The sequence below is a fragment of the Sapajus apella genome, unplaced genomic scaffold (genome assembly GCF_009761245.1).
Source record: "Sapajus apella isolate SASKATOON/1434 unplaced genomic scaffold, GSC_monkey_1.0 scaffold17, whole genome shotgun sequence".
In the NCBI taxonomy this organism is placed as follows: domain Eukaryota; kingdom Metazoa; phylum Chordata; class Mammalia; order Primates; family Cebidae; genus Sapajus; species Sapajus apella.
In genome coordinates this window covers 17,383,070-17,497,375 of record NW_022436957.1, presented here as the reverse complement: position 1 = coordinate 17,497,375, position 114,306 = coordinate 17,383,070, and the positions used below count along the sequence as shown (strand labels likewise).

The following is a 114,306-nucleotide window of genomic DNA, read 5'->3' as shown; positions in this document are numbered from 1 at the left end:
ATTTACTAACAACTTGGAAAGTCAGTCACCGGAAAAATAATTACAGGAATAGTCATTTAGTTGCAATTGTGGTAGGTTCTTCAAAGTAAAACATCCTTAAAACACTCTTAAAATGAGCATGCCATTTGTACAAAAACTTCCTTCTTAGGAATTTATCTTAGAGAAATATTCATGGATGTGCCCAAAGATATATGTACAGGAATGTTCCCTGAAGTGTCAAAATAGCAAAAATACCTAGAAACCACCAAATATTCAACAATTAGGGATTGGCTATCTAAATTGTCGATTTGATGGAATACTACGTAGCCATTTAAAATCCTTTTGAGAGAGATATTGAATGACTTTAAAGTATGATCACAAAAGCAATAGGTGTACTATGATTCTGATGAAATAAACATATAAATGCATGGAAAAGTACAAGCGCAATCTTCACCAACATGTTAATAGTGTTTATTTCTCTGGTGGGGCTCTGAGTAATTTTTTTTCTCTCCTTTGGCCTTTGTGAAATTTCTACATATCTTTTACAATGAACATCAATTAATTTACTATTCAAAAAATCAATATTTTTTGAAAAAAATAAACTGAATCAGTCTATATTTCATTTCATAATTTTGTTGAATTGGGACAGAGGAATGGAAATGGAAAATGGGAATGCCAGTCTTACAGGATTTAATAGTTAATAAAAATTTAGACCATGTTTACTCTATATTCCTTGCTTGTTTGAAACAATTAACATTAAATCAAAAGGAAATTATTTAAAAATGAAAAAGATAGCAACCTCATCAACGTGAGTGGAACAGGAGAAAATTGTTTCTTCTGTGCTGGGCTTGTCATCATGAGCCAGATTTCCCTGCACAGTTCACTTTCTCAGGAGCCACATTTTATAAATTCAGATGCTTCAGAAATTCACAATAAAGGTGTTTAATCAAAGCTTGGATTTCACCTGTTTCAAAGATTAAAAGTCCTTTTCAACAAAATGGAGATTACTTGAGGCTTATAAATAAGTTACAAAACAAGAAGCAGCCTTCATTTTTCATCACCCGCTTGATACCATTGGGCTCATCCTGTGTTTCATAAGAGTAGGATTTTGGTTCTCTCCCATTTTACCTTTGGGCTGCTCCTTCCATTGTCCAAGCAAAAAATTGCACAAGGCTGTTTAGAATGGAAATTTCACTGTATCACAAACTGTCTGGAGTAGAGATCTTCAAATGCGACTGCCCTGAGGACTACCTTAAGCAATAATTCAGCTTCCTTCCCTCAGAGAAAAAATACTTGCATTTGAACAATGACTAAAAGGAGGTTGGAAGTAGTTGAAGAGCGCCAGTGCAGGAGAGAATGCCAAAGGAATCAGGGAAGAAGAACTTAGAATAACAACCAAACCCAAACCAGCTTTTCTTTCCTAACTATTGTTTTAATGAAGATAACAGCCATTTGTACTTGCATGCTCTGTGCACCATGGTGGACAGATAACTACGGGTCACTGCCACGTAAGTGACCTCCAGCGGTTTTGAAGAAATGTCCAGTGAATGGGGACAAGGTCTAGTGAGGAAAGGTCATGAGGTCCTGGGCAAACAAAAACAAGCCAATAACAATAGCTGCTGCACTTACTGAATGCCTACTTTGAACCAGACACTGCTCCAGGCATTTTAAATAAGTTATTTCATTTGCAAATTTATTCTCAGAACTTTTACAAAGTAGGTCTTATTTGTTTCACTTTATAGGTGAAGAAAATGAAGTTTAGAAAAGTTATTACATAATAGTAATACTATTACTACTAATGCTACTCTTGTGACTACTGGTCAATTTTATTGAGCAATTGCTATGCACTAGGCACATGCTCTGTATTTCTCTCTCATTTAATCCTGGCAACAACACAATGAAGTATTCACCAGAACATATACCTAGTGATCAGAGATTCATATCCAATTGTGTTTATGTTTACTTCAAAGTCCAACTCTTTCTGTTGTACCCCTACAATGTCATCTGCCACCAATCATCTTTAACATGGTAGTATACTGATATGAAAAGTAACTGAAGAATGAAAGTGAAGTTGATTTTTCTTCCAGTTCTAAATTTGCTGTAGATTTCTTTGTGGGGGGTGTTGCTAATATATGTGTCACTAATTTTCATCCTCCTTTTTGAGGAGATAAAATTTTGGGGACTTGCATGTGTTGCAGTGTTTATTTTCATCCCTTTCATTAAACAAAGAGCCCTTGGTTCACTCAATAATCCCTGGGGCTGATCCTTAATCTATTCCCAACCTGGGACTTCCTGCCAATCTAATGCTTAATGAGCATTGACCAGTCGATTGTTTTCCTTAAAAGCTTATTCCAAATCAAATCAGAAATTATTTTTTACCCCCAAATCAAGACAATAGAGATCATTAATCAGAGTCTTCTAGTCTATTGGGTTTGTCTCAAGTGAAGTAAAAGGAACTCCTAAGCCAAGCCATGCTTTCTCTCTTAGGCATATTTGTTCATTCCTCTTGCAGATTTTGTAGATTAAATGCTTATTAGAAAAAGTATTGTTTTGAATGTGGAAAAACTAGACCACCTTGAGGCCAGCCTCAGTGTGGTGGTACATTTAAAAGAATAACCTAGGCCAGGTGCGGTGGCTCATGCCTGTAATCCCAGCACTTTGGGAGGCTGAGGTGGGAAGGTAGCTTGAGCTCAGGAGTTCAAGTCCAACCTGAGCAACAAGGCAAGATGTTGTCTCTACTAAAGAAACAAACAAACAAAAACCTTGACTTCGTGGTGCATGCCTGTAGTCCCAGCTACTCAGGAGGCTGAGGTGGGAGGGCTGCTTGAGCTTGGAAGATGGAAGCTGCAGTGAGCTATGATCATGCCACTGGCCTGGGCAACAGAGCAAGATCTTGTCTCTAAAAGAAAAAGAAATAGAAATAGAGAAACCTATTCTAATTCCAAAGCCTTCAAGAGTGACGCAGATATTTTTTCAAATACTTAGCTAGCTTTTCTTTTCTTTCTCTTTCCTTTTTCATTCATTTTCAGCCACTTGCTCTAACAGGCATGTGTTTCTATCTATTCCCTTGATCACAATACAGTACCAACTATCAAAGCAGGGACTGGAGGGCAGGAGATGCAGGAGACAGACCTTGTACATTTATAATTGTTATGTGCGTGGGACCTGAGTATTATTGGTTTGTTTTTATTAATCATAGGTGATTTTAATGTGCAGTACAACTTAAAAAAACTTAAAAACCTCTGCTTTAAGGGATACATAGTTGGATTCTTCTGTTTCATCTCTTCAAGGATGTGGCAACTTTCCTTTTTGTCTTTCCTGCCTCTGTTTTGTTTTTCATATTTACTTTTCAATCTTTCACTTTTCCATTCTCATTTGTTCCCTCACACCTGCTTCCTTTCTAATCAACAGATGGGATGAGAATTCAGATACAAATTGTTTCTTTGTGAGGTGATCCTAGGAGATACCAGCAGCGGAGTGTGGAAGAAAGAAAGCACAGGGAAGGCAGCCAATAAGGATGTGTTATCAAGGGTGCCCACTCTGGGCAATGACAGCTAAGTCCGCTTTGAAAGATAAAACACATACCTGAGAGTTGGCCCATCCAAGGGGCACAGGAGCTGGGAGATTTATCTAACAGTTCCTGCCAGTCATTGGTTGAGGACTGTTCCCAGGAGCCCTGAATTCTCTGCCCCTTCTAGCCTGTTGTGTGTGCAGGAAGAGGGGGTGGTAGCAGCCAAAAAGAGCCCTCAAGCAAAGGGCTACAGGTGCTGACAGTTGGAAGTCCAGCCAGTACACAGCAGAGGTTAGCTACATTGTACTCTTGTTCTCAATCACTAGTAAACAGATTCAGGTTCCGCACCTTTACCTCTGCTCTGTTTTCCCTCAGCTTTTTTCAATTTTTTCATTATCTTATTTCATACCATGATGCCTCATACTTCATCTTTCCTCATTGTCTCTTTCTAGCACTCTCCTTTTTTGTTTAAGTCTACAATCCCCTCCCTCCTGGGCAAGTCTGCATAAAACACTGGTGGTTAATTAGGGTGACAGTAAAGAATGAGTGAATGGGCATGATCCACATTACTTCCAGATCTAAGCTCCAGTGTGTTTCCGAAACACGTATCTGGCCAATTCACTTTCCCAACTCTCTCAGCCTAAGACCTAGCCTTTGTTCTCTTTATGCCTTTACTATATTTTGCACATGGCTAACTCATCCTTTGACATCCAGCTCAAATATCACCTCCTTTGTTAAGCTACCATGCAAAGCCAAATTAATCCCCCTTTCCTCAATGTTGTCATAATGTTGTGTGCAAACCTCAATTACATTGTAGTGCTCATCACAAAACATACTAAGTATTCATTTATATGCTGGTTGCCTCACACAGAACATGAACTTTGGGAAGACAAGTTATTTGTCTTTGTATTCTTTCTCCAAGTGGAATGTGCCATGAAAGTATGTGTTCCAAAAATGTTGGTAGGATTACATCAAAGTCATATTGAGTTGAAGTTGGTTTTGGAATATGAGCATTGTTTTACAAGCATGCTAACAAACACATTTAGGGAAGATAAACCTAATGGATCTAGTAAGAAAAGCTTTAATTTGAAATTAAATTGGCCTGATACCTGAAAAGTGACAATGAAAGTTGAGAAGTGACTGAAACTTGAGAAAATATAATTATATATAGCCAAACCACACCTTGGAGGACAAATAATTGGAATATTTATTGTGTTAGAATAATTGTCACAGTTAACTGTTATTTGCATGATAAACATTAGTCTATCAATCAAAGAAACACCAGTGTACTGGATGTTGTAAAAATTCAAGTACATTAGTCATAACAGCTTTCCACAATACAAGGTGGAGGTGGCAGAGATAAGTATTGGAGGACTTTGCCTCAAAGAATGGTGTAAAATAACTCCCCAAAAGAATTCGAGGCAAATTCTCCATTGAAATGAAGCCTTTTTTTTCATTGAAGTCTTATCCTATAATTTTGCCTGTGGCATTTGACCTCCCTGATTTAATCAACTCATTAGCAATTTAACATCCTACTTTTCCTCCCTAGGATGTCATTTTACTTAAGCTGTGGGCGGAAAAAATACACTCAAACTCAAAGTTCTTTTTCTTTTCTCTTACTCAACAACAATCAACATGGAAGACTTCTGTGATCAAATGTATGGGTTTTTTTTCCTTACCAGCAAGTAAGCAATCAATTCTGCAGCAGACACCAGTTTTGTGTCCTCTAATTCAATTCTGACATTACTGGAGATAGCATCAGATCTCCCAGGTTAAGAGATCAGTCCCACAAGACTGCCCCACTTCTGATGCCAGTTGCAAGCCCCAGTTTGTTTTACCTGTGCTTCTGACTGATTGGCTATAAATCAGGGATCCCATGACCCTCTTCTTGGGTTCAATTAATTTGCTAGAGCAGGTCACAGAATTCAAGGAAGCACTTAGTTATGTTTACCAGTTTATCATAAAGGATTTACAAAGGATACAGATGAAGAGATACATGTGGCAAAACATGTGAGAAGGGGTGTAGAGCTTCCATGCCTTTCCTAGTGGGTCACCCTCCAGAAAGCTCCATATGTTCACCTCCCTGAGGTCAGGGAGTGGGACTGAAAGTCCCAAACATCTAAACATGCCTTGGTCTTTCTGGTGACCAGCCCCCTCCTGAAGCTTCCTAGGTGATTATCTCTTTGAAACCTTTCTTTAATACTCTAGGAAGATTAACAGTAAGTTCCCTGGTACTTACATAGCATTCAGTTCCTGCCTCTCTTACACCACTAGTCAGCTTATAGTCTGGTTAGGTTTATCTGTCTTCCTCACTGTGAGACCCTCAGGGTTCAGGACACTTCTTATTTATCATTGCATTGCCAGGTCTAGTTCATCACCTATCACAGAGGAGGCTCTCAGTAAATATTTGTTGAACAAATGAATGGAAGTTTAGAACGCTGAAACAGCTAAGAATTGAATAAATAATGCTTTTACTAGGGGGCAGAGAGACCTTATGGTGTGGGAGTGGGAAGAAAGAATTTGATGTGTTAGTCTTCAAGGACTGGGCCTGAATCAACTTGAGTTTCATTTGAGAATTAAATATGTCTATACCAAAATCAGTGAAGAAAACTAACCCAATTTTGGTAAAAATGTACGTTACTTATTTGAAATTTGCAATGCCTATTTTTTCCATGATAAAATGGAAATTTTAAGATGTTTCATCTGAGGGAGATGTGTAAATACAGTACGAATGAAGGAATTATGAATATTCATGAGGGATTATTACTATATAAATAGAAAAATGAGTCAGGTCCAAATGCGTTCAATCTAGGCCATAATTGCTCGCTGACATAAAGTGTGAGCTCTAAGGAAAACTGCTATTTCAAGTTTTATGAAAGCACATTATCCTTCAAAATATTTTAATTAAAATAACTCAGTAAAGCACTTAGAATCAAATTCAAAGTTTTTTCCCCCTTTTTCCTAATGGGGTGGTGAGGAAGAAAGTAGGTCAGAAACAGCTCTTTGGAGATGAAGGACAACACGTCTCACACCAGCCTCAGAAGTGCCAATTGCAATTAACATCTGGCAAACCACATAGTTCACACTGTGTTGGCAAGTCATTTTCTACTGCTGAACTTTCATCTTCCAAATTTCTGGGCCTTTTCAAGTTAAATGTTTATGATAATACTTTACTTTTACTTTTCAAGGAGATTCTAGGTATCTGTCTAATGTCTGACCTTGTTCCCAAGGACAATGGGATGGCCTTGGGTACCAAAAGAGGCAGGGGCCACTGGGGCTTTGTGAGAGCCAAATCATAGATCATGGCATTCAACCTGATGAAATGTGGCACGAATCTGTCTTTTCTATTGTGCAGGTATGTTTGAGGGTTTGTACTAGCTACTTAATAGTTTGTAAGACTGACATGATACCTGCCTTCTAAAGTCTATCTACACCATGACTCCTTAACCTAGAATTAATTCAGGGGGTTTAAGGACTTAAATGTTTCTTTTCATTTCCTATAACTGAAATTTAGTATTTATTTCACTTATGAATATTGGTGATGGGCCACAATGTTGAGAAGTTGTGTCACTGAGGGGTTAGCATGTGAACTGTGGAGTCAGGCTTCCTGGGGGTCACTTCTACTCCATCAATGACTAGCTCTGTGACCTTGGGCATTCACAGAATTTCTTTGTGTCTCAGTTTCTACATTTATAAAATGGTGAAAATAATAGTACTACCTAATTTATACAATTTTGTAATGGAATAATTGATGTCACTGAAACACTTACCACATTCAATAAGGAAAACCTTAGCTATGTCTTAGCCTTATTATGTCTACAATTCTTTTCCAGCTTATTCATGTCTCATGGATTTCATCATGGCTTAAAGTCTCCAAACCCTTTTCTCTCACAACTTTGACTATTATCCTTTTGTTTGGATTATTTTACTGCTTTAATTTTACTTTTTAAAAGAGAATTTGAAGAATTCATATTTGAGGGTTTTTGGCTTGGTGAAACAAAACTCTTCAAATATAGGAGAGTTTTGCATATTTACTGTCAGGAGATAAATAATGAAGTAAAATTGAGACCATATACTAGAGGTAATCGTGCATATGTTGATTTATAAAAGCATTCAATGAGTATTCTGGTTACTTGTATTTTGAAACTAATGCATTTTAAAAAAGATATTGCTTTCATTCTAAATCAAATAGGGATAAGGAAATAATGTATGCATTTGTATTTGCTAAAAAAACTGTAGTTTGGAAATTAAAAAGAAGTGAAAAATTTCAAGCTGGGAAATAACTTTTTTTCTTCTTTTTTTACTGTACTTTAGGTTCTGGGGTACATGTACAGATCATGTAGGGTTGTTGCATAGGTACATACAACAGAGGAATCAAAAAGTGAACTAACCAGTACCATATATAGGAACACCAATCTATATGTGGTAGACCAGGGTTTTCTCCAGAGTGGTCTGCAGAAAGAATGAACCTGGGGTGGGGCATGCCCTATGACCTAGAATGATGCTGATGTAGACATGTAGATGCCAACTGATGACATCTACATGTCTACATGTCCTTTTCATAAGGACACCAGTTGTGTTGGATTAGGTCCCACTCTACTCCCTTATGACCTCATCTTAACTAATTACACCTGCAATGACCCTATTTCCAAATAAGATCACATTCTGAGGTACTGAGGGTTAGGGCTTCAACATATAAATTTTGGAGGGGGAAGAAACAATGATTCAATTCATAATATTTACTAATGGGAAAGATAACAATTATAGTTTTAAAGGTTGGCTGTGCCCAGATGCAGGGTGCTAATGGATAAACTCTTCTCTTAGATAAAGCGTGGACACAAAATGTATTCAGAATTAGCAAGAATCTTTTTAGCTACTTTCTTTAACCAAACTGGATTCTTCTCTTTGGCCTGAAGACATCCCTCTGATCTACTTTCCAGAATCTTCTTATGTCAATGCATATGCTTCTCTCTAAGGCCTTCCTTGGGCTATGCTGCTTCTTTGCTTCTATTTGGGGATAATTTTGGCCTTGGCAGCAGGTGACCTAACACTGCCAGAACCACTTAGTGCATGGTGACTAGAAGAAAGCATTAGAAGAAAAGTCAGGAACTAGGCAAGTGATGTGTCCAAATGGCAATATTGAAGTAAACTGTGTATATCAAGAATTACTATCTTTCAGGTTTTCAAAGCTGATGTTTACCTGGTTCTTATTTCTTCAGGGCCTCAGGAGTGATTTTCTAAGGTCTAGCTCAAAAACAAACCCAGGTTTTTTTCTCCCCTAAAACTTAATTCAAATGTTAAAGGACAGCAAACCTGTTGCTTCTACGTGTCGTCATGATTTTAAAAATACACATGAAATAATACTTGGCAGAGAAGAAGAACGTTCATGCTGCCATCTGGTTTAGGCCACGTGGTTGTGACTCCAGTTTTTTGATGATCACAAATACGGGTGTGGGATTAATCCAATGCCAACTCATATCTTGGTTTCACAAAGAGTTTTTTCTTTTTTTTTACTTCTGGATATTTGCTATATTCAAAGAGTAAATGGTAACTGAAACCAGCCTTGGGTCTAATGCAGCTGTCCCGGAGTTATGTTTCAGTATTTGTGTGGGCTACATTCATAATACATTTTGTAAGAGCTTAATATAAATTCTTGGAACTCAGATAATACCTCTATGTCTATTAAAAGAAGTTAGAACTTTGGGATTTAAGATGAGGTTGCTTGGCAATAATAACACAGAATAAAGCAAGTCACCTTAATGCAAAGCAATTATGTCTTCTACAAGACAGACTGTCAAAATTTAAGGAGAAAAGCTTTCATTAAAAAAAAAAAAAAAAACTTGAAAAACACAAGTTACCACATGGAGGAATGAATTTTTTAATCTCTAAAGCAAAATTTTACTTTCAATAATTTAGTAAAAGAGAAAGCAATAAATAATAATTATGATTCTGTGTTATTTTATTGTTGAAAGAGTTGAAAACCTACCATCCTGTGTTTTTCATGCAATTACAAAGAATTCTTTTGAATGATTTTTTTTTTCACATGTGAAAAAAACAGTCATTCTCCACAGGAAAAGAAAGAAGGTTCAGGAGAATTAAGTGACCCAGAGAACACTTGAATGACTCTACGTATCAGATGTTGGCAATCTTCAGCTGTAAAGGGAATATAGTACATATTTTAGGATTCATGGACCATGCCATTTTGGTTGCAACCGCTCCACTCTGCATTTGTAGGGGTGAAAGCAGCCATAGGTAACAGGTAAATGAGTGGACAAGGCTATGGTCCAGTAAAACTTTTTTTACAAATACAGGCAGCAGTCTGTGGTTTGCCAGCCCTTGCTATATATTCTTAGGAAGAGCTTTGAGTAATAAATAGTGAAAATAATACAGAATTTGGTGCTTTATAACCTTTTAAATAATTTCATATATTTTTTCATTGGAGCACTCTAGATTTCAACCCTTTTCCCATCACTGAGGGAAAAATCTTTAATGAACATTGTAGGAGAGCCTCTACCAAACCATGAGTTCCTTGAAGAAATGTTTCATATCTTATTTTCCAGTACCTGGCAGTGTTTATTGAATTGAATCAGTGCATTTCCTATAAACTCCATGTACTTATTGTGTTTCCTTGCCTTTTCCTGTCTCAATGATGCATTTCACTCTCCCCAGCAGCTGTTCCCTTGACCCTGTACACATTTGGAATCTTCCATATTTATGCTGAGCATCTATATGTATTCCTAAAGATATTTCAGTTGACCTAAAGAATTAGGGTGGAGTCAGTGGGTTTTGTCCCTCATATCTAACTGGCCGATGTGGACCAAGCTCATTGAGCATCTATCATTAGGCACTTAAAAAGGAAAAGGACTATTTATACAGGCACAGTGGACAAAAAAGGAAAAGACAAAATCCCTTATTCCTCTACTCCCCTAATTTGGAATCAAGGCAGGATGCTCTTTCGGTCTGGCCACCTCACTGAGATGGGAGTGGCTGGAGGGGATGAGGTGCTAGTGAATGCTTTTGGACCCAGTTGTGACTTCTGCTGGTCCCCACTCCTAGTCATTTATTCCCAAGCACAAAGTACTTAAGGTTGCTAAACTGGATCTCAAAACATCATCTAAGCAAGAATATATACATTTCAATGGTTTCTCATTACTTCACTAAGCCTTCCTAACTTTTGTCTTTGTGTTTAATTGAAAAACATGGCCACACTATTTTACAGCTCCTCCCATTAACAGTTAGAGCTTTAGAGCTATTAATTTTCTTCTGAGTGTACATTGTTTCCACTGTTGTTAATTTATAATTATGCTGTAATTTCATTTTTTATTTTTTCTTCAGCCCCTGAGTTATTTGGAAGAATAGAGTTTTCCTAATAGTTTGATTTCTTTCTTTTTGTTATTAATTTCTAGTTTTTTTTTTTTTTTACCATCCAGGTCAGAGATTGTGGAGTATGCAACTTCTGAATTTGGAAATTTGAGGTTTTCTTGGTCTCACAATACCTTAAACACTCTTGCATATATTTTGCAGCGGTAAAAGATGGATATTTAATTAAAAATTTATGTGTGTATATATATGTACATGTCTACATACATGTATATATAACATAATAATACATGTATACACATATACGTTGCTATGGTTTGGATGTGGTTTGTCCCCTTCAAAACTCATGTTGAAATTTGGTCCCCAGTGTTGAGAGATGGTGGGACCATTAAGAGATGTTTGGGTAATGGGGAGACTGCCTTCCTGAAGGGATTGATGTCTTTCTCTCAGGACTGGTTTAGCTATCGTGGAAGTTTGGCCACTTTTTCTCTTGTGCACACGTACTCTCTCTCTCCCATTTACTTTTCTGCTGTGCTGTGAAGCGGCATGAGGCCCTCAGCACATGTGGCTGCCTGATCTTACACTTTGCATCTTCCAGAACCATAATAAGCCTTTTTTCTTTATAAATTTCCCAGTTTGGGGTATTCTGTTATAGTAATAGAAAATGTACTAAGACATATATATATATATATAAATAAAATAATGTATAATCACGTGTGTGTATATATATATATTCAATCAAGTTTTATAACTGTAGTATTAAATAAAATCTTTAATATCATTTTTAGCTAGATTTATCCAAATTTAGAAGAGGTGTTTTATCAAAACTTTTTCTTTTGTATTTATAATAGTCTCTGCTCTGTATATTTTGACAAAATGTTGTCAGTACTTAGAGATTTATGATTGATACATTTTGGTGGCTTGTATTTTCTTTAAGAAACTTCCTAACTTCTTAGAAATATTCAAAAAATTCTTGACTATAATAAGTGAATTTTCTCAATCAATCAGAAGAGCAAGTCCTTACTGTCCCCTTGCAAACAGACCCACCTGCTTGCCTCTGCATCCACATACCTTGATTCCTTCCTTACACAATGGGTCAGCTGCATGTGCTTTCTCCTATGGAGGCCAGCCTGCCATCCCCAGTTGGATCCCCAGTGCTCTGCTCAGGAACTGAGCATGGCTGTGACAAATATTTCCTCTCTCTCCAGCCTCATCAGTGTTTCCCACTCTTTGGGGTCATTCCAACTTCAGCCCTCAAAGGTGATGCATTATTTTTCCTCTTAAAGTAAGATTCCTCCTGTGACCACTTGTAGCCACTACCCCCATTTTTATGCTAACCTAAGTGTTAGCTACCTTTTTCATCTTGCCTTCTTCATCTCCCACTGTATCTTGGAGTGCACTTTAAGCAAGTGTTTCCAACACCTACGCTGCTGTCAAGGGCACCACTGCTTGCCACATTGCCAAAGCCAACAGTTAACTTTTTATTGATTTCTCAGCAGTATTTGATTTGGTTGATCTCTCCACCTTCTGGAAACACTTTCTTCATTTTGGTTCTTATACCCCATTTATTCCTCAGTCTGTCTCTCTTTCTTTAAGTTCTGGAAAAATACACCTAACATAAAATGTACCATCTGCTATGGTTTGAATGTATTCCCCAAATTTCATGTACTGGAAACTTAATCACAAAACTCATATGTTGATGGTATTTGGGAGGCCTGTGGGAGGTAATTAAGATTAGATAAGATCATGAGGGCAGGGACCCCATGATGGGACTGGTGGCTTTATAAGAAGTGGCAGAGAGACCTGAGCCATCATGTTCTTGCTCTCTCCCCTTGTGATGCCCTCTGCTGTGTTCTGATGCAGCAAGAAGGCTCTCACAAGATGCCAGCACCTTGATATTAGACTTCCCAGCTTCCAGACTGTGAGAAATAAATTTATTTTCTTTATCAATTACCTCGTCTGTAGTATCCTGTTATAGTAACAGAGAGTGGACTAAGATACTATTTAACCATCTTTAATGATACAGGTAAGTGGTGTTAAGCATATCCACCTTGTTGTGCTACCATCACTACAATCCATTTACAGAAATCTTTTTATCTTGAACAACTAAAATTCTGTACCTATGAAACACTGCTCCCCTCACCCGCTACTCCTCAGTCTCTCTCTGACTTTTAAATGTCCTGCTCCAGGGCTCAGCCGTTTGACTCCATCTCTGCCTTAGTTCCACTGTTTCTCTAAGTGATTTCATCCAGAACCCTGGTTTTAAATACTGTCTCTACAGGGGTGACCTCCCAAATTTGGATTATAACCTGAACTTCTTCCTTGAACTCTATATTGGGATATTCATCTTCTTTGTTATCTCCATGTAGAGATCTAATAGGCAGCACAAATTTAACATTATCCAAACCAAGCTTTGTTTTTTGTTCCCAAACCTGCTTCTCTATTAGCATTCACCACTCCAGCAGTCCTAACTTCACCATTCACTGACTTACTTGGCCTAAAGCTTAGGGTTCTTCCTAGAATATAAGATAAAAGAGAATAGGAATTCTTGTTTTGTCTTCTGAGGCACCTCTAGTACCTAGAAATTTACCTGGCACATAGACAGTTCTTTAAAACTCTACGTGATCTAACTTTGGCTACATCTTTCTTTCTACCCTCTGGCTTGCTGCACTAAAACTACAAGTTTCAGTGTGCCAAGCACTTAGAACCTTTGCAGTTAGTATAATTCAACCTGGTTTTGGGGTGATATTAAGAAGATGAATTTAAGAGAAAATTCTTGAGGAGATGCAGGAATATCCAAATAAATCTTTTACTAGTCATTACTGTCCCACTCTCTATACCCTGCCAAATATGGTCCTAAAGGTAAATAGATGCATACAAGAGGAAAACTAGGCTCTATTACTTTCTGGAGCGTTGGGTCCAGACTACACTGCAAACTCATGGACATCATGGAATATTCCTTTGCCTTTGCCTGGGGCAGGCTCGCCTAAAAAACTAGCCTTCTTTTCTAAGTCCAAACCTAAGTTTCGTCTTGGCCCTCCTAACTGAGGAAGGCCACAGCTTTTCACCCATGCAGTGCAGGAGGAAACAAGGCGAAAGAGACCGAGCAAATGAGCTTGTCCCAGGGATTAGAGTTGCAACCCCAAATGTTTTAATGCAGCGACAATTGTCCCTGAGGTAGGCTGTCATGGGGGAGACAAGGAAATTGAAAGAAAGAGTGAAAGGGTCAGGGAAGGGGACACAGACAAGCAGACAGAGAGAGACAGTGATAAAGACAGGCAGGTGCAGACAGAGCCACAGACAGACAACTACAATAGCAGGAGTGAATGTCAGACAGAGCAATGTGGCAGAGAGCAGAGCCAGGGGAGAAAGGAAGCTAGTGACAAAGTGCTCATAGCAGGAAGAGCCAAGGACATTCAGGACAGCAACTGAAAGTTGTTTACTGAGCCACACAGTGCTATGATCCTCCTCCATTCTTCCCAAATCTACCCACCACAGAGTTTTGTACATGGTGATCTGGTGATAGGAAGGAAGTAGGGGTAATTTGCAAAGTGGGGCCTGTGGCAGGGCTGCATTTTCTGGCTTTGTGGGTCCTTGCTGAGCTGCACACAGAGGGGACATTTGGCAGTGTCTGGGAATATTTTTTGGTTGTCACACTTCAGAGGAGCGGGGTTGATGCTACTGACATCTAGTGAGCAGAGGCCAGGGATGTTGCTAAATACCCTAATGATGCACAGGACAGTCCCCAAACAAAGAATCACCTGGCTCCAAATGTCAATAGTGCTGAGGTGGAGAAAACCTGATGTAGGTACACCAAGTGTATGTATATGTTGAGGGGGGTGTTAATGCTCCCAGGAGACAGCCCTTAAGGAATGAGGAACAGAGCCAGTGGATAGACACCCGAAGCTCCTCAGCCTGTAGTGAGATAATTCTAAGCTGTGTTCCACATAGTTTCTCAAAGGGTCCCCTGCAGGACTGAGCCTCAGTTGCCCACAAAGGCAGTTGCTCCTTTCATTAGTTGCGTTTTTTTTTTTTCTTTTTTTCTTTTTGGAGATAGGGTCTTGCTCTGTCACACAGGCTGGAGTGTAGTGGTGCAAACTCAGCTCACTGAAGCCTCGACCTCTCTGGGCCCAGGTGATCCTCCCTCCTCAGTCTCCCAAATAGCTGGGGCCACAGGTGTGTACCACCACATCCAGCTGATGTTTTGATTTTTTGTAGAGACAGGGTTTTGCCATGTTGTCCAGGTTGGTCTTGAACTCCTGGGCTCAAGCAATCCTCCCACCTTGGCCTCCCAAAGTGCTGGGAATACAGGCATGAGCCACTGCACCCAGCACCTTTTGCTGGCTTTTAAAAACATCTTTCCTTCTTACTCTCTCCATTTCCTCACTCCTGCTTTTGGGGGTCACCTCCTAAATCAACTACTTGCACTCAAGTCTTCCTCTCGTGGTCTACATTTAGAGGCACCTAGACTAAGACAGGAGCTTTCCTGGATCCCTAGGTGTATCAGGTTTCTTCACCTTGAGTGCTCCTCTCTCTCTTTGAAGTGACTGCTTCTTCATTGTTGGCCTCCTGCATAGGCTGTGGACTCTAAGGACAGTTTCTATGCCTGTCGGGTTCAGTGCTATATTTTTGTGGCCTAGTGCAATTTCTGGCACATGGTAAGTGATCAGAAAAGTTTGTTGAGTGACTGAATAAATAAAGGAGTGAATTTAGGCTGTTTTCTTCCTTTGAATTCGTAGCCCCTTTGATGTGTGCCTTTCCCTTTGCTTAAATGGCTTAAGGAGACAACAGGAAAACCTCCAGAAAGAGTGGGTGGGCAGGCCTTGGGTGAATTGATGGCAATATTCTTTGGGCTAAAAGGGGGCCATCTTGTCAGATTTCTCAGACTCAGGGGTAGGATCTTGGAATATTAAATAGTCTGAGAACATTCACAGTAGATTTGTTTATCACAGACTCAAGGCCTAAAGCATAATAAAGAGGATTATCTCAAGACTTACAGGAAATAGAAAAGTTGGAAACAATGGGAGATTTTAGCGAAGGAAAAGGAAAGAAAAATAACATTGTGTATCATCTCCTATATGCCTTGCCCTGTGCTTTAGTTCTGTTAGCTCACTTTGAGTTAGGTATTATAATACCCATTTTGCAGATGAAGACATTGAAATTTAGAGATGGAAAATGGCAGAGCCCAAACTTGAACCTTGACTGGCCCCTCTCCAAGGCTCACGGTATTTTCTATTACAGTAGAAGGTGGTGGTGGAGAGGTATCCAGAGACTACATAGATTTGGGGCAAGTGTGGTGGTGGTGGGGGATAGACACTGGGTGAGGATTTGGACACGATGCCCTTTCAGGTTCTTTTTATTATTTATTTATTTATAAAGGTTTTTTTTTTTCCCCCATAAGTTATTGGGGTAGTATTTGGTTACATGAGTAAGTTCTTTAGTGGCGATTTGTGAGATTTTCGTATACTCATCACCCAAGCAGTATATACTGCACCATATTTGTAATCTTCAAGCCTTTGTCCCTGTCCCACTCATCCCCGCAAGTCCACAAAGTCCATCGCATCATTTTTATACATTTGTGTCCTCATGGCTTAGCTCGCACATGCTAGTGAGAACATATGCAGTTTGATTTTCCATTCCTGAGTTATTTCACTTAGAATAACAGTCTCCAGTCTCATCCAGGTCACTGCAAATGCTGTTCATTCATTCCTTTTTATGGCTGTGTAGTATTCCATTGTGTGTGTGTCTATGGCTGTGTAGTATTCCATTGTGTGTGTGTCTATATATATATATATATATCACAGTTTCTTTATCTACTCATTGATTGATGGGCATTTGGATTGGTTCCATGAGTTTGCAGGTGTGAATTGTGCTGCTATAAGCATGAGTGTGCAAGTATCTTTTTCTCATAATGACTTCTTTTCCCCTGGGTAGATACCCAGTAGTGGGATTGCTGGATCAAATGGTAGTTCTACTTTTAGTTTTTTAAGGAATCTCCACATTGTTTCCCATAATGGCTGTACTAGTTTACATTCCCACCAGCAGTCTAGAAGTGTTGCCTGATCACTGCAGCCACACCAACACCTGCTGTTTTTTGATTTTTTGATTATGGCCATTCTTGCAGGAGTAAGATGGTATTGTATTGTGGTTTTGGTTTGCATTTCCCCGATCATTAGTGATGTTGAGCATTTTTTTATCTGTTGGCCATTTGTGTATCTTCTTCTGATAATTGTCTATTCATATTTTAGCCCACCTTTTGATGGGATTCTTTGTTTTTTTCTTACTGATTTCTCTGAGTTTGTTGTAGATTCTGGATATTAGTCCATTATCAGGTGTACAGATTGTGAAGAATTTCTCCCACTCTGTGGGATGTCTGTTTACTCCGCTGACTGTTCCTTTTGCTATGCAAAAGCTCTTTAGTTTAATTACGTCCTAGCTATTTATCTTTGTTTTTATTGTATTTGCTTTTGGCTTCTTGGTCATGAAATCCTCGCGTAAGCCAATGTCTAGAAGGGTTTTTCCAATGTTATTTTCTAGAATTTTTATAGTTTCAGGTCTTAATTTTAAGTCCTTAATCCATGTTGAGTTAATTTTAGTATAAGGTGAGAGATGAGGATCCAGTTTCATTCTCCTACATGTGGCTAGCCAATTATCCCAGCACCATTTGTTGAAAACGGTGTGCTTTCCCTTTATGTTTTTGTTTGCTTTGTTGAATGTCAGTTGACTGTAAGTATTTGGATTTCTTTATGGGTTCTCTGTTCTGTTCCATTGGTCTATGGCCTATTTTTGTACCAGTACCATGCTGTTTTGGTGACTATGACCTTATAGCATAGTTTGAAATTAGGTAGTGTGATGCCTCCAGATTTATTATTTTGCTAAGCAAAAATAGCTTTGGCTATACAGGCTCTTTTTTGGTTCTATATGAATTTTAGGATTTTTTTCTAGTTCTGTGAAGAATGATGGTGATATTTTGATGGCGATTGCATTGAATTTGTAGATTACTTTTGGCAGTGTAGTTATTTTCACAATATTCATTCTACCCATCCGTGAGCATGGGATGTGTTTCCATTTGTTCATATTGTCTATTATTTCTTTCAGCAGTGTTTTATAGTTTTTCTCATAGAGGTCTTTTGACTCCTTGGTTAGGTATATTCCTAAGTATTTTATTTTTTTGCAGCTATTATAAAAGGTGTTGAGTTGTTGATTTGATTCTCTACTTGGTTGCTGTTGGTGTATAGAAAAGCTACTTATTTGTGTACATTAATCTTGTATCTGGAAATTTTGCTAAATTGTTTTTTCATCAGTTCTAGGAGCTTTCTGGACAGGTCCTTAGGGTTTTCAAGGTAAACGATCATATTGTCAGCAAACAGTGACAGTTTGACTTCCTCTTTACCGATTTGGGTGCCCTTTATTTCTTTCGTCTGATTGCTCTGGCTAGGATTTCCAGTACTACGTTGAAGAGGAGCAGTGAGAGTGGGCATCCTTGTCTTGTTCCAGTTCTCAGATAGAATGCTTTCAACTTTCCCCCATTCAGTATTATGTTGGCTGTGGGTTTGTCATAGATGGCTTTTATTACCTTAAGGTATGTCCATTGCATGCCAATTTTGCTGAGAGTTTTAATCATAAAAGGATGCTAGATTTTGTTAAATGTTTTTTTGCATCTATTGAAATGATAATGTCATTTTTGTTTTTAATTCTGTTTATGTGGTGTATCACATTTACTGACTTGCGTGTGTTAAACCATCCCTGCATACCTTGTATGAAATCCACTTGATCACGGTCGATTATCTTTTTGACACATTGTTGGATTTGGTTAGCAAGTATTTTGTTAAGGATTTTAGCATCTATGTTCATCAAGAATGTCAGTCTGTAGTTTTCTTTTTTGGTAATGTTCTTTCCTGCTTTTGGTATTAGGGTGATGCTGGCTTCATAGAATGAATTAGGGAGGGTTCCTTCTTTCTCTATCTTGTGGAATGTGTCAAAAGGTTTGGTACCAATTCTTTGAATGTCTGGTAAAACTCTATTGTGAATCCATCTTGTTCTGGCCTTTTTTGTTGTTGTTGTTGGTAAAGTTTTATTTACCATTTCAATCTCACTCCTTGTTATTGGTCTGTTCAGGGTATCTAATTCTTCCTGATTTAAGCTAGAAGGGTTTCCTTTTCCAGGAATTTATTCCTCTCTTCTAGGTTTTTTAGTTTATGTGCCTAAAGGTGTTCATAGTAGCCTTGAATGATCTTTGGTATTTCAGTGGTGTCAGCTGTAATATCTCCTGTTTCGTTTCTTAGTGAGGTTATCTGGATTTTCTCTCTTTTTTTCTTGGTTAATCTTGCCAATGGTCTATCAATTTGATTTATCTTTTCAAAAAACCAGCTTTTTGTTTCATTTATTTTTTGTTTCAATTCCATTTAGTTCTTCTCTGATCTTGGTTTTTTCCTTTCTTCTGCTGGGTTTCGGTTAGGTTTATTCTTGTTTCTCTGGCTCCTTGAGGTGTAACCTTAGGTTGTCTGTGCTCTTTCAGTCTTTTTGATGCAGGCATTTAGCACTATGAACTTTCCTTTTAGCATCTCCTTTGCTGTATCCCAGAATAGGTCGTCTCATTTTTGTCATTCAGTTCAAAGAATTAATTTCCATCTTGATTTCATTTTTGAACCAATGCTCATTCAAGAGCAAGTTATTTAATTTCCATGTATTTATGTGGGCTTGAAGGTTCCTTTTGGAGTTGACTACCAGTTTTATTCCACTGTGGTCTGAGAGAGTGCTTGATATAATTTCAATTTTCTTAAATTTACTGAGGCTCATTTTATGGCCTATCATATGGTCTATCTTAGAGAAAGTTCCATGCACTGTTGAATAGAATGTGTATTCTGCAGTTGTTGGAAAAAATGTTCTGTATATATCTGTTAAGTCCATTTGTTCCAAGGTACAGTTTAAATCCATTGTTTCTTTGTTGACTTTCTGTCTTGATGACATTTCTAGTGCTGTCAGTGGAGTATTGAAATTCCCCACTATTATTGTGTTGTGGTCTATCTAATTTCTTAGGTCTATCATAAATTTATTTTTTATTTATAATCTATTTATATATAGATTATATATGTATTTACAAATTTGGGAGCTCCAGTGTTAGGTGAATATATGTTTAGAACTGTGATATTTTCCTGTTGGACAGGCCGTTAAACATTATATAATGTTCCTCTTTGTCCCTTTTAACTGCTGTTGGTTTAAAGTTTGTTTTGTCTGATATAAGAATAGCTACCCCTGCTCACTTTTGGTGTCCATTTGCATGAAATGCCTTTTTCCATGCCTTTACTTTAACTTTATGTGAGTCTATACGTGCTAGGTGAGTCTCCTGAAGGCAGCAGATGGTTGGTTGGTGAGTTCTTATCCATTCTGTGGTTCTGTATCTTTTAAGTGAAGCATTTAGGCAATTTACATTAAATGTTAGTATTGAAATGTGAGGTACTGTTGCATTCATTGTGCTCTTTGTTGCCTGTGTACTTTTTCTTTTTAACTTGTATTTTTGTTTTATAGGTCCTGTGTGATTTATGCTTTAAGGAGGTTCTGTTTTGATGTGTTTCCAGAATTTGTTTCAAGATTTAGAGCTCCTTTTAACAGGAGTGGCTTGGTAATGGCAAATTCTCTCAGCATTTGTTTTTCTGAAAAAGACCATCTGTTTCCTTCATATGTGATGCTTAGTTTTGCTGGATACAATAGGCTGATAATTGTTTAGTCTGAGGAGGCTGAAGACAGGGTCCCCATCCCTTCTAACCTGTAGGATTTTTTTTCTGAGAAATCTGCTGTTAATCTGATAGGTTTTCCTTTATAGGTTACCTGGTGCTTCTGTCTCACAGCTCTTAAGATTCTTTCCTTTGTCTTAACTTTGGATAACCTGATAAAAATGTGCCTAGGTGAAGATCCTTTTGCAATGAATTTCCCAGGTGTTTTTTGTGCTTCTTGTATTTGAATGTCTAGGTCTCTAGCAAGGCCGGGGAAGTTTTCCTCGATTATTTCCCCAAATATGTTTCCCAGGATTTTAGAATTCTATTCTTCCTCAGGAACACTGATTATTCTTAGGTTTGGTCATTTAACATAATCCCAGACTTTTTGAAGGCTTTGTTCATATTTTCTTATTCTTTTTTCTTTGTCTTTGTTGGATTGTGTTAATTTGAAGGCCTTGTCTTTGAGCTCTGAATTTCATTCCTCTACTTGCTCAATTCTATTGCTGAGACTTTCCAGAGCATTTCACATTTCTAAAGGTGTGTCCAAAGTTTTCTGAATTTTTGATTATTTTTTCTTTAAGCTATCTATTTCCTTGAATATTTCTCACTTCACTTCTTGTACCAGCTTTTGGATTTTCTTGCATTGGGCTTTGCCTTTCTCTGTTCCTTCCCTGATTAGCTTAATAACTAACCTCCTGAATTCTTTTTCAGGTAAATCAGGCATTTCTTCTTGGTTTGGATCCATTGCTGTTGTGATTTTTCTGCGGATGCTGAAGGGCCTTGTTTTGTCTTATTACCAGGTTTAGTTTTCTGGTTCCTTCTCATTTGATTATGCTCTGTCAGAGGGAAGGTCTAAGGCTGAAGGCAGTTCTTCAGATTCTTTTGTCCTGGGGGTATTCCATTGACTTACTACTTTCTCCCTTTTCCTATGGGTGTGGCTTCCTGTGAGCTGAACTATAGTGATTGTTGTCTGTCTTCTGGGTCTAGCCACATAGTGAGTCTACCCGGCTCCAAGCTGGTACTGGGAGTTGTCTGCACAGAGTTCCGTGATATGAACCGTCTATGGGTCTCTCAGCTATGGATACCAGTGCCTGTTCTGGTGGAGGTGGCTGGGGTGCAATGGACTTACTGAGGGTTCTTAGCTTTGGTGGTTTAATGTTCTATTTTTGTGCTGGTTGGCCTCCTACCAGGAGGTGGTGCTTTCCAGAGAGCATCAGCTGTGGTATTATGGGGAGGAAGTGGTGGTGGGTGGGGCCCTAGAACTTCCAAGATTATATTCCCTTTGTTTTTCATTACCAAGGTGGGAAGGACCATCAGGTGGGGCAGGGCTAGGTGTGCCTGCTCTCAGACTCTCCTTGGGCAGGTCTTGCTGTGGCTGCTGTGGGGAATGGGCGTGGGATTCCCAGGTCACTAGAGTTGTGCATCTAGGAGGATTATGGCTGCCTCTGCTGAGTCATGTGGGTTGTCAGGGAAGTGGAGGAGAGCCGCAGTCACAGGCATGACCCAACTCCCAAGCAATCTGAAGGGCCCGTCTCACTCCCACTGTTCCCCTTCCCAACAGCCCCTACACCGTTTCCAGGCAGAGAGTGATACAGGCTTGAAAACCTGCCCAAGGCTTTCTGCCTCCCAGCTGTGAAAGAAAAGGACTTGGTTCTTCCTCCGCCTGTGGAGTCTGCACACAGGATTTGTGCCCTCCCTTGAGTTCTGGCCAAGAGGTGTCTCATCCTGTTCAAATTGTTACAAAGTTCAGCTGGAGATTTGCTTCCCCCTGTGGAGTTTTACCCCCTGCTTCTCTCCCATTGGATCCCTGTGGCGCGAGGCAGGAGTGGCCTGCTAGGGGACTCAGCGAGCTCCCAGGGCCTTTCTGCTGCTTCTTCTACCCCTGTATTTCACTCGGCTCTCCAGATTGACTCAGCTCCAGGTAAAGTTGGAAATTTCTCCTGCAAACCATCCTTCAGCTTCTCCAGTGGTGGCGAGTGTCAGGGACAGGAGGTGTCTCCCTTTCCCACTTCCACAGTTGGGGCATTCACAGTTTTTTGGGGGGTCTCCTGGGTCCTGCAGGCACAGTCTGCTTCCTTCAGAGGGTCTGTGGGTCCTTTCAGGATCGCTGTCCTTTCAGGTTCTTGAAGATACTATTATTCACTGACTGCGGTGACTGCAGGTTCTCCATCTAGCCTCCTTAGAGTGCTCATCAGTTTTAGCTCAGAGGTAGCAGGAATTTTTATATCCTTTAGTTTCTTTTCATTGCTTCTCATTAACTAAGGATTTATCTAGTAGCTATAGACTCCCTGGCATTTCCTGTATTTATTTAATAAGCTACTAGTAGGATGATACATAGTTATCTTATGTACCCCTAAGAAAGAAAACACTGTAAATATCATTTCAAGGCCCATACATTTTAATAAGTGTTAATTACAGACATGTTAAAATGTGAAAAATGTGCATCTTAGAATCCATAAATTGTTGCACACTCGAATTCCCATGACCACAGATTCAGTTATCTTTAAAACAGCAGCAATAGTCCTGTCTCCTCCCTCTCCTTATCATCAATACACACTTAACGTATACCTGCTATGGATAAGGCTCTGAGTTTATGGTTTGAAAGGAATGTAAGAACCAGAGTCCCAAATTATAATCATGGCGGAGATGGATATAAAACATGGCCAGAAATTTTGTGACTCTTCTCCCAGAGAGAGGGAGCTCCATTCCTCTGAAATCTGTGCAGGCTTGTGACTGCCTGAACCAATAGAGTACAGCAGAGGTGGTGCTATATGATTTGCAACGATAGCATAAAAGGCCATGCAGCTTCTGGTTTTATACTGGATCATTTGTTCTCAGAGCCCTGAACCTCCATGTAAGAAGTCAACATTCCTGAGGCCACCACCCTGGAGAAGCCACACATTGGCACTCTGGTTGATAGTCCCAGCCAAGTCGAGCCTTCTAGCCACCCCTGCAAAGGGGTGCCAGACACATGAGTGAAGCAGCCATCTTTGAAGTGGACCCTCTAGTCCCTGCTGATCCAGCTCCCAGAATAAGGGTAATAATTCCGTGTATAAGTCAAATAATCCTAGGCTGTGCTTCAGTTAATAAACCCAAATTTCTGTGGCTTTTTATAGTGAAAGTTCATTTCCCACTCATGTTGGAGTCTCATGTGGTTTGGGTGATCCTTTACCAACTTGTAACTATGACATCTAGGACCAGTGGCTGCTAACTTGCTGCAGATGGGCAAGAAAGGTCTGGATCGCATAGCATGTTTTTAAGGGCTGGGCCTGGAATGACTTACAAGCAGTGCTTCTTAAACAATTCAAGGACCAGATTTTACAACATTTTAATTCATCACAGACACATGCTTTAGTAAAATGCAACAAAAACTAATTATTAGAAAAAGGAAATTCTGCTTGAATGCAGTGGCAATATCAAATAGCTATAAAAGTATCTAATGGCTTACTTTTAAATTTCTGTATCTAGTTCACTGCAAACTGGTAACAAACTGTTTGTAAATGGGCACTGGTGCATGGACCACACTTTGAGTTGCATTGGCTTACATTAATTAGGCCTGCATCTTTTTGGTTAGAACTCAATCACATGTCCCCAATCCAATTGAGAGTGAGCCTGGAAAGTATAGTGCCCTGGGTGCCAGGAAGAGGGGCCATGTGCTGAATTCACTGCTTTGTCTCTGTGATATGCTTTAAGTTTAGGTTTTATTCCTTTTTTTCTCTATGAGGACTCAGTTTTTTTTTTTTTGTTTTGTTTTTTTTTTGAGACGGAGTTTCGCTCTTGTTACCCAGGCTGGAGTGCAATGGCGCGATCTCGGCTCACCACAACCTCCGCCTCCTGGGTTCAAGCAATTCTCCTGCCTCAGCCTCCCAAGTAGCTGGGACTACAGGCGTGCGCCACCATGCCCAGCTAATTTTTGTATTTTAATGGAGATGGGGTTTCACCATGTTGACCAGGATGGTCTTGATCTCTTGACTTCGTGATCCACCTGCCTCGGCCTCCCAAAGTGCTGGGATTATAGGCGTCAGCCACTGTGCCTGGCCAAGGACCCAGTTTTTACAGGTTCGTTGTCTCATTTGTGTTCACAAATCTAGTTTGTTTTTTTTCTTTTGAGATAGAGTCTTACTCTGTTGCCTAGGCTGGAATGCAGTGGCACACAATCTTAGCTCACTGCAACCTCTGCCTCCCAGGTTCAAATGATTCTCCTGCCTCAGCCTCCTGATTAGCTGGGATTACAGCTGCCCACCACCATGCCCGGCTAATTTTTGTAGTTTTAGTAGAGACAAGATTTCGCCATGTTGGCTAGGTTGGTCTTAAACTCCTGATCGCAGGTGATTCGCCCACCTAGGCCTCTTAAGTGCTGGGATTACAAGCGTGAACCATTGTGCCTGGCCAAATCTAGATATCTTTTAAAGCCTTTGCAGGGCAGGAGGGAAAGGACACTGAAGAAATTGCCCTACATAGTGTGTGGTGCCATTGTGATTCTCTGCAGTCTTACAGATCCTGACCTTGGGTAAAATTCCAGTTGGGTAAAAATCTTGCTCAAGGGCACATAGGCTGCAGTGATGTTTCTGGGACATTACAGATCTCTGGTACATGTGCCAGGGTAGCTACTGTTTCTGCTTCAGTCCCTGGAGGAGGATCCTCCCTTACCCCATCTACCATGTATCACCAAAGAGAATAGAATTACCTCATTTTTGAAAAAGAGCCAGATAATAGAGGTCTCAAGTAACAAAGCAGGAAAATGTAACTCTAAATATATTTATAGGATGTCCAAACCCTGTAAAAATTGTCCATTTCAACACTTATTAGAAAATGACCAATAAGAAACAGATCTCAGCATTGCAACGATATAACTTTGGAAGACTGATACAAATAAGTTGGGCTTTTTCAAAATAAGATATCAATGTAGTTAAGAACAACTTTGCTGAGGCCCATATGCCATAATGGACAGCTGGGCTGGGGCAGATAATGACTATAACCTGCCCAGATCTTCTTCCCCTGTTTGTGATCTGCTCCTGGCTTCATTGTGCATTTGCTTCTAATATGTTAGCTCTCTTTTGGAGGTTTGCCCAATGGCCTCTGGAGCTATCTTTCCAGCTGGTAAAGAGAAACAGAAGCTCTGGGAATTTATTCCCCTGGGCAGCACTTAACCAATGACTAATGGTACAGGAGTATGGTATCTTCCACTCCTTTGCTTGGGTTGGGACAACTTTATGGCATAATTTATACTCCAGAGCTATGGGATCAGACAGAATATATCTTATGTGGGACTTGAGATCACACTCTTGTTTCCTGTTTTTTCCTGGAAATACTTTTAAAATAAATCACTTACACATAAATCCTCACTTCCAGATCTGCTTCTGGGGAATCCAACTGAAGATGTGTGTTCTTTAGAACGACACATGCACACCAATGTTCATTGCAGCACTTTTTACAATAGCAAAGACTTGGAACCAACCCAAATGCCCATCAATAATAGACTGGACAGGGAAAATGTGGCACATATACACCATGGAATACTATGCAGCCATAAAAAATGATGAGTTCGTGTCCTTTGTAGGGACATGGATGAACCTGGAATCCATCATTCTTAGCAAACTGACACAAGAACAGAAAATCAAACACTGCATGTTCTCACTCATAGGCGGATGTTGAACAATGAGAACACATGGACACAGGGAGGGGAACATCACACACTGAGGTCTGTGGAGGGAGAACTAGGGGAGGGACAGCGGGGGGTGGGGAGTTGGGGAGGGATAACATGAGGAGAAATGCCAGATATAGGAAGGCAGTAAACCGCATTGCCATGTATGTACCTATGCAACAATCTTGCATGTTCTTCACATGTACCCCAAAACCTAAAACACAATAAAATATATATACGTATATACACGAACATATATATATATATATATATATATATATACACGTATATATATATAAAAGAACCAGTGCCTCAGCAAAACAGTCACCATGCTGATAGAACAGCTATATCCAAGGTAGCAAGGCTTCCACCCTCAGCTAGACTGTCAACCACTGCTGGGCAGTCCCTTTGGTGTTTCTCTATTCTCTATATCTTATTTCCTCTTCAAGAGTCTTTGAAAGTTGAAGCAGGCCATCAGGAGGCCTCCATTCTCCCAGTTCCACCTCCCCTAGCCCTACAGACCCTCTTACAAACATTTTGATATCAGCCTTCTACTTTAGCTCCTTCTCAGAGGAAATAAGGCATCTACCTGTATCTGGGGGCTGGATTTCATTCCCTCCTCTGAGCCTTGCTCATCAATGACCTCCTCCTGGCCTTTATCATTCTCTTACCTTGGCTTATTGGTCAGATTGAAATAAAATGCAGCCAAAAAGTTTCTCTTCATTTTGGAGGTCTCCAAACACAGCTACTGTCCTTTTTAATTCTCAGGCAAGGGTCTCAAGAGAGATGAATCCACTTGCTGCCTCAACCCTTCATTCACACCACAACCTGCAGTGACCTGGTTTTTGAGCAGCCCCACAATTTATTGAAACTCTTCTCTCTGAGGTCAACAATGGCTTTTTAATTCTTCATGCTCCGCCTTAAGAGCTTGCTATGTGCCAGGCCCAATGTCAAGCAGTTAAATTGTGTTTTGGATTGTCATTGGTACTTCCACTCCTCCCCTAGTGTACCACATTCCTTTAAATCTCATTATCCAAGCCTGAAATTTAAGATGCTCACCAGTCTTCTTTTCTGTCCTACCATATCTTATTCATTAGCAAGGATATTTTGACTCTATTACTAAAGTACATTTTGAACCTCCGTTCATCTCTTTATCTCCACTACCAACAACTTTGTTCAGGTCACCATCATTGCTAGCCTTTTCATCATTCTTTTTTCCTGCTTGTTCTAATACAGTCCGTTTTCTATATAGTAGCAATAGTGAGATAATTAAAGCTCAAGCCAAGCACCTCCACTTATTAAAACCTTTCAAGGATTCCCACTATACTTAGTACAAAATCAGTACCTCTTGCCAAAATGGCCTACGAAGGCCCTGCTAGCTTCTCTCTAGTCTTCTTACCTCATCTTATGCTACTCTCCTTTATGCTCAGGCCATATTGTTTTTGAGTCCTGAGAACATACTTTTCCATCTCACAGCTCTCTGTGCCTGAAATGTCCTTTTCCTCAGTTCCTTCTTACCCTAAAAATCTCAGTTTTTCTTAGACAGGTGCTTCTTCTGCCACCCCTTTCCCTATTACTCTCTTTTTCAGTGTTTTAAAAAATGTTTCTATCACTTAACAGGATTTATAACTATCTTGTTTGTTTATTTATTTGGCTTTGTCTCCTCCCATCCCCATGATAGGCTCTGAGGGCAGGGATACAGTCAGTCTTACTGTTTTCTCTGCAGTGACAGTGGGGATGGAACAGTGCTGGCACATAGATGCTCAGGATTCAACTCAAACATTTCCTTCTCTGTGAAGCCCTCAGCACCATGGGAGAGTTAGAGATGACTTCCTCTGGAGTCCTATAGCAGTTTTTATAGTTGCTTTTCCCACAGCACATAAAACTAATAACTACATTGTTGTTTACTTGTTTGTCTCCTCCACCAGACTGTAGCGAATAGGCTCATAGAGCACAGAACTATATTTTTCTCATTTTTAAACCCTCAGCGTCTAGCACAGTGCCTGAATCACAGTAGGCACTTGATAAAATATATGATGAATGAATGAAATGTTATTCTTATTGGAAATGGTGACTTAGCTAAAAGCAGGGAGTAACTGAAAGGTGGATGCCAGCTTTTTTTCTGAAGACAGAGGAACAATTAGGATGTTTTTGGAGATGGAGGTCTGAATTCACTTCTGAGGCTAGATAGCTCCTGTATTTTTGGAAGGAAAATACTTTGGGGTAGGGGAAGGAATAGCTATTGAGCTATACAAATGTAAAAAAAAAGTTCCCTTTTAAAATGAAATGTTTGGAGTTAAGGAGATGCTAAACCATTCTGTACAATAACGTAAAGAGTTTTTCCTCTGTAACTAGAATTATAACTCTGCACATTGCTTCTGTTTAGAAAAAGTATGTTTTTGTTCTGTGAGTACTCATGGAAGTAATCTAAATTCCAAGGAGAGAGACATACACATGGCTACTGCATCATGGCATAGGACCAGGGGCTAAGGGGAGAAGTGGCTTGGTTCATGTAAACATGGATAATAATCCAGTTTTGATTTTTTGTTTGTTTTGGACTTTGCCATTATTTGGTTAGTCCAAATATTTAATGAAGTTTTACTGAATATTAGAATCTTGTCTGGGTTGTGCTCTTAGTAATGAAGGGATGGACCTGGATTTACATTTTGGACAAGGAAGAATGGTAGTTTGGGAGAAGCAGGCTTCAAGCCAGTAGGAGCAATGGTATGAAGCCAGGGCATGAGCAAGGAGGCATGTGGCCAGTGTGTGGAAGAGATGAGCTTAATTCTTGGGGATTCTGAGAAATGCTTGAAAATGGGAATCTGACAAAATCTAGGAAGAAGGAAGGAAGAAAGGAAGGAAGGAAGGAAGGAAAGAGAGAGAGAGAGAGAGAGAGAGAGAGAGAGAGAAAGAGAGAGAAAGAAAGAAATAACAAAGAAAGAAAGTAGGAAAGAAAGAGAGAGAGAAAGATTCGTCCAGATTGGAAAGAAGAAAGTAAGATATCTTTATAGACAGAAGATATGCTCTTACATAAAGAAAACCCTAAGGATGGCATACAAACACACACACCTACACACACACACACACAGACACACACACACACACACACACACACACACACACACACAGAGAGAGTGAGAGAGAACTATTAGAATTGATAAATGAGTTCAGCAAGGTTACAGGATATAAGATCAATATACAAAAAAATCAGTTGTATTTTTATGTACTAACAATGGACAATACAAACGTGGAATTAAGGAAGTAATTTCATTTATAATAGCATCAAAAAGAATAAAATACTTAGGAATAAATTTAACAAATGAAGTATACTTGTATAAAAAACTATAACACATTATCAAAATAAATTAAAGAAGACCTAAATAAATGGAAAGATATCCCACTTTTATGCGTGGCAATATGACCCTAATCTATCTGCAGATTTAGTGTAAACCCTATTAAAAATTCCAGCTTGGTTTTCCTTTTTTTCTTTTTCTTTTTTGCTGAAAGAAATCAGCTGATCCTAAAATTCATATGGAAATGCAAGGGACATAGAACAGCCAAAACAAGCTTGGAAAAAAAAAATTGGAGGACTCACATTTCCTGATTCCACAAATGGTGGTGGGACAACTGGATATTCACAGGTAGAAGAACAAAGCTAGGCCTTTACCTCAGACCATACAGAAAAATGAACTCAAAGTGGATCAAAGATCTAAATGTAGGAGCTAACACTATACAACTCTTAGAAAACACATTGGTGCAATTCATTGTGACCTTGGATTAGGCAATGGTTTCTTAGCTGTGACACCAAAAGCACAAGCAACCCAAGAAAAAATAAGTTTTATTTAGTTATTATTTAAACTTAAAAAAGCTTTTGCACTTCAAAGGACACCATCAAGGAAGTGAAAGACAACCCAGGTGATATGGTTTGGCTGTGTTCTTACCCAAATCTCATCTTGAATTGTAGCTGGCATAATTCCAAAATGTCGTGAGAGGGACCTGGCGGGAGGTAATTGAATCATGGAGGCAGGTCTTCCCTGTGCTGTTCTCATGATAGTGAATAAGTTTCACGAGATCTGATGGTTTTATAAAGGGGAGTTCCCCTGCACACACTCTCTTGTCTGCTGCCAAGTAAGATGTGACTTTGCTCCTCATTTGCCTTCTGCCATGATTGTGAGGCCTCCCTAGCCACAAGGAACTGTGAGTCAATTAAACCTCTTTCCTTTATAAATTACCCAGTCTTGAGTGTGTCTTTATTAGCAGCATGAGAACAGACTAAAAGATCAGAATGGGAGAAAATATTTGCAAGGCATATATCTGATAGGGACTTGTATCCAGACTACATGAAGAATGCTTACAACTCAATAATAAAAACGACAAAAAGCCAAATATAAAAATGGGAAAATGATCTGAATAGACAGTTCTTCAAAGAAGATATACCACTGAACAATAAGCACATGAAAATATGCTTGATATCATTAGTTATCAGAGAAATGTATGTGAGAGCCACAAGGAGATACCACTTTATGCCTACTGGTTGGCTATAACAAAAAAGACAGACAATAACAAGTGTTGATGAGGATATAGAGAAGTATGGAACCCTCAAAGACTGCTAGTAGGAATGTAAAATGATGCAGCTGCTTTGGAAAAGGTTCTGGTAGTTTCTGAAAAGATTAGAGTTACCATATTACCCAGCCATTCTACTCCCAGGAATTTACCTAAGAGAACTGAAAACATGTTCACACAAAAACTTGTACACGAATGTTCATAGCAGCATTATTCTTCTTTGCCAAAAAGTAGATACAACCCACATATCTCTCAACTGATGAATGGATAAACAGAATGTAGCATACCACAAAATGGAATATTATTCAGCCATGAAAGGGAATGAAGTCCTGATACATGCTACCACATGGATGAACCTTGAAAACATTATGCCAAATAAAAGAAGCCAAGCACAAAAGGCCACATATTGTAGGATTCCATTTATATGAAACGTCCAGAATAGGCAATTCCATAAAGAGAATGCAGATGAGTTGTTGCCAGAGGAAGGAGGAAATGGGAAGTACTACTAATGGATATGGGGATTCTTTGGGAGATGATTGAAAACGTTCTAGAATTAGATAGTGCACACCTTTGTGAATGTACTGAAAACCACTGAGCTGTATACTTTATACTTTCTAGGGTGATTTTTTTTAGTATGCATATTTTATTTTTTTAAAGAAGCAGTGAGTCTCAAGATGTAAAAGGTATCTCCTCACATGCCAAAGAATAAATAAGAAGCTGGGCCCCAAAGGCCATAACAAATCATTCTATGCAGTGATAATGAGAGAGGTAGCTTCTGAGGCACTGGGGATTAAGGGGACGTGGAATAGCAGAGCAGTACTGTGGATGGTCTATGAGACACATCTCTCTTTGGAGATTCCTAGAGAGATATAAGGAAGGAGAGTGGAAGTCCTGCCATTTGGCTCATGGAGGGATAGTGAATCACCCACTTGGAGACACCCCTTTGAAGTGACTCTTACAGGCGCCACAAAATTGTCATGCACAGGAGACATTTAAGTCATATTATTTAGCTCCAACCATAGTTAAGAATGCCAGAACAAATAAAAATAAATCATCTAGTTGTAAAATGATTAGGAAACATTCCTTTAGTGACAATGATAATCCAGCTGGGTGCAGTGGCTCATGCCTATAATCCCAGCACTTTGGGAGGCTGAGGCAGGCGGATCGCCTGAGGTTGGAAGTTCAAGGTCACTCCAACCAACATGGAGAAACACCGTATCTACTAAAAATACAGAATTAGCCGTGCACGGTGGCACATGCCTGTAATCCCAGCTACTCGAGAGGGGAGGCTGAGGCAGGAGAATCCGTTGAACCCTAGGGGCGGAGGTTGCAGTGAGCTGAGATTGCGTCACTGCACTCCAGTCTGGGTAACAAGAGTGCAACTCTGTCTCAAAAAAAAAAAAAAAAAAAGATAATCGATTTATAATCTATAATACCAAATGTATATCTTGCCTAATACAAAGAGCCCATTGCAGTTACAATTGATTCAAGGTAATAATATTGCATAGAGATATGGGGATTTGGGCAGGGGTAAGAGAAAAACAGGAAGCAACAATATTGCTAAAAAACAAAGGATAAAAATATCCTTGGTCGTTATCATTCTAATGATCATATTTTAATCACCCATATTTTCTCTGATAGTAAATTTACTGAAATCCATACTCTCTCTAACTTTCTAGTTCCTAAAAGCTACTGGCCTTGGGAGGGTGAGTAATGCCATTACCTGATGGTATAACATAGAAAACTGCAACCAATTCCTCAGTGAGAGACCATCTATCGCATTAGTTGGGTCTTACCAATATTGCAAAGTGTTTTATTTTTATTGTTATCAGCTGATTATGTCTTATGAAATTTTGGCTCTGATAGATGTTATAGAAAATTTTGAATTACTTTCTGCCAAAGCTGGAGATCTAGATTGGCCAACCAAAGCTATGGGCCACGTGCGGGTGAGGTGGGCAGGGTGGGCCACACTTGCACATCAGTCTTTTTTTTTTTTTTTGACACAACAAAATCCTTAATTCCATTTTTGTGATGAAATACTTCAAATATACAGAAAATCACAAACAAAATAACAAAATGCCACCCCTATACTCACAACCTAGTCCTTCAAAGTCTAATATTTTATCTTAGTTGAAATTATTTTAAGGATATTACATATAATAGAAACTATTAAAGCTATTTATGAAATCCTCTTGCTCCCTCTTCTTTCCTAGAGATGATCACTTTAAAAATATTATGATTAGTTTCTTGCAAGTTTTTACATTGTTAACTCTTTTCAAATTCAGTGTGTGTATGTTTTAAATTCAGTTTGATTTTGAAATGTATAATTGAATCTTTTTTGATGCATGTTGCTCTGGTTCACTCTTTTGATTATTTGTGGTCAATCAAATGAACAAATCATTATTTATTTATTCTCTGTTGATAGGCATTTAGATTGTTTTCAGATTTTTTCACTATTATAAGCAATACTGAAATGAACATTCTGTTATCTTTTTATACACACTTGCCAAAAAATGACAAATATTGGCCAAATCATGAAACTGATCAAAAGATATGCACAGTTTTAGCCTCATAAAATATTGAGAAATTATCCTATGAAGTAGTTGTATGAGTATACACTTCCATTGTCAATGCATAAGAGTATCAGTTTCTTTAAAGATAACGACAACAATTTTTTTTCCTACCTTGCACTTTTAAAAGGTGCTGGCATCTGCTGGGGAAGGAGAGATGTCATCACAGCATCCATTCCAGGGGACAAACTTTGTCACTTGCTCTCCTAGATTAAAAGCAGACATTGATTTGATCATAGTCATGCTGTTAAAAATTAAAATTGAATGTAGAAGTAAATATTATGGGAAAAGTTTTTCATTAGGTATAGCTAGTTTCTTTTTCAGAATTCTTTCTTTCTAGCTAATCATTCTTTATTTGTTATTTTTTCTTCTCTTTGTCAGCCTATAATTTTTTTTGGTGTTTCCATGTTTATACATAATGGTACAAAGAGTTATCTATTAATTCACTTACAAAATTCCATAATAAGGTTTATTTTACTCTTTGCCCAAATTGTGGGCAGGCCTAGGATCGAGTAGAACCAAGCAAAGAGGAACCCAAAATAAGCCTGTAATTTAGGGCACATGCCATGAGGGCATTCACAGATGGGACAACGGTATGAGCAGCTTGGCTCCTCCTGTTGATTTGCACATGGAGGAATAGGGGAAACACATGGAATTTGGAGCCTGCAGACCTAGATTGGAGTTTTGACTCAGCCACTTCTGAGGCATGGGACTTGACCTTTTCCACCATGTTTTGTCATTTATAAAATGGAGATAAACAAGCAGCACCTGCTTCATATGTGTGAAAGCACATTTTCCATTAAAGCTCTGTATGTGTGTGCATGTTTTATTTGTGTCCCTGCTGTTTCCTTTTTTCTTCATTAAAAGCATCCCAATTGTATATGGGACATTTGATCTTAGCTAATCATTTCTATTCCATTCAACTGTTGACATTTATTTCTTTTCTTAGCCTCCTTTGCAGCCGTGAGACCCAGTTCCAGCCAAAGAGATGTAAGGGGAAGTCAGCTTGGGGCTTCTGGGAAAGTTTCCTTCTTGAGAAGAAAAGCCCCTTTTCCCACTGTCACTGTTATTTCTTCTTGTTTGGATGCTCGTAAAATGTCCTGATACTTGGAGCTGTGGCAGCCATCTTGGGAACATAAGGTAAGAAGCATGAGGATGAAAAATTGACTTGTTGAGAGTGGCAGAGTAAATTCTCCTTCCCAAAGAGGATCTGGGAAGAGCCTAAGAGTTTTTGACTTCATAGAATTTCTGAACCAGCTCATAACTATCTTCCTTTAAGTTCCTAGATTTGTGAGATGATTAAATGACTGTTGATTGAGTCACTGCTAATTAGGTTTTCTGCTACTTGTAAGCAGATGCAGTATGTGCTTATGTGGGGCATACAGGTTAGTGTGGTTCCTTGAGGGCACTGTGGTATAATAGGAAAGAGCACTAACTTTGAGAGTCAAAAGCTGGGGATAACTAGCTCTGCAATAACAATTTGAGCCTTGGCTTACTGATCTATACAATTGGAAGAATGCCACTGAACCTACAGGGCTGTTGGGAGGACTAAATAAAATAATAAAAATGAAAGCGCTTTGCAACTGAGCAAGGGTTGTATGGATGTAAGATGTTAGATATCCTACTGCTCTTTGACCATAGAGGAGGAGGGGTGAAGGCATGCAGGTAGGAATGACTTAAGTGAATTTTGATTTTGTCAACAACCCCCCAACCATACCCCTCTTTGTGATCTCCACTGAAATACGCCCAAAGGCCCAAAGGACTCAAGCTACCCCCTCAATGTCCAGTACCTTACAGCTTTCCATTTTCCATATTTTAAGGCTATGTTTTTCCAACTTCTCCTATCTAAATTCTCTCAAAAAGAAATGGACTCGTCTTGTGCCCCATCCCTTCAGGCCCAGTTAAGTGTCACTCACCAACCTGGTATGTGTTGTTGTGTGTCAGAGACTTCTTCTGTTACCCTTGCCGAACAACGTGTGTGCGCATGCGCATATGCGTGCGTGCGTGCGTGCGTGCGTGTGTGTGTGTTGAGATGTAGTCTCACTGTGTTGCCAAGGCTGGAGTGCAGTGGTGGTGCGATCTCAGCTCACTGCAACCTCTACCTCCCAGGTTAAAGTGATTCTCCTGCCTCAGCCTCCCAAGTAGCTGGGATTACAGGTGCATGCCACCATACTTGGCTAATTTTTGTATTTTTTTTTTTTTTTTTTTTAGTAGAGATGGGGTTTTACCATGTTAGCCTGGCTGGTCTCGAACTCCTGACCTCAAGTGATCTGCCTGCCTTGGCCCCCCAAAGTGCTGGGATTACAGGCGTGAACCACTGCACCCAGCCAGCATGTATGTTTTTTACATATGTATGGAGTCTTAAACCAATAACCTGAGAATAGGAGTAGAAATTTCAGGCTATTGCAAGAAGTCAAGGAAAAGCAATTGGCTTCTTGGTGCCTCTTGGAGACTCAATTAGGAGGGATGCTCAGCTCACAACTATTCCCCTTTCTGGGAAGGACCTAATGCACAAGTATGTACCCCAATGATCTTCTCTGTTAGATAACCTTGACACTAACCTGGTGTGGGGTATTGACTCACGCTGGGGCAAAGAGAGCCTTGAGTTCTTTAAAATTGGAGTTGCAGAAACAGATTCATTGCTCCCTAATGAGGTCGAGTTCTTGGTTCTGGTTATTGATGAGGTTCACCTGCACCCCTGCCCTTCCCCTTGCTACAGGAAAACTTCCTAATGAACTCCTTTGTCTTAGTTTGAGTTGCCTCCACTCCAGATGCTGAGACAAAGACTTGGTTGCTGGTGATCTACTTTGGGGATGATCCCAGAGAATGCAAGCTAGGGAGTAGGGGAAGTGAGAAAGGGAAAAGAGAAAGCCAATAAGGGTATATTAATGAGCAAATCCTCATGGTGGGCAACTGGGGCTCAGTGCTGATGGGGACCTCTGGGAAACTGTAGATCACACGTAAGAATCATCCAACCACAGGATGAGGAGGTGGGGACATCCATCACTCAACTTCCATTCCCATTGGTTGAGGCTTCTCCTTAGGGGTGTTGTTTCCTGGCACTTATGGGTTATGTCTCCTGCTTCTGGATGATGTGGAGAGCCCCAGTGAAGAGAAAAAGAGAGAAGTGTGAAGCTGACAGTACACTGGAAACTGCCTACAGCTACATAACTCAGGTGGGCAGAACTGATGCTGAGAAAGGCATTAACTGTCTGCCACACCCTTCCTGGCTTAAACTAGTTCCCTTCAGGTTACTGTCACTTGTGACCAATAGAGCCCTGGTTATGCATCTCACCTTAGTTTTTCCCAAAGAGGCAGCCACACTCATATAGAGCCAGCCCTGTGTACAAGACATTTCTTCCAGGAGCAGTTTCCTCAACATATACCCCATCAGTAGCTACCGAGGGGCCACTGGGGCAAAAGGGCTGTGGCAAAATGTATGGGCTAACTTCAGAACAAGTGGTCAAAAATGGCTCATTGTTGGTCCATGTAGTGATGCCATCTTTTGTCGGTGGAAGAGCTCTGAACACATAGGAGTAGCCTAACACCTGGAGAAATATTAATGTGTTCACTGTATTCTCTTCTCCAGTGTATAAATAACTCACTTTTGGTAACATGTGATCTCAAAGCATGATGTCTAAACTGATTTTTAAAGATACATTTTTTTTGAACAGCACATAAACAGAACTTAATGGTGAACCCCAATCTAAAGTGAACCACAATTATCTGCTGACTCCCTAAACTCCCAGAAACTTGTTTTTCCTTTTAAAGTTCTGAATAAAGTCAACTACTTCCATCTGTAATGCATTCAGCTATAGGGAACAGAAGCCTGACGTGTAGGGCTTCTACAAATTGGAACTTCTTTTACTCATGTAACAAGAAGACTGGCAAGAGGTAGTTGCTGGTAATATAGTTCAGTGGCTTGACCATGCTGTTAAGAACTCAGACATGGAGCTCACTTCCACAGTGGATGGATTTTAAGTCTCTCCATTCCGTTTAATACTTCTGCTGAAGTGAAGTTCTATGTAAAGGTAATTTCAGAGACTGGAGAAGTTAAAAAAATTAAAAGTAGTGTTAAAAATAGTGAGCATGTATCTTAGAATTTGGATGTTTTCTGTTTAAAAAATGTTTTACCTTGTACCTGCTTCTGGCCCTTGCCATATTTAAAATAGACATTTCTTCCTCTATTGTCTCGTGTGCTCTAGGGTCAAAATCTTTGTCACCAGTAGAGGCAGTAGAGCAGAGTGGGCCAGGCTCTGGCTCTGGAACCTCACCAGCCTGTTGATCTTGGATCATTTTTAACCTACCAAAAGTGCAATGTCATATAGTTCAACTTAATAGGATAATTATCATTATTTGATGACTATTTGTTGAGTACTGATTGTTAAATAACTTTAACAGCTCCCAAGTGACCAAGCTAGGATTCAAACCTTGTTTAATGTCAGTACCCCTGCTGAGAGGCATGGTACCATCATGACACCCCCTCATTTTTATTGAAAGCTCATCTTCCGGCATCCAGGTAATAAAGCTAAAGATAGACTTTTCCTACTTTTCAAACTTTGCTATACCCCCTCAGAATATGTAAGAAAAATGCAGCCAGCATCTTCTGGAAGATTAGGAGGGCAAGTAAGGTACCATAACCACCTCCCGGCTGATATTTGAGCCCTGCTTTCCGCACGGTCAAGCCTTTCAGAGGCAGCCAGCGTATGGATTGTATCAAACTCTATATTTAGGAAGAACAACTGTGAGCTATGACAGGAATTCTCTTTAACACTTAGCCTTAACGGTTTAAGTTCCCCTCCAGCCCCGAGCCAGGAGCAGCTCTCAATACCGGGAGAGACACAGAGCACTCCAGCTATTTCAGCCACATGAAAAGCATCGGAATTGAGATCGCAGCTCAGAGGACACCGGGCGCCCCTTCCACCTTCCAAGGAGCTTTGTTTTCTTGCACCTGGCTGCCTGGGACTTTTCCTTAGGCAGTAAACAAGTACATAAAGCAGGTAAGCAGAAGGACCCAGCTCTGGCAGCTGGGTTTTCTAAAGGAAATTTCCTTGATATCTAACTTGAAGTGACTACTTATAACTTTGTAGGTTTGTAACCAGTGGGTGTAGCTTCCTTGTAAATTCATTTTTCAGGTGGTATTGCTGATTCTGTTTATAAATTGTGAGGGGTGAGGGTGCTGAAAGAATATTGAGCTAGGCAAAGACTGAAAGGCGGTTTTCATCGATAGTGAGAACAATAAAATGTCCACAGTCTAGATATGGTAACTGTGACCTTGAAGCTGTGCTGGCCAAGATTACAGTTGGTCAGCTGCAGATTGATTCAAGCCCTAAGCTGAGAAATCATCAGAATTTGGGCCAGAGAAAAGCTATAATGCTAGTTCTTTGATTTACCAAAATGCAAATTATTGCCAGAGTTGTTATACAGGACAAATTTAAAATGTTTTTCTCCTTTCCCTAAGCAACAGGCTTGGTCCCAACGAGAAATTCTATCAGTGATAGAACCATCTTTTTAAATCTTCCCTTTGGTCATAGTATTCCCATATGTAGCAGGGTAGAGGGCAGCACTTACTGTCCCTTTCTATGTGGGCACCAGGTTCTGAAGCATGAGAATGCTAAGAGAACCTCTTTCCTCTCAGCATATTTAAAGCAGAGTGAATAAGGAGTTAGTCAGTTCAGACAGCTGAACATCTTTCTACACCCTTCTCAGGAATTATTTTTAGCTACGGGACAGAAGATAATTCCCTTTGAGATGGAGCTTTATCTACTTATTCTACCTTTTAAAAGAACAAACAAAGCTTTTATCTCTTAATATTGATTGATTTTCCTCTGAATCCCTCCTTATTAAATTGCTGATATTACTGCTGACAAATTTTTAGTAAGTCAAAGAGTTCTATTTAGAAGTCAGATATTAGGTGCTGCCCAATCAAAAACAAGCAGGGATAGATCATAGGTGACTCAGCATACAGACCATTAATGGTCCCCACTGACTTGCAGAACTGCCAGGAAAACTCAGTGGTGCTCAGCTGGCAAGCATTTTCATTATGCTCTAGGCTTTGTAAAAGTCAATATATGCCTTGTCAAACTTTCCATGTTTCAAAACTTTAGCCAGAACCAGGAGACATAGTAATCAAGTGCTGCAAAGAGTACCTCTTTGGATGAAAAGCAGTGGCTCCGGTCGGAGAGGAGTGTGTATCTAAGGCATAGTTTTCTTTTTTTGGTCCCAGGACGAAGCAGGCAGATGAAGAAGGAAGGTGCGTTCTGCACTCTACATCCCTGATGGAGGTGATTGCAGGGCCAGGGAAACAGGGAACACTGTCTATTTTTATTCATCAGTATGCTTTGCCCTGATTTCTCTGAAAATAATGAGGACAGCAGGAACTGCTGCTGAACCGATTTACACAAATGTTATTCAGACTGTTTGTGAGGAATGAGAGTTGAGATCTGACCAGCTTTCTATAGATGACTCTTTCAAAGATTGACATGTATGTTAAGAAGAAATTTGTATGCAAATTAGAATATACCAAAACTGTATAGGAGACAAGGTCTATCTATCCCTGAGGCTCAGAGGTTCACACAAAGACGGCAATCCAGCAGTAAGTTAATCAGTCCGTTGAAAAAATAAAATTGGTTTTAAAAAAGTACAGTATAATCATTCATTGACCAATTTTAAAAAATCATTTCAACCTGCTATTGTCATAACATAAAGAAATTTTCTAATCACTGTTTCAAATTGATGTACGATAACTTTTTTACAAGTTCTCAAGTGATATTAAACTTTAGTTGTACACACACAGAGAATACCATATGCTGAGATATTTAAAGTTCTATGAAAATTATTGCTTTGCATGACTTGTAACAGCTTTTGAGGAATAAAAACATTAAAAATTAAGCCACCAAGCTTTTATTTTTGGAATTAAGCTGTGTGTCCTAGATCCACAAATTAAAAATCTTTCATTTCTTTATGACACTGCAGGAAAGACAACAATCTATCTGAAACATACCATAGAGAAAAATGTATCCTTGACTGTTCTATTTGTTGTTGTTTTTTCATTTTGTAACCATATTAAAAATAATTCTACCTAGACTCTTATGCATGGAGGCTAAATCTATATATTACAAAGACATTCAGGTGAAACTTTTAAAAAAAGAGTCCTATTGTTTTCATGTATGTGGCTCCAAAACCTATATATTTGGATACACTGAGTATAGAGGTTTTTAAAAAATATGCAATTTTTTTAACTTCACATAATAGAGCCTAAGACTTTGGAGATTTCAAAAACCTTTTTTTCCGCAGAGTTCTTTTCAGATCTTTTATCTCGACAGGTGTTGGGGAACATACCTATATAAATTATTACTCTGTACTTAAAGCTGCAGATGAGTACAGCACTCCAAGGTCATTAGCTATGGACGATGGTAATAAACAATAAATATTTGCATCACGCTTTACAATTCATAAGGCCTTTTCAGGAGCATGTATCTCATATGGATTCTTACCATAACCTGTGAAGCAGGTAAAATTTAAAGAAGAGGAAATGGGCTTAGAAATATTGAGTGACATTGCCCAGGTTACACAAGGCGTGTGGCAAACGCCAACACTGCTGTCTGCATTCTTTTACTCACCAGTGAACACATCACTTATACCAGTCAATAGAGAGACTTCAATCAGCCTGTTTTATAGTTTGGGTTTAAAATACAGCATGTTTTGAATTCAATGAATTTTTAATTTTTCAGTGGGTCCTGCTGACATTTAATAGACCAGGCCACAAAAATAGGCCAGAGCTGGGCCATTCCCTTCTCCCCTTTCCTTGGTAAATTGCATCCTGCATCCCCTAATGTGCTCTAGTCACTGTGCTCTAAGTCAGGTCTCACATGCTTAAAGAAAGCAAAAGTCCTTTGGGAAGGAAGCACTTCTACATCTTGAGGATTTGACATGGTCACGTGTAAGTGTTCCTTGCCTCTTTGAAAGAAAAGTATACAGGCAAGGCTTGCTGTCTGCCTGCGTTTACAGAGCCTGGGCTCTGTATGAGGCACCTTGTCCAAAGCGTAGCGTAAGGGCACACAGAACAGGAGATGGCACCTACGTCCTCAGAGCATCTCCCAGGTCGCTGGGCAGAACAGACACATACACAGCAAGTAGAGAGCATCACAGCAGTTAAGGAAGTGGTACAGGCCATTTCTTTTTGGTTGTTCAACAAAGAAGAGGCACTCCCAATGGACTCTAGCATCCCTGGCAATGATCAATTCAGATCAAAAGTTCAGTTTCAAGCCAAGAACTTCAGAGGCCCCGAACAAAGGTGTTTTATTCCCACAACCTCTTTGCTTTGCTGCTCTTGGCAGAAGGTCAGGAGGGCAGGGAAGGAGATGATAGCAGCTTTCAAGTTTCTGATTGTATATCATTAGCATCAGGGGCAAGGCATCTCACCATTACTCCTCCTGAATGATTTATCCTGGCGCTCTAGTGTTCCCTCACCCAAGGCATTAGGAAGGAGAGTCTCTTAGTAACTTTGGAAACTGAGACTGAAAGAATACATGGCTAGTGAAAGGGGTGACTGCCCAGTTGAATCATGAGTTAAATTCTAATTTATCAAGACTGAGAATCTGAACGCTGCTACCTCTAACAGTTTCTTACTTGTTTTTTTTAGGGATAAGACTGCATGAATATGTCGAAACAGCCAGTTTCCAATGTTAGAGCCATCCAGGTAAGTAGGTATATCTGTACTTTAACATCAGTTTTGCAACTTCATGCCTGATTGCTTAATAAGAAGTCATATTTCTGGTGATTGTTCACCCCTAGCTGATGATGAACTTCAAGAAGGAAAGAAAGTTCTTCATAAGATTTGTAAGGCACAATTGATAAAGGATATAAAACTGGTTAGGTTCAACTGAGACAGGAGAAGCAAGGTATTTTTGTTTAATTGTTCTGGATTATAAGACAAGCAAAGTCTAGAAATGAGAATTAAATTATCTTCTACAAAAATGTAGTATGTATGTTTTTTGATATGTTTTTGATGTGTTCATTGAGGATATATTTGATTTTATTTTTAATTTCCAATTGATATGTGCACAAACAGATGAGTCATAGTTTGTTGACTCATCTGTTTGAAATACATCTTTCTTGAAATAATATCCTTTTGTAGTTAAGTATTCCTCCCAGGGCTTGGGTATTTATCTTTTAAAATTCATATGTTATTACTTCTCCTCATGCTCTCTCAGCAAACAAATTCCTTGGTTGTTTAAACTGACTTAACTGTCACCCACAAAAAGGGAAGGAGGAAGCAGGCATTTGGAAACAAAAATACAATTATGAAAATAACTTTCAGTATTTGTTTTTACTCAATACTTAATTTGTTATTTCTCTTAAGGGCTCTGTATTTGACTCTCAAATGGCTTCCACCCTGAAACTCTGGGCACAATGCTTTATTGTAAAATTCCATCTTTCCATCAACATGGAGCCCATCTGTGCTTTCTCCAAAGAAATTTTTTTCTTGGACTTTTCTGAATACAGCAGGTCATGTGACAGTTCCTGAATATTTTAGGCCTGATGCACCATCACAACAGAAACTCAGTCATAAATGGTTGACTGTATTGTGGAGGGGTGCGCTTGTGGACAGGTTGTAAACACGTCATCAAGGGGTTTAGAAATCCTAGCACACACCGCTGGTGGAGGTGGGTGGAGGGACAGATATTTACCTGTCATGACTAACACAAATTCTTAAATTGAAGGGGTTCTTAAGTGGCAACATGTAGAGTGACCTCTGGAAATGTGTCATTAAACAAATCATTGAGGAAGGGCCTATGCATTTGGCAAGGATTCCACTCTGCATTGTCACATCCAGCCTTCTGGTGTCTACCTAGTGAGTCTCTGACTTCCCTGACAGTGGTAGTGGAATTATATTTTGTGTCCCAGACCTGTGGGCATCCTTGAGCCTTTGAATCTTCTCTTTTACCCAGCGTACAAGCAGTTAGTAGCATGGGGTCTGAAACCATGTTACAGGGGTCCTTAACCCACCCTGTGCTGGTGTAGGATCATGGGAAAATTACTCTCCCTACTTGACCTCTCTGTGCCTCCATTTCCACATCTGTAAAACGGAGATAAAAGAATAGTATTCACTTCCCAGGGCTACATGTATAAAATGCTTAAAACAGCATAGTAAGCACATATTGAGTGTCAACCATTATTAGAATTATTATCATTCAGGAATGCTCTGTGTTAAAGTTGTGAGAAGTAATATCATTTAATCACTGCATTTGAACCTCTGGAAGTGCTAAACATAAAAATTCCTTTTTATTTTGCAGGACACAAAAACAGTCTTCTTTTGGGCTGCACTTTTTCCTCTTCCTTTTAAAACTGAAAGTGTGTTGGTTTTTCTTCCTTATTGGTCCCTGGCCTCCCACAAAGCTACACTGAAAATTCACTAGTATTCTATTTACTAATTTTGACCTTGATATATTTTTAGATTTGTAACATTTTAAAGCTGCAATTGACTATTTTCAGTAGCTGTTACTATACCGCATTACAAAAAAATCCATCCATTCTGCCAACAAAGACAATACAGCGGTTCCTTATAGATGTGGTATTGCCTCTTTCAATGTATTTTATGCCACAGGAAAGGCCCAATGTAATGCACCTTCAAATGAAATATTATTTCTTGTGGCTAAATAGGATCAGTATTATCTGATATTTTCCTAGTATCTTTGTATTACACTTAATTAGGGAACATTAAATAAAATACGAACATGGTTACACCATACAAAATGATTTACAGTAGGGACATTATCTAGGTTAGTCTTGTCTGGAACAAATAGAAGCTCCAATTAATAAGGAATTCTCCTCATTGTGTAAATATTCTTGAAAGCTCTGAAATGTTCTACTCATACTCTCTAGTCACTTATTTTTTACAAGGATTTTATCTCCAATTCAGTTCATTTGTCATGTCCTGAGTACATAATATGTGCCAGGCACTGTGCTAAGTGCAGGGTATACACAAAGATAAATTAATGCCAGATTCCTGTGTTTGAGGCACTCAATGTCTCCAGTACTTATTAGCTGCGTGACTTTGGGAAAGTTATTTAGTCTCTTTGTGCCTCAGTTTCCTCATCTATCAAGAGAGGAATTAGTAACAGTCTTTATCTCATAGGATTACTATGAATGCTAAATGAATTTAATACATGTCAATACTCAGGTCAGTGCCTGGCTCACTGTAATTACTTAATAAATATTAGCTATTATCATCATTCACCACCATCATCATCTACTTCAAAAGCTCCCAAAGTATATTTTTTGGAATACTAGTTTTATGGGACGTTGTTAATTAGATTACAGGTTAATATGGTGTAATGTTTGAAAAATTTTCTCAGAGTCCACAACTTCCTAATGGCATCATGTTATTTCCAAGAAGGCAGAGACATATGCAATGTTTTCTAAACATATTGGACCTTTTCAGTGGCTATTTTACAAGATAGTGTTTTGCACTGTGAACTTCTAGAAACAATGACTTAGATTTCTAGTTTGTCTGGCTTGGGTGATTTTAAGTTGCTTTTGAGCATAGTTCTAACAATCAGGCATTTCAAGAGTTGAATTACTGGCATCTATGTGTGTTAGACAACATGGCGTCAAGCAGTTACAAATCTCTGCAATGCTAGTTCACCTTTAGTCTACCTTTCTGTAAAATGGGGACAATCATACTATTTAATAGGGTTGTTATAATGAATAGACAAAATAATCTATTGTAAGTGCCTGGTTTATAGTATACAAAGAAATTCCTTAAGAGATGGGCCTTCTAACTATCCAAGTTATGCATGGAATGGCCTTGGCTTTCTCTTCAACTGGTTCTATCTCCTCTATGCACCAGAATAAGAGGGAGACCAGAACTAGAACCATTCTTAGAGGAGGTAGACACTAGTCTTTCACATCCACACTGAAGAAGAGATGGCTTTTGAATTGTAAAGGCGTTCTAATCCTACACTTCTCTTTAGTTGTATTAGTTAAATTCTCTGCTAGGGGCATAAAAACATCCTGAAAGAATCAGTCGATTCTTTCGTAGCCTGGAGAAGGCCCTTGTCCTTTAAGTAGCTGATAAAGTTCTATGCCAGAGGTTGGTAAACCTTTTCTATAAAGGATCAGATAATAAATATTTTAGGCTTTTCAAGTTGTTTGGTCTGTTCCCACTAGTCAGCTCTGCTGTTATACCACAAAAGCAGCCATAGGCATTACGTAAATGAATGAATGTGGCCATGTCCCAATGAAACTTTATTTACAAAATCAGGTAGTGGACTGGATTTGGCCTGTGGGCTATAGTTTGCCAACTCCGGTTCTGGTCTCTCCAGGCTGCTTCTTACAATCCCACTGTTGGTGGGAATTGAGTTGCAACCAAGGTAACATCAACACACTCTGCATATTGGGTCCACTCCCTCCCGATGAAAGAATTTGACATGACAGGTGGTGGGGAAATCTAATCCCATCAGTGATCTGTTTGGTGACTCTCTAATGAGACCAAGTGACATGGGCCTGCTTGTCCACTGGCAGCACCTGCTTGTCCTTCTTCCTCCTGAACACACACACTTTGGGAACCAACACAGGCCTCCTCACGGCCTCAATTCACAGAGCCAATCTTCTCTGGGTTGTCACTGGTCCTTACTCTCCAACATTAATCAAATTAAGCCAAGTATCTATCATGGGTCCTCTCCCATGAGATCTGAGAGCTTCATGGCTGACCATAAAAGAGTCCTGTGCCCCAATTTTAGCTCTATTTTATATAAATTTACCCCCCTGGTCCTTGTGATATTCAAAGGGAGGGGCTTCAGTTAAATGACCTCTAAGTCTCTGTCCAGCTTGTAAGTCTGTGAACTTCTTGAGAATAACTTCTAAGATTTGTTATCAGGATGACAATACTAGTTTCAGTTTATTCAAGGTTTACCATGTTCCTGGCCAAGTGCAGTGGGATTTCCATGGATCATAATGTTAGGTTTGGAAAAGTGAAGTAACTCACCCAGGATTATACAGTTTGTAAGGAGGATAGTCAACCCCTAAAATCAGTTATTCAGTCTGATCCCAAAGCCCGTGTTTGGAACCACTCTGCAAAGCTGTCTTTACTTACTGTCCCCACCCTTGGCACAGAGAGTAAGGCTGGAGGAATGGGTGTGGACCATCTCAAGGGTAATCATAAGCACCAAGGCTATTTGAGAGGCAATTACCATTTTATGGATGCTGGGTGACTGCCTCCCTTTTAAAGAACTCAACAGACAGTTAGAAACTGTCAGCATTTCAGTGAAGAAGCTGATAGTCTACACTGATTAAAGTCAACTTAAGAGTTAGTTGGCTTGGAGTTAAAAGTGCAAAGTAAAGAGACTCAATGACAAACATGGTCTTGAAATACAAACAGCCATGGCTAAATCAACTTAAGCTGTCTGTGAAACCAAATCTAACTTCTTTATCATGCATTTAAAAAGATTATATGAATCTTGCATCATTAGTGAGTATGTAACTTCTTAGCATAGGAAGTTTTCTGTTGCTACCCAATCTATGTGTAGAAAAGAATATTTTGATGCTCCATGTGTCAATACTTCTTTCCCTTCCCTACTAGTTGTCATTGTTCTTCCACTCTCCATTGTCTAGGGCATAATGTGGAAGAAGAAAGCAGTCTTCATGGAAGATGAAAATATTTACAGATAGGCGTTAGAGACTCTAAATATTTCCTGTGTAGGATTTCCAGTTTAAAAATGGTTCAAAATATATGAAAATCATTAGTATAGAGGAATAGCCTATCACCATTGTTCTTCAGTTAATCTGATTGATTAAAGCTAAAAATCATAAAGATGATAAATGCCTTCCTTCAACATTTTGTTTAAATTTAAAACATTAAAAATAAACTTTCATTTGCCGTTTGTTTTAATGTAGAGCCAAGGCATTTTCTTTGGTCATGGATCTACTGTTTTTTTTTTTTTTTTTTTTTTTACATAAACCACTATAATACATTGATTATGGTTTCCAATGCTGGTTTCTTTTAAGCTTATTAAGAACTGGAATGTAGGAGTGTTACTCTCAAGTGGGTTCAGTATTACTTCCAGCTAAGGATCACTTTTGCTCTGCCTAGCTCCATTTTTGTGACATGAGGCAAAGCAGTCATATACTGGCAAAAAGATGTCATGTTTTTTGATGTTGACATCCAAAAGCACTTCAGAAATACAGCCTGCCCCCGACCCATTGTGCACATTATCTTAATAGCTGTACAGTACATTCCTGAAATCTGCTTTTTCCTGGATGAGACTTCAGTTGAGTCATTCAGGAAATTATTGAAGAGAACAAAGAAGTATTGAAAACAGAGCAAAAATAAAAACATTTTCATTATGAAATGTCATGGGTGAAGAACAGTAGCAAAGTACAAGTTTCTCAAAATTATGTTGAGTGGGAAAGTTTCCCATGCTTTGAATCCACTCCACATTTCAAATATCCCTAAGCACTTATGCATTCTGGTGATATAGAATTTTAAAATAAGCTGACTATATTTTAGTTGGTACATATGTGTGTGTCTCTCATTTCACGTTAATATATCAAACAAGAATCTTGTTTTCTAATCTGCTATGAAAAAGCAAACCTCTTCCTGAAGTCTTATGTAAAGATGCTATAAATCTCAAAATGTCATATCCTGATCCATTCAGAGAATGACTAAGACTGTGAGAATAGAAAAAAGCAGAAAGAAATAATGCAAAATGGAACTCTGATGAATGTCCTCTGCCCATGCTACAGAAGAATGGCATGGGGGAGGCTATAGATTCTGGCAGGAGCTGCTGGGGACCTTTGAAAAGTAAAGATCGAATCAATAGGGGGTCATCTGAAACAAATAATGCAATGGGAGGAAACTCCAGAAGCCTCTGAACTGTTGAGAAAACTCACAGTGGGTTCAGAAAAGGAGAGACAGAGTGGGGACAAAAAGGGCGGGGGAGATAAGAGAACAATGGCTGTGGAAAGCAAAGTTCAATAGGAATTGTCAGTATCCAGCCGGCTGGCAGCTATCAGAATCCAACCCACTGGGGAAAGAAGATGTCATTCCATTGTAAGCTACACAGAAGGGGCTGTGGAGGAAATATTGTTTCCAGAATCATCTGGGCTCAAAGCCCAGAGCCAAGCAAAAAGAACAATACAAATAATTAAGGGAGTAGTGGAATTAACTTACAGGGAATTCTTTCTACTTTTCTTCACCTAGTGAGATCAAGTGTAGTATTAATTTCACATCAGATAGGTCTTCTATCAGGGAACTGTATCCTATTCTGGCAAAAGATGATCTACTAGATTTTTTTCCATTCCCAACTTGGAGGATGTAACAAATTATATATTGCTTGGGAAAGTGATGCACCAGGTCTGCTGCATCGGGGCATATTTTTAAATCTCTAAAATGAATAAACCTCAAGGAGGGAAAAGAAATACAAAGGATTGCATTACAAAAGGACAAAACAAGAGACTGCTTCCTTTGCATTTATATAGAATCTATGGAGAGAAGGAAGTCTAACCTGATATCAACTCTAGGTCATTGATGTTAAACATTTTCTTTTTGTTTATTGTTTCATAAAAGTTTAGCTTGTATTTTAAGCCTATTTTGAGTAGCAAATACCATACTCGATTTGTAGGTAGAAAAATTAGTTGCTGAGAAAGTATTTCACTTGTGTTTAAACACAGAGCAAGTCAGTAAAAGAGACAAAAATATGACCCAATTTTCTGGCCAATGGAATAAAAACAGAGACTACATGTCTACATGCTTTTATCAAATTCAAATTGTAAGGAATTTTTCTTATGGCTATAATTTAGTCTATGATTTGTCACTTAGAGATTACTGCCCTACAATTATGCTAATGAAACACCTGTAATCATCTTGTTAATAGTATAATACATGCCACAGTTGACAAAGCATGCCTCTTAGACTCCCTTATTGGTGCACATTATGATTGAATGCTCGACATATTTTCAGGCTGCTCTGGTTCCTGTCAATATCTGCTGTCAAAAAAAAAAAAAAAAAAAAACCATTTAGGTTCCTGAATTCTTGGGTGATGCTTTTGAAGAAGAAAAAGTATCAAGTCAGTGAGTTAATGGCTAATTTTTCAATGTGGCTTTTCTTTGGCACCTATTATGAAATTATCCATTTTATGTGCCCCTTTTCAAAGGCCACTCTCAAAGTATAAGTCTCCAATATCAGAGCTGCTTTAGAGAATTTTAGAGCTGGTTAGAGCTATTTTTGGCCACGTGAAAAGAGCTCTTTTTAGATGGGTTTGATAGAGTGAAAAGGTCTGTCCCTAAAGTCAGGCAGTTTCAGTTTGGAATCTTCCCTTTTCCTGGAACTGTATGTATGACCTTGAGAGAATTAACCTCTTTAAGGATACATTTCTTAATCAATAAAGTGAAGATAATACTAACCTCAAAAGTTTGTTGTGAGGATGCAGGTGTGTAAGCCCTCCACCTCTGCCTGCTTTGCATTGTAGACTTTCTTACCGTACTTCACTTGAAGGAAGGAAGTGTTCCCTGGCTAAGATGTTTGAAAGCCATTGACACAGCCTAACATTTGTATTACAAATGGGGACAATGAGACCCAGAGCAATTGTTATTTAAGTACAGAGAACTTCTAGCAACTGCTAGCACTAGGCAATTTTCACTATTGTAAGCTACCCATGAAACATGGAGAGGCCACATGGGGGGCGCATCACTAAAAGTAATCTCCAAACAGGAAAAGTAGTCATCCTATAACACGTGCTTCACAATATTATATTATTCTGGATGACCTTTCCATGTCCCCCTTATTAAAAACTACAATCTACTACAGAGCATATATACTTGATTAAACAAGTTAATTTAGCAATTCAGTCTTTCAGAAACAATGTAACTTGAGCTCACCAATAGGAAGATGCCCCCTGTAGATGCTTAATAAATGGGTCGGGGTAGGGACAATTTAACTAAACTTTTAACTGGTTAACTTTTCCCCAAATAGTCCCTCTATTGATTTTTCCCCTCTTTCATTCAAACTGTAGTGACGAGAATAGCCTATTGGTCCAATATAGATTATCTTCTGTGAGTATTATTTACATCGTTTTGATCTTCTTTATTCAGGCCCCTATGATATTTCATCCAATCTAAGACATTGTCAATTGTAAAATACCATTATTTTATGTCCTGCCAAACTAAAGTAAATGTGCCCACTAAAATTGTAGGACACTATTGGTTGTAAGACACATTCTGACCAGATATATTAAAAAAGATGCATCTTGGAATTCATGAAGTATGGCTCCATATTTGCCACCATAAGACAAATCTTTTGCCTCTCGTATGCCCCCTCTTCCTCCCACTCTAGGCCACCTGGTATTTCCATTACACATAAGAATAGCATAGAAAGCTCAGCTGTAGGTTTCTAAAATGCTTTCCTCTAAAGTGTGCTGCATTTATATTTTAACATGTGTGGTACATACTGATTAAAAATACTCCTTGGCTTGTTGGTACTAGGAATGGCTCCACAATGATGTACCTTTCTGGTTATTTTCCACAAATACTTCGGATCTGTTTCTTTCTGTGGTATCAGCATTATTCTAGTAAGGACAGGGAGTTTTATAGCCCATGAGTAGGAAACGTCATGTCCTGCTCCTAAAGGGAGCACAACACAGACCCTGCATGTTGCATGAACAGGGACACTGGATGCTTCCTGTATCATGGGGTTAATCGTTCCCCTGGCAACAGAGCTTATACCAGGCAGTTCCAAATGGGATGTACCACACTTCCTAATAACTTCCTTTGGTGTGGTACCAAAATCATACAATCCATGTCATAAGATAAAAAAACTCTTGCTCCCTTTGTTCAGGCATCATTTACATACATAACATCAAAACGAAATTTCAACTTTTCAAGCCCACATATCCAATTACTCATAAGGCAACACTTTATCTTCAGTGGAAAAATATTGTATTCTACTTTAAAATGGTATTTAATGGTTGTCATATGTGAGTAATACTGGTTGAAGACATTTTTGATCTGCATTACATATTTTCACCTTTTGACATCAGATAAGTATGGGCAAAATTCAAATTTACATATTATCTCACCAAGTTCAAATTACAGTGTCAATATATCCTTACTTAATTTAATGTTTAGAGGGTGTCATGAAGGTATTTTATGTTTACCACTGATGGAGATTAGTATGTTATCATCATAAAGGACAAGAATCAATGAATGGTGATACAAAGGGAACTTGACTTTTCAAGCACCCTCTTTTCTCCTTACTGACCCACACAAGCACATGTTGGGAATAAGGCAGGAGAGTGTCAATTTCAGAGACTAAGGCAATAAAGTGAAGGACATTATGGAGAGGAGGAGGAACCTCAGGACGTGTAAATATCTCCCCTCCCAGGTGGTAAATTTGAAGGGGCTGGAAGGAGGGCTAAGGTGTGGAATAACTTATGGAGATGCTCTTTCTACTTTCCTATCAAGTGTTCCTTCCCTATCCTGAGAGAGAAAAGTAATATGCACCACAGGAGGGCAACAGCCAGAACAAACTGTCTTCCAATTCTTCCATCCAACAGGAAACTGTAAAATCACTGCACAGACCTAAGGATGTGTAATAAATGAAATCTGTAATAAGTGTAATCTGTAATAAATGGAAGTCAAATTTTCCTTTGCATATTTTTATGCTGTTATTACAGCAATTTTCCTGAGATAAAAGGCTTTCAAGATGTGCTTTTCAAATGCTTTTTTCTTCACAATGATTACTGTCTCAGAATGTCATTGCAATTTCTTACTTTTCTTGAGTTAAATCTACCCTGTTTTCTCTTTTAGGCAAATATCAATATTCCAATGGGAGCCTTTCGGCCAGGAGCAGGTCAACCTCCCAGAAGAAAAGAATGTACTCCTGGAGTGGAGGAGGTGAGGAAAACTCAGCTAGCGAACAGAGCAATGTTTTCCCTTCTAAAATCCTCACCAGAGGGGGCAGAGCCAAGGCAAGGGCTGGCTCTTTAGGACAAGGGAGGGGGCAAATGGCTGCATGTCAAGGAATCACATACAGTATGTGTATTTCTTTAGTTGTCTTGCTCAGTCAGCCATGAAACGCACTGCCTCCTCCCTTCCCTTCAGCCAAATTCAAGTACTGTACCTGGCACCATTACTTGAAGGTACTGGGTTTAACTTCCAGTCTGTGATTGACTAATTGATTGATTGATTGACTCTGTGTGTGTGTGTGTGGTGGGGAGGATGAAGCCTCTGAGATGTTTTTGGCCTAGCAATAGTCACTAGATTGGAAAGTTTTCACTTGGGATCTTTTATTTAACTGAGCAGGATGTGTTAATATTTGGTACAGCTTCTGATGAGTGGGAATGCTGGAAGTAAGCACATTAAATTATTTGGTACATCAAATAACAAATAAACAAAAATTCAATGTCTAAATGTTTTCTTTGAAAAGGGGACTTTGCGAGGGAGTCTATCAAGCCTCCACTTCTGTATTTTTTTCCTCTAATTCTTTATTTCTCCTCCAAATTCAAGTACCTGGTCTGCTAAATTGGAGGCTAAAATTACTAATGAATGCCATAAACAGGGAAGAGTTTCTTCCTCAGATGTTTATATTTCTTACCCAGTTGTGACTTTTCTGGCAAAACCTGGAAGGTCTGACTCTGAAAAAAGATAGTGAAGGTTTTGGAACATTTTATTAGCACAAGACATGGAAAATGGAATCAAATAAAGCCACAAGGCATAGCAAACTGTATTTCATCTTTTTAAAAAGGTAAAAAGGCTTTTAAACTCTACCAAGGGACATTTTTGGTATTTGCCCCAAAAGAATATCTATTACCATTTCAAAGGTTCCTAATAAAACTTTGTCCAGCCTGTAACCTTTTTTTTTTCCTGTGAATATTCCCGATGTGGTCCTAAATTAGTGGTTCCAATCTCCTATCAGTAGAAAGATAATTTCTGAAAGGAGGAGATAGAGTATTTGAGTGCTATCACCAAGTGCTGGAATTTCAGCCACTAAGTCACCCTTGATGAATACAAATTTTGAACGTACAAGTTGAAAAGACTTGGCTGTACCCTGCTTTTATGGTTACATAATCTCAAGTTCTTGTGCTGTTAACTTTGCCATCTTGCCATCTAGTTCACTCATGATCATGAGGTCTCCATCTGGGACTTTGGCCAAGTATTTCAGAATCTGTGTCTGCAAAATAGGATCCCCTCCATTCCTCAGAGGGTCACTGTGAGGGAAGAGGCATGATATAATGGACATGGAATAGCCTAGTAGCTATTACCTAAATGATTTTTCATCAATTGATGTAATTATCCAATTTTCAGGAAGCACTCCTGGGCCTATTGTTTTTGAATGTTGTAAGGAAAAGGCATGGGGAGGTAGAAGGGATGGCGGTGGAATCCTTCTATACCTTCATTTATCTGTAATTAGATTTTCCTTTGTTTCCTGTGGTTCCTCTTAAACTATGTCACTACCATGGCAATCAGTCGGAAGGTAATTTGACCCACTTTTTTCAGTAAATTGACTAATGTAACAGCTGTATTGGAGGCTCACATTTTATTTTCCACCTGTGGTACAGATGGCCCCTGGCTCTTCTTTGTACAACTGGTACTTTCCTCCACACAAGTGTCTCAGGGGACTGGGGAAGCACTTTGCTCTCTCTTGCCTTGTATCTAATCTAATGGTTGCAGCATTCTAAAATAGAAAAGAACTGATACAGCTTGGTTTGTGAACACCTACTTTATAATTAGCCACATATACAAATGGCCAACTAGTATTTTTTGTAGGATGGAGGGAGTGATATATCCACAAAGATACAAAGACCCCAGGGGTATTTCTTTTTTTCTTTCCTTTCTTTCTTTCCTTCCTTTGTCTCTCTTTCTTTCCTTTCTTCTCTATCTCTTTCTTTCTCCTTCCTTCCTTTCTTTCTTCCCTCCTTCCCCCCTCCTCCTTCTCCTAACAACCTGTTGTCCAACAGATGGATGTTTCTTGAACTGTACCATACCTTTCTCATAGAGCTCATTGAGCAGAAGGGTGGAGCTAGAGATGGTATTTCTTTACCATAAAAGCAGAAATAGACTCTCAGGATTTGTGAGGTCTGGGGGAGGGAGTGGGATCTAATGACTCAGTCTCTGGCCTGGACCTCAGATTGTTTCTCATGAAGACAACATTGTGAGGGGAGTAGACAGCTTGGCTTGGCCACAGAGTGGGTTAAGTAGGATTTTGTCAATGAGCTTGAGGCCCCAGCCACATTTTAAGGCATAGTTTGAATGGGAAAATGGAATGTGGATTTGAAGTAACATATACATCCACATTTATTATCATCTAGTTTGCAAACTTGGAATTGCTTAATTTTGTAGACTTAAGATTCGTTGCCTAGGCTTGCATGAAGATAATTACTGTGTAGAGATCATAATGTACCATCTCTGAACAGATTACCTCTATTACATTCACTAGGTTCCCTATTTAAACTCAGAAGGATTTTTGATCCTGACACCCTCTCAGATGTGAAGAGGATGTTCCCCAGCAGGAAGCTAGAATGAGTCTTTGGCTGTCTGCCAGGGCCTGTGAGAAGTGACCCTGTCTTTGGCCCACCTATGTATGGTCTCTGGTAAGACCTCTGCTCTGCTTACAGAGCTGGAGTATACCCTCTATCTGCTTGGCCCAGCCACAGATGGGCATGTGCCCAACACTGAGGCCTTACAGCCAAATCCTAATAAACAGGGCTGGTCTTTTGCGTAAGACAATCAGCTGCTTGCTTGAAGTGATTTGAAGGGTATTGACAAGCCTCTACTAAATTTCCCAAATCTCTCTTTTGACTGAAATACTATCATTTTTAAGCCACAAAATAGCACGTTCGGATTTTCTGTTAATTATTTCCCTCTCCACCTGGCTCCTTTACCAGCTACAAGCATTTAATTCTGGTCTAGCACCATTAACGTCCCTCTTCCTGAGTCAATATCATGTCTAATTACTAAATATATTGACTTATAATTTCCCATTATATGTGACTTTACCAAATCAAGTGGTAAGTCTTATGTTGATAAATAAAAAACATAATGCAGTGAGGTTTTAATAACTTGAGAGGAAGGTGCCTAATATTAATCAGCATATATTCACATCATAAATTTTTGCATATGAACATGTTAAGTACAGACATTGGCTTTAATGTGTTAAATGTGCCAATATAGAACATTTTGACGTTACAAAGTTAGTAAATGTGACTTACCCAGGAACATAACAGAAGGAATTGGAAACATTTTTCTCCTTTATGCTTCTTTATTAAGATCTACCCACCTAACAGCCGTGGGAACATTTATAAGTGAGGAAACATTTTTCATTTCACGACTACATGTATTAAACACACACACACACAGAGCACTTTATAGCCTTGTTAAAAAATTCTTTCTGAAAGCATAGCAAAGAACCTTTTGGAATATCTAGTCCTCCAAGTGGAAGCATTACAGTTTTAATTATTGCTTCTAAATCTACATTTATAAGTGATAAATGTGTGTGCCTGACAAAAAACAACTGATTCTATGGCTCTGTACACTGACCCAGGGAAAGAATATTTTCTAGAAATTTATAGCAGGTATAGTCCACATTGAAATACTTTATCAATTTGTTTCAGTGAAACGTTAGCTATTTCATCAGCACTGTACCAGAGTCAAAGAAAATGACTATAGGAAAAACCATTAGCCCTTAGTAGAAGAACAGCACCTCAATATTTTATGTCTACTCATCCCCTCCGATAAGCAATTTAAAAACATTTCTCTTAAGGATGTGTCTACTAAGTAATTTGTTAAAGTTTGGGGAAGCTTGAATACTTTCTTCCTTTAGGTTCTAACCAATTTCAGAACTACACATAGGATCCAGACAGGGATTAACACAAATCATCAGCTTTAATACCTGAATGACAGGGCTGCTGGTGGTGGTAGAGGGTAAGGGTGGGGTGGAGGCGGGGCAAAGGGCCTAGGGTCCACCCTTTCCGGTGAGAGGCAAACATCCAGTTACTTATTTCTTTTACTGGGAATTGTATTGGTTCACCTAGTTGTTGGCCAAGCAGATGGAGCTCTGCACCAGTCTGTGTTAGTCTGGGTCCTTCAGGAAACTGACCCAATGATATTTACTGGGTAAAGCGCTTGTAAGGGAAAATGGTAGGGAGTTGCATGAGGCTGAGAGGGAGAGAGGGATAGTGGGTTAGGTGGAAGCATCTCAGACTTCAGGGCTGTACTGAGGCCAGTTCTCCAGGTGAAGTCGCTCTGCAGAGGAGTCCCAAGTCTCCCAGGAATGGGCCTGCCTTAGAATTCCTGTTGCATTCAGTCATTGGCTACAAGCAGCCGTGGGAAATGTGACCTCAGCATGTTGATGGATGGCTCGATTTCAGTGTGAAGCAGCTGGAGCCATCATTCAATTATCCTCTCTTCAGTAAACTGATCTGAGAGGCGCAATCTCATGGCTGCCACAGTGATCAAATGTTCCTCCAACACCTTTCCCTAGGGCCACAGAGAACATATCCTCCGCTACCAGCCACCTCTAGCAAATAGAAGGAATGGGCTAATAATCAGCTTTTTTTCTATAGTAATGAGTTGAAGTCCTCGGAACCACACACACAAACTGATCTTGTTTTATAGTTACCATTATATAGATTTTCGTTACAGTACATTCTTGGGATTGATCCAATTAAACAACAGTCAACAAGTATGCGTGTGCACCTCTGTGCCAGACATTGGAAATGCCACAAAAAAGGACAGGATGTGGGTCCTGCCCTAAGCTGCAACAAAAATATAACATTCAATGAAAGGAAATTTAAAATACTTCCCGAAGCAGGAGAGAGCTGGGCTTCCTTTGCCACTCTCTCCTGTCGTGTCCATATTCAAAGAGGTTTTGCTTACATTCACTTCAGTTTGTTCATGCATCCCAAAGATGTCATTTGAACAAAGGCTGGCAGCCACTACAACCCAAACCAAAACAGGAAACTCCTGGACTAAATTATTGTTGGAGCCTGCCATACTCTAACATTGTATAAATCTTTGCTGTCAGGCATATAATAATTGTATGATTACAAATTAAAGTCAATCTTGTAAGATGCTCCTCTTGGAAACACAAATTCTTCAAACCGGTAGTAATTTTTATTAGTTATCAGAAGTTGAACTGTAGTGTTTTCGAAGTTATGTGGAAATTACTTGTTTTCTTCTTCTAACTTTATTTCACACTTCACTACAAACTTTAGGAGATCTTATTGAAACTCTAAGTCTGTCTCAACAACACAAGGGACAGTCAACTCGGCTAGAATCATACTTTGACATTCTTGCTTTAATTTTTTTTTTCTGGTTCATGCTCATGGCTCAGAGAGATCAAATGTCTTTTTTGATGAGTTGATTTCTTCTTTCTCTTCAGGGTGTTTCTCCCATCTCAGAGGAGGAGAAGAAGCCAATTCCAGGAGCAAAGAAACTTCCAGGACCTGCAGTCAACCTATCGGAGATCCAGAATATTAAAAGTGAGCTAAAATATGTTCCCAAAGCTGAACAGTAGTTGGAAGAAAAAAGGTGAGTGAAAAACAATCTTCTTTGTCTCAAAAAGGCCTCAGTAAAATGGTTTAAGGAACCTTCCACAGAAGGAATCTGGAATTCCACAAGAGTTCTTAAATAACAGGAACCTTCAATTTAAGTCAGTATTTCGGGTGCAGTTTTTGGTAAAGCCAAGCTATTGGGCCTGTCTTATTCCGTTACCAGTCAGAGATCCATTGAGGATGTTAGCCTGCCATTCTGTTTCTGATCATCCTTCCTAGTTGGGGAAGGATGAAATTGGGAGAGGACAGATGCTTGGGAAGAGGCCTTGAGGAGGTTTTGATCTTGAGGTTCAGGGAGCCCTCCCTTACTCCATGCCTCAGTTTCCTCACCCAGGTATCACAAAAAGCAACAACCTATTCATGAGCTAGAAGATCAGAGGATCAAGGAGCTGAACAAGTTTGGGTATATAAAGAGGCAGAGACTCAGGAGTTCAGGCCTTTAATCAAGTAACCCAGGTATGCGTAAGGCAGACCAAGAGGATGCCATAACAACTCTAGGTGTGGATGAGGTTAAGTGTAGGCTCAAAACTTGCATGTTGCCTAACAAGGCACTGCAAGCAGGGCTCGTGAACTTATTTTCATTTAATTGCATCCATTCAATAATGATCCCCTGGTGAGGGTTCAGACAACCTTCCACCTTCTCTCCTGTTCCTGTGGACTGGTGTGGGAACTCTGCCAGCAGGGGCAGTATGGAATTGGCCCAAGTCATCACTCTTTCTCCTAGGAGACCCTGGGAGCAAATCTACCCTTTATCTAACATTACTAAAGTCCACAATGTAGAATCTATTCCATTCCTTAAACAGAAATTTAAGTCTAGAGGAGAGGAATCTGTACTGAGAACATAAAACGAGTTTTTATTTGGTTGTCAATTCACTCATTTGGTCACTCACTCATTTATTCAATCAATATTAATTAAGCGTTCATTATGTGCTGAACACTAGAAACATTTATTCATCACTTACCATGAGCAAGATACTGTGTGAAGAGCGTTACGTCCATTGTTTCTTTTAAGCCTCAGGATACCCAATTATTGTTCTCATTTTTGAGATGAGTCTTAGAGAGACTGAGTTTCCCCATCTATCATGTATTCTAAAAATGGAGTCTGACTTCAAAATTAGTGCTATCACCTATTTGTTATATTGCTTCAATTCCTTCCTCCCACCACACCTTGCAGATGGGTTGCACACCTACTGTTGGTGTTGGGGTGAAATCTTCTGACTCGATGGCAGAGGCAAGTAGTGGGGCAGATAGGTCCCTGCTGTGTCTTCTCCTCTAGAGGGAAGGAGGAACAGAATGTTCTGTGTGACAGTCCAATGCACACAGTTGTGGCACTGTTATTTGTCTTACACTTCCACAGACTTACTAGGATGTTTGCAAGTTAGTTCTGCCGAAAAGATTTCTTTATAGTCTAGAGAAACGCAGGAGCTGTTTTGAGTTAAAATAAAAGAACAGTATCTGGTGTTTTCAGCATAGTTATATAAAAGAACAAAGAAGCAAGAATAATACAGAGTAGATCTATTACCACAGACTGAATCCCAGAACCTTGGATGGGGACAAACTGATGTGAGCAGGAACTAACCTGACTCCTGTCTACATGCACTTGTTACTATTGATGACAGAATGGAACATATTGATGACTATCACACTGAGTCCTGCTTGTATTGCCAAGTTGAGATGAAATCTTTCAATATGGCAGGGATGAAGCTTCAGAACTTCCTTGTTAGAAAGCCTGGAGAGGGGAACTTAACTTCTTGTAATATTTATTATCATCACCCAACCAGGGCTGTTCAGTTGGAGACATGAATTTTTAATGCAAACTTTAAAGGTTTTTACTTTTATGAAATCCATGTTGACCTAAATTTAACCTCAGTTCCAGTTTCAGAATAATTTGGTTTTGAAGATTCGGAGGAATGCTGTTTTAAAATGAGCTTAGAGAGGATCTTGCAGTGTTACCCAGCAGTGGAGTTGATTCAGTAGCCTTGGCTGTGTGATTACAGGGAACAAGGAAGAATACCAACTCAATCAAATATTGAAAATGTACCAGAATATCCAGAACACATTTTTGCTACTTTATTTTCTCAGAGAAGACTTTAATGATTCTTCTCTCCTCAACAAATTCTAATGCAAAACTACTCAGAGAGACCTATTTTTCCTTATTCTTACAATTAATGTGAAAATCTAAGTTGAATGGGTAATTGATCTGAATTCCAAATGAGTACAGTTATTGTTTTAAGCCAAGGAATGATCTTTAGTTTTTTGTAGCAAGCTGTTTTGCTTTTGACTTATTTTTCCCCTGCAGATATGTCTGAGATTTCAAGACTTCAGTAGTCATAGTCTGTCATAGAAGGAAAACATTTCTTAACATTGATTGATTCAGTGAACTCATAAGCAGTAAATACCTTGGACCAGCCATCACTTAACCCTTCACTGGTTGATTTTTTTCTTCTTGGATCACTACTTTGTCACCCACCCTCATCCTGTGTGGTCCAGTTATTAGACCAAACAGATCATTGGTTTGAAGATTGAATAAATCTATCATGCCCATAGTGTAAACACAGTGAAAACCACAAGGCTTAAGGTCCACATAGTACTATAACTGTTACAGTACTTCAGACATATAAGACAGGTTAGCAGCTCATTCCAGCCAAGATCAGTGCCTCCTTTCAAGTGGGATTACAGATTCTTTCTATACCCTGGAAATTGTTCACAGAAATCAGTTAAATGGAATTGTTCACAGAAATCAGTTAAAAACATTACAGAATAAGAATCAGAAAGGCCAATGACTACTCTGTTGGGCATCAGAAATCATGGCTTATGGAAAAGGACTTGGGGCCTACACCGAATCCGGAACCAGACCAGGAAATATAGAGACAGCCCATACCAAGACAAAGCCAAAAGACACAAGAGTGTCCCAAATGGGGCCCCAGTCAAGGCTGGAACTGACATGGGACAGGGAAGGTAGGATCATCAGCCATATAAATTTTGGAATCCTCCTGGCTGTGATTTAAGGTAGCCAGATGGTGACTTAAGAAAGTCCAAGAACCAGATGAAGAGGCAGGACCAGTGGCACAATCTAGAAACCAGGTGTCTTCCAACACTTCTAATCCTGCTTGTTTGCTGCCTTATCAGGAATCCTGCAGGGCCACTACCAGAAGCCACTGTCAGCTTGTTTGCTTGTAGTTGTAGCAGGCTTCGTGGACAAAGGCCTGGGGAACCTGCAGAACTGCTCTGGGCTGGTGTCCAAACAGACTCTGTGCCCATTTCTGTTTGCTCCCAACACTTAGATCAGAGCATAGGTGATCAGTAAAGAAGTCCTGAAACTAACTTCTATACTGTGGGTACTTTCTTCTTTCTGTAGTATAATTTATAGATATAAAACTTGGTCCCCACTATCAGGATACTTAATTCTTGATGGAAAGATAAAATACTTTAAAAGGTAGCTAACAATTCAAGAATTAGCAGCTTAAGTATTAAAGATATCCAAAGGCTGTTTATGATCCACTAACAACTAGGCAATAGAGATAATGTTATGACTTTTGAGGGGGTAAGGTATGATGATTTGGGGTCAAGGATAAATTCAGAGAGGCAGTGGGAATGGAATGGTTTTAAAAAGGCTCAGAGATCTCCTCTGGACATATGGAGCATCCAGGGTATCATTAATAATTAGACCAGCCTAGTGAGACCAAAGAGTTCCTCTACGCACTACATCTTAAACTTTTGGGGCATAACATAATAAAACCCCATAGCCTGCCTATACCATCTCATCTCTTTTTCCAGTGGTAAAAGAACTCAGTGATATCAAATAATCGAAGAGGAACGAAGTAAGTATCAAAGTGGTAATGCAGCAATTACAAGAAAAAGAAAGGATTAACAAAGGCAAAACCTAAGAATAATTCTACAGTGATGCTAATGAGCATCAAGAAAGTCACAATTGAAAGCCTTGGGACTGATGAAGCTCTAAAAAGAAATTCTCATTCTGAAGTTTCAGGAATCCCTTCTCTCTCTGTTGGACACTGCAGCATGGACACATGTGTGGCAGTTGGGCTTCACGATTATATACTAAACTAGGGTTCGTATAGAAGTGAAAATCTATGGAATTAATCCCCATTTGCCATTATGAACTGAAGAAAGCACTTGTGTTTTTGCATTGAGAAGTCTTTTGAGGTCAACCAGTGGGCCTTGGAACACACTTTAAGAAACATTGCTATAGGGCAGTAAATGAGTGAGTTGGAATAATCTGCAGCTCCTTTGTAGCCATACACAGCCTCATAATCTCAAGCTAGTCTCTATCTCATATCCCACATCAGCTAGCCAACCGATTTAGATTTTGTAGGTTTGAAAAGAATCATCATAATGGCCTGTGATTATGATGGGGGAGGTGTGCCCTTATCTTAGTCTGCTCAGGCTGTAATAACAAAATAATACCATAGACTGGGCAGCTAAAACAACAGACATTTATTTCTCACAGTTCTGGAGCTGAAAGTCAGAGATAAGAGTGTCAGTGTTGTTGGGTTTTGGTGAGGGTTCTCTTCCTGGCTTGCAGATGGCCATATTCTTGCTGTGTCCTTTGATGTCTCTTCCTTTTCTTATAAGGGTGCTAATTCCATCATGGGGGCCCCATACTCGTGACCTCATCTAAACCTAATTACCTCTCAAAAGCCTCATCTCCTAATACCATCACATTGGGGATTAAGGCTTCAGCATATGAATTTGGGGGAAGGACACAAACATTTCAGTCCGTAACAGTCCTCTTCCTCCAGCACTGTGCCCCATCCCTAGCATATTCTGTTTATTGTGTCACAAACTTACCAAATTGTAATGTATTGGTTTTCTTGTTTACATCATCTTTATGATGCTATCATATAGCTAGCTCCTTTAAAGGCTGCAATTCATATGATACATATTAGGCATACTGGGCAAGTCTGGAGGATGTTACCAGTGCCCTGACCACAGCAAGTCTGGGATCCCTTAGAAATGTACACATTCCAAGTCCTTGTAATCTTAGGGAGCTTACCACTTTAGAAAAAAAGACTAACTTCTATCACAATGTCCATAGTTTACAATGATGATCATAATCGGTAATGGGCCCAGAAATTTGACTTTAATTAATTGTATTCCTCTGGGAAACTAAAAAATTAAGGAAAATGTCAAGTTTGTCTCATTTTCCTCAAAAAAGGTGAAAGATGTGTAAGACCAGAAGAAAACTTAGTATTCAAGAATTCTTTGGTTTTATTTTTCAAATAACATCTATGTCTAGATAAGACATATTTACCAACCAGTCATCCAAAGAGTTGTCATCTCTGATAGGGGAGAACATAAGGTGCTCATTACTCTGAAATGTTAAGCATTATGCATCACATCATTCCTACTGATTCAAGGGCTAATTCTGAGAGTGTTGGCAGGAGGGCAAATTGATGTACCCAGATACTTGCTAAAAAGTACATTTAGTACATAACAACAGACCCCCAAAATACATGAAGCAAAAATCGACAGAAATGAAGGGAAAAACAGACAGTCTAATGATAATAATTGGGGACTTCAATACCCCATTTTCCATAATGGCTAGAATAACTAGACAGAAGATCAACAAGGAAATATAAGACATGAACACCACCATAAACTAGACTTAACACACATATATATAATGTATATTTATATACATGTAAGTATATATACACATATATACATGTGTAGATATACATCACATATATATACATATACACATTCTAGATACATATGTGTATATATATTATATATATAGTGTGTGTATATGTATATATACAACATATAATACATTGCCCAACAACAGCAGAGTAATGCGTACACATTCTTCTCAAGTGTACATGGAACATTGTCCAGGACAGACCATATGTTAGGCCGTAAAATAAGTCTCAAATTTAAAAGGATTGAATCATACAAAGTATGTTCTATGACCATAATGGAATGAAATTAGAAATCAGTAACAGAAGGGTTTGCAAAATTCACAACTTGTGGAACATAAACAACATGCCTCTAAATAACCAGAGTCAAAGAAGAAATCACAAGGTAAATTTGAAAAATTTAAAATTTTGAGATGAATGAAAACAAAAATACAGCATACCAAAATTTATAAGATGCAATGAAAGCAGTACTTAGAGGAAAGTTTATAGTTATAAATGACTATATTAAAAAAGAAGATCTCAAATTCAATAACCAATCAATCAAATCCTTATTAGCACCTATTCCATATTTGGGAAAATGCCCTTTATCTTCTTAGAGTAAACTTATGATTAAATTGATGCAACAATGGAAATATCATTCCTTTCAAATTGTAAGGCATAATAAATGTAATAAATCTATTTGTATAAATACTATAACAATGTAACAGAGGCTGGGATATAAAAAACGATTGCCCAGTAGATCACCATTTTAGCATAATACTGACTTTGATTTCCCCTTCCAGTCTTTTCCTCTGGGTTTACATCTGGGATGCAATACAACCAAGTTGCTAACAATATGTTGATTTGGGGTTGTGAGGACTTGGTCTCATTTCCTTCCATCTTTGCAACTTTGCACTCTATGTCTTTATTTTCTTGTTTGATAAAAGCAGAAAATGGCACCTCTCTCAGTGAGCAGTTGTGAAGGATTAGGGAGATGTATTTTTTAAAGTATCTCCAGGCATAGTACCTGGGATGGATTGGTAATTCCTCAGTAAATAGGAACTGGTTCTTACACATTTTTCTTACATAGCATCATTTATAGCACTTGTATAGTATTGTATCTTGCTTTTGCCACTTTACATTTTATCACAAGATTATTTTTCATGTTGCTTCGCAGCCTTCAGAATTAAGATGATTTATTTCTCATAGTCTTTGACTGACCATGATTTCATAACCTTTTTCTTTTGCCAGAAGACAGAGGACTGATTTATTATTTTACATAGAGCTATACTTAAAAAGAATAAACACTTCTCCAAATGTCTTCTCTGTGGTTTGTGGAAATTTTTTGTCCTCATTTTTGAAATGCTCCCTGCTTTGACCCAATTACATAGCTCTATTCACTTTCTCCGAAGGAAATGGTTTTATGCTGAAATTTTTCATTCTCGAGTGAAGCCACATTTCTTTTGATTTGTGATGCTCTTTTTAAATTTGTCCTGATCTTTACTTGGTTACGATAAAGAAAGGTTCTGCAGTATTTCCAAACTGTATCAAGGCTTTGTTCATTTGTTTTCCTGGCTGGAAAAACTCTTGTTTTAGACCCTGGTTGCAGCCTGTGTAGGTGTAAAGAACTCTTGAGAGTGAACTCAAGAAGCCTTTGAGTTGACTGTGGCAGATGTTTTAAGAGCCTCTCAGCAGTTAACACATAGAAGCTACCAGTGTAGTTTCTATTAAAACAGAGATTTGGAGGGTCTAGTGTATGAATTATCAGGAAGAAGTTGGAATTAGTGTGAGAGCTTTTAGGGAGTAGACTTGAGACCAGAGAAGCACATTTGCTTCAGCCAGCTTGGTGGAAAGCACAGTTGACTCAGAACCCAATTCTCTTGATCTTACTGTACTGGAACATACATTTCCATGAGCCAAAGGGCAGTTACACCTGGAACCTGCTCTACTCTCAATATAATGGAACTCATTACTCTATCTCAGTTGTTCTCACTGGGGGAGGGTGTGGATTTTTCCTCCCAGGGGACATTTGGCAATGTCTGCAGACAGTTTGAATTGTCACAACTTGGGGCAGGCTGCTACCATCCTCTAGTGAGGAGAGGCCAGGGATGCTATTAAATATTCCACAATGACAAGGATGGCCTCCTACAACAAGGAATGATCCAGCCCCAAATGTCAGTACTGCTGAGAGTGAGTAACCCTGATTTATCTGCTTGAAAGGTTGATGTCAGGTCCAGCTTGCTGTGAACTTTTCTTTCCAAGCAATCAATGCGTTGCGTTTCACACAAATTAAGACAGTAATAAAAAGAGTAATTAATTGTCCAACATTTATAATCTCTTCACAGTAATTAAGACTTAGAAATGAAGTACTCAAATATAATTCTTTGTCAATTCGCAAATTAAACATTTATGGCATATGGTCTATGTGGAATTGCCTCAAACGCAACTATTTTTGTAGGTTATCTTTTCATCTCAAATGTATCAGAAAGCAGGTTAGCTCAGCAGCTCATCATCTTCTAAAGTATTAATGTAAAGCATTAGTAGTCACCAGCACCTATATCAATGTCATCATTTTTATTGTCATCATGAACATTACCATTTTTTATATGCTTGTGATATGCCTGATACCCTATCTTGCACCTCACATGCATTATTTCATTTATTCCTTGTGCTGACTGTATGGAGTACATACTACAATGCTCATTTTGTTTATGGGAGAGTGAAGGCTAAGAGAGTTTATGCAACTTGACCAAGGTCACCCAGATTGTAAGTCACCATCATCTGTCACACTAAACAGCCAGTCCTTTTAATCACTATCACCCACTGCATTCCTCAAAAATGTTCTTTTAGTTATAGTCTTTGCAGATAATATTTCACCATGTTGGGTTAGAGCAAAGCAAGCAAAGGCTAAAGAGACTGCAGAAACTGTCACTGCCACAAAGAGGAACACTGAAGCACAATCCTGGCATGTTGGTTGATGTGTTCCTTTGTTTGCTCATTTGTTTACTCATTCACATATTCATTCTTTTAGTTAGTCAGCATTTACCAAACACAAAAGATGTACCAGGTGCTGAGTATAGCAGGCATTAGGGATTCAAATATGCCAGAGCATCTACCCTGTTAAATGGACAAAACATTGTATGGAAGCACAAATAATTTTCTTTTTAAGGATGTTGAAAAAAGGAAGAGTTAATGACCATAAATATCAGAGAAAGTGAGAGAGAAAGAGAGAGAAGGAAAGGAGGGAAAGGGAAAGGAGAGGAGAGAACAGGAGACAGAAAAACACCGATTATGGCAATGCTGGGGATGACAGGGACTTTGCCTAGTGCTGACAAAACTGCAGCAGAGGAATACCAGACTACTGCAGAGCCCACCTGCCTTTGCTCCGGAGATGAGCAAGGGCTTGCCAGGAGGCTCTGTGTCATTCATGGTGCAGCAGTCTCCGACCCATGAAGCCTTTTCTCTCATTCCCTCTCACGCTGTGTGCAGCCCACGCAGAAAACTGGGGAAGTGAATTCCAGGCTGTCTAATCAGGGTTGGCTGCATCGTGACAATGCTGCTCGTTTTAACTCCCTGCACATGCTGTGGCATTTGAGAAGGAGAAGGAATCACGAGGAACAAATCAAGACTTGCAAATTTAACTTGTACTTCCTTGCCACCGCTCCCTGCCTGTGAACTGATCATTCTATACCCTCTGGTTTAGGACTTTATGCAGATGGGGAGGGGGTGGCTGGTTTAATTCAAGGCAGGGTCAGACAATTGGCTTCTTACTGAAGGAAATTTCTATTAAGCAGTCAACAGATTGGAGTCTCTTTCGTCCAGGCAGGTGGCACAAAGAACAATTCATCTGGACTGCTGGATAAACAGCAGAAAACAAGTATGTCCTATTGCCAGAAAGTCATTGGATACCTTCTATAGGAAGGACAGTGGCACTTCTTCCACCCTAGAAGATAGTGGCACTTCCTTCCACCTGTCACAGATGTAATAGAATCCTTAACAAGTAATACATATTTTACTGCCTAGCTCTTGCCCGATCCCCCAATTATGGATACAAATGATAAAAATCATGACTGCGTTTTAGTTCCAGAGGCAATAATTAAATCCTGAAAACTACCCCAACAGGTTTATTAAATTCTGAGTGTTCAATCATCCATCTATTCAGACTGTTTTCATTGCCTGATCATTTTGTACATGGGCTTGTTGGAATTTACTTTGGCCAAATTAACCTTCTTCTTCATAACGCAAATTAACAGCATGAACTGGATTTATGTGGGAAGGATTAAAGTGCTGGGATAAATTCACTCATTTATGAAACGAACACCTCTTCACTGACTGTTTCAGATACCACTACATTAGAAATAAGTGATACAAGACAACATCCCTCAAGGGACTCACAGTGTAGTTGGGTGAGGATGTGAGAGGAGATATTAGCACATAATGGTTGCAGCAGGAATGAAGAAGAAATGACAAGGCACAGCCTTTGAATACAGGTGACAAAGACAGAGTCTAGATAGGATGTTGGAAAACAGTTATTCCACTGAAGGAAATATTGAAGAGAGGCGATTCAAGGATAGGTTTATACCCTGGCTTTGCTATTCCCTTGTTTTGTGATTTTATATAATTGATCTGCCTCAGTTTCTTCATTTGAAAAATAAGAATACCTAACTCCCAGGGGCAATTCTGCTGTCTGCCCTGAGGAAAATTTAGCAATGTTTGAAGATGTTTTTGACTGTCACACCTCAGAGTGGGTACTCTTGGCATTCAGGGGCTTGAGACCAGGGATGGTACTAAACACCCTACAACACACAGGACAGTCCCAACAACAGGCACCAATAGTTCCACAGTTCAGAAGCACTGAATCACATAGTGTGTATATCTAAAGTTCTGTGTACCATGGGAGCTATTACTATTATTAGCTACAAAATGTTACCATCAGAAGGAACTTAATTTAAGATTCCCCATCTATTAGTGATAGAAACTGAGCCCCAGGAGCAATGGAATCAAGGTCAGTACCAGTCTAAAATCCCAGTGTCCTATTTCCCAGTTTTGTGCTCCTACTTTATAGGAAAGACAAACAATTTTCATTTGGAGTGTTGTGTCTGCTTCAGTGGTACTGACTGTTGAGAAGGCTTGGGAGCCTGAATTCTGCAGGAAGAAGTGGGGTGATCATAGCAGAGTGGGCTGTGGCTGTGCCAGGTGGCATGAACAAGCTTTCTGGAGTGCATTTGCCCACCTTACAGCAGCCATTGCACACTAGATGTGCTGGAAAGAGTGGGACACACCTGTGCTCCACGTGCAGCTCTGACACAGTAATTCAGTGACCTTGGGCAACTTTCTGACCACTCTGAGCCATATCCATAAGTAGGAATAATAATGCAAGTCTTGAGAGGGGACCATAAAGATAGTGAAATGACTCAGATAGAGCTTCTGGTACACAGCAGCATCCAGGAAGACTTCATTCCCTTTGCTGCCCTCATAGTCTGCCCATACCTTCTGCCCTCTGCCCCTTGCTTCCAAGGCTAGGAGTTGATAGGTTGTTTTTTAAGTGAAATACTGTCTGAAAAGTAGGTCTGCACTTTTCCCCAGATAATATGAAGAAAGCTCACTGAAAATTAAAATCCATTAATTATCTTATCTGTGACTAATATGAGCTCATTGAAGCACTTGCAAACATCTGGGAGGATCTCTTTCTCAATCACCACCCACCTGGAATCCTTTGAGCTTGAGCCAGTTCATGAGATGATTTCCAACCTGCAACTGTCCTCTTTCTCCTGGAGGAGGCATTGCAGTTCCAGTTTTTAAAACCTGCAGCAGCTCATGTTTCCAAGGCCTTTGTCTGAAGACAGCAAAATTACAAACATTTTGCTTTAGCATTTTCATTTTGTTTTAGAGACTTCAAGGAATTTTCCTCCTCTCACCCTAATTTGTCACTAGCAAGTGTATCTGGTTTGTAATTTCAGATTTTTCTCTGAAGAGAGCAAGTTGAAGAAATATTTGGAGAATTGAGCTGCCACTGCCCTACTCTCAAGGAAAAGTCAAACAACGGACTTTTATATAGCACTTTCCTGAGCATTTTGAATGGGCTTTATGGCCATAAATAGGCATCTCGTATTTTTAGTAATCTTTCATACATAGGCTATATACTATTGGAGTCTGGTCCAGAAAACAAAATGAGAGCCATGTCAATCTCAATGTCCAGAAGTGCCCTGGATGTCTTCTCTATGACACCCTGTCCTGGCTTATGCACCTTTCACATTCAATTTCCAGCTATGATTACCTTACAAAAGTGTTTTCTCCCTCTGACATTACTTAATTTGATAATCGAGTTATGTGTACCTTGCAATAATAGGTAGGCAGTCACTAGTAAACACAGGTGCCAGAGAACACGGAAGCCTGGAGATTTTGTGAAATGGCTGCTTAAGGGGCATCACAGGCCAGGCAATGAGGAAACAAGTTTATTTGGAAGTTTTATAACATACGCAAAGTCACATCTTTTAACTAGGGGATAATAGCAGCAATAATATTAAGAAATCCTTGCACTTGATTTTAAGAATTCCAAAGTACTTCCATGTCCATGCTCTCTTTCGAACCTCATAATAGTCCTATGAAATAGTTAGGGCAGGAATCGACTTTGCAGTTCATTCTTACATGACTTCCAACTTCACAAAGTGTGGAAGACTGTGGGATGTATTGTCATCTCCCTCCGGAGAAGGTTAATTTTAAGACTAATTATTAATTAAGCCTATTGAAGTCCATCTGTAGAAAATGGGTGTAATCCCTTTTAATCAGAAAAGTAGGATCACCATGTAGTCTGCAACAGGTGCCAAGAAAGGGGATTAGTTACAATCCATTGCATGGGCCAGAATTGAACAGATAATGCCCCTGCTTATACCCAGAAGGACTTTTGTCACTGACATGGAAAGAAATTCAAGGTTAATCTACTCACCTCTATCTATAGATATATTTCAAAGAAAGTGTATTATCTCAATTTCTACTTCTGTTTACTATTTTCTTATCTAATTTTAAAAAGTCATACTGTAATCTTTATACACATACAAACATACCCCCCACAACACACACACACATACACATATATGCACATACATGGTACAGGACAGATTTGATCCAGGATTTGGAAATTGGGTTGAAATGTCTGAATTTCAGAAAGACCAGGTGGCAAACAAATGGTTCTGGGGAAAACCATTTCAAGATGCCCCCAAACCATTATCCTAAAGGTCAACTCTTCTGGAAAGCTTTCCATTTTCACTGACAGCTAAGAAATGGTCTCCCAGACTCCTTGCAGGGTCATATACAGAGTTTACTGCTTGTTATCTGTCAGGAGAGAGAGCCTGGGAGTCATTCTGAGCCAAATCCAATCCAATTATGGGCCAATTATAGACCTGCTTTCACTGCCAGGAGCAGGCCACCCCAGAAACCCAGCTGGTGTCAGAGCCCCTGGCTGGCAGGGATTCCCAGCACATAGGAAGAGGAGCTCATGCCCCAGATAAGACAGAACAGCCAATAATGATCTAGACCAGTACAGATGGCAAATGCAACTACATTAGAATGGTTCCCGATCATCCTCACTACCCCCACTGCCATCCCTTCATAACTGAGTCCAGATTTGGTTTTCTCTCCTGTGTGGCACCCTTTCTTACTATATGATCAAATTCTGAAATATCAAGAGGTGGTAGGCCAGACTTTGCTCCTGTATTCAGGGCCAACCTTCCATTACTAGCTGGATTCCTGCAGCCTATGCCATGGTGCTAACTTGGGTCACAGTGCCTGGATATCCACAGCACCACTGACAACCTCACTGAACATGTAGGAGTTAAAATGCCAAGAACTTGAGTTAGAAACTTAGGTTAAAAAAAAAAAAGCTATCTATCTCTATTAAAAATCAAAACAATTTTGGCTGGCACTTCCAACCTATGGAGTTCATTTCAGGTCCACATTCTAGCATCAAATAGTGTCGTTATTCCTCCAGGCTGGCTTTGCATGGATGACCTACCAATTTGAGAAGCCAGCTTTTTCTTATCTTTAACTGACACTTGAGGACAGTGAGGACAGGGCAGCACCAAGGACAGCACCCTGTGGGTGGTTGCAAAGGAAACCCTTTCAGATTGACCTAGAACCGTGGTTCTCAAACTTTCGAATGAGTCAGAATCATCTAGATGACTTGCTGAAACTTAGATTGCTAGGCCAAAGCCCTAGGGTTTTAGATTAAGTAGTTCTGGGATGGGTTCCAGAGTTTGCATTTCTGACAAGTTCTTAGGGAATGCTGCTGCTGCTGCTGTTGGTGGATTGGGATCACACTGTTAGAACCACTGACCTAGAGCCATCAATCAGATTATTTAGATCTGGACATTCAGAAATCCACTAACTATCCCATCACCTGCTCCACAGTTTTCAGGCTAGTTTCCACAAGTACAGTGAGAAGCTTGGTCAGATTTCTTTGCTGAAATCCATATATACTATTTATCAATGAAGCAATAATCACAAATGCTTGTAATAGTGCTTCCAATGGTCAGGCACTGTTGCAAGCGCTTAACTTTGTGAGACATCAATGAGTTAGTACACATAAGAGCTCCATTTTACAGGTAAGAAAACCGAGGCACAGAGAAGTTACATGACTTTCCATAAAGTCACACAACTAGACAGTGGGGCAGCCAGAAGTCAAATCCAGGCTGTCTGACTTTTCATCATTACCCCAGCCTGACTATCCATGTGGCAGACAGGTCCATGGGGGTGAAATGAGCTGGGTAAATTATGAGGAACAATCCTAATGTAAAGGATAGGAAATTCTACATCAATTTATCTAACAGTCACTTAATCTCACTGAAACAATGTTAATTTCTGTAGCTAGTTTATTAAGTGCTGACACTGTTACAGTTCAAGGGTTGGCAAACCGGATCCCACAGGCCAAATCCAGCCCATCACCTGTTTTTTCTTAACTTTTTATTTTGAGATCATTCTAGATTTACATGCATTTGTAAGAAATAATACTCGGAGATGCCTGGATGAAATGATTGGAAATAATGAAGTCATTTTCCCAAAATGAAAGTATTTCTAAATAAGGCCTTGCCACGGTTCAAATATATGCTGAGACAAAAAAGCTGGGTTTGATAATTTTCATTCAAGTATGCTTTTGTGGATGTCCAGGTAGTGGAAGTAAAACACAAAAGAGTTTCTAAATTTGAACACTTTTCAAGTCCAAGAAAAGACAGGACCAAAGGATCACAGCTACTTGGCAAACTGATATGCGGATTTATCTTTTTTTTTTTTTTTTTTTTAAGAGGCAGGGTCTCACTCTGTTCCCCAGACTGAAGTTCAGTGGTATGATCATGGCTCACTGCAGCCTTGACCACCTGGGTTCCAGCGATCCTCCCATCTCAGCCTCCCGAGTAGCTCGGACCACAGGTGCACGCATCACCACGCTTGGCTTTAAAAAAAAATTATATATATATATATATATATATAATTGCATTTTCGGTTTTGGGGTACCTGTGAAGAACATGCAGGATTGTTGCATAGGTACACACATGGCAATGTGGTTTGCTACCTTTCTCCCCATCACCTATATCTGGCATTTCTCCCCATGTTATCCCTCCCCAACTCCCCACCCCCTGCTGCCCCTCCCCTAGATCCCCCCCCAGACCTCAGCATATGATGCTCCCCTCCCTGTGTCCATGTGTTCTCATTGTTCAACATCCACCTATGAGTGAGAACATGTGGTGTTTGATTTTCTGTTCTTGTGTCAGTTTGCTGAGAATGATGGTTTCCAGGTTCATCCATGTCCATACAAAGGACATGAACTCATCGTTTTTTATGGCTGCATAGCATTGAGATGGGGTTTCACTATGTTGTCCAGGCTAGTCTCAAACTCCTGAGTTTAAAGGATCCTCCTGCTTTAGCCTCCCAAAGTGCTAGAATGACAGGTGTGAGACACTGCACCCAGCCTGATAGACAGCTTTATAGCTTTTCTCAAATACTATGACGGAATAACTGAAGCTGGTTTCTGAGCAACTCAGTTGTCCAGCCTTGGGCTTTGGGTGAGAACCATTGTTTCTATTCTAATGATCTTAGTTACAAGTTACAGAGTCAGGCAGCAACAAAACGTTGGATACAGTTATATCTGTGGTCCTCGGCACTGATTGCACATTAGAATCACCTGGACTTGCTTGAGTGCCACTTGCTATCAGTTAATTGTTGGAGGGTGGCAGGATAGGCCTGGGAATCGGTATGTTTCACAGAATCTTCAGGTGATCCTGATATGTGTCTTGGTCTGAGAAAGACTGAGAAGGTATTTCTCAGACTGTCCTTTGATGAACTAGACTGAAATCTTTCTTGCTTGGGAAAGTATTTCTTTGGTTGAATGTACACGTTGCTGAAATGAAAGTATCCAATGGTGGAAAAGAGCCAAGCATTCTTGGAAAGTCATGCAGCAGAGATGTGCATTTATTTACAGGGTGACTCAGTGGTGAGCCATAGTCTCTATTTGGGATAGGACATAGAAAAGAGATACTAAGTTCAGGACTGTCATATAAGTCCTAACAATAGCCATATCAGGCCTAGAAGGGGCTGAAGATACTCTAGCTCCCACTAATAAATGTGCTCTCTTGTCAGCATTGTGACTTGTGTCTACCCAGCAATATGTGGAGTCATGTTCTCACAGGTTAGGGGACCATCAATGTCACTTAGTCCAGCCGAGCCCCAGCCCAATGCAGAGATCGCTCTATACTCGCTGCTCTCCAGATATGTACCATACCCTGGAGAATCACATGGGTTTAACTGTGAATTCAGCAATTTTTAACCCCTACCTAATTCATCTCCCTCTAAAAACTGCCAGGGCCACTATTCCCTTCAGATAATCCCACTTGCACCCTTTGGGAATGACTCATTATAGGGAGAATCCAAGTAAGTCCCCATTCCATTGGAGTTTCTTTTAACAAGTTCTGTCTCTGCATGTATAAACATAAGTGGGTTATGGTTTTGGTGTCACATGCTAAGGACTAATCACTGGGTGCTGAGCAGTTGCACTGTAAACTTTGGTTCAAGGTCAGCAAGCTGTGTTGGCCCACTCCCATAAAGGTGAATACATAAGTTCTCAGGATGCTAGCTCTCTAGATTCTGGCTACTTATCTTTCTTCCCCATTTCATAAATGCCCAAAGCAGTATGGTCCTACCCTATAGCTAGGATCCAGTTTTTGACATGTCACCCTAAACATGAACTTTTCATAATTCCCACCAATTCACCTATTCCTTGACACATAAAATACAAGAGCTGAACTTGGGCTAAGGCAGCTGTATTATCTTTGGCTGTGTAACAAATTATTCAAAACTTTAAAGAACAATAAATATTGTCTCAGTTTCTGTGGATCAGTAATTTAGAGTGGCTTAGCTGGGTGGTTCTAGCCTAGGGTCCCTCATGAGGTTGTAGTGAGATGTTGATTAAGATTGAAGGATCTACTTCCAGGATGGCTCACTCACATCACTGGCTAATTGGTGATGACTGTTATCAGGAAGCCTTGGTGCCTTTCCATGTGGACCCACCCATTAGGCTGCTTGAGTCCCCTCACAACATGGCAGCCAACTCTCCCTGAAGTGAGTGATCCAAGAAAAAGCAGGGCAGAAGCAGCAAAGTCTTTTATGGCCTAGCCTTAGAATTCATACTTTGTCATTTTCATAACATACTACTGATTACACAAGTCAGCCCTATTCTGTGTTGAAGAGGACTACACAAGGATATGAATACTAGGATTCAAGGATCACTGGGAGCCATCTTGAAGGCTGCCTACCATAGCCACCTACCCCTTTCATTTTTCTGGACCCCGAGGTCCAGAAAAGTGAGATTCTCAAACTCATGTAGCTATGACATTTCAGCATTTGCTTTTCTTTCACTCCTCCTGATCCTCACCACCCAACAATTTCTTATATTTATTTAAAACACCAAACGTTTATCTTTGGGGAGATTAGAAAGATTATTTCCAAATGTGAAGCCGGTTTCTCTGACACTTCTAACAGAGAAAGCCTTTGTAAACCAGACAGTGCACAAGCACAGTGCATAGTGTGAGCACTGAGGAAAGTCTTTCTTAACTTCCGTGAGTCATTAGTGGGGAGGGGTCCAAAAGGAGGGAGAGGAAGGCAGAACCTCTACAGGGAGGCAAATCCAGAAGTGAACTAAAAATCCATTGTTTGAGGGATACATCTTAGCTTTTGTACACTGTTCCCTCTCCTTAGCTTGCTCCCATATACAGTGTTTTCCCTGCTCTCTCTTTTGACTTCTGTTTTTTTTTTTTTCTTTTTCTTTTTTTTTTTTTTTTGAGATGGAATCTGACTCTTCCTCAGGCTGCAGGGGCTGTGGCACAATCTCGGCCCACTGCAACCTCCACCTACCAGGTTCAAGCGATTCTCATGCCTTAGGCTGCCAAGTAGCTGGGATTACAGGTGTGCGCCACCAAGCCCAGCTAATTTTTGTATTTTTAGTAGAGATGGGGTTTCGCCATCTCTACTAAAAAGAGATCTCAAACTCCTGACCTCAGGTGATCTGCCTGCCTTGGATTCCAAAGTGCTGGGATTACAAGCGTGAGCCACCGCTCCTGTCCTCTCTTTTGATTTCTGAGGGTCAAAACCAGAACAACAAGAAAAAAGCAGAGGATATCATGAAAAATCCAACCAATGGGAGGGAAAACTCTCCTCAGGAGTTAGAATTCCATTAATCTGAGATGAAACTGAATGAAGCCCAAGTAACTTCCTAACAGAAGCACAGATTTTTTTGTGTGTGAAAACGTATGTTTCTGAAAACACAAACACACACACTCAGGCCAACATACACATTTTAAAGCACAAAACTCAAAATTGTGCTAACTATTATCAAGTTCTTTTCAGGATCCTCTTTGAAATAGCCATCTTCCATGAAAGGAAACAAGAAGAAAGAAACCTCTTGTATATTCTCTATCCTTTTTCAATCAGTTCAAAAACGACAAGGCTTGTCATGTCTGATCAGCTTAGCTAGTCAGGAAATGACAACTTTCTCCCTGCCTGACCTATTTTATCTAATGGGACTCACTCCTCTGCCCACTGACAAGCTACCTTGTCTCCAGAGTTCCATTTATAGCAGGACTTTATTAATGGTTAAATCGTTAGCAATGGAACTGTCTCCCTCACAAGGCTTATTTTCCCTGTTCAATAAATTAAGCCAAGGGATCTGAGAGACTGCCCATTTCTGCTTTATTTGAGCTCAAATTCCTCACAGCCCACAAAATACTGCAAATTGACAGAAGAGAGCTCAGTATGAGTTCCCACTGCTTGCCCAACAGTATGTGGTCACTTGCAAGTTGTCTTGGATTTACTGCTCAAAGTAATGTCTGTGTAGCCTGTGGGAATTTTCCTCAGCCCTCAATGGAAGTTTGAGATCTGGAACTGAAATGCTTCAGTGAGGAGCCCCAGGGCCTTTGCTAATGGACAAGGGACTCCCTTCTCAATCCTCAGGCACAAGCCATTAGACAAGTGCTGTGATATTCTCATGTTTGACCCCTCTCTTCACCTTGAAATAAGGTTTGCAAACTTCATTCATCCACTATGTATTTTTGTTGCTATCACACAGGTGACCTCGCTGAACAATTGGAGCATTAATGGCCACAGCTGTTGAAGTGACCTGTGCACTTCACTACTTAAAGCCTTTTCTCACTTGTTTTCAGTTGCCAGAGCCCCACAGTCAGTGGATCTTTCAAAAAGTACAAAACCAAACCCCACAAAATGGATTGGGTCACTGCCCTGCTGCACATCCTTCAGCAGCTCCCCGTGACCCTTAGGGCCTGTGTTAACTGTCTCAGACTCAGCAGGCCTTTTTCATCTTGCATTTCTGCCTGCGCAGGACATTCCTCGCTCCAACCCTAGTGAACTTCTCCCAGTCGATGGAGGTGCCATGCTGATTCCAGGCCTTTACACATGCTCATGATATTTTGATATTTGTTTCCTCCTGTACTCATTAGCTGGCTAACTCCTACCCATTATTCAAATCTCAGTTAAATACTATTTTTGAAAAACTTGTCTGTTGCCTCTTAAACTGGATAAAGCATGTATAGCTTCCTGTGTTTGTCCCAGGATAGCAGCACTCATCACAATGGAGGACTGGATTGTCATTGTTTATTGTCTTATTTTCCTTCTAGATCTTAAGTTCCATGAAGGGGGATAACCTGTCTGATTTGTCCACTAGTGTATCCACAGTGCCTAATACATTTTATAGTATATAATGTAGCCCAAATAAAACTGGGAATTCTGCTTTTCACTTTTAAGACAATTTAAGCAGCTTTAAGCACAGAGCTGTGTCCAAAAGAAACATACGTTGTTTTCTAAAAATGGCCCCTTTATTAGTCTGTTCACATGCTGCTAATAAAGACATACTTAAGACTGGGTAATTTATAAAGGGAAGAGGTTTAATTGACTTACAGTTCAGCATGGCTGTGGTGGCCTCAGGAAACTGTCAATTACGGTGGAAGGGCAAGCAAACACATTCTTCTCTACAAGATGCAGGAAGGCGAACTGTCGAACAAAAGGAGAAAAAGCCCCTTATAAAACCATCAGATCTCGTGAGAACCCACTATCACGAGAACAGTTACCATGATTAAAATACCTCCCACCTGGTCTCTCCCACCACATGTGGGGATTGTGGGAACCACAATTAAAGATGAGATTTGGGTGGGAACACAGCCAAATCATATCAGCCCCCAAAAGGAATGTAAATCTTCACCTAAGAAACATTTACATTGTAAACGAGTACAATGAACACTGGGTGATGGCTACACTGAGAGACCAGAATTCACTTCTATGCAATGTATCCATGTAACAAAACTGCATTTGTACTCCTGAAATTTAAAAAAAAAAAAAAGATTTACATTGTAAAACACACTGTAAAACTACCTAAAAATCTTCTCATTGGCCCAGGATTCCCTCATCCTGGAGACATTTTACCTCAAATCTCTCTTCTTTCTTTCCAAGAAATCCTATTTTCCACTGAGTCCCCAAGAACCTTTTCCATGTAATTTAGGTTCAATTCACTTTTTTCAGTTCTCCACTCTACACATTTAGATCTCCCCAACCATCAGCACCATAAAGAGCTTGAAGCCAAAATGACAAAGACTGAATTTTGTTTGGAAGATAAGAGGAGGAAGTGATGTTTTAATTTATAAGCTTTTTGTGGATCTTTGTCCCTGAATAATACTAATAGTACATGCTGACTATGTTGGAGGCACTCTGCTAAATGCTTTACCATGTTATCCCACAACCACCCTGTGAATTTGACATTATTATTTCCCTATCCTTTGGAACACTGGGGCTTTCGTTGTTGGGTAAGTTGCCCAAGGTAGCATAGGCAGAAAGCAGGAAAGCTGGGTTTGAAGGCAGAGTGGGCTGTGAAAATGTCTCCATAGTAGGCACTCAGGAAACATTAGTTGACTGCTGAGACAGGGTCCCACCTGGGAACCAACTTGGAAACTGGCAAGGCAAAGAGTATAAAAGCAATTTCTCTGATGAATTGACTGCAAACACATGTCAAAGCTTTATTTTAAAGCTGCTTAAAGAGGCTTCAAAACTCCAGTTCTAAAACTTGGAGTAGGAAAACATGTGGTTAGATAACACTGTGAGACAAGGTACAAGTGATCAGTAAATTCTGTTACAAGGTGACTTTAGTGAGGCAGGTATATCAAATCTCTCAGAAGGGGCTCTTAATCTCATTAAAGTTGATTAGAAAATTACTAATATGTTTTATCAGCAATGCTTCCCAGAAGGGATCACTTAACACATCACTGCACAAAGCTCTGTTCTAGCTCAGGTTTGCGATCATTGTATTTCATCAGAAACAGTTCTCTTTAAACCTGCCCTTTTCCACCTCAGCACTATGGACAATTGGGCTAGATAACTGTCATTGGGGCTGTTCTGAACACTCTAGGATAGTTAGCAGCATCCCTGGCCTCTACCCACCAAATGCCAGTAGTACCCTCTCCTTCCTGATTGTAATAACCAAAAAATGTCTTCACATGGTGCCAAATGCCCACTATGGGGTAGAGGGCAAAAATCATTCTCTCCCTCTATTGAAAACTACTGCTTTAGAACCTTCATTTTCAAGTGGTCCATGGACCAATAGCAACAGCATCCCCTGGGTATTTACTAGATTTGTGTGGTCTCAGGCCTCTCCCCAGAACTTCTGAGTCAGAATCTGCAGTTTAACAGGATCCCCAGGGATTCATATGGATGTTGAAGACTGAGACGCCCTCCTAGGCTGTGTTTCTCAACCTTATCTGCACATCAGGGCACCTGAGGAGCTTTACAAATTACTGATTGCACTTCCAGAGACTGATGTAATTGGTTTGGGACAGCCTGGGCTTATAAAAACTCCCCCCCAGGTGATTTAATGTGTAGCCACATTTGAACTCTCATTCTAGGTGGTTTAACCGCCACACCAGCATGTGTGTGTGCACGTGCGCACGCGCGCACACACACACACACACACACAGCAGAGTTACAACAGCCTATAAATGAAATCTCAAATCTCCAAATTGATGATGCTTTTTTCCTTTCCATAAACATCCTTCTTTTTTTGGCCTTTTATCGCTTTTAAGATTATAAAATTAAGTCATTAGATGTTAGCGTCAAAAGGTAAGGTTTGGATATAAGTAGCTTTTAAAATAATGGGTGGAATGATTTAGAGGAAAAAATGAAGGCATTGATTTAAACTTCCCTGGATAGCTTTTCAAAGAAGAGCCATCAAAATCATCCCTCAAATTCTCCATAATTAAAAAAAAAAAAGGTACTTGAAAAAAAAACAAACATTAAATAGCAAACTCTATCAAGAAAATTGTTTTGCATGAAATGTATAATTATATAAAGAGCCCATGTAAATTGGAAAGCAAAATGCTAGCACCTTAATAGACATAGGAAATGAACTCACAATTCACAAAAGTGAATGTATAATTAGTAGAGAAGCCTAAGAAAATGTGCAGCCTCACCAGAAATCAAAGGAATGCTCAAGTAAACAGTTACCGTTTTTCCTTTAAGAAAATCCACAAATATGAATAGGAAAGTGATCGTGAAAAAGATATATACTCATTCTCAACAAATATTGAGTATCTTCTGTATAGCAGGCACACAGTAGCATAAATGATGAGTGTGGGGGGATTAATAAATGGAGAAATTCCCGGTCATTGTGGATTTATATCTCTTCCAACCTAGTTATGTCTTGATGGAAGTCCATTCTAAAGAAAATGTTCATATGGAAAAAGTTGTGTTCATTTATGGTAGCAAAGTTGATTAAGAACCTGTGTCCAATAATCGGATTCCAATTAAGCAAACTCTGGTGCAGTCACCTGATGACATACTATGGATACTATTTGTGATATAATGAATGATAAATAATTGATACAGTGGGGGGACGATCCAAGATGGCCGTTTAGGAACAGCTCAGGATTGCAGCTCCCAGTGAAAGCGCAGAGGGTGAGTGGACGCCGCGTTTTTATTGCCCACAGACTAGGAAATTCCCGGGCGGAGGAGCTCCACGCTCGCCAGCGCGGCTGTTGCGGCCAGCGCGGCTGTGCCGGCCAGCGCCGCTGCTTTGCCCCGCGTGGCTGCTTTGTCGGCGCCCTGGAGCCGCGGTTCTCCGTACAAAATACACCGGTCCGGGGGCCCTTTTGGCTGGCGATTGGAGCCACGGGAAGTCGCCCATACGCCGGTTCAAAAAGGGGACTGAGCAGAGAACCAGGACAGTAGAATCCAGGGGAAAAAAACAAAAAAAAGCGCCACAAACCTCAGTGCCGCTGTTCAAGCCAGCGCAGTGAGTGGCCGCAGGGGAAAACAAACAGACCCCGGCACCTCTTCAACAGGCGACTGGAACACCAACTTAAAAAAGGCTCTGAGGCAGGGAGCCAGGCGATCAGGCTCGGCTGGCCCCACCCCCACAAAAGAACAGCAACCAGGAACTCTGGATTGAGAGTTTCACGGCAAGCGCAGCTGAACCCAGGACGGTCCAGCTCTGTGGGGAAGGGGCGTCCGCCATTACAGAGGCAGCCCGCCGTTGCCAAGGCAACCCGCCATTGCTGAGGCAGCCCGCCGTTGCCAAGGCAACCCGCCACAGCAGAGACTCCGCCCCAACAGAGGCGGGCCACCATCGCCAAAGCAGTTCTAACTACACCCATATAAACAGGACTGCAGGAAAGTTCACTCCGCAGCGGGGCGCAGCCCACAGCAGCTCAGCAAAGCTGCTATAGGCCGACAGTGACTAGGCTGCCTCCTTGCTGGGCTGGGCAGGTCTGAAGGAGAAAAAAAAAAAAAGAAGGCGGCAGCATAACGGAAACTCATAAATAAAGCCCTAAATCCCTGGGACAGAGCACCTGGGAACAAAAAGCAGTTTATGAGTTCTGCTGCAGCAGACCTAAAAGTACCTGCCTAGCAGCTCTGAATGAACAACAACAGAGCTCGCAGCTCACCGTTTGAGCTCCTATAAAGAAGAGACCGTCTCCTCAAGCAGCTCCCTGACCCCTATATATCCAAAAAGACACCTCATAAAAGAGAGATCAGATTGACACTAGGCGGGTATCCTTCTGGGACAAAGATAGCAGAAGAAGAAAACTGGTAACAACCCTTGCTGTTCAGCAGCTGCTGCAGGTGAACCCCAGGCAAGCAGGGCCTGGAGTGAACCTCAGCAGACCTACAGCAGAGGTGCCAGACTGTCAGAAGGAAAACCAAGAAACAGAAATAACCTCATCATCAACAAACAGACCGTCAATCTGAAAGATTTGAGACCCAATCTGAAAGCCAACAACCACAAAGTCGACAGGTGGATAAATCCTTAAAGATGGGAAGAAACCAGCAAAAAAAGGATGAAAACACCCGAAACCAGAACACCTCTCCTCCTAAAAGGGACCACAACTCCTCATCAGCAAGGGAACAAAGTTGGAGGGAGAACGAGTGTGATGAAATGACAGAATCAGACTCCAGAAGGTGGGTAGTAAGAAACTTCTGTGAACTTAAAGAACATGTTCTAACCAAATGCCAAGAAACTAAGAACCTTGAAAAAAGATTTGACGAAATGCTAACAAGAATGGACAAAATAGAAAGGAATATAAGTGAATTGATGGAGCTGAAAAATGCAACACGAGAACTTCGTGAAGCATGCACAAGTATCAACAGCCGAATGGACCAAGCAGAAGAAAGGATATCAGAGGTCGAAGATCAACTCAATGAAATAAAACGGGAAGGCAAGACTGGAGAAAAAAGGGTAAAAAGGAATGAACAAAGTCTCCAAGAAATGTGGGACTATGTGAAAAGACCTAATCTACGTTTGATAGGCGTACCTGAATGCGACAAAGAGAATGAATCCAAGCTGGAAAATACTCTTCAGGATATTATCCAGGAAAACTTCCCCAACCTAGCAAGGCAGGCAAACATTCAAGTCCAGGAAATACAGAGAACACCACAAAGATATTCGTCAAGAAGAGCAACCCCAAGGCACATAATCGTCAGATTCACGAGGGTCGAAATGAAGGAGAAAATACTAAGGGCAGCCAGAGAGAAAGGTCGGGTTACCCATAAAGGGAAGCCCATCAGACTCACAGCAGATCTCTCAGCAGAAACCCTACCAGCCAGAAGAGAATGGGGGCCAATATTCAACATCCTTAAAGAAAAGAACTTTCAACCCAGAATCTCCTATCCAGCCAAACTAAGCTTCATAAGTGAAGGAAAAATAAAATCCTTTGGGAACATGCAAGTACTCAGAGATTTCGTCACCACCAGGCCAGCTCTACAAGAGCTCCTGAAAGAGGCTCTACACATATAAAGGAACAACAAGTACCAGCTCAACTAAAGGGCAAAACAGCCAGCTAGCACCAAAATGGCAGTATCAAATTCACACATAACAATATTAACCCTAAATGTAAATGGACTAAATGCCCCAATCAAAAGACACAGACTGGCAAATTGGATAAAAAGACAAAACCCATCGGTGTGCTGTGTCCAGGAAACCCATCTCACATACAAGGATACACAAAGGCTCAAAATAAAGGGATGGAGGAAGATTTACCAAGCAAATGGAGGGCAAAAAAAAGCAGGAGTTGCAATTCTCATCTCTGATAAATTAGACTTTAAAGCAACAAAGATCATAAGAGACAAAAAGGGACATTACATAATGGTAAAAGGATTAATGCAACAAGAAGAGCTAACGATCCTAAATATATACGCACCCAATACAGGAGCACCCAGATACATAAGGCAAGTTCTTAATGACTTACAAAGACACTTAGACTCAAACACAATAATAGTGGGAGACTTTAACACCCCATTGTCAACATTAGACAGATCAACCAGACAGAAAATTAACAAGGATATCCAGGACTTGAACTCAGACCTGGACCAAGCAAACCTAATAGACATTTACAGAACTCTCCACCCCAAATCCACAGAATATACATTCTTCTCAGCACCACATCACACCTACTCTAAAATTGACCACATAATTGGGAGTAAATCACTCCTCAGCAAATGCAAAAGAACGGAAATCGTAACAAACAGTCTCTCAGACCACAGTGCAATCAAGTTAGAACTCAGAATTCAAAAACTAACTCAGAACCGCACAGCTTCATGGAAACTGAACAACTTGCTCTTGAATGTTGACTGGATAAACAATGAAATGAAGGCAGAAATAAAGATGTTCTTCAAAACCAACGAGAATGAAGACACAACATACCAGAATCTCTGGGACACATTTAAAGCAGTCTCTAGAGGAAAATATATAGCAATAAGTGCCCATATGAGAAGCAAGGAGAGATCAAAAATTGACACCCTGTCGTCAAAACGAAAGAGCTAGAGGAGCAAGATCACAAAAACTCAAAGTCTAGCAGAAGACAAGAAATAGCTAAGATCAGAGCGGAACTGAAGGAGATAGAGACACAAAAAACCCTTCAGAAAATCAATAAATCCAGGAGCTGGTTTTTTGAAAAGAACAACAAAATAGACAGACCACTAGCCAGATTAATAAAAAAGAAAAGAGAGAATAACCAAATTGATGCAATAAAAAACGATAAAGGGAATATCACCACAGATTCCACAGAAATTCAAACCATCATCAGAGATTATTACAAACAACTCTACTCACACAAACTAATAAACCTGGAAGAAATGGATAAATTCCTGGACACTTGCCTCCTCCCAAGCCTAAACCAGGAAGAAGCTGAAACCCTGAACAGACCATAACAAGGTCTGAAGTTGAGGCAGCAATTAAGAGCTTACCACCCAAAAAAAGCCCAGGTCCAGATGGGTTCACAGCTGAATTCTACCAGACATACAAAGAGGAGCTGGTACCATTTCTTCTGAAACTATTCCAAACAATACAAAAAGAGGGAATTCTTCCCAAATCATTTTATGACACTAACATCATCCTGATTCCAAAACCCAGCAGAGACTCAACAAGAAAAGAAAACTTCAGGCCAATATCCATGATGAACATAGATGCAAAAATCTTCAATAAAATACTGACAAGCCGATTGCAACAGCACATCAAAAAGCTTATCCACCATGATCAAGTAGGTTTCATCCCGGGGATGCAAGGCTGGTTCAACATACGCAAGTCTATAAACATAATTCACCACATAAACAGAACCAAAGACAAAAACCACATGATTATCTCAATTGATGCAGAGAAGGCCTTTGACAAAATTCAACAGCCCTTTATGCTAAAAACACTCAATAAGCTTGGTATCGATGGAACGTATCTCAAAATAATAAAAGCTATTTATGACAAACCCACAGCCAATATCATACTGAATGGGCAAAAAATGGAAGCATTTCCCTTGAAATGTGGCACCAGGCAAGGATGCCCGCTCTTACCACTGCTATTCAATATAGTATTAGAAGTTCTAGCCAGAGCAATCAGGCAAGAAAAAGAAATAAAGGGTATTCAAATAGGAAAGGAGGAAGTCAAATTGTCTCTATTTGCAGACGACATGATTGTATATCTAGAAGACCCCATCGTCTCAGCCCCAAACCTCCTGAAACTGATAAGCAAGTTCAGCAAAGTCTCAGGATACAAAATCAATGTACAAAAATCACATGCATTCCTATACACCAATAACAGACTTAAAGAGAGCCAAATCAAGAACAAACTTCCATTCACAATTGCCACAAAGAGAATAAAATACCTAGGAATACAACTAACAAGGAATGTAAAGGACCTCTTCAAGGAGAACTACAAGCCACTGCTCAACGAAATAAGAGAGGACACAAACAGATGGAGAAACATTCCATGTTCATGGTTAGGAAGAATCAATATCGTGAAAATGGCCATACTGCCCAAAGTAATTTACAGATTCAATGCTATCCCCATCAAGTTACCAATGACCTTCTTTGCAGAACTGGAAAAAACCACCTTAAACTTCATATGGAACCAAAAGAGAGCCCGCATAGCCAAATCAATTCTAAGCAAAAAGAACAAAGCGGGGGGCATCACACTACCAGACTTCAAACTATACTACAAGGCTACAGTAATCAAAACAGCATGGTACTGGTACCAAAACAGAGATATAGACCAATGGAACAGAACAGAGGTCTCCGAGGCAACACAACATATCTACAACCATCTGATCTTTGACAAACCAGTCAAAAACAAGCAATAGGGAAAGGATTCCCTGTTCAATAAATGGTGTTGGGAAAGCTGGCTAGCCATGTGCAGAAAGCAGAAACTGGACCCCTTCCTGACACCTTACACTAAAATTAACTCCAGATGGATTAAAGACTTAAACATAAGACCTAACACCATAAAAACCCTAGAAGAAAATCTAGGCAAAACCATTCAGGACATAGGTGTAGGCAAGGACTTCATGACCAAAACACCAAAAGCATTGACAACAAAAGCCAAAATAGACAAATGGGACCTAATCAAACTCCACAGCTTCTGCACAGCAAAAGAAACAATCATTAGAGTGAATCGGCAACCAACAGATTGGGAAAAAATTTTTGCAGTTTACCCATCTGACAAAGGGCTGATATCCAGAATTTACAAAGAACTAAAACAGATTTACAAGAAAAAAACTAACAAGCCCATTCAAAAGTGGGCAAAGGATATGAACAGACACTTTACAAAAGAAGACATACGTGAGGCCAACAAACATATGAAAAAATGCTCATCATCACTGGTCATCAGAGAAATGCAAATCAAAACTACATTGAGATACCATCTCACGCCGGTTAGAATGGCGATCATTAAAAAATCTGGAGACAACAGATGCTGGAGAGGATGTGGAGAAATAGGAACACTTTTGCACTGTTGGTGGGAGTGTAAATTAGTTCAACCATTGTGGAAGACAGTGTGGCGATTCCTCAAGGACCTAGAAATAGAAATTCCATTTGACCCAGCAATCCCATTACTGGGTATATATCCAAAGGATTACAAATCGTTCTACTATAAGGACACGTGCACACGAATGTTCATTGCAGCACTGTTTACAATAGCAAAGACCTGGCACCAACCCAAATGCCCATCGACGATAGACTGGATAGGGCAAATGTGGCACATATACACCATGGAATATTATGCAGCCATCAAAAACGATGAGTTAGGGTCCTTTGTAGGGACATGGATGAACCTGGAAACCATCATTCTCAGCAAACTGACAGAAGAGCAGAAGATCAAACACCGCATGTTCTCACTCATAGGCGGGTGTTGAACGATGAGAGCACATGGACACAGGGAGGGGAGCACTACACACTGGGGTCAGTTGGGGGGAAATAGGGGAGGGAGGGTGGGGGGTGGGAAGCTGAGGAGAGATAGCAAGGGGAGAAATGCCAGATGTAGGTGATGGGGAGGAAGGCAGCAAATCACACTGCCACGTGTGTTCCTATGCAACAATTTTGCATGTTCTTCACATGTACCCCCAAACCTAAAATGCAATAAAATAAATAAATGGGAAGGAAAAAAAATTACAAAAAAATAATAAAAAAAAATAATTGATACAGTATAAAACTGGAGAAATGCTTCAGTGATTGAGTCAATTTTGAAAATGCTACAATGGTATGGTCCCCACATCCAACACACACAATATATATTTGTATATTTAAGGTTTCAAGGAGCCCTTAAACTAAGAAAATGGTTTATCTTTGCTTAACCCCATATTTCTCAATTTATCTGATGACTGATGCTCTTCTCTTTCCCTCTTTTCCCCTTCCTTTCTTTCAAAACGAAAACTTGTTTTATCATCTCTTGGAACTATTATTTCTCAAATGAACAAAACCTCAAGGATTTGCTGGCATATACAGTAGTATTTAAGAGCTATGTAAAAATAAAGGCCATACATGGGTATATACATGGTAAAAAATTCATCAAGTTCACTTAAGATTTGTGCATTTTACTCTATATAAAGTATTTTTAGAAACATTCCTAGATTCTGAGAAGGCATGAAATATTTTTAAGTTGAATTTTGGTGTTCATTAGAACAAAAGCACGAATATTTGATAAGTCAACTTTTAGGTACACTACAGATATATTTCTGTGTATCAGTTGCTAATGTGTGCCTCTAATGTATTTCCAATATGTACTGATTACTTAATGATATGGTTTGGCTGTGTCCCTACCCAAATCTTGAATTGTAGCTCCCATAATTCCCATGTGTCATGGGAGGGACCCAGTGTGAGGTAATCAAATCACAGGGGCAAGTCTTTCCTATGCTGTTCTCGGATAGTGAGTAAGTCTCATGAGATCTGATGATTTGATAAAGGGGAGTTCCCTTGCACATGTCCTCTCTTGCTTGCTTGATGCCATGTAAGATGTGATTTTGCTCCTCCTTTGCCTTCCACCATGATTGTGAGGCCTCCCCAGTCATGTGGAACTGTGAGTCCATTAAACTGCTTTTTCTTTATAAATTACCCAGTCTTGAGTATGTCTTTATTAGCAGTGTGAGAACAGATTAATACACGTATGCTAATTTTTACAAGTTTTACAAAAGAATTTAGTGTAGCAGAAAGAGCTCCAAACCTCATCCTGGATCAGCCAATAGCTAGCTGTGTGATCCTCGACAAGTGACTCAGCCCCTCTGGATCTTAATTTCGTAATTTCTAAAATGAGGATCAATACCAAAATTCTAGTTCCATTCATCTTTGAATAAGTTTTACTATTTTAAAATATTATAGTTATATCTTTGCATAATAATATGTCAAAAGCCATCTTTTTATCTCACTACTCAGTCTTTGGACCACTAATTACCATCATTGTGACTGTGGAAACAATCAATCATTCAGCTTTAAGGTGATTTCTATGACAATGTGCTTTCCAGGAATGCATTATGGGAAGAAGGCAGGGAGGCTTACATTTGTTTCACACATTCTGTTAGTTAAATATCAAAAATTAGTTTTCTGTTTGTTGCTCCAGAAATCCTGGCTGCCACAGATCATTGCTGGACAGTTGTAGGAAGATTCTGTGTACTTCTGATATAATCACCATTGTCTCTAGGCCTTGAATGCCAAGGCATAAACAGTGTAGAAAGATTTTTGTCATCTTTGGAAATGATGAGAACCTCTTGGTTAAGACATCAGTCTCTTTGACTTATTTATCACTTTGTCTACTTCTAGATTTTATTAAACTCTGCCTTGGTAGGGAAATCTTGGGTCAATATTTCTCCAATGAAGTTGGTGGCCCCTTTAGAGACAGGGAGGACAATGAATGTCCTGAAGGATGAAGAGAAATTTCCCACAAAATCTGGAGCTGCCTATGGTGACTGTCTTTGATAATGCCCCTTTCTCCACCATGATCTCACCAAACAAATGTTGTATCTCAGTTGCCAGCCCCTAACTCTGACTTGATATCCAATACAACAAACTCTCAAAACAATAGGATTAATAAAAAATATTTTAATGAGATTTGGCCTGGATGTGCAATTTGCCTTTACTTTATGGTCGCTCAGATTCTCCAGGAACTGCACATAGCACTTCTTTAATCTGGATTTCAGTTGTAGGGTGTGACCAAGACAAATGCTCTGGTCTTTGTGCCTTCCTCTTCTTCCCTGTTTTTATATAGTTATTGGTAGAAATATTTCAGTTTTCACTTTAACTACCAAAGGCTTAATGAGTTGTAAAGGAAAATTTGGTGGATGTTTCACAATTTAGAAAAAAATGTTTCTAAGTTTTACTTAGAGTTTTGTTTCTCTGACTTTACGAGTACCTGTTTGGGACAAAAGAAAGAGTTCTGGGTTTTGAGTTGTTTGGGTGCAATTCCAGGCTGATCACCTCTCTGACCTTGGGTGTGTGTTGTTCCTTACATGCCTTAGTTGTAGCTTGTACCACTTTCCTTAGGGTGTGGTCCTGATGAGTACAAAAGACAATGTGTGTGAATGTGCTCTGTAAACTCTAGAAGACTTTCAGGCTTTTGTTTTATTTCTGATGCCCTTTAAGTAACTCCAAAGCTTTAACCAGTTTGCTCTGGGTGCATAGTTGGCCATTGCATATGGAGCCAGACGATAAGGCACTGCCTTCTCTCAAGTACTTTTGAGTGTCACTGTGTTTATGGCTCTATAATTTAGCACCACATAGGAGGAGGTTATCATTGCAGTGCCCTGAGTGTCTGGTTAAAGGACCAAATGCAGACAAGTGTTGAGTGGACTCCAATTCCCACATGATGTATGTGGGGCCATGGCGACTATGAGTAACACAGCTATAAATGGGTCACAGCAAGGCATAAACATCACATGTCTGGACTTAGGGTGACACAAGGGAGATAGTTGGTGTATCATCCCCACACCAGACAAGATATGCCCTTCCCAAATGTAAACTAGAGGTTGTGCTTCCATGTCATTTTTGGTTTGGGTACAAAAGGTATGTGGGGTATCTGGAGAATAACTTTTCAGCTGGTTGCCTTACCTTCCCCATCGTTCTCACAAATGTCCCCTACAGGAGAACAGGGCACAGGAGAATAGCTGACAGCTGTTGTCTAGGCAGCAAAGCAGTGTGGCCCTGGAGACAGCCCAATACACTTGCATTCCAACACCCTGACAAACAAGTGTGCTTTACAGCATGGGCAATTTTAGCTCTGGATCCCTTCCCATTGTTTCTCATTTCTAAATTCGAGCCGAGACGAAGAGCAGGGAGATCAGGTCTCTGGATTCCCAAATTTTTGAATTCTCGTATCATGCCGCCATCCCGAGCACACGCTGAGTCTCCAAAAGCCAGGGATGGAGACTCCAGCCCTCTGGGGACTTTGTACTCTGGGAAGGACTATATCTGACCTTATCCATCAGTGCAGTCCTGTTTCCAGGCTTGTTGGGCCGTTTTGAATTCTACCGGGGACCCAGGAGTGTGGGAAGCTGAGGGACAGGGCGATCTGCAGGACACCTGCAATGGTTCCTCTGTTTCATCTGCCACCTTATGCCTGGCTCCTTCTGCAAAGAAGAATCAGGTTTATTTTGTAGGTTGAACAAGCTAGCTGTGTAGTCAGTTGGTGGAGCACCTGGCACCTAGTAGGTGCTTAAAATTGGCACTGCCACTGTCAGCTGTTTCTCCACTCCCACATGAACACAGGCTGATAGCACTGGCCCAGCTTCTCCCTCTTCACAGTTTTTATTTCAGGCTTCCTTTGGCTCTCAGCTGCAGTTAGTAAAGGGAAAGAGCACAGTTCCCCTGGGGCTAGTGTTATATTAAGAATTCCATGTATTTGTTTTTCTAAATAATATGGTCATCTCACAGTGGTCATGGTGGTCTGTGAAAACTGGATCAAGATTTCCCTGTGTTTTAAAAAATTTTTTATTTTCATAGTTTTTGTGGTACAAGTAGTTTTTTGTTATATAAATGAATTATATAGTGATGAATTCTGACACCTGTCACCGGAATAGTGTACATTGTACCTAATATGTTGTTTTTATCCCTAGCTTCCCTCCCACCCTTCCCCTTCTGAGTCTCTAAAGTCCATTATATCACTCTGTATGCCTTTGCATACTCGTAGTTTAGCTTCACTTGTGAGAACATACCATTTTTGGTTTTCCACTCCTGTATTACTTCACTTAGAATAGGGCCTCCAGCTCCATCCAAGTTGCTGCAGAAGACATTATTTCATTCCTTTTTATGGATAGGTAGTATTTCATGGGGTATACATACCACATTGTCTTTATCAACCCATTATTTCTCTACGTTTACAAAAGTGTCTCAAAGTCGGAGAGGCCTATAAACTGAAGCCAGTTGTGAAGGGCATCTCATGGCTTTCAAATACAAATGGCTCATCCTGTGTTTCTGAGCATAGCCATAATTTCACTTATCTATCTGGGACAGATAAAGCATGATCAGAGTCCATATTAAACCTGCCATATAAATGGTACCCATTTCTGGGTTGCAGATGGTGCTTCTCAGTCTGGACACATCTTGGAGAGAAATCACACCTCATAAAACATGCTTCAGCGACAATTTCCTGTGGGTCATCGCCCATTCCATGCTGTTCAGAGAAACCCAAGGAATGCCTCGGCTTCAAGGGAAGCTTGTAATGGGCCTCTCACTTAGAGAGACTGGCCATATGTCACCCAGCACAGTAACCATAGCAGTAAAGTGTCTAGAACATACCCTTGCCATCATGGAGCTAGAGCTGGGACCTAGGGCAGAATTGGCAGCATAGCACATAAACCAACACTCCTCAATTTCTGCATCTATGGGTCTTCACTCATTACTGCTGCCCCACATTGAAGAATGTGGGTTTGGCTATAACTGCAACTCCAGTTCTTTTCTATCTTCATTTCCCCAGTAGTCCAACTCATTAATTGCTGGACCCCTGCTATGTGTCAGGTGCCATGATAGGCAATGGGATGTAAAAATGAATAGGACATCTTTATATACTTCATATTTATAACTAAAATAGTTAAACACATAGAATCAAAGAGTGAAGTGGTGCTTGCTGGGGGGCAGGGGGAAATGGAGAGTTACAAATCAATAGGCATAAAGTTTCAGTCAATCAAGATGAGTAAGCTCTAGAGATCTGCTCTACAACATTGTATTTAAGGTCAACAATGATGTATTACACACTTAAAAATGTATTAAGAGATCTCATATTTTGTTCTTTTAATAATAAGATAAAATGCTGGAGTATTTAAGGTCAACAATGATGTATTACACACTTAAAAATGTATTAAGAGATCTCATATTTTGTTCTTTTAATAATAAGATAAAATGCTGGAGAAATACAAGAACCTATGCTGACTGCTGTTGATAGCATTTTCATTTCTGCAATCATTAGTAATTTCCTACCTTTTCCTCTGGTTCACAAACCATCCATCCTGTTAGTGGAGTGGAAAGAGCCCCAAAGTCAGGACAACTGTGTTAAATTCCCAGTTTTTCTATCTAGCAGCCATGAGACTTTGAGCTAGCTACTTTGTTTTTTGAACCTCCATGTATTTCATCTAACGGTGAGTATAACACAACCTGCATCACAGTAATGCTAGAAATGTTCAATGACACAATGGGCTTTGTGATCTCTAAAGAAATATACAAGAAAGAGAAGCTTTCTTATAGACAGATCTCTGATGTAGACTTCTCAGGGCTCAGTGGCCAGAACTGGGTCCCATGGCTCCCTCTAGCTGTAAGAGAGACTGAGAAATAAAGTATAGCATTTGGCTCACCAGCCTTTGTAGTAGAGAAAAACAAGGGTTCTGGAGGGTGCCGAAACAGAGTTTCTGCCCCAGCAGGGGGAATATCCTTGTCTATGGAGTTTTCTTTCTCCAGCCATTGACAATAAAAAAGGTGAGCATTCAATTTTTAAGAAAAGATTTAGTCCATTTACATAAGGAAAACACCCTAGGAATGACACCAAAGACTAATGAAAAATAAATGTAAATAGTATTCAAGAGTCCCTGCATTACAAGAGGTTTGAAAAGAAGTGGCAGCATATCAATTAGCTATTGCTGCATACCAAACCACCCCCCAAATTCAATGTTTAAAACAAAATCATTTCTTATTCTAGCTCACATGTTTTGGGCTCTGCTGATACAGGTTGGGCTCAGCTATCTTGGCTGGCCTCACTGTTGTGTCTGCAGGTCATCTGGGGGCTCTGCTCTGCATGGGGCCTGGTTAGGGTGCTTTAGCAGGGGTGACTCTCCTCCACATATTTCTTGTCCTTCTTCTGGGATTAGAAGGCTAGCCTGGGCATACCCTTGTTATGACAATAGCAGAAATACAAGAGTAAGCAAAAACATGTGATACCTCTTGAGGCATAGGCTCAAAACTGGCACACCATCATTTCTGCCTCATTATGTTGGCCAAAGCAAGACATGTTGCCAAACTCAGGCATGAGGAATTACCCTGCCCACAGTGGTAGAAAACTACAAAGTTACATGGCAGTAGGGAGAGGTGAAGAACTGGAGCCAAGAATGCAAATTTACCTCAGGCACCAATGTTCTTACAAGCCATAATCATAAGACTAACACTATAATCCTTCAGTAGAAGCTATCCTAATTTAATTTAGAATTACTTAAATCACTAGAGCCAAAGTTGATGGCCACAGTATCTACCCATAGGTCATTTACATTCATGGAACGGAGAGAAAAAGTTTTCAAGTGAAAATGGGGTCTTCGATTTTGACGTGTTCCTATCATATTGATTTATAATCTGTCCCTAACATATCTCATGAAAATTAAACAACGATGAACCCGGAGGACATTATGCTAAGTCAAATAAGCCAGACATAGAAAGACAAATATGGCATGATTTTACTTATAAATAGAATCTAAAAACGTTGAACTCATAGAGGCAGAGAATCAAATGGTAGTTGCCAGGGGCTTGGGGGGTAGTGTGAATGGGGAAATGATGGTTAAAGAATACAGAATTTCAGTTACACAAGAGGAATATATTCTGGAGATCTCATATTAGTCCATTCTCATGCTGCTATGAAGAAATGCCTGAGACTGGGTAATTTATAAAGGAAAGAGGTTTAGCTGACTCACAATTCTTCAGGGCTGGGGAGGCTTCAGGAAACTTACAATCATGGCAGAAGAGGAAGCAAACACGTCCTTCTTCATGTGGCAGCAGCAAAGAGAAGTGCAGAGCAAAAGAGGGGGAAGCCATTATAAAACCATCAGATATCATGAGAACTCACTATCATGAGAGTAGTATGGGGGAAACCGCCCCCATGCTTAAATTTTTATCTCCACTTAGTCCTACCCTTGACATGTGGGGATTATTACAATTCAAAATGAGATTTTGGGTGGGACACAGCCAAACCATATCATATCTGTTGTATAGCATCATGACTATAGTTAATAATGTATCCTTCAAAATTGCTAAGAGATCTTAAATGTCCTCAACACAAAAATAAGTATGTGAGGTGACAGATATGATAATTATGTTGACTTAATCATTTCACAGTATATGCATATATCAAAACATTGCATTGTACACTATAAATATATACCATTTTTGTCAATTATGCCTTAATGACATTGGAGAGAAAAAACTCATGGTTCCTTTGTTTTTTCTTTTGCAGGAGTGATGTGAAGAATTAAAGAGGAAGAGGATGGATTCAAATGAATATAGCTCACTAAAATTTTATATATTTGTATGATGATTACGAACTTCCTGAATGCCTGAGATTCTAGCAGAAATGTCCTGTTTGTACATTTATATATCTTCCTTCTAGTTGGCTGTATTTCTTACTTTAATTTATCTTCACTTTTGGCACCTCACAAAACAAATTAGCCCATAAATTCACCACCTGGAGGGTATGGTTTTGAGGAGGGATATGATTTTATGGAGAGTGATATGGCAATGTGCCTAATGATTTTGATGAAAAGTTTCTAAGCTATTTCCTACAGTATTTTAGTCAATATTTGGAAAGTGTTTTAGTTCTTCACCTTTTAAATTATGTCAATAAACTTTTTATGAGTTCAAATAAATATTTGAGTAAATGTAAAATGTGAATCTAGACTAAATTTTTATATTTCAGATAGCTACATATTCCCTAACCTGGAGAGAAATGAGATATGAGTCAGTCCAATCCCATATTGCCTAAGTGGGGGCCTCTCATTCTGAATTATTGAGTACCATGGGTAAAACTGGCTGACTGACTGATCACTCATATGAGGTTAAATATCACCTGAGGAATTGGATATCATTGATACTCTTCTGCCAAGGATGAGGAGTTTTACAGTGAGTGCATTTTACATCTATAGAGGCTTAGAAACTCCCCTCACCCAGATGGAATAGAGTTCATTATAAGGCACAATAAAGTAAAGCTGAGCAAACAGAACAAGAGAGGAGAAGAGCCATCCAAAGATGAAACATGTCTCCTGCTGCTAAAATGGAAAGTCTCTATGTCAACTGAATCAATGTCCAACACTATCATAGACCAAAAAGAATCACCTGTGCTCCTCTAGAGTCCTATGATCTTCTGAAATGCTCGGGCAACTTCACAGTGTGAAGATTTGAGGGACCAGGTTATCAAGATCACACTGTTTGAAAAGCAAGCATGTCACCTACCTGGTATGCAGAGACCTCAACACCATTTCTCAGGCTGAATGACTTTGATCCTTGCTTCAGAGTCAACCATTGTAAAAAATCAGATGTACTTTGAAACATCCCAAGTATAAATTACTCTCCCGCTTTTCTGTTTCATAGAGATCGGTTTCCAAAAGCAGGACTACCATTGCCTACACATGTGACTGGCCAGAGTCAGCAGTGCCTGATAAGTTTACGTTTTCCCGAAAAGGTGCCTGTCTGGTCATAGGTACTACGTGTTTCACCAGACTGTGGTTTATTTGGTCATCTACATCTAATATATGCATTTGGCATGGGGATTATCAATCAAACCAAAGTATACCAGCCAAAGAATCTGTCAGAAGACGAGGTAAACAGGTTCTAAATAGGTGTTAGGTTGCCTCAAGTTGTCTCACTCTATACTGATTAGAGTAGTTGGGTAGGGTTACCAAATTTGCCTCAGTGCTCACTTTGTTTTAATGTAAATTATGTTCAGTTTCAAAATTAAGTTCTGGTATAATGTTATAAAAATTGTCTTCATATTTTAATGTAGTCTTCCAAGGCAAATTTGCAGCACAATACATACAAAAGTCATTAGACAAATTCTATGGATTTTTTTGAATTTTAAATTTAATGTGCAATGTATTTTGTTAAGGCTCAAATTGACTATTTATAGGATTTAGGAACTTCCACATTCTATCATTCATTGGATAGCACATAATATAAGAAAAGACAAAGTCTTTGTTTTTGATGGAGTTATAATTTTTAAAATTTACACATTTCATATTAAATGGCTCCTTAAAAACCTATGTCTCACTGAAACAGCCTTATTTATCTTATAGATTTATAAACAACCAATCATTATGCAACTTTTACATGAAAAAGAAACAAAGTACAAACCAATGAAGATTCATTAGGAGAGAGAGAAACAACCCTGGTGTGAGTAAGCATAAGGTACCATACTTAGTTTTTAGTGTGCATGCTGTAAATGTTGTGATAATCATATTCTACTACAAGCTGAGTATCTTTGAGTACAATACAACAATCACTCCACTCACATTTTTTGGATGCCTGCTATGTGTCAGGCTCTATGCTAAGTGCTGGGGGAACACAGAGCACCTTCATCCAGGAAAATCACCTTGCTTAAAACAACCTTCCCCCTCCCCCATGTATGGGATTTTCCTATAGTGTGCTTGAGGCATCAGTGAAAGAAGGCCCCACTCGGTCCAGGATCTCACGGGACACTTGGAAAGCTTCTCTCTTTGGAGCAGAAGCCATTAGGAACACATAAGCCTCTCCAGAATTATCTCAAGCACTCATTTTGTATGATCTTTACATTTCAACAGCACAGACTGAAAGGTAATTAGCTTTGTTTCCAAGGTTACTTACTGAATAGCTGAATGACACAGTAGTATTCTAAGCTAGGCCGAGGGCATGGGAGATGATAATTACCCAAATGAATCCCTCATTTTTAACTAGAGCAGTTAGAGGATTTACAAAAAGCTTCACATTCTGATCAGGTCCATGTAAGGAACACTACTAATTTTAATGTACCATCCTGTGAAATCCCCTCTCCTATATTCTTGAGCTGACCTAGAATTAGGGTTCCCCCTTTGGCAATGAGAACAGGGCTCAGTTGGATTCAAGGACTATGGGTTGATCAATTAAAATTAGTGCCCTTTGAGAGCCTCTGGCATTATCCCATTACTTTGCAATCTAGCTTGAAATAGAAACTGCATTTAACTTGATAATTGATGCTCTCTTGGGATTTTAACCTGATGCTGAATGTATGCATCTGTGGCCCATTGCTAGCTCTATTGCCTCACATACCATTAATTAAATTTCTGTGCTTCTCCAAAGGAGAGGATACATTATCATAATGTTCACATGCAATCATGTATTCATTCAACAAGCCATACAAAGAGCATTCACGAAGGGAGGAAGCAACCCACCAGGGTGTTGTCAGGCTAAGAAAATACTTAGTGCTCATGTATTGAGTTCATTTTTTTTCTCTATGCAAATGACCAAACTTGTTTAGATCCTACACTGAAGGCAAATTACACTGTCAAAGAAATATATATGCTGATTGTTAAAAGAGGGGATTCAGCCGTAAAATAAGATTGTAGCCTTAACAACATCATCACCTAAAGGTGTTCTTCAGAGAAAGAAAAACAACTTCAATTAAGCAATCATTTTCAGATTGTGGAATGCACTTGGCCTCACATCCTTCACCCCTGTGCTTGTTTATTAAAGGAGGAAAATCAATCCCTTAACATTTGACTTCTGAGCAAAACAATTCAGTGACACCACCGACTAGGAGAAACCATCCTATCAAACAAGGCTCTTTTTTATGACCAGCTCTTTCCCTGGTTCAGTGAGGATATATTAAGATGCAGATTCCGGAGGGAAGGAGGCTTTCCCCTTGGGCTTCAAATATCTGCAGACTAGCTGCAAAGCCAAAGCAGGTCTGCACTCTCAAACTGAATTCTTCAAATCTGATTGTTAGTCGGGAGGGCCATGGTTAGAGGAGGCGTGCAGACAGGTTTTATCCCAGTGTGGGGGTAGCTCATGGTTTCTAGACATACAGAGTAGGGGGCTAGACTTCTCTGGACACTATTCATGCTGCTTAATATTGTTCATGCATCGATGGCGCACTAGACAAGACAGGATCCTGGGGGAATTTCTTTTCTGAAGTATTTGGAACACACCAACATCCAATCCACCCACACAAGCCATGCTGCATTATGGCTGATGGCAAGCTTTAGGAAAAAAACAAAAACAAAAACAAAAAAACAGGAAGGGCTTTGTTCTTGATTTATGATTTTGTTTTGCTTTGTTTCATACTGTGTCTTCTGGCCCTGACAAAACACAGATTCTTGATCTCAGGCAATCCTTACCCTCCTCACTCTGATGGAGGTGAATTTTCCTGCATTCAGTGGGAGAAGAGGAACATCAGAAGAAACCAAAGGAGACATGTCAACTTCTAGAAGGCCAGACACCCATGAGGGCATGGGATTTCTGCTAAGTATTGCTTAGCATTTTAAAATCATCTGGTGGATCCAACTTTATTATCATTTCCTTAAAATGGTGTGTTTCATTTATTTAAATTTACAGATGAGGAAACGAGATAACATAGCTGCTTCCAGTGATAAAATAATAATAGCGCATGTACTAAGACTCTTTATATATATGTATATGTATATATATATATATACATATACATATATATGCATATATATTATTGCACTTTGGTTCTGGGGTACGTGTGCAGAACATGAAGGATTGTTGCATAGGTACATACATGGCAATGTGGTTTGCTGCCTCCATCCCTCCATCACCTATATCTGGCTTTTCTCCCCATGTTATCCCTCCCCAGCCTTCCTACTCCCCGCTGTCCCTGCCCTACTCCTCCCCAACAGACCCCAGTGTGTGATGCTCCCCTCCCTGTGTCCATATATTCTCATTGTTCAACACCCACCTAAGAGTGAGAACATGTGGTGTTTGATTATCTGTTCTTGTGTCAGTTTGCTGAGAATGAAGGTTTCCAGATTCATCCATGTCCCTACAAAGGACACAAACTCATCGTTTTTTATGGCTGCATAGTATTCCAGGTGTATATATGCCACATTTTCCTTGTCCAGTCTATCATCGATGGGCATTTGGGTTGTAAACAGGCATCCAGGTCTTTGCTGTTGTAAACAGTGGCACAATGGACATACGTGTGCATGTGTCTTTATAACAGAATGATTTACAATCCTTTGGATATATACCAAGTAATGGGACTGCTGGGTCAAATGGAATTTCTATTTCTAGGTCCTTGAGGAATTGCCACACTGTCTTCCTCAATGGTTGAATTAATTTACACTCCCACCAACAGTGTAAAAGTGTTCCTATTTCTCCACATCCTCTCCAGCATGTTTTCTCCAGATTTTTTAATGATCACCATTCTAACTGGCATGAGATGGTATCTCAATGTGGTTTTGATTTGCATTTCTCTAAGAATCAGTGATGATGAGCATTTGTTCATATGTTTGTTGGCCTCATATATGTCTTCTTTTGAAAAGTGTCTGTTCACATCCTTTGTCCACTTTTGAATGGGTTTGTTTGTTTTTTTCATGTAAATCTGTTTTGGTTCTTTGTAGATTCTGGATATTAGCCCTTTGTCAGATGGGTAGATTGCAAAAATTTTTTCCCATTCTGTTGGTTGCTGGTTCACTCTAATGATTGTTTCTTCTGCTGTACAGAAGCTCTGGAGTTTAATTAGATCCCATTTGTCTATTTTGGCTTTTGTTGTCATTTTAGTCATGAAGCCCTTGCCTATGCCTATGTCCTGAATGGTTTTGCCTAGGTTTTCTTCTAGGGTTTTAGTGGTGTTAGGTCTTATGTTTAAGTCTTTAATCCATCTGGAGTTAATTTTAGTGTAAGGTGTCAAGAAGGGGTCCAGTTTCTGCTTTCTGCACACTGCTAGCCAGTTTTCCCAACACCATTTATTAAATAGGGAATCCTTTCCCCATTGCTTGTTTTTGTCAGGTTTGTCAATGATCAGATGATTGTAGATGTGTGGCATTGCCTCCGAGGCCTCTGTTCTGTTCTATTGGTCTATAGCTCTTAAAATTTTTTTTTGGGACAGAGTCTGTCTCTGTCACCCAGGCTCCCAGGCTAGAGTGCAATGGTGTGATCTGGGCTCACTGAAACCTCTGCCTCCCAGATTCAAGTGATTCTTGTGCCTCAGCCTCCTGAGAAGCTGGGAGTACAGGCACGTGCCAGCACGCCAGGCTAATTTTTGTATTTTTAGTAGAGACAGTGTTTCCCCATGTTGGCCAGGCTGGTCTCAAACTCCTGACCTCAAGTGATCTGCCAGCCTAGACCTCCCAAAGTGTTGGGATTATAGGCATGAGTCACTGTGCCTGGCCAAGACTCTAAATCTTGAAAAAACAAACAAACAAAACCCCCAAACTTCTTTTTCCCAAATTTTGAATTCAGTGCTAGGCATCATGGTTGTGATAGTAATGGCCCAGAAGTGGGAGGGTGGGATCTCTATTTGGAATCCAGGTAAATCACACACACAGGGTAGGGAATTCAGAAGGAGGAATTAACCAGGAAAAATAACCCTTCAAGAGACACCACTGGTCTCCAAACTCTGTAGTTAGATCCTGGTCTACTTAAAGGATTCCAACCAATAGACTCAACATTTTGGTCCTACTTTGCTTATTACTTGCTAATTTCCCCAGATTTTTCCTGACATATTTTCTTTCCTAGCTTGGGAGGGGAGCCACCCTCTCTCTGTTGTGTGGCATTAATTTCCTCAGAGAGCATGCTTTCACCAGAGGATTTACCAATATCTGTCACCCTGGAATCACTGGTTCTATTTGGCTCTGCATATAAACAATAATGTCTATTGCTGGCTAGAAAATAAACCATGGGAACTGGCATGTTTTTCAATGCGAGGTCATTGAGAACAGCACTGGCAATGGCCCGTTGCATCCCCCAGACCTTTCTTTTAGAGGCCGAACGGAGGCAATGATCTTTAACAGATGCGCCATTAGGCAAGGCCTACATCTGAAAGCTTTGTTGATTCAGATACTCAGTAATTAAGTTGTGGGCCAGTGAGCACATTATCTGCAATGAAACATGTCCCTGATCAGTGATTAGATGGGTAAACATGTGACCTCATTGTCTCCACTGAAGGATGATTATGTAACAGTCTCTGGTCCTCAAACATCATGGTTATTTGCCAACTTCTGATCCCAGTAAATAAGCTGAAATCACTTGCTATGGTCTGGAAATCAGATTTTTAGGACAACAGACTCTTCCTCGGGAGGCCTGATGCATTCTATCTGATTACAGATATACTAGGAACTTTACAGACACCCAAATACGAGGTGGATGGGTCACAGGGAGGCAGGAGCTATGAAGAATGACTCAGGGGCAGCCTGGTGTCACAAGACTTTACCAAAACAAAGACATGTAAAAGAACATCTGTTTTTTAAACTTCAGAGCTTTCTTTCTGCGTAAGACATAGTAAAGAGGAAGACATGTAGGAGGGCAAGGGGGAAAAAGAGGGAGGGAGAGAAATAGGATGAGAAAAAGAGAGAAGGAGGAGAGAGGAAGGGAGAACGATTTACTCCTAAGCCCTTTGGTGGGTCACCAAAGGTTTGGTGGCTTCTTTGCAGTCTAGCAGAACAGAGGAAACCTATCTGCTTCATGCACAATCGAACACTCATCATCTATTTTCTTCTGATGTGTAAGGAGTATGTTCGGAAATTTCCAAGTATAGCGAGGACTAGAAGAGAAGGGTGACCCGAGACATCTAAATGTCACATAGTCTTGATGCACATGTGACCTGGAACTGCCCTGGGGTGACTTTGGCACCAGCCTTTCTTTAATCCCCATTTGCTCTCCTTCCTTCAGTGATACTAGCATAGCCACAGTGCTCCCACCTGCTTGCAGCTTCTTATAGACCAGTGCTTGATCTCTCTCACTCAGACTGATCTGCATTTTAACCCTGGCTGCCATATTAGAAAGAGCAATAATCACTTTAAATGGCTGCATGTGTTTTCAAAACTAAACTCACAGCAAAATCAGTAGGCCATCAACCGTGATCCAGCACATGGCCAGGTGCCATTGGAGGAAAGGATACTGCACTTGTCTTTGCCCAGACACTTTCAAAATAGTCTACTGGAGTTTTGATAAGCATTTTTGAGGGCTATATTGAGGACTATACTTGATGAGTATACAGAGGACTATTTTATTTTAAAAAATGACCAACAATTATTTAAAAATGTATCTATACTATATAGTTATTGAAGTCATAATTCAAATCATTTTGACTTAATTTCAATATCTTCCATAATCCAAATTTCTCTATCTAAATCAGAAGTTAAGATTCAGGCCAAAGTCCAGGGTAGTAAGCACATCAATAAGCTTTTCTTTTCTTTTTGGCTCTGTCGTAGTTTGCTTTCCATAGCACCAGACTCTGAGACAAGGGTTCAAGTAAAGGTAGCTTGTTTGGGCAGGAAAGGAAACACCAGTAGGGAACTGGGGAGGTGAGATGAAGCAGCGAAGACAACTGAAGAGAGGGGCTGTGAAGTCAGATGTGTCTATGGGTAACAGGCTTAATCTCACCAGGGAAGCTCTGGGAGACTGAATAGACCATATACCTCAGAGTGATCTCGGGTGAGGAGTGAGGAAGCTGAGGTATTTATGTACCAACTTCCATCCTTCTTTGATTGAGGACTACCTGTTACACAGGGCAGGCAATGTGTGCTCTGCAGGACACAGAAAGCCCTTAACAAAGGAATGCAATGGTTGGCAGTTTGGAAGCTGGGTCATGTGCACTGAAACGTAGTAGCCAGGAGGATATGGATGAAGCACAGGGCCCATTGTAGCTTCTATGTATAAATGGCAAAATAAAATACTTATTGTAGCAGATCACAGAACACATTTTCTACTGAAGATGTCGCCGGCTAAGCATACATCATTATTTTAATTCAGGAAGTGAATCAAAGTGAATTATTCCTGGTATTATCCCACTAAAAATTGGTGAGAGGTCTAATACCTGCTGGAGAGGGAAGTGGCATACTTGCTTTTTCCTACAAGGGCTCCCATTTTGGAAACAGTATTGATGATGAAAAGAATTTAAAAAATAAAAATTCTACAGAACATCCTATGTCATATAATTCTACAAATATTTTTCCCCTGTTGGATATTTTCCAAACTACATTTTCATCATAATGATGTAGAGATAAAGATAGGGAGGCATATATTTATCTATCCATGTATCTATATCCATCTAATCTAATATCGCTGTATATAATAACATTACATGGTTGTATTACTAGCTCTTCATATACTATTATCATACAAGATTACTATTATTATGAAGGCTTGTTTTTTTTTTTTTTTTAAAGATAGATAGGTCCCTAAGAAAACAGTTGATCAGACCCAAATGTCTCTTTTTAAAAGCAGCATGTTTTCATCTTTCAGGATGTTTTTGAAGCCTTCGGTAAAATATCCTCATGGTTAAACCCCATGGTTCAAAAGCATCCCAGACTTTCCCTCACTCTTATTTGTGTAAGTCATTGCAAAACTGTACACGACTTGGGGCTTAAGTATTAGTTCAATAAGAAAGCATCCTTGAATAAATTGATGAAAAGAGCAAAAGAGAAAGAGGACTTGAACAGAACATGTAATCAATATCAATGATTTGGTCGCCTGCTAGGCTCTGCAGTGATAAGGACAAATGAGGTAATAGCATCAAGAGAGAATTAGGAAATGAAACTATCAGCAATGGAAATGTGGTTGAATAGATTGTTATATGATGTCCTAGGAAGCCCTGGGCTTGAAAGGGAGTGAGCAAGTCTTTTCAGTTGAGCAGCTTCCATACCATGGTAGTTTGGGGGTGATGGGGACATAGAAAAGGTAGAAGGCAGTTTCACCACTGTAAAATGTAAAACATATCTTAAAAGTGGCAGAAAGATCTAGGTGTCTCACAGTATGCATTCTCCACTTCTTTCTCCGTAATAAAACCCCTGAATTTTAACTGACCTCTTACCAAAAGGAGCAACTCAACAGAAAGCCAATTCTCACACTCCCACCTCTAGAATCAGATTATCATGTTTTGGGCGGGGGGCCAATCACCAAATCTCCACAGAAGAAGGCTTACATGCCAAAATAATTGCAGGTTTGTGATTTACAATCTGTAAAAATCTGTGAAAATATATATGGAAATGGATTCTGAGGGTACTAGACCAAAAACAAAACAAAACAAAACAAAACAAAACAAAACAAAACAAACAAAAAAACAACCCACAACTCTATATTGGGCTGAATTAATCAATATGGGTCCACTTACCAGATATTCTTGATCCCGTAGGTTAACTTGAAGCTGAAAGTAGTTCTACTAGTTTACTTTGTTGATTGGCTAAAACCTGGAATCAGTGGTGGTTTATTATAAATAAAGTTGAGAGCCAAGAAATTCAATTGCAAGAACTCTAAAGACTTAAGAACATAGTAATATTTGAGTTGATTCATTTCCACATTTACACTGATGATGTTATTTGAGAACCTCCAAAAGACAATTCCTTCCCTCATGGCCTTGAGGAATAAAATGGTGAGGGGAGTGCCTCTCCTCTGTCAACCAGAATTACTGAAAGGAGATAATATGTAGAAACAGGCTTCATGATGTCCATGTGTTACGAGTATTTTGGCATGACGGTGAACAGGAAGCAGTACTTAATTCCAGAAGCAAGATGATCATGGTTCCTAGACTGAAAATTACAAGAGTCTAAGCCATAGGGATCTGTGGCAGTAATAGATTGATCATGAGATCTCCTGGTGTGAGGATCCTAGATAGTCTATTAAGGCCCTAATTTGGCATCTATAATACCACCATTCCATATCTGATGAACAGAGGATAGACATGTGCCAAAAAATAAAAATACCAAGCTGGGACCTCTCACCTACTTTTAAAACCTGGCCCCTTAACTTTCAGACCAGGGCTCCTTGAGTGAAAGGGAAGCTGTGTGTGCCAAGAAATAACACTTCAAAGACTTCCTCAATTCTTTCTGGGTATCCCTTCTAGCCCTCATCAGTTAGACTCCCCGGCAAGACTCATTTTACCTTAGTAAATGTGCACTGGGAAAGGGAAAAATGTACATCTTTGGGGGATTATTGGACACTGGCTCTGAGATCACACTAATTCCTGAGGACCCAGAAAGTCACTGTGACCCATTAATCAGATGGACAGAAGATAAATGGAGTTTGGACAGGAGTCCACCTAATGGTAGAGCCTGTAGGACACTGAACCCAACCGAGGTTGTTTCCTCAGCTTCTAAATATTACTGAAACAATCTCAGAAACTGTTTATAGCAGATTGTATTTTCCAAAGATGGTGGCAATATCTACCATCCCAATGGTGTTCTGAATGTGACTCTGAGACTCCCTCAGAGACTTCCTCCCCTTGGTCTAAATAGGGGAGTCTATTTCTCCATCCCCTTGAATCTGAGAGGGCCCTGTAATTGCTTTGATCAATAGAACAGGATAGAAATGACACTGTGTCAGTTCCACATGTAACCCTTAACTGGCCTTGTAGCTCCTGTTTCCTGATTCTTTGAAAACCACCACCCTATAAGAAGAGAAACTGCTCTGAGACCACCATGCTGTGAGAAGCCCAAGTCTCGAGGAGAGGCTCTAGAATATAAGATGTCATATGACAGAGGGGCAACTCTTATTTGACTATTTAGTTTGACAATGAGGATGGGCTTTCCCGTATAGATTGCAGTATACAGCAGGCATCTTGAATGTGCTAAAGCTGCACTTACAAGCTATTGATGAAATTAGAATTAAAGCATGTGTTGAAATGAAAGTACTTTAGAAATAATATTGTAGTGAAAGATACCTAATGAAAAAACATGTGCTAATTTCTCTAAGTACATTAGGCTAAACAAGATGCCTGTTGAGAGACAAAGCATGGTGGCTCATGCCTATAATCCCAGTAGTTCGGGAGGCCAAAGCAGGAGGATTGCTTGAGGCCAGAAGCTCGAAACCAGCCTGGTCAACATAGTGAGGCCCTGTCTCTACAAAACAAAACAAAAAACAAGAAAAAAGAAAAATGGTGTCTGTTGGAGAAAGAAGAACAAGTAAAATTAATAGTTTTATGTTAAGTAAATGTCTTTTTGGTGTGCTTCAGAAATGGAGAAACTAAATGATGCAAAGAATATCTCAAGTCATATAATTCTAGGTCTTTGCTTTCAACAAAATTGAAAAACCTATAAGCTGGGAGCTGAAACATCATTAAAAATAATTTTTGGTTGATAGATCATTATGTAGCATTTAGCATATACTTAGCAAGAGTTCAACAAATTGAGTGACACTTGCATAGCAAAACTCCTCCTTTCAGATATATATATATATACTTGTACAAGCAAGGTTTCTCGGTGCTTACATCTATAATAATGTGCTAGTAATATCAAAATAAAGCAATATCAAAGTCATATCAAAATATATATATAAATAAGGCACTGCCTTCCAAGAGTCTGGAAGCCGGAACCGCCTAGCCAATTAAGGGTTATTCCTGGAACTGGTACAATAAAAACAGGAATAAATTGTTGAATTGTTGCTGAACCTTGCCTCATTCCAGCAATAAGTCCTATGCATCCATGAATACATGAGCTAATTTTTTAAAATCAGCCCATCCATATTACTAAGAAATGTAATTTCGATTTGCTTCTCATGTTTAACGATTACTTATCAACATTTATACTTGCACACTGTCTTTGACAATTGTGTGCAAATAAAAACTGTAGTGATAATTCAGAGGAATATTTTTAACACTTACAGAAGAAATGTAAAATTCCGGTTAATATGATGGTAATTATGTCAGATGATAGATATGTTAATTCGCTTGATTGTGATGACCATTTCACACTGTTTATCAAAACATGTACACCATATATATACAATTTTTATTTGTCAACCATACCTCAATAAACCTGGAAACAAAAAAGAAAAATATTCCAGTTGATATTTATATATAAACACATACACTGAGAAGTATGATAGAGTACAAATAAAACCAAAAATTATATACTTATTAGCATAAAATTCTATGGAAATTCAAGTCCAACAAGAAAAAGATGTAAAGCTTTAATACAAAAAGCTTGTTTTATTCTGAGTGTGGTGCCTCATGCCTCTAATTCCAGCACTTTGGGAGGCTGAGGCGGGTGGATCAAACTCCTGAGGTCAGGAGTTTGAGACCAGTCTGGCCAACCATGGCCAACATGGAGAAACCCCGTCTCTACTAAAAATAGAAAAATTAGCCAGGTGCAGTGGTGGGTGCCTATAATCCTAGCTACTCAGGAGGCTGAGGCAGGAGAATCGCTTGAACCTGGGAGGTGGACTTTGCATTGAGCTGAGATCATGCCACTGCACTCCTCCCTGGGTGACAGTGAGACTCTATCTCAAAAAAAAAAAAAAAAAGGCTTGTTTTTTGTATTTTTTAAAGTAATTAAATCATGATATGTTTTGTTGATTGTCTAAAGAAAATGATGGAGAAAATGTTAATAATGCAGATTAAACTTAAAACCAGGTTCTAGCTGTAGCCATTAAATTGTGGATAGCACAAAAATTGAGGAAAAATTCTTTCAATATTTGAAAATTCTTCTGATTCTGTAAAGCAGTCACTTATATCATTGATGAACAAATGAAGTTCCATCATATATCTTCATTTCTTTACATTCATCTTACTTGTAAATACAAACAAAATTATCTACCAATATCCTTGTCAGAACTATATTCATTAGTTAATATGAGTAACTTCTTGGTCAAACTGGGCAGTAGGCAAGCCTTCATTTGCTATCTGGTTTTGTCAAATCATTGTTGAATTGCACCCATGGGTTGAGAGAAAAAAAATTAACAGAAGTGATTTTTTTTTTTTTTTTTTTTTTTTTAAGGAGATGGCGTCTCACTCTGTCCCCAGGGTGGAGAACAGTGGTGCAATCTTGGCTGGCTACAACCTCTGCCTCCCAGGTTCAAGCGATTCTTCTGCCTCAGCCTCCCGAGTAGCTGGGACTACAGGTGCACACCACCATGCCCAGCTAATTTTTTGTATTTTTAGTAGAGATGGGGCTTCACCATGTTGACCAGGATGGTCTTGATCTCTTCACTTCAAGTGATCCACCCACCTCGGCCTCCCAAAGTGCTGGGATTACAGGCATGAGCCAGCACGCTCAGCCCAGAAGTGATCTTTGACATTCATTTGGATCTATGGAATTTGTAATAAAGAACATCATAAATGTTTTTATGATGTAAATTTTGCACTAAATATCCTTTACATTAGTAAAACTTATAACGAATATAATCTTTTTTTCTAGAGATCTGATCATTAAACATTTACTAGCATATCACCACCGCCAGCCAAGATGGGGCTGAAAGGTAACTGTAATGAAATCGGTGAAAAGAAACTAAGTCAGAATTAACTCATCATCAGGAGTAGAAACTAGGACTTGCAGACTCTACTCAGATTTTCTTCCATGCTGTGCCATGTACATATTTTCACATTTTGAGTGATTTCTGTTTCATTTTCCTTTATGCCATTATTGTATATAACTGAGCTGGTGGTTGAGAAGGGATGGTGACAGAAATAGTATCCCTCAGACATCTTGGATGAGGAGCTACAAAAAGTAACTGATGAAATATTGGATTACTTTCTTTGGGAATAGGGCAGTTTGCATTATTTGAAGTGGGAACATTGCAGATATGAGAAGATAAGTCTTCTGGGATGTTGACCAGCCAAAGGGGTAGAGACTTCAGTAAACCTTGCACCTTTTTCTGTGTCTGGGAATGATCCACAGTGTAAGTTTCAGAGGTGAGAATAGTCCTGCCACCGACTAGGGAAACTGAAATATGTGATTTTTCCCAACCTTGTGAGCCTAGATTTTTTTTTCTTTGCATATTATATAAGCTGAGAAAAATTGCATCCTTTCACTCAGGATTTCACATCCGGAGACAGAAATAGGGAACAGTTCAGAATTATTTGCAGCTTTATCCACAGTAGCCAGCATCCAAAGGTGACAGAGCCAAGGGTAGCATCCATGGCTCAGAGGCGGCTTCTTTAATAGACTGTTGCTATGATGTAATTTTGGCAGTGAATACAACTGCCTGGCTTCGTTTCCTAACCTTCCTGTTAATTCTATGAGCTATTCGATAAATTGCCATAAATTCATTTTCTCTCTAAGGTAAGTAGAGTTGGTTTCTGTTGTTGGAGCTAATAAAATATGCCCAGAAGGAAGTCTTTGAAAGCATCATGCTGTGATTTCAGAATGCAGGCATTTCCTAATGGGACCCCTGACTAGCAGCTAGAAATATGATGCTGGGAAATTGAGAAGACCATAAAGGCTGGGACATGTCCAGCTGCTTAGCATAACATCCTTGGGCAAGGAGGAACATAAATTGCCCCAAAGTTCCTACTATATTATAGGATAAAATTATCTTGATGATGGTAAAATCTCTTTCCTAAATTCATGCATTTCCTTTCAACTTTTTTTTTTTTTTTGCAATAGTCATAGCTTTGTCATATTTTTAAAACATGGCTGGCCAGACACAATAATTTCTGACATCCATTAACATTTTCCTTTATAGTGTTTCGGAACCTTTTAGAAAACAACATTATCCAAATCAGGCTAAATGTTCCAGGAGCAAATTGACCACCAAAACTTGCCAGGTCACTCATCTCTCAGCTTATGGTTTGTGTTTAACAATCAAAGTCAATGTCACTATATTTGCTTATCAATGGGGTAATAGCTGAAAATTCCCTTGGCAGTTATATTCATTTTTTATTGCTACCTTAAAAATCACCACAAATTTGGGCAGTTTAAAACAAGACAAGCTTATCATCTCATAGTTCTATAGGTGAGAAGTCCAGGTGGGCTCCACTGTTTTAGGCCTTACAAGGCTGAAATCAAGGTGGCAGCTGGCTTGAGCTCTTTTTGGGGGGGCTCTGGGAAAAAAAAAACACTTCCAAGATCACTGAGGTTGTTGTTAGAACTCAGTTTTTTTGCAGTTGTAGATGGGTTTTTTTTTGTAGGTTTTTTTACCCCTGGGCTCTAATCTACTAACCTCTCTCATGTCCTTGAAGCTGTCTGCATTCCCCATCATGTTGCCTCCTTCATCTTCATTCTGGTGATGGTGCATGGAGCCGTTTTCATGCTTCTAGTCTCTCTGACTTCCCCTTTTGTCACATTACATCTGTTCTACTCCCAGCCAGAGAAGGCTTTCTGCTTTTAAGGACTCATGTGATTAGTTTGCCACCCCATCCTGACCCCATATAATCTAGGTTAATCCCTCTATTTTAAGGCTCATAGCCTCAAACAAATCCGAAAAGCCCCTTTTGACATGTAATGTAATGTATTCACAGGTTCTAGGGATTAGGGCATGGGCATCTTTGGGGAGGCATTCTCCCTATCATAGCAATCCCCTGTAATTTTTAGCCAAAGATGCCCAAGATAAGGTTTCCTACCACTTCTAATAATTTCAATTCAGATTCTCAGGACATTGTAGGGTGCCATGGACTGACTATGCCCTTCCTCCAAATCCATGTATTGAAGCCCTAACCCTCAGTGTGATAGTGTTAGTACCTTCAGGAGGTAATTAAGTTTAGATGAGGTCATGAGGGTGGGGCACCCATGATGGGGTTAGAACTCTTACAAGAAGAGGAAGAGACTCCTGAGTTTCCTCTCTCTGCCATGTGAGGATATAGCAAGAAGATAGCCATCTATAAGCCAGGAAGTGGGCTCTCACCAGGAACTGAGTCTGGTGGCACCTTGATCTCACACTCCGAGCCTCCAGAACTTTGAAAAATAAATGTCTATCGTTTAAGCCACTTAGTCTATGGTATTTCGTTATAGTAGCCTGAGCTCACTAAGACATATGGGTAGCATTTTTTCTGCTGCATTATGAAAGTAGAATCAATATATTTTTCTTGCTTAGCTAAAAAATTGGGCATCTTTAATAAAGCTTATGAACGAAAGAGTAAAGCGTCTGCCTTCTTTTTTTTTTTTTTTTTTTTTTTTTTTTAGAAGGGGTTTTTCTTTTTTTTCCCCGGCTGGGGGGGCAATGGCGCGATCTCGGCTCACCGCAACCTCCGCCTCCCGGGTTCAGGCAATTCTCCTGCCTCAGCCTCCTGAGTAGCTGGGATTACAGGCATGCGCCACCATGCCCAGCTAATTTTTTGTATTTTTAGTAGAGACAGGGTTTCACCATGTTGACCAGGATGGTCTCAATCTCTTGACCTCGTGATCCACCCGCCTCGGCCTCCCACAGTGCTGGGATTACAGGCGTGAGCCACCGCGCCCGGCCAGCGTCTGCCTTCTAAACTGTGGCACCTTCTATCTCCCAGATGACCTGCAGCACAGTATCACCAGCGGAGGCAGCTGCAGCTGAGACTTCCATCCCCATTTGGAGATATTTGTCTTTGGATGGCTCTTCCCACATTCTCTATGGAAGTGCTTTGTACTTTGGAGGCTCTTTCCACTAGCTCTGAAGGGTTCGGGCTTCGATAGACATAAAAGGTGACCTCCCTCAGCCCTCAGCAGACCAAGTGAGTGGAAGGGAAAGTCCTTAAGGCAGTGCTTCAACAGCATAGTGGTTTGGAACCTGGGCACGTATAAAAAGCACCCATGCACAGAGGTTCTGGTTCAATTGGTGTAGAGTGGGGCCTGAGTATAGGTATTTTTAAAAAAATACTCTCAATTCCCTTTACTCCATATCTACAGTAACTAGACTGAGCCAGGCCACTCTGAGGTATCCATTAACTCCACGGCTCCTTACAACAGTGAAATAGATCTTTTACGACTTTGATTGGAAGAAACAATGCCAAGGTGTTAACAGGTTATTTCCAGAAGGTGGAAATGTGGGTGGTAGTTATTTTCTTCTTGGTACTTGTTTGTACTTTGAACATTTCCGTAGAAAACTCAAAGCAAATATTCCATAAAGAAGCAGAGACAAAATGCTGCCTTCTCAGAGGGGTTCCTGTCTCATTCTACATTCCTATATTATTGTCTCTAACAGCATCTTATTTTCCTTTCTCAGTCTGTATCGTATGCTGTACTGATTTCATTCATTTGCCTGTTTATTGTCTCTCTCTCACTAGCTACAAGTTCATGAAAGCAGCTTCATACTTATTATGTTAATCACTGTATGCCCAGGTACCCAGCCCTATGTCTGCCAAACAGTGAAGTTTTTATTTATCCAGGTGTCCTTCATTAACAGAACTCTCACTCCCTAACTACTCATTATAACAACTTGCAAGTATTTTTATTCCAGACTTAACATTTGAAATAAAAATCTGCTATTGCAAATCAGCAAGTGAATGCCAGAAAATCTGTTTAAGTTGCAAGTGAACCCAGGTAAGAGGATGCAGATTGTGTTGCAGGCCCATCTCAGCTACTGCCTGATAGGGATACATGTTTTCTAGATGTACATCATCAACATCCAGATTAGCACTCCCAATTGTTAAGTGAAAATGTCTTCTCACAAAGTAGAACTGAACCAAGTGTAGTGGCTCATGCCTGTAATCCCAGCACTTTGGGAGGCCAAGGTGGACGGATCACTTGAGGCTAGGAGTTCAAGACCAGCTTGGGCAACTTGGCAAAACCCCGTCTCTACAAAAAATAAAAAAAAATTTCCAGGTGTGGTGGCACATGCCTGTAGTCCCAGCTACTTGAGAGGCTGAGGTGGGAGGATCACCTAAGTGTGGGAGGTGGAGGCTACAGTGAGCTGAGATTGCTCCATTGAACTCCAGCCTGGGCCACAGAGCAAGGCCCTGTCTCAAAAAACAAATTAAATTTAAAAAGTAAGTAGAACTCATTCAGCTTTATGTTCATCATCACTTAGGGGAAAGCGAAGAAGAGACGCCATGAATACTCAATGCAGAATTTTCAGAAGAAATTGTACATCATACCTACAAAAACCATTGCTATAGCAAGTGAGTATGATCATGACATCAAAGGAAAAACCACATTCCAAAAATACAATGATGAGCTGTGTCTTATGCTATCAGCAGCTGTATTACTTTAAGCAAAGAGAACATGAACAGATGTCCATTTTGAGAGCTTTTGTTCTCCTCAGGCTGTTTCATCTATAGCTTCAGACAATGGTTCAGGGCCACACCACTTCCAGAGTCTTGCATGCCAATAAAGCTGCCTGTCAGTTCTTTGCATTTGGACTTGGAGGATGTGAGGCATCTACTGTTCCACTCATTCTTTTAGTTACGCTCGAATTCCAACTGTGATTGAAGCTTCCACTGGTCACCGGACTCTGCTCAGGCAACTCTCCCATTAGTCAATAACCATTATTTAAAACTTGCCATAGTATTTCATTTTATTCTTCTGAGGGTAATTTGCATTCATCCTTTGTAGTATCTTGAACATATTATTTCCATTATGGTTAATTATATGTTTTGTAATACTCACTTAATGTAGAACAAAGATGAAATTCATATACTCTACAACAGTCCATCTCTCAGTATCCTGAACTAGCAGGATCAGCAACAGCAGGAGTGTGTTAGAGAAGCTAACTCTTGGTCCTTACTCCAGACCTACTTTCTCTGAAACTCTGGGTCCTAGGATCTGTGCTTTAATAAACTCTTCAATTGATTCTGACGCATGCCAAAATTTGAAAAGCCCTGTTCCACCATAATGGAGTACTGCACACAAATAATTAGGTATAGCAGTAGGTGTTTTAAATGTTTTCCATTATGTTTAAATCCTTGGTGGATGGTTATGTGTGGGTTTAAGAATATTTTAGTAATATTTGAGAAAATTTGTTGTGGCTTTTGGATGAGC

At 39.8% G+C, this 114,306-nt stretch overlaps 1 protein-coding gene across 2 annotated transcripts; it reads left to right on the top strand.

Moving 5' to 3' along the window:
• The first annotated feature begins 37,941 nt into the window (after positions 1-37,941).
• Positions 37,942-95,404, top strand: SMPX (small muscle protein X-linked). Of its 2 annotated transcripts, none has more exons than XM_032286112.1 (5): positions 37,942-38,303; positions 41,948-42,004; positions 52,111-52,197; positions 57,683-57,831; positions 94,977-95,404. In XM_032286112.1, exons 2-4 carry the CDS (start codon positions 41,960-41,962, stop codon positions 57,815-57,817), a joined length of 267 nt encoding a protein of 88 aa, XP_032142003.1. In that variant the 5' UTR covers positions 37,942-38,303; positions 41,948-41,959; the 3' UTR covers positions 57,818-57,831; positions 94,977-95,404. The 2 variants fall into 2 exon arrangements, with proteins under 2 accessions (XP_032142003.1, XP_032142004.1); XM_032286113.1 differs by lacking the exon at positions 94,977-95,404 and adding an exon at positions 61,632-62,008.
• The last annotated feature ends 18,902 nt before the right edge of the window (positions 95,405-114,306 follow it).

Coding starts and splice junctions, on each gene's coding strand:
- SMPX (XM_032286112.1), top strand. CDS start 41,960: ATGAATATGTCGAAACAGCCAGTTTCCAATGTTAGAGCCATCCAG. Junction 42,005..52,110: donor CCAATGTTAGAGCCATCCAG/GTAAGTAGGTAT, acceptor TTTCTCTTTTAG/GCAAATATCAATATTCCAAT. Junction 52,198..57,682: donor GTACTCCTGGAGTGGAGGAG/GTGAGGAAAACT, acceptor CTTTCTCTTCAG/GGTGTTTCTCCCATCTCAGA.